At 43.5% G+C, this 144,179-nt stretch overlaps 1 pseudogene; it reads right to left on the reverse strand.

Annotated features, from left to right (window-relative positions):
- Nucleotides 1–4,422: 4,422 nt before the first annotated feature.
- LOC148138800 (putative G protein-coupled receptor 139) lies at nucleotides 4,423–98,697 on the reverse strand (annotated as a pseudogene).
- Between the last annotated feature and the right edge of the window lie 45,482 nt (nucleotides 98,698–144,179).

Below are 144,179 nucleotides of genomic sequence, written 5' to 3' on the forward strand. Positions count from 1 at the left end.
CTGTCACAAGAACTTCCCCACACACTCCCCACTGCTTTGGTCACTCCCTCACACAGTCCTCCTTCAGTAACTCTCTCGCAAATTCAAAGTTTGCATGAAGATTTGTAGCTCGGGTGCTCGTTGTTGTGGTCCTGTTCGCCGAGCTGGAAGTTTTTGCTGCAAACGTTTCGTCTCCTGGCTAGGGGCGGCAGGGACAGACCACTATAAACACCGGAGGAAACATCAAAGAAGCGTTTCGCAGGAGGCTCCCAAGCACTGATGATGTCGCCGAGCCAGGGGACGAAACGTTTGCAACAAAAACTTCCAGCTCTCTCGCAAATGTCCACCCTGTGAAGCTCACACCCCACACACTCTCCATAATCATGCTCACGCCCTGGTTCAAACTGCCCCACCATCATGCCCTCTGCACTACATATCCACCACTGTCATGCACACTCCCCCGCACTTTTCCCAACCATTACAGTCACTCACCCACACACTCCCCTGCCTTCACTCTCAATTCGCAACACTACTGCACCATGAATCTCACTCTCTCACATACTAATCCTTCGTCATTATAACTCTCCCAAGATTTGTGTGCGGCACGGTAGCACAGAGGTTAGCACTGCTGCCTCACAGCGCCTGAGACCCAGTTCAATTCCCGCCTCAGACGACTGACTGTGTGGAGTTTGCACGTTCTCCCCGTGTCTGCGTGAGCACCCTTCGGGTGCTCTGGTTTCCTCCCACAGTCCAAAGATGTGCAGATCAGGTGAATTGGCCATGCTAAATTGCCTGTAGTGTTAGTTAAGGGGTAATTGTAGGGGTATGGGTGGGTTGCGCTTTGGCAGGTCGGTGTGGACTTGTTGGGCCGAAAGGCCTGTTTCCACACTGTAATGTAATCTAAAAAAAAATCTAAAATCTAATCAAGCTCACCATAGTGCACACATCCCACTATCATGGCCAACACCACGTAGACTCGAGCACGTCACGCTCACTCCTCCAACAAGTCGCTCAATATCACTTTCTCTCACACGCACACTCCCTTATGACCACAGCAACACGCCCATAAACTCTTCCACCATCTCACTCATTCGCTAAACACCTCCAAAGTGACAGTAAATCCGCCTAGACTTATTCCACTTTAATGCTTGCTACCCACCGTCACGCTCACTCCTGGGTACATACCCCATGGACACATTAACCCACCATCACACTCACTATCAGGCATACTCCAGCACAGTCACCCACTTCCTTGCTGACACCTGCACAACCATGCACAGTCCCTCAAAGTCACCCTGACTCTCTGACAACTCCCCCTACATTACACTCACATTCCTGCACACTTCCCACTGACATGTTCATCCCCACTCTAATACTCACTCCCGTGTATAATCCGCAAACATCATGCGTACTCCCCCTTGGTCATTGCTACCGTCATGAGCACTCCTTCTCTCACTGTCTCACCATCACGCTGAATACTCCACACAGCCGTGACCATCACGCTCACAACCCCACTTAATTTGCCATAATCACAATCACTTTCAAGCACACTGACCCACTTTCATACTCAGTGACATACCCATGCGCCCATTCATACGCTGGCTGCTCAGCATACTTACCAAATGTCCCACTAAAATTCCTACGCACTCTCCTACCCTCCCGGAGACTCCACATTACCATTCCCCACAGTGAAACTCACTCTGCCAAATAATTCCAAAACGTCAAGCTGCCTCCCCAGCACATTCCCCCACCATTACGCTCAGTTCGCCACCCACTCCCACAATGTCATGCTGACTGCCCCTCACTTTCCCCCATTGTTAGACTCATTGCCCAACACAATCACCCATTATTATGCTCATTTCCACGCACACTCTAATCCTGTCATGCTGACTTCCTCACACCCTCCCATATCATCATGCTCACTCCTCCTCATACTCCGTTACTGTCACCCTAACTCCCTCACTTACTTTCCCACTGCCAGAATCACTCCCCACACACTCCCCAAAGCCAGCTCACTGTCGCACAACTCGCCAAAACGTCACACTCACTCCCTCGTGCACTCACATCCCATCACACTCCTGTACCAGCACATGCATCCAACATCGTGCTCGCTCAAACACATGCACCCCCCCTTCACACACCCCCGTCACATTCACATCACCGCACACTGTACCATCATCACGTTCATTGACACCGTACGTTCACTCCCACCATCCGGTTCACTGTCCCTCATATCACCCACCGTCATGCTTACACTTCCATTCATTTCTCCACTGTCACCCTCACTCCCTAGCAAATCTTTCGACCATTGCAGACACTATCCGATATTGTTCTGCATCATCATGCTGACTCCACTGCACTGTCCACCACAGTCATGCTCACTCACTAGCAAAATCTTCCACCAGTACGCTCCCCTCATCCCACTTTCCCTCACCATCATGTACACACACCACACACTTGTGCAGCATCACAAGCAATTCTCCACACACTCGCCCAATAGCACATTTACTACTCGTGTAATCCCCACCTTCAGGATCATAATGCTGCACTTCCCTCACCGTCAACCAACTGCCAACACACGTTCCTAAACCGTCACAATCACTACTCTGCAAAATCTTCCACCAATGTACGCAACCCCACACCTGCACAATTTCCGACCATCGCCTTCACTCTCCAACACAGTCCCGCATGGTTACCATTATTCTACAGCACTCTACTGCATGGTTAGTGCGCACTGCCTTTCACACTCCCTAACCGTCACGTTCAATAACTCCTACTCTCCCACCTTCTCCTTTACTCGACTGCACTCTCTACCACCATCACACATGGTCTACCAAACAAGGCCCCATCGTAACACTCTCCACCACACACTCTCCTCAACCATCGTGCTCACTGCTCCACAAAATCCCCATCGTGCCACTTAATGCCATTGTCACTCCTACGCTGTCAGTTTCCTAGCCTGCACACTACCCCAATATCATGCCCACATATGCACACTCCCCCTCACCTTCGCCCACCATTAAGTTCACTCTCCCATCATCACACTCTCTCTCCGCACATTCGCTCAATTTTCATTCACTTACCCCTGCACCAGCACAACGAAATGCTCAGTCATTGCACTCTCCCTCACTGTTATCCTCATTTACCCTTACCGTTATCCTCACTCTACCGCACTCACCTCTAGCATCATGCACACTCCCAAGCACACTCCCACGCCGTCATTTTCACTCCATCACACGCTCCCCCACCGTCATGCTCAAACACCTGAACACTTCCCCACAGTCATGGTAAAACTCCTACAATATTCCTCACCAACATGCTCATGTTTCTGGACACTCAACAACCATCATATTCACTCCCACGTGCACACACTCCCCCATTATGTTACTCCGACCACAGAACTACGACCATGATGCTAACCGTCACACTCACTCCCATCACATTCACTCTCCGCACACAGACATATTGACAAGTTAACTACCCCACACATTCTTTATCCATGAACTGACCTGCAAGTCCGTCCTCCGTGAATCCACTCGAACTCGCCTTTGATCCTAACCCCACTGTGCACCCTGAGTGAGTGACACTGTGTGCCACACTAACATTTGTGTGTGTAAATCGCCTGCTGTCACACCATCAATCTTTTTCCTCATCCACAACATACGTTGCCATCCCTACAATTGACATCTAGTAATGGACAGTATTCTCAAAATCACTGCATCCCCGAGCAAATGGTATTTGGCCCCAGCCCCATAATTTTACCCTAGCAACTGCGTAAAGCTCCACACTCCCGCTGTTCCCCAACCAACAGCCTGAATCTCCATGATCCACTATGTTCCTTTATCACGGGAGGTGAGAGAGAGAATTCGTTGAAGAGAGGATTGACCAGAAGGAGGAGATGGGTGGTTACACAGTGGAGACAGGAAGAGAGTGAAGGAGAATTGGGAAGGGAAGGACAGTGAAATGGGCTGTATAAAAGGGAGGAAGAGAGAGAGAGAGAGACATCAGGACAGTGTGAGAGTGCGAGGGATATATGGAGGGAGAAGGGACAAGTGCGAGATACAAGTTTTGCTGAAGCCATGTCAAAGCGCTTGACCAAGATTTGAAAGCAAGTACAGATTGAATTGCACCCAACACCGAGGCTCAGCGCTGCACCACCCTCCCGACTCTGAAGACCAAGTCTCAATCTGTCTGTCTCCAACTCAGCTCCTTCAACACAAAGATAAACAATGCAGTTCACTTTTTTGTTTTTTTCATGAATTATTTTTATTTCTTACAACGTGAAGTGGCAGATACATTTCAGTGAAATATTTAAATGTGTTCCCCTAACCCCGTTGGAATAACGTTTGACAAAACTGAACAAGTCCCAGTCTGTTCAGATAACTACAGACTGCTTCATTATTGAAACACTGAACTGAAATTTAAAAATCCCGGATGGATTGACTAATGAGGGAATTTGATTGATGGATGGATTTGGGTGAAGGGATATTTCAGCACATTCTTCAGCTGTTGCCTGAACTTAGTCTGGGTCACGGCATAAATCGCGGTGTTTGTGCAGCAACTGAGGAGCTGCAGCATGAAGCCCAATTCCTGCACAAAGCGATGTAGGAACATAGGAGTATCCACAATAAAATACATCCGGTACCATATAAAATACACCATTAACGTTGACCATAACAGGATGAAATTAGCCGAGATCACAAACAGTAAAATTATGGACTTTTTTCTGTTTCTCATTTCTGTGTCAGACTGAGTCTCCCAATTAGTCTGCACCCGGAGTCTCCTGCGGACTCTGCTGGTCACTAAAATGTGTCTCACGGTGAAAACATTGAGCAGTAGAATAAGGAGAAATGGGAGCGCTGGTGTGAGAATGTAGTGGAGGAACTCGATTGTGACCCAGACATGAGAGAGTACAACACTGTCATTTTCCTCACAAAACCAGGGAGTGTTCATCCCCCAATACCAATCTGTGAGCATAAAATACCAGAAAATGTTCTTTAAACAGCTCAGCACAGTCACTGTTCCCAGAACCACAGCCGCCGTTTTCTCACTGCAATATTTACTTTTCAGCTTCTGGCAACAAATGGCTACAAACCTATCAAAGGTGAAAGCGACGGTGAACCAGACAGAACAGTCACTGGCTGCATAAAGCAGGACGGCGTGGATATTACATACAGGGATGGATTCCAGGAAATAAAACTGTTCCCAATAAACAATGGGAATGTGTCGCAATATCAGGTCGAGTATAATGACAAGTAAATCCCCCACTGCCATGGCACCTAGGTAACGTCTGACACATGGAGACAATCCACAATCTTTCTCAAACAGGACATAGATCGTAACTAGATTACCTATGAGGAAAGAAAACAAACAAATTATACATCAGCCTGTAGGCAAAGTGACCAGTTGGATTGATGACCCAGTGAGATTTTGCAATGTGTCCCAGTATTCAGAGATTTATTAATATAACTAGAGCCGAAATAATAACTGCATAGTTCTGAATTACTAACAATAGCGTCTCATAAAACAAAATAAACCCTCCCACCCAAACACACAGACACAAATCTCGAACGTTCCCACACATTTGATCACTCGAAAGCAGGTACAGGTGACGTCTTTACAGTTCTGAATATGGAAGGTGAAAACATTTCCTTCCTGAATGCTCCTCTCCCAGTTCCTTTAAGACTAACGGAGGTTGGAATTATCTACCATTTATACTCACTGGTGGTCGATGCTCTGTTGTGAATAGATGTAAGTGCAGGGGGAAAACGACATTTACCGCACAAACTTGCAGAGGGGTCTTCTGAACAGTGTCTCCTTCTCTCTGGAATGGGAGCTTTGCCTTCTGGATATTATCTTTGCTATAATTCATTGACATTCTGCCATTCACAAATGGTTTTTGACTGTTACGGAGAAAGTTGTGTGTAGAATGTTCTGGGCAATGTCTGGAAAAGAATGTTGCAGGGAATTTTGGGCAAGGAGGTTTCCAGAGTATATCGGATACAGAGGATTCTGGGGAATAGTGTGCATACAGTATTCTGGATAATGTTAGATAGAAAATACACCAGATAATGCCTGCGACAGAAAGTTACGAGGAATGTTTGGCGAAACAATTTTCTTCAGAATGTCAGCTTATCAATGTTTCCAGGAATGTCAGGCACAAAATTTCACGCAGAATCTCGGGTATGGAATATTTCAGGAAACGTACAATACAGAAGATTCCGGGTTTGTCAGGTACAGAATGTTTCAGGCACCAACGTGTACGTACTGTTCTGCGTAATATCGGAGATAGAATGTTCCATGGAATGCCTGTTCGAGAATGTTCCAATGAAATTGGATATATAATATTCAGGTGAAATTCGAGAAAGAATGATCCAAGGAATGTCGAGCACAGAATTCCGGGTAATATCGGGAACAGAGTGTTCCAGTCAATGTTGGCCGCAGTATGTTCAGAGAATATCAACTTTAGAATGATATGGGGAATGTCGGGTAAAAGATTGTTCCAGAGAATGTCGCCTGCAGAATGTTTCAGGAAATGTCACATATGGAATGCTGCGATGAATGTCAGGTATAGAATATTGTGACGAATGCCCGTTGCAGAATATGCCCTGGAATTTCGCGAACAGTATGTTCCAAAGAATGTCAGGACTAAGATTTTCAATCGAATGTCCAGTGTACAGAGTTCCACGGAACGTCGGGCACAGAATGTTGTGGGGAATGTCGGATGTACTATGTTCTGGTGAATGTCAGTTGCAGAATGTTTTAGTCAATGTAGTGTACATTACGTTCCGGGAAATGTCGGGTAATGAATGTTCTGAAGCAGAATGGGCACAAAATGCTTCAGGAAATCTTGAGTATAGATCAATCTGGAATTGTTCGTGTATAGAGTATTGCAATAGTCTATATAACTTTTCTGGCAATGCTTGTGAAAGAATATTCCAGGGAAAATGAGGTATTGATTATCACGCAGAACCTCCGATATAGAAAGCTCTGTGAAATCTTGGATATGGAATGCTTCGGGGAGTGTCAAGTACAGAATTTTCCAGGGCATGTATTATACAGAATGTCCTTGGGAATATCGAATAATAATTGTTCCATGGAGGGTACGTTGCAGAATGTCCAAGGAATGTCGCAAATAGAATGTTCTGGTGAATGGTGGGTGTAGAATGTTCCAACGAAAGTTAGGTCCAGAAATTTCAGGTAATGTCTGGTAAAGAATGTGTGATCAATGTTGGGTCCAGAATGTTCCGGAGAATGTCAGCTCTAGAATAATCTTGGGAATGTCGGGTACCGAATGTTCCAGTAAATATCAGCTATAGAATGTTTCAGAGATCGTCGTATATGGAATATTGCGAGAAATAACAACGATGGATTGTCCTGGGTAATGTCCAGTAGAGAATGTTTCAGAGAATGCCAGGTGTGGAATGTCCTGGGGAAGCTGCGGGTAGAGACTTTTCCAGCAAATATCCGATACTGATGTTCCAGAAAATTTCAGGTCAAAATGGTTCCATGGAATTTCGGGTATGGAATGTTCCAGGCAATACTTCGTACTGAATGATCTGGGGAAAATCAGTTACATAATGTGCCAGAGAATTTCCGATATTGAACGTTCCATGGAATGTCTGATATGGAATGTTCCACAAAAGGTCAGGTATGGGCTATTCCAGTGAATTTCGAGTACAGAATATTTCTGGGAATATCAGTGAGTGAATGCTCTGGGAATTTGTTGGGGATGTTCCAGGGAATGTAATTTACAGAATGTTCCACAGAAAGTCATGAATGAAATACTCCAGAGAATGTCAGGCACAGAATTTTCCGAGCAATGCTGGGGATAAAATGCACAGGGATATGTCGGGCACAGATTGTTTCAGAGTATGTCGGTTACAGAATGTTCTGAGTGGGATGTCAGTTATATAATGGTCCACGGAATGTTTTGGGCAGAAAATGCAACGGGGAATATCAGGTACAGCATGGTCCGGACATTGTTGTGTTCAGAATATTCCAGGGAATGTTCAGGATAAAATGTTCCTGAACATTCCAGTGATTGTACAGTACAATCAGTCCCAGGGAACGTCTGCTGTGGAATGTTCCATTGAATATCAGGTTCTGAAACTTACGTTGTTTATCAGGTGCAGATCGATCCGGTGAATTCCATGTGTACAATTTGTAGGAATGTTGGGTACAGAATGTTTCACGGAAAGTTGAATCCGGAATGTTCCAGGCAATGCCTAGTAATTCAAGTAGAATATTCCAGTAATTCCGAGTGCAAAATGTTCCCGGGCATATCAGGAATGGAATGTTGGAGTAAATGTTTCTTATTGACTTTTCTTGGGAATGACGGTTGCAGAAGATTTCAGCCAATGTCTGGTATAGAATATTCTGTAGAATGTTGGATGTAGAATATTCCAGATAACGTGGGTATAGAAGGTATCGGGAAATGGTGGGTATGGAATGTTCCATAGAGTGTCGTGATAAGAATGTTTTGGGGAATATCGGGCATGGAGTGCTTGAATGAATGTCGGGTATAGAATGCTCCGGGGAATGTCAGTGACAAACTGTTGCGCAGAAATTTGGATGCAGAATTTTCCAGGGAAGTTTCGGGTAAAACAATGAGCCCTCGAATTTCGGGTATGGAATGTTCAGTAGACTGTTAGTTAGAGTATGTTCTGTGTAAAGGCAGGTATAAATTCATACGGGGAATGTCAGGCACAGAAAGTTCTGAGGATTAGAATATTCAACGTAATTCGGGTAGCTAATGACCTAGGGATTGTGGGGAAACAAATGTTCCGGGGAATGCCAGCTGCAAAAATGTTTCACGGAATGACTGATATAGAATGTTCTCGGGATATCGGTTGCAGACTGTTGTAGGGATGGATGGGTATGGAATACTGTGGGAACGTGGTGCGCAGAATTTTAATTCCAACGTTGGATAAAGAATGTTCTGGGGAATGTCGGGTCTGCAATGCTCAGTACAATGTCGTGTGCAGAATGTTCCATAAATGTCAGGTATACAATATTCTGGGGACTCTCGTGAGTAGATGTTCTGGGGCATGTCGGGCACAAACGTTTCAGGCAATGTCAGGTATAGAGGGTTCTGGGAAATGTCAGATATGCAATGGTCCATTGAACATCGGATGCAGAATGCTTCAGGGAATGCTGGGTATGGATTGTTCTGAAGAATTTCGCCATTGAAGTTTTCAAGGAATGTCGGATATAGAATGTTCCTGTCAATATTGTGTATTGAACGTTCTGGAGGAGTCCAGTTCCAGAATGTTCCAGGGAATGCCAGCTATAGGATTGTTCTTGCAATGTCGATGAAAGAACGTTTCGGGCAATGTTGAGTACAGAATGTTTCGGGGAATGTCGCTGACAGAAGTTTCTGGCTAATATTGGGTATAGAATGCTCCAGTGATTGTCGAAAATGGAACATTCCAAGTAAGGTTGGAAAAGTAATTTTCCAGATACTGTTAGGCATAGAATGCCCTGGTGAATGTCACGTACGGAATGATACGTGCGATGTCAGGTATAGAATTTTCTGAGTATATTCAGGGCAAAATGATTCGGGGAATGTCGTTTATAGAACTTTCCAGGGCATGTTGCCGAAAGAATGTTCTCGGCTGGGTCAGGTGTAGAATGGTCGATGGAATGTCAGGCCCAAAACGTTCTGGAGAATGTCAGGTAAAGAATGTTTCAGGGAATATCGATTATAGAAATTGCTGGATCGAGATTTCGTTGCTGGAAAAGCATAGCAGGACAGGCAAAATCCGACAGCCTGACCAACTGTGCTTTTCCAGCACCTGTTTAGAATCTGATATCCAGCTTCAGCAGTCCTCACTTTCTTCCCCTACAATTTTCTTTGGAATAAACGGTACAGAATGTACCGGGGAGAGAATGTTGAAATATAATCCAGAGATATCAGGACCAGAACGCTTTGGAAAATGTTGGGTAAGAATGCTCAGAGGAATGTCTGTTACGCCATGTTCTGGGAAATGTTGGGTAGAGAGTGTTCCAATGAATGTCGGATACACTGTGTTCCATGGAATGTCAGCTTCAGAATGGCCCAATGAATGTCAGGTATGGATTGCTCCGAGGAATGTCAGGTACAATATGCCTGCTGAGCAATTCTGGAAAAAGTCTTGTACAAGATTTTTCAGGGAACTCCGAATATAGAATGTTTTGGGGAATGTATGGTGTAGAACGTACTGGAAAATGCGTGTTACAGATTGATCTGGAGATTATAAATTCCAGAAAGTTCCAACAAATGTCAGCTACAGATGTTTCCAGGGAATTTTGAATATAGAATGAACTGGAAAATGTCTGGTATAGAATGTTCCGCTGAATGTTCGAGGATAGAAATATTCTGCAGAAATTCGTGTATAGAATTTCGCTTAAAGAATGTTCGGGGCTATTAATGGGTATGGAATATTCCAGGGAATGTAAGTTTCAGAATGTTCGACAAAAAGTCGTATATGGAATATTGCAGAAAATGTCAGGCACAGAATGTTCTGCAAAACGCCCGGGATAGAATTTACAGGGGCGTGTCGGGCATAGACTGTTCCTGAGACTGTCGGGTACAGAATGGTTCCAGGGAGTGGGATTCGGGTTTCAGAATTATCCAGGAAACGTTAGGAAGAGAATGTTCCGGGGAATATCAGGTACAGAATGTTCCGGGGATTGTCGTATGCAGAGTATTCCAGGGAATGTCGATGATAGAATGGTCCTGGAATTGTAGGGTCAATCACACGCAGGGAATGTCCGGTATGGAATGCTCTGTTCAATATCGGGTCGAGAATTATCCGTGGAATATCAAGCACAGATATTTGTGGTAAACGTCGGGGATGGAATACTCTGTACAAAGTCGGCTGCAGTGTTCAGTTTTCATTCTCAATATTCCTAAGAATGTAAGGAATGAAATGTTCTGGAGAATGGCCAGGATGGATTGTTCCAGGGAATGACAAAATGGAATTTTTGGCGAATGTCGTTCTGGAGAATGCCACGTAGGGAATGTTTTGGAGAATGTCAAGCATCAAATGTTCCATGGAATGTCGTGAATAGACCTTTCTTGGTAATGTCGGAAACAGAATGATGTGGGGATATAGAGTACCAAATGCTCCGGGGCATGTCATCTAAAGAATGATTCGGGACATGACAGGTATCGAATGCTCTGTGGAACATGGCTTGCAGAATTTTCCAGCGAATATTGGGCAGAGAATGGTTGGGGAACGTTCGGTCGGGAATGTTCTGTGGAATGTCACGTACAGAATATTCAACTGAATGTCAGGTATGCAATATTCTGGGGAATCTCGGTTGCAAACGTTTCAGACAATTTCGGGAATAGATCGATCAGAGAAATGTTGGCTACAGAGTGTAGCGGGAAATATTGGGTACAGAATGCCTCAGGGCATGTTGAGACTGGATTGTTGTTGAAAATTGAAAATTCGGTACAGATTTTTTTTGCAAAATATCGTGCATAGAATGTTTCAGTCAATATTGAATATTGAATGTTTTGGGGAAATTCAGTTACAGAATATTCCAGAGAATGCCAATTATAAACGTTTTCGGGGAATGTTGGGTATAGAATGTTCCGAGCAATGTTGGGTAATCAATATTCCGGGAAAGCCAGTAATGTAGTGGTCTGTGGAACACTGATTACACATTGTTCGAGGCAATATCGGTTGTAGAATATTCCGAATGAGGTCTGAAATAGAATTTCCCAGAGAATGTCAGACGCAGAATGTTCTGTGGATTGTCAGTGATTGTATTTCCCAGGAACACAATATTGCAGAGACCTCGGGTACCGAATGATCCGGGGAATGTTAGATGCACAAAGTTCTGGAGAATGTCGAGTATAGAGTGTTCTGGCGAATGTTGGATGTACAATGTTCCAGTGAATGTCCACTACAAATGTTTTGGGGAATGTTAACTACAGTGTGTTCCAAGCAATTCCGGTATAAAATGTTCTATAGAATAATGGTTACAGAATGGTCCATAGAATGGTCCATAGCAATTCTAATAGATTGCTCCTTAGAATTCCAGGGACCAGATTTTCCAGGGAATGCCAGTTACAGAATGTTGCTCAGAATATCAAACAGAGAATATTCGAGAGAATGTCGAAGATACAATGTTCTGTCGAATATCGGATACAGAATATTTCAGAGAATGTCGAGTAAAGAATGTTCTGACGAATGGAGGGTTTCGAAGATACTGGAGAATGTTTGGTAGAGAATGTTATGGGGAATGTCAGGTATGGAATGTTCCGTGGAGTGTCAGGAATTGACTGTTTAACGCATTTTCGTGTGCAGTATGTTCCGGGGAATGTCGATTATCGAATATTCTGAGGAATATCGGGCATAGAATGTTCTAGGCAATATCGGGTATGGAATTTTCCTGGTAAAATCGTTTACAAAATGCTTCATAGAATGTCGACATAGCATGTTTCAGGGAAGTTCGAATAGACAATGTTCTGGGGAATTTCGGTATGGCATGTTATGCGAAATTCCGGGTGAAGAAAAATCTGGGGAATGTGGGAGACCAAATGCTCCGGGAAATGTCAGCTGCAGAATATTTCCAGAATATTCTGGTGAATGTCCTTTGCAAAATGACCCAGGGAATGTAGGGTATCAAATATTCTGAGGAATTTGGGTGTGCAATTTTCAAGGCAGAAGTGGGTACTGCTGATGCTGGAGATTTGAGTAAAGATGAGAATGTTGCTGGAAAGCAGAACAGTTCAGGCAACATCGGACGATCCAGACAATCGACGTTTTGGGCAAAAATCCTTCATCAGGAATGACGCTCGGATCCTCGCAGGGAGAAAGATAAATGAGATGCGGTTGGGCTGGGGAGAAGTTAGCTCAACGTGCAATAGATGGATGGAGTTGGCGGTGAAAGTGATAAATCAGATAAGAGGGTGGAGTGGATAGGTGGGACAGGTCATGTGGACAGTGTTGAGCTGGAAGTTCTGGGACTGGGCTAAAGTGGGGAAATGGAATTGTGGAAACTGATAAAGTCCTCATAGATGCAATAGGATTTAATGGCCCTGAACCAGAAGATGAGGCGTTCTTCATCCCGGTTTCAGGTGGAACTGGAGTGGCGTGGATGAGGTGCAGGACCTGCATATCCTCGGCAGAGTGGAAGGGTGATTTGAAATTTTCGGCCACAAGGTGATTGGTTTGATTGGTGCAGCTGTCCCAGATATGTTCTCTGAAGCTTTCTGCAAGAAGTCCTTTGGCCTTCCCAATGTAGAATAGACAACATCGTGAGCAACAGATCAATAAATGATGTGTGGAAGTGCACGCGGAACTTTGATGGATGTGAAAAGCTCCTTTGATGCCTTGGACAAAGGTGAAGGGGGAGGTGTGGGCGCAGGTTATGCAATTCCTGCGGTGACGGGAGAAGATGCCAGGAGAGGAGAGTGAGTTGTTAGGGGCCGTCGAACTGACCAGACAGTCGCAGAGGGGAAAGTCTTTGCGAAAAGCGGATAGGGGTTTATAGGAAAATATATCCTGCTGCTGAGTCTGTTTGTATGTGACGAATTTTCAGGCGAATGTAGGGTGCAGAATATTCAAGGGAATGTCCGGTATTGTTTGCTCCATGCAATGCCATGAATAGTATGTTCCAGGGAATGTCTGGTATGCAATGTTATGGGAAATCTCGGTTGGAGATATTTTGGGTATTGTGGGTTGCAAACCTTTCATACAATGCCGGGTATTGGGGGTTCTGGCAAATGTCACATACACAATGTTATGGGAGGTATCATTTCCTGAATGCTTCAGGAAATGTTGGCCATGCATTGTTGTGGAGAATTTCGACACAGAATGTTTCGGAGAATGTCAAGTATAGAATGCTCCAGTCACTCTTCGGTATTGGATATTCTGGGGACGTTCCATTACAGAATGATCCAGGGAAGCTTGTTTTTGAACGTTTCGGGGTACGTCGTGTACAGAATGTTCTAGCGAGTGTCAGGCATAGAATATTGGACAGCCTGTCGGGTGCAGAATGTTCTGGAGAATGTCGGGTAATAATATTTCAGGGAAAGTGCGGTTTGAAAATTCTGGTGAGAGAGTGTGTTGCTGTGCTATTCCAGCCGCACTCGAAAATCTGATCTCCAGCTTCTGCAGTCCTCACTTATTCCCCATAGAAATATTTGGAAAATGTCTGATACAGAATATACCTCGGAAAGATTGTTGGGGAATATTCCAGAGATATCGGGTATAGAAAGTTTGAGGACATGTTTTGCAAAGAATGCTCCAGAGAATGTCGATTGCAAAATGTTCAGAGGAATGTTAATTGCAGAATGTTTCAAGGAATATCGGATATAAAATTTTCCATGCAATATCGGGTACAGATTGTCCATGGAATGTCCGTTATAGACTGCTTCATCGTATGTCAGGAAGAATATGTCCCGGGGAATGTCGGGTACAAAATGTTGCTGAGAAATTCGCGTCCAGAATTTTCTGGAGAATGTCGGGTCCACAATATTCTGGAGAAGAACATGGACAGAGCATTTCAGAAAATATTGAGTAGAGAATATTCGAGAGAATGAGTGGTAGAGAACATACCGGAACATGTCTAGTATAGAATAATCCTGAGAATGTTATTTGCAGAATTTTCCAGAGAATGTCGGTTAAGGAGGTTTTCAGAGAAGGTCGAGTATAGAATGATCTGGGAAAATTCGGATATGGAAAATTCTGGAGAATGTTAGTTAAAGAATTTTCTGTAGAAAGTCTGGTGGAGAGTGTTCATGAGAATGTCGTGTGCAGAGTGTTCCGGGCAATACTATTTGCAGAATGTTGTAGAGAGTGTAGGGCAGAGAATGTTCTGGAGAATGTCGAGTATAGAATATTCCACGAAATGCTGGCGCGGACTGTTTGGACCAATGTCAGGTGCGGAAAGATCGGGTGAGTGGGGGGTATAGAATGTTCTGAAGAATGCAGAGTGTGGAATGTTCCAGCCAATGTCAGGTCCGGAATGTATTGGCGAATGTCAGGTATCAAATGTTCTGTACAATTTCAGTCTTGGAATGTTACTGGAAATGTCAGGTACGGAATGAACTGGGCAATGTCGCGTAGCAGATGCTCCAGGAAATGTCATCTAATAGAATGTTTCGGCAGAAGGAGATGTACAGGATATTCTGGGAAATGTGGGATGCAGAACCTTCTGGACAATGTCGGGTAGGGAATGTTCCAGGGAATGTCAGGATACAATCTTCTGGACTATCTCGGGTGTAGATGTTCGGGGAAAAGTCCATTGCAAACGTTTCAGACAATTTTGACAAAGAAGTATCCAGAGAAATGTTGGGAATGCAATGTTCAGCGTTATATACGTCCAGAATGCTTCAGGGATCTTAGGTATGGATTGTTGTTGCGATTGTCCATATAAATTTTTTCGGGGAAAGGAATAGTCATGTCAATGTTGGATGATGAATGTTCTGGTGAAATTCAATTCAACAACTTTCCGGGGAATGCCAGTTATGAAATTTTTCATGGAATGCCAGATATAAAATATTCCATGGAATGGTTCGTACACTGCCAGGCATAGGCTTCTCCATGGAACGCCTGGTACAAAGTGCTCCGGGAACGTCGGACTCACACTGTCATTGAGGATATTGGGTATAGAATGTTCTGCAGAATGTCGTGTATACAATGTTCCATAGAATATTGGGTACACAATATTTCAGAGAATGTCGAGTATTGAATACTCTGGGTAGTGGAAGGTACAGAACATTGTAGAGATTGTCAGATCGAGAATGTTCCGGGTAATGGCATTTATGGAATATTCCGTGGAGTGCCAGGTATAAAATGTTTAAGGCATTTTCATATCCGTAATGTTCCAGGGAATTTCGATTACAAACTCTTCTGTGGGATATCGGGCATAAAATGCTCCGGGCAACGTTAGGTATTGAATTTTCTGGGGAATATCACTTGCAGGATGTTTCAGATAACGTCGGTACAGAATGTTCCAGAGAATGTCGAGTGTACAATGTCCAAGGAAATTCTGGTAAGGAATATTCCAGAATAAGGGATCAGCATGTTCCAAGGAATGGAGTGTATAGAATGTTTCAGAGAGTGTCGTGTACAGAGTGATCTGGGGAATGTTGTTTGTAGAGTGTTCTGGGCACGTCGGGTACTGGAAGTTCTTGGGAGTGTCAGCTATATGATGTTCGATGGACTGTTGGCAACAGAATGTACAGGGGAATGCTTTGTGCAAAATGTACTCGAAAATGTCGGTGAAAAGAATGTTTTAGGTTATGTCAGATACAGAAATCTCTCGGTGAGAGTGCTCTGTTGGAAAAGCACAGAAGGTCAGGCAGCATCCGAAGACATTTTCCAGCAGCACAACGTCCATTCTGATCTCCAGCTTCTCAGGTCCTCACCTTCGACACATATACTTTCTGGGGAACATCCAGTATAGAATGCAGCAGGGAAACACTATTTCAATATATCCCAAAGATTTCGGATGTAGAAAGTTTTGAAAAATGATTCTCCATGGAATATCGGGCACAGAATGTTCCATAGTATGTCAGGTTTAGAGAAATGCTGGTTGCTAAATGTTCTGGTAAAAATTGAGTATAGAATGTTCGAGGGAATATCAGTTACGTATTGCTCCTTGACAGTTCAGAAATAGAATTTTCCAGAGAATCTCAGATGCTGAATGTTTGGGGAAATGCCAGTGATGGAAATGCCCCCGGGAATGTCGGGTGTAGGATGTTCCGGAGAGTCTGGGTACAGAATGATGCACAGAATGTCGGTTATAGAATGTTCCAGGGCACGTCTGGCACAGAACGTTCCACGGACTGTCAGGTGCAGAATGTACAGGTAAAGGTAAGATACAAAATGTTCCTGAACAGGTCATGTAAATAGTTTTTCAAGGATTGTCGGATACGGAATGTTCTGGAGAGTATTAGGTATAGAATAGTACAGAGAATTTCGGGGATAGAACGTTTTGGTGAATGTCAGGTGTAGAATATTTCGGGAAATGTTTGATACAGACTATTCTAAACGATGTCAGATATAAAATGTCCCATAATAGGTCGCATACAGAATGATCTGAAGAATTTCAGGTGTAGATTGCTCTGCAGAATGCCCGGTACAAAGTGTCCGGGAGAATGGTGGATAAAAACTCTTGCTGAGATTATCAGATTTAGAATATTTCGGATAATTTCGGGGATACAATGTTCTGTAGAATATCAGGTACAGAATAGTTCAAGGGATGTCAAGTAGAGAATGTTCTGAAGAATGGAGAGTATAGAACATATGGTAGAATGTGAGGTAGACACTGTTCTGGTAATTTGGATTATGGAATTTTCTTTGTAGTGTCAGGAATAGAATATTTAAGGAATTGTCGTGCACAGAATTTTCGTGGAATGCACAGGTATATCGGGCATTGAATGTCCTGAGCAAGTTTGTGTGTGGAAATTTCTCAGGGTTATCATTCCCAAATTGTTCCAGAGAATGCAGGATGTAGAATGTTACCGGGACTGTCACGGCATTCCATAAACTGTGAAGTTAGAATATTCCAGAGAGTATGACACTTTCTGGTAATATCGGGACAGAATTTTCTTCATCTCTCTGGTAGCCCGTTCCCTGAAGTTCCCAGTGGCTGCATTGCTTCACTACGGGATATGTTGATGTGGTTGGCTGGCTATGGGAGCGACGAGAGCGTGGGTGTATTGCACCATGCACAAAAGGGGACGGTTCTTACCCGAGAGACCATCCATCTTTGTACGTGGTGAAGTAAAAACGATGAGAATGAGTCCCTGCTTCTGAATGAAGACGCTCTGGTTACCACCAGGACAAAGGATATTCACCAAAAGATGTAGCCTGTAAGTTCACACAGCAGCATGAATTGGATACGATATGGAGGGCTTAGTCATGAAATGAGAACGTAAAAACCATTACCAGATCAGTTGACATGGACAGTTATATCACTTTCTCATGACACTTCACAGAACCAGGAGGCTGGGGGAGATATCTGCTCAGGACAAAGCACTGCTCAGGAAAGTTCTGCTCGGAACAACTCGGCAATCTGCAGAGTGTGGGAAACTGTGTAGAACATAGCAGTGCATCTGCACTCCACGTGGAGCTATGCAAACGACAGCAGTGCATTGATTTTCAAACACAGACTAGATATCTTTCCAGCACTGGGAGTTGTGCAGAACACAGCAGCGCATTAATCTCTTAACCGGACTAAATATCTATCCTAACTGGGAGTAATGGAGACGACAGTAGTGCATTGATCTGCAAACCCAGAGTACATATCTTTCCAGAGTATGGTGCTGGAAAAGCACAGCAGGTCATGCAGCATCCGATGAGGAGGAGAATCTACATTGCGTACATAAGCCCGAACCTTCAATTCTCCTGCTTCTCGAATGCTGCCTGACCTGCCTTCCTTTCCGAACAGCACATTTTCGATTATGATCTACAGAATCTGCAGTCCACACGTTCTTCTGTACTTCATTCCTGAAGAAGGGCCTGTGCCCGAAACGTCGAATCTCCTGTTCCCTGGATGCTGCCTGACCTGCTGTGCTGTTCCAGCAATAAAGTTTCAACTTTGATCTCCAGCATCTGCAGACCTCACTTTCTCCCCTTCTGTACTTCTGTCGAGCACGATGAGCAATGCAGGTCACAGCAGCGCAATGATCTGTAAACCCAACCAATATATCTGTCCAGCACAGGGATTTGTGCAGACCACTACATTACTATTTTATCCAGGCTATTTTGAAAGAGGAGTAGAAGTATTTTACTGTGTCGTCTGTTTTTTTAATGATATTCTTCCAACTTATAATGAGATTGGATTGTAAATTTCTGAAGATAATCCGATTTCAGAATACAGGCCAACATGGCAAGTTCATCTTCTTCTGTTAATATTTCAGGAACAGCATTGTAAGAAATCGGACATAACGACTCTGAATCTGTAAAGATAATGCTAGAAGAGGAAAACAGCAGAATTGCCCTAATGATGGCAGCAGAATTGCAATGTTCCAGCTTGGACCTTCTCTGCTCCATCTGCTCTAACAGATTGTCTTTTTGCAATCTCTTTTCTCAACTGATATTGCCCAAAACGTTTAACTTTTTTATGTTATTCGGACAGGAATGGAAGAATGAGTCCCAGGCTGGACGTCGTTTCAGTGAGAAGAGTCCAGTGGGGAGTCAACGACTGGAGGCTGGCATGAGGAGGCGATGCCTCGAAATTTAAAACACAATGCGGTCTGGAGTCGGCTGGGTCCCGAATGGAGATTCTGTGAGGTCTGCAGACTACGCCTGGGGTGGTCTGGAGACTTGGTGCGAACTCTAGACTGGGTCCAGTGTAGTGTTGGGATCGGGCTAAATGTGGTCTGGAGACGAAGAACAGTGCAATCAATAGTCTGAACTTGAGCTCAGTGTGGTCTTGGGACTACGCCCTGGCTGGTCCAGAGCCTTGGTCCAGTGTTATCTGGAAATCTGACTCAATGTGGATTGGAGACTCGGCCAGGCGCAATCAGGCGACACAGCTCATTGTGGCCTGGATACTGGGCCCAGTGCAGTCTGAAGACTCGAAATGGTGTAGTCGCGAAGCAAGTCCCAGAAACTTGGAATCAGCTCAGAGTCTGCATCTGGTGTGGTTTGGAAAATCGACATTGTGTGCTCAGGAAACTCGTCACATTGTGATCTGTAGACTCAGCCCGTTGTAGCCCGGAGACTGCGCTGGTGCAGTCTGGACTCTTTATGTGCTGCAGTCTAAGGACTGAGCCCAGAGTGGTCAGGAGACTGGGCTGCATTTGGACTTGAGACTGGGGACAGTGTTGTCTGGAGACTGCACCTGGTGCGTTATGGAGACTAGACCTAGTGCAGTCTGTGTACCCGGTCTGTTGCAGTCCAGAGACTCATTCTAATGCATTCTGGGGATTCTGCCTGGTGCAATCTGGAGACAAGGTCCAGTGCAGTCTGAAAGCTGAGCCAGTCGCTGTCTGCAGACTCAGCCTGCTGTAATCTGGAGAATCAACATGGCCCAGCCTGGAGACTGGGCCCAGTACCGTGTGCATACTCAGTCATTGTAGACTCAGTCTGGTGTGTTGTCAACGCTGGGCCCAGTGTGGTCTTGACATATGGCCCGTTGCAATCTGGAGTCTCGGCCTTGGGCAGTCTGCAGAGTCGTCCACGTTTGGTCTGGAGATTCGGTGTGTTGTGGAGCCTGACACCAGTGCAGTCTGAAGACTGTGCCCAGTGCAATCTGCAGACAGGTTCCGGTGTGTTCTGGCGCCTGGGCCTAATGTAGTCTGGACACTCTGCGCAGTGCGGCCTGCAGACTCAGCTTGGTGCGTTTTGTAGCTTGAACTGGTGCGATCTGCAGCCTGAGTCCAGTGGAGATGTAGTAGTGTGCAATTTGGAGTGTTGGCCAGCTGTCATCTGCCGATACAGCCCCATGCAATCCAGAAACGCATGCAGTAGTCTGGAGACTTGGACTGGTGCAGTCTGTGGACTGGACCACATTTGGACTGGACACTGGGCCCAATGTCATGTCGAGACTGCGCTCGGTTTAGCCTGAAGACAGGGCCTGTTCAGGTCTGGAGGTTCGATCCTTTGCTATCTGGAGACAATGTCCAGTGCAGTCTGAAGATTGGGCCGGTTGCAGTCTGCGGATGAGGCTAGGTGCGATTGGGAAACTCAGTACAGTCTGCAGACTGAGCCCAGAGCAGTATGACGACTCTGCCCTGCGGGTTGTGGATTTTCAGTACTGTGTGGTGTGGAGACTGGTTCCAGTGTGATCTGGTGACTCTGCCCAGTGTATTCTGTAGATGTGGTGCGGTCTTGGGACCCGCGTTAGTCAATCTGCAGACAAGGTCGATTGTATTCAGCAGACTCATCGTGGTGCGTTCTACAGATTCAGTGAGGTCCCATGATGTGGAACTGTGAAGCCTCAAGATTGGACCCAGTCTGGTCTGGTGACTCAGCCCATTGCATTTGATAGACCTGGTGCGGTTTGGAGTCTTGCTCAGTACTGTCTGTGGACTGGATCCGTTGTGTTCTGGGAACAGGTCACGGTGCCATCTGGAGAATCAGTCTGGTATGTCCGGAAGATTTACTTGCTATGGTCTGGTGACTGGGCCTGGTGCGGTCTGGAGTTTATGCCTGGTGAGGTTTGGAGATGGAATCCAGTGTGTTCTGGAGACTGGGGAGTTTTGGTGTGGAGATTCGGCCTGCTATCGTCTTGAGATTGGACTAGTGCAGTTTGGAGACTTAGCCCGCTATGGTCTGGACACTGCATCCTCTACAGTCTGGAGCTTTGTCCCTCTGTGAAGACTGTGCGTGGTTTGGTCTGGAGTCAGCCTGGTTTGTTTTGGAGACTTTGCCTGGCGCTGTCCAGACAGTCAGCTATTTGCAGTCTCGAGGCTCAGCCCAGGGTTGTGTGGAAACATGGCTATTTGTGGCCTGGAGACTGGTCCAGTGCAGACTGAAGACGTGGACTGGCGCTATTTGGAGATTTTGTTAATTGCACTCTGAAGACTGGGCCCAGTGCTGTCTGGAGACTTGGGCCAGTTCCATTCTTTGTAGACTCGGCGAGGTGGTGTCTGCAGCGTCAGCATAGTCCTGTCTTTGAGCTCTAGGCCCTGTATGGAGGGAGAATCGGTCTGGTGCAGTCTGGAGATGCGGCCCTGTGAGGTCTGGAGAATCAGGCCGTTGCAGTTTCAAGACTTGGACCAGTATGTCTGGAGACGGGGCTCGGTGAGTCTGGTGATTCGGTCCAGTGCTCTCTGGAAATATTGTCCAGTACCGTCTGGCCATTTGGCCTGGTGCAACTTCCAGACATGACACTGTGCAGCCTGGAGACACAGGCTGGTGTGATCTGGAAACTGGACCCGGTGTGGTCTGGGTTTAGGACTGCTGCAGTCTGGAGGCTTTGCCTTTTTGCAATCTGCAGAGTGAGACCATTGTAATCTGGAAACTGGACTCGGTGCAGTTTCGAGACTCAGCTGGCACTATCTGAAGAGTCAGCCTGGCCCGTTCTGTGAATCAGCCTGTTCCAGTAGAATTTAATTGGCAATGCCATCAGGATTATGCAGCAAAAAATGATAGGAGATACTGCGTCTGAGTTCAAGAAAAAGAGGAGGTATCTGTAAGGTATCAGCAGCGAGGTTCATGTGAACATCGTGCCGAGCATGCAGGATGTAGTGTCGTAAATTACAAAACTGTATGGGAGTTCAACAGTTAGCTGTGTGAAAACTCTCTCTTTCTCTCGTTCTGCCCTTCTAACCTTCAACTGTCAGCATTTGTTCCAATATACTGGTTTCTAAAGGGGGTGGGCTTATTGGGTCTGTTGTGTATATTCAAAAACAGCATAATTCAGTCTAATTTGGATAGACGGAATTCTGGAGGGGATCTTTATTCTGTGGTCTGTGTATCATTGTGTAATGTTATGAATGCGTTTTGCCTGTTTTAAAATCTGACAGTCAATCTTGCAAACTTACTCTGGGTAAATTGCACTGTACAGTTACCGAAACACATTGCAATTTACTTGTCTGGACTGCCTGATGTTTTGAGTGGTCTGACCTCGTCCATAACAGATTGGAGGCTCTTTGCAGAATTCTAAACAGCGAGTGGAAAGTCCTAGTGCCTGTATTTCGGGTGTTGGTTTGATCCGGGTAGGTACAGCTTTGGAAAATTATGGTACTTTCAGTCGCTAAGGTTTCCTTGAAGTGCATTCGGTGACTTTGAAATTATTTCAAAACGTGAGTAAGAACAAGCTGGCAGGAATTGGCAGACCAACTGGGATTGGATCTGCCTGCTTCTGTGAGGAAATGAGAGATAATTACAACAGTAGCTCAGCATTTTTTTGTTGAAAAAAACCACCAGAATCTACACAGATGGTAAGAATTCAATTGCAAATGAAGCAGGTTAAGTTAGAGGCGAGCGATACAAAAAGAGCACCAGGAATGCGATACTTTGAGTTACTATTAAAAGCAGAACAGAGGGAAAAACGAGAGAACAGCAGAACAGAAAAAAAGAGAGAGCAGCAGCAAAAGAGAGAGCAGAGAAAGAAAACAAGACATAGATATGGAACCTGAAAAGAACTAACACTGAAAAAGTAAAGTCAGCTGAAGTGGCATTAGGTAAAGACTGAAGGTAGCCTTAGCGAAAAATTAATGTGAACTCGTGAAAGAAAAGAGAGGTAAACTGGCAAGATTCGCAGCTGGAGCGGCTGATGATTATGTGCTGGTCCATGAAACTCGGTTTGTCTCCCAAAATCAAGTTCAGTCTATGACGGGGCAAAGAGAAATGCTCATGTTCAAACGGACAAGTAGATGTCAATGTAGATCATAAGATTAACATACCACAGGATAAAAATAAAACCCGTGAAAGGGCCAAAGAAGTTACAATGTTCCATTTTTTCCATCTTAAAAAAGGGGGCTACTGGTAATCACCGTGTTAATGGGCTAGGAGAAAGCTAGATGTAGAACAAACAGACAAGCCTTGAACCTTTGTTGGACTAGGAACAAAAAGTTCAAGGGAAGATAGACAATTGCTTCAGAGTGTGCAAGATGAGGAAGGTTGATGAAGGTGAAAGTGTAAGAAAAACTCATGTTAGGGTAAACTTAAATCACGTAGGGCAGGAGTAGCAGATAGGGATTTACAACATTAAGGGACGCAGTATCCTCCAAGACTTTAATGCTGAAGGATGAGGAGGTATGTACTCCTGAGGACCAGAGAAGGTATTGGTAACAGGTGTTCATGGAGAGTGAAAAAAGTACTCAATTGTCAAAAGTGAGACAGAGAGTCCAGAGAAGAATAGAGAATTTGTGGTAGGTGTACTGGACCACCTCTCAGCTCCAGGAATGCAATTTGTGCTTACAAATTATATGGCTGCTTACTCAGGTTGAAAAACCAGTGGAGACGCGAATGAAGTCCTGAAGTATGTTTACCCACGAATGTCCCGTGATTGTGTGGTTACAAGATCACAGACTCACAAGCAGAAGTAGGAGACATCAAAAGTCGCAGAAAAGGAAGCTGAGGGATTTTTCTGAGAACTTTCTTGATCAGATAAGTGACTCAGAGCGGGAGAAAATAGTTAAGCATGCAAGTATCTTTAGCTCTGCTAAGATTTATGATTACAACAGAAACATGAGAACCTAAACCAATTCTATCAAAATCATTCAGAGAGGAGAGTGAATGCATCCCTCTGTGTTATCACTTAACAAACAATGTCTTAATTAGGAAATTGAGATCCTTTCACATTCAAACAGATGTGAAATGTGCAGAGATTCAGCAAATTGTTTTGCCAGTAGTGTAGAGAAACGAAGTGCTATGAGTGGCACATGAGTTACCAATTGGAGGTCATTGAGGAGTGAGAAAATTAAAGGCAAAAATACGTAGACATTTTTACTGGCCTGGTCTACACAAATATTTCGCTGAATTTTGCCAGACATGACATACCTGTCAGCTAAACGGTCGCACACAGGCAGTAACAAAACCTGCGCCTTTCATACTTATTCCAGCATTCACAAGAGTCGTGATTGATTGTGTAGATGCCCTACCTCAAACAAAAGTGGGAATAAGCATTTACTAACGACAATCGATGTGTCAACAAGGTTTCCAGAGTCAATCCCATTATGCAACATGACAGCTAAACATTTTGTTGACGAATTACTTATTTTTTTTACGGAATACCTGGAGATCCAGTCAGGTCAAAGGATCAAACTTCATATCCAAAATAGTTAAGGATGTGATGGATAACTTGGGAATAAAACAATTCAAATTTAATGCGTAACATCCAGATTCCCTTGGAGCGCGAGATTGATGGCATCAAACACTAAAGATGATGTTGAAGGCTAATGGTCAGCATTATCCAGATGATTAGGATAAAGGAGTTCCATCTTTACTTTCTTTGCAATCAGAGGTGTACCATATTCCGTTCATTGGAATTAATTTTGGGGCATGAAAAAGATGACCTTTAAAATTTATTATGGAGAAATTAATAGGTCAGAATCCGAAGATCACCCATTTGCATTAGTTGTCAAATTTTACAGAATAATTATATACATCTGGAGAGTTGGCCAGTCTGCATTTAAATGTATCACAGCATGCAATGAAACAGAAGGCGGATAAGAAATCATAAATTTGCGATTTTGCAATTGGGGATGATGTATTGGTGTTAGCTGCAGTAATAGACGAGCCATTAAATGCAAGGTTTAGTGTACTGTACAAACTGAGAGGAAATTGAGTGAAGTGAACTGCTTGGTCAGGACTCCAGACAGGAAGAAATCTTACAGAGAACGTCATGTGAATATTTACACTTTACCTTAGACTCGCTACAATGTGGAAACAGGCCCTTCAGCCCAATAAGTCCACACCGACTCACCGAAGAGCAACTTATCCAGACCCATTCACTTACATTTAAACCATAATTAATGCACCTAACACTACGGGTCATTTTGCATGGCCAATTAACCCAACATGCACATCTTTGGACTGTTGGAGGAAACCGGAGCACCCAGAAGAAACCACACACACATGGGGAGAATGTGCAAATTCCACTCAGACAATTGCTCGAGGTTTGATTGAACCCGGGTCCCTGGCGCTATGAGGCAGCAGTGTATTTTGAAAAATATTTTGATAGAGAAAGAAAGCAAGAAAGAAGGTGTAAATGATTATAAGACTGAAGCAAGAACCAAGTACAGAGGATTCTGAATTGAACATTTATCAAATCAAATTGCTCAATGAGGAACTTATCAAAAATTGATATAAATTATTGAGTTCGCCTCCAAGAGAACGTCGGAATTGCCTAAAAGATTTATTTTTGTCACCTCGAGAGATATGCAGGATTAAACTAGGAAGTATTGAACTAATTGTGCAAGGTGTACAGATAGGAGATGCTGTTCCGATTAAGCAACATCCTTATAGGCATAACCCTCTAAAGTTGGCAAATGTTCAGCAAGGTAGAGAGAGTATGCTCCAAGATGGCATAATCGAAGTGAGCTTCAGTGACTGGAGCTCACCCGGAGTTATGTTGTCAACGCCAGATGATACCCAACAGTTATGTGTGGACAATCGCAAAGTCAACGCCGTTGGAAAGACTTGTGCATTTGGAGGACAAGCAACTTACTTTTCTAAGTTGTACTTGCTCAGAGGCTACTGGTAAGTACCTTTCTTAGAGAAAGCAAAGGGAATGTCGACTCTTGTAACACAAAATGATCTATAACACTTAAAATCAATGCCATTTGGTATGAAAAACGCTGCAGCCATATTCCAGAGACTGACAATTAAGGTCATTGCGGGAAAATCAACTGTGATGATAATGGATGAAATCGTGATTTCAGTCACTCATTGAAGGAACATTTACAACACTTATCGGACTTGTTCAATCGATAACAAAAGGCAGGCGCTTTGGTAGACAAGGCTCAAAGTGAATTTGCCAAAAGCCAAAGTCACTGTCCTGGACCATGTTATTGGACATGGACAAATTGCCCAATGGGACGTCAAAATGAAAGTAATGGAGCAATGTCCCACACCGTCGTCGAAAAAAGCAATACTACAGATCCTGGTATTGAATGGCGTTTAAGAAAGGTTTGTGCCGAACTTTAGCAATGCCGCTGCTCCATTCTCCGAATTGTTAAACAAGGGCAAGAAGTTTCAGTGAACAGCAGACTGTCAGAACGCATTTGACAGCCTAAAAGCTCTATTGTACAACACCCCCAACATTAGCCACACCTGATTACACGAAGACGTTCAAGGTGATTATTGAAGCCAGTGATGTGGGTGTCAGTGCTGTGCTCCAGCAGGAGGATGACGAGGGAACAGTTTGAAACATCGGATATTTTTCCAGGAAGTTGAACGTTCAACAACAGAAACATTCAACGGTCGAGACGTTAAAGTTGTTGTTGGCTTTGCAACATATCAGTGTTTACATTACCAGCAACGCTTCTGAAACAATTGGTAACACTTATCACAATCCAATGATATTTGTGGAAAAAACTTAGGACAAAATGCCAGACTGGTTAGATAGAGCTTGCTGTTGCAGTCATTCAATTTGACAACTGTGCATGTGGCATGTCACGAAAACCTGATTGCTGAAGCGTTTTCGAGGCTTGAATGTAAAACAGCGGCGTTCTGTGGCGGGTTTGCCACTATCTGAATTTGCATGTAGTTGTTCATGTTTGCATGGTTATAATTAGTTTCGTGTTTATGTGTGTTTAAACTACTAACTTAGTTTTGGAAGAGTTTTAAGAAAGAAGCAATCTTTTGGTATTGATGGTTCATTTCTGTTTAAGAGCCACAAAGCTAGTTCCATTTTTTCGAAAACGTGTTCTTTGGCGCAAGGATAATCTGCCCTTGATTATTTTCGGAGGGATCATAAATGGGCCCAGCTCCGATCTGACTGGTTTTGTACAGAGCTGAAAAGGATTTTGAGATGCCATTTATTTCTATGTAAACAGGTGAGAGTTCAGACAAGATGGTCAGGTTTACGAGTGACCTGTGTAATGAAAGGGAAGTGGTAAGCTCTCCAGCTATGTAGTTCAGTCTAGAACTGGCTGGGAGTTCAAAAGTTAGTTGGGTGGAAACTCTCTCCATCTGTCCTTCTAACTTCAACTTGTAAGCACATGTTCCGTTTGTAAAGGGGATCTGCTTATTGACACTGTTTTGTATATCTCGAAATAGCATAATTATGTCCACTTTGTTTAGACTGCGTTCTGTAGGCGTTCTTTATTCTGTTCAATGTGTTTTATTGTGCAATTTTGTGAACATTTTTTTTGTCTGTTTGGAAAACCTCACTAACTTAATCCAGGTAATTTTCACTGTGCACATCCAAAACAAATTGCAAAGTGATGGTCAGGGCTGCCTGCTTAAGAGTGTTTTGCGTGGCCTGACGAGGCCAATCAGGAGGAGTACAGTTACCAACGAAATCAGAAGTGCAGAAAGGGGGCATGAGACAACTTTGCCAAAAGAGGTTGAGAAGAATCGATATAGATTTAACAAATACATATGATGGCGAAATTGGCAACTAGGGAGAGAATAATGCCAGTTAAAAATTCAAATTACCTTGGACCCTGAGAAGATGAATTAGGTTGATTCGGTTCATTGTGACATGAACTCACATAAGTACAGTCAGGAATTTGAAATTCGCCACATGAGATGCAATGGTAAATGCTGAGTTACCTTCGGCTCCTCTATCCGAGGAGCTGAACATTGTTAAGAAAAGCAGAAAAATAAAGAAAACGAAGTTAAATCGTAAACCACTGCAGTCCTTCCTACAATAGTGGAAAAACACAGAAAAACTGCTAAAAATTCAACAACACAATCCATAAGTGCCTAGGAAGCTAAGTATAAACGTTAAGAACACTTAGCTCAGGCGTCAGGGTCTAGATTTGCCAAGAGGAGCGAGTGAGGAGCCAAGAACGTCTGGGAAGGGAGGTCTAACCGTTTAAAACAATTACCTCAGGTGTCGGGGAGGAGCAAAGGAATTCTGGGAAGTTTTTAAGTGGATGTACAGGGAGGTGGTCACTCCCCAGACAAAGGATAATGGCAGCTGGGTTACAGGCAGGGGGAGGAATGGGAACCAATGTTCAGAGCAGGTATTCCCTGTGGTCGTTCCTCTCAGCAATAAGTATATCATTTTGGATACTGCTTGTTTGGGCAGCCTACCAGGGGAAAGCCTGGCACTGTGGCTCGGAAGGGAAGAGGGGAGAATAGAAAAGCTCTGGTGGTTAAAAAAAAATGTTCGAAGGATTGATAGGAAATTTTGTGGTCAGGAACGGGACTTTAGGAAGGTTTGTTGCCTCCACCTTGCCAGCGTCCGGAAAGTCACCAATCGGGTTAATGGGATTCTCAACAGGGAGCATGAGCAGCCAGAAATCGTAATACACATCGGCACCAATGATGTACACAGCAAAGGGATGGAAGATCTGAAAAGTGACTCCAGAGAGTTAAGTTGGAAGCTGAAGAGCAGGAGAAGTAGAGTAGTGAATTCAGATTTGCTACCGGTGCCACGAGATAGTGAGATAAGGAACGGTCAGCTAATGCAGCTTTCCACGTGGATGTGAGTCTGGTGCAGGACGAAGGGCTTCAGATAACGAGACCATTGGGATACCTGTTTGGGAAGGTGACACCTGTACATGAAGGACGAGTTGCACCTGAAATGGAGGGACACAAATGTCCTGTGTGGGAGATTTTCTCATGTAATTCGGGAGGGATAAAACTAGTTTAGCAGGGGTGTGTGAATCAGAGCCACATATCTGAGAGGGGAACAGTAGCAGATGGGGCAGTGACAGGATCTAGTGAATCTATCTGGAACGTTTCTCACTCGATGAAACAAAAGGGATCGGTTAAAATGTGTCTTCTTTAATGGAAGGAGTGTCAGAAACAAGAGTGACGAACTTATAGCGTGGTTCACTACTTGAGGCAACGATGGCCATAACGAATATGTGGGTTTCACAGGGGCAGAAACGGTTGCTTGATATTCCAGGGTTTAGAACATTTAAAACGAACAGGGAATGTGTAAAAAGAGGAGGGTGTGTAGCATTGCGAATCAGAGAGTGCATCACAGTTACAGAAATGAAGGTTGTTGAGGAAGGTTCGTCTACTGAATCAGTGTGGTTTGAATTTAGGAACAGCAAGGGAACAGCACCGCAATTGGGGTTTTTATACAGACCACCTAATAGCAGTAGAGAGATTGAAGAACTCATAGGCTGGCAGATTCTAGAAAAATGCAGAAGTAGTAGGGTTGTTGTTACGGGTTAGTAAATTTTCAGGTGACACAAAGGTTAGAGGTGCCATTGATAGTATCCAGGGCAACGGCAGGCTGCAGCCCGACATCCACAGGATGTAGAGCAGGTCTGACAAATGGCAGGTGGAGTTCAACTTGGAAAAATGCGAAGTGATGCATTTTGGAAGGTCGAACTCGAATGCTGAGTATAGGATTAAAGACAGGATTCTTGGCAGTCTGTAGGAAGAGAGGCATGTGGGTATGCAAGTACATAGATTCCTCAAAGTTTCCACCCAAGTGAATAGCGCTGCTAAGACACCATATGATTCTCTAATTTACCAAGAAAGTTTAGAAGGAATCAAATGGCCACACATTTAGAATGTGCAAATATGTTAGATTTGATTTTAAGCAAGGACAAACGCGAAGTTTAAATTCTAATGGAGTTATTCAAACACCGAGATGTTTCAGAGAAAAAGGAAACTGAAGTAGACATATAAAAATGTTATAATTGAGCAAAATGAAGTTAAAAAATGAACGTAGAGAGAGCGAGGAAACATAGAAGGAGAGATAGAGTGAAAGAGAGAGAGAGAAGAAAGTGACCGAGAGAAAGAAGAAAGAGGGAGTGAGGGAACAGACAGAGGAAGAGGGTTCTTGGCTTAACAAAGAAAGAGAGAAGAAATGGTTAAAGAGCGAGAGCAGAAAGAGAATATATATCTCCACACACACACACACAGACAGAGAGAGAGAGAGAGAGAGAGAGAGAGAGAGAGAGAGAGAGAGAGAGAGAGAGAAAGAAAGAAATAGACACAAAAATGAATTAGAGAGGAAAAACAAATTAGCTGACGAAAAAGAGAAATATTTGATCTTGAGAATTTACGACCTGATCAGCAAAGTCAAATTAACAGGTTGGAGGTTAAAAGTGAAGGTAGTGACATGTATAAACATAGCAAAACTCTGTCACATTTTAAAGAGGAAGATGTTGAAGCCTTCTTTATTTCATTTGAAAAGTTGGTGAGTTAGATGGAGTGGTCTGAGCTTTTATGGGTAATGCTAGTTCCGACTAAACAGATAGGCAGAGATAATGAGGTATTTGGTGCAATGTCAGATAAGGTGTCAAGACATTATGGAGAGTTTATACAGGCTATTTTAAGCACTTATGAATTAGTCCCAGAACCATATAGACAACAATTTAAAAGAAAACAAAAAAAGAACCAGGTCAGATATGTATTGAGTTTGAAATAATTGATCAGAGAAATTTGGATCGATGTGCACTTGATTTGAAATTAGATAAAACATTTGAAGAGAGATTATGCTGCTGAATTTAAAAACTCACTGCCAGAGATAGTAAGAATTCACGTGGACGAACAGAAAGTTCAAAAGTTAAGAAGGGCAGCAGCAATAGCAGATAAGTACATGTTGGTGCATAAGACAAGCTTCCTTCCATAATTTCGTCCTGTGAGGGATAGAAATTGGCAGAAGGGGAGATCCTACACTACTAAACTAAGGGTAAGCAGCAATGGTAAGATTTCACAACAGATAACTGAAAGCCCAAGAGGCTGGAAAGGATATTTTCACTGTAAAAGTGTTTGACACAGAAAATTACAGAAGGGCATTGGATAAATGTGTTTTCACTGCAAGAAGTTGGGACACGTAAAGACAAAATGCTAGTCCTTAAGGAACGTCAGCGTGGGAAAATATTTGGTAAAATAAGCTATGCCAGTTGCGTTAGTGAAGCTAGTAAAAGAGAACGCAAAAACAACTGAGGAGCTGCAGGTGAGTGCACAGGGGCTGGTTATCAAGTTAATATCTCATATCTGAAAAGAAAAGGCATTTGGATGGGTATATAAATAGGAAGGTTTTGGAGGGATATGGACCGGGTGCTGGCAGGTGGGACGAGATTGGGTTGGAATATCTGGTCGGCATGGACGGGTTCGACCGAAGGGCCTGTTTCCATGCTGTACATCTCCATGACTCTAATTCGCCTCTGCAAGTAAATTTTACTCGGAAAGAACAGGAAGAAAAGAACAAGCCGTTGTTTTGTGAGATACATGATCTAAACAAACTTAGATAGTAAAGGATGAGCAAGTATGCACTATTTCTGATTTGTTAACTGCGAGTGACGTAATTTGTAGCATAGATGGACAGACATTTAGCGCTCCCATCTGTAAGATCATGATAGAGTGTCAACGCGAGACTGAGGAAATTACAGTAAAAGTGATTAACAAAGTCTCAATTCCAGGAACTCGGTTTGTTCTTTGGAATGATTTGGCATGGCCCCGGGTTGGAGTGACACCCTTTGCTGTGGAGAAGGCCACAAAAGGCCAGAAAAAAATAAGTTAAAACAAACGTGTCCTGCTCGCTTCCCAGACTGCATGATAACCAAATCCAACTACAATCAGTCACAGCACGAAGAGAAAAGTAAAAAGAAAAATAAAGGATTTGAGGTTTAATTCGTGGATACACTGCTAAATTAATGGTGAGCGAAAAACCTGAACAGGCAGAGGATCAGACAGAAATGTTTACTCCTGAAAGATTAATACAGTTGCAACCGGAAGACAAGACGATAAAACAATGTGTTTGGATGCATACTCCGAAAAGGAGGCAGAAAATACTCTGAAAGGTTATTTACTGAAAAATAGAATCCTAAGGCAGAAATGGAGATCACGGCAGATTGGTGCAGAGGGAAAATGGACTGGGGTGCACCAGATGGTGTTGATGGCAGCATGCAGACAGGAGGTGTTACCGCTCACACGTGAACTACTTGTAGGAGTTCACCTATAGGTATGAAAGACTCAGGCCAAGGTACAAAAATATTGTTATTAGCCTGGAATTCACGAGGATGTGGTAAACGTTTGCTGTATACGTCATGCATGCCTAATGTCGTTAGAAAACTGGTGGTAATCAAACCAGCACTTTTTGCAAATTATTACGTTTGATGAACTTCTCACGCTGCTTATAATTGATTGGGTAGGTCTCCTGCCAAGAATTAAAAATGAGAATCAGTACTTGTTACTCATAATGGATGTATCTACCAGATTTCTGGAGGCAATTCCATTACGCAGTATTGATGAAAAAGTGGTAGCAGAGGAGTTAGAAGTTTTCTTCACAAGGTATGGGGAACTCAGAGAGATACATTCGGACCAGGGTAACGTTTTACTGCTCGGATGTTTAAGGAGGTTATGGGTAGTAGCTTCGCTATATAGCAATTTAAACCCAGTGCATATCACCCTGAATCCTAGGAACGTATCGAAAGGTGACAGTAGACTTTGAAGTCGATGTTGAGAGCATACTATCAGGATTGGCCAAATGATTGGGATAAAGGTGTCCCATTCGTGTTCTTTGCCATGAACAATTCCCCAAATGAATCTATTCAGTTCACTCTCTTTGTGATAATATTCTTTCAAGAAGTGAGAGGCCCTTTGAACTTAATTGAATAAAAATTGACAGGACCAACGTCGGAGATCACACACTCAGATTACGCATTAGAGGTGAGGAAGCGATTAAATACAGTAGGGGGTTAGCTAAACAGCACCTGACATGGGCGAAGTGTACAATGAAATAGTTGGCAGATAAAACCTCGGAGATTCGGGCGTTTTCCTGAGAGGATGAGGTGTTCGTACTGTAAACAGTGATAACAGATCCCGTCAAATCTGTTTTAGTTGTCCCTATGAAATTGAAAAGAAAAATTTGAGTCTGGTGAACTATTTAGTAAGGATGCTAGATCGAAAAAATATGATGAGTGTGTCGCAAACATGATGAAACCGTATTATACTGGAGAGAAAGAATTGGTGAAACAGGTGCTAGTTATTGACCCGCAGATCAACGAGTCAAATCCAAAATGTATGGATTTTGAGGTGGCTCAAAATTGATAGGGACAGGTTGGCAATCTGTCTGCCTCGAGAGCATAGAACGCATTCAAAAGATTTGTCACTACAGTACAAATACATATGTAAAATTAAGATTGGGAGGACTTACACTATTGTAGATGAAGCAGACAAAGGAAATACTGCTCCAGTAAAACAAACCCCTATCAATTTGATCCTTTCAAATCCCGCCATTTCCAGAGGGAGGTGGAGGCAATGCTCAACAAGGACATCATCGAACCAAGGTAGAATGAGTGGAGTTCTGCAATCGTCTTAGTTACCAAACCCGACGAGACTGAATGATTCAGCGTGGATTATCAGAAGGCCAACGCCATTACAAAATTAGACTCATATCCAAATCCTCGACTGGAGGACTATACAGAAAAACTCGGACAAACCAGTTACGTCACCAAGTTGGACTTAATGTGTGATTACTTGCAATTACCTTCATTAGCGATGGTGAAACAAATTCTGCATTTGTAATTTCCAACAGCCTATATCAGTTTAAAGTGTTGCCCTTCAGATTGAAGAATGCAACCGCCACATTCCAAAGAATCATGAACAGAATCGTGGCTGGGGTAACAAACTGTGCAGTCTGTCTGGATGATGTAGTGATATTTCAGAATCCAGAGTTATGGAGTCATGAACAGTTGCCAGAGTTATGTGAACTACTACAAGAAGCAAAACTGGTGATAAACTTAAATGAAATGGAATTTGCGAACACTGAGATGACGTTCTTAGGATAAAACATTGCTCGTGTACGTTTCACTCATGAAACATAAAGGTGAAGGCTATCAAGAAGTTTCGATGAAAAATCCAGTCAAAAGAGTTGCGTTGATTCCTATGAATCAGCGGATTTTGTCAGAAGCTTGTTCCAAACTTCAACAGCACAGTGGCATTAATAAACGCTTTGTTGAAGTGGAACACAAAGTTTCATTGAACACACTGATGCCAGGAGGCATTCGACCATTTGAAATCAATAGTAACCACCAAAGCAGTTTTAGCTAAACCAAACTTTTCACAACGTTTTAAAGTCGCCATCAATGCGAGTTACATTGGAGTTGGAGCTGTACTCCAACAATGAAGAAGAAGATGGAATTAAACTGTCATTTCGTTACTTATTGAAGAAGATGAACATCCGCCAAATGAAATACTCCACGATCGAAAAAGAACAGTTGAGTTCGGTACTGTCCTTGCAATATGTCAGGATTAATGTGTCGGAGGTGGTTGTGTACACTGACCACAACCCGCTTGCATTACTAGAACACTTGAAAGCTCTTGAACTCTTTAAAGACAAGGATATGAGTCCAATTCTTAGACTTTCGTTGGAGTCTAATGTTACAGACATTTAATTTAAAAATCATACGTGTGGGTTGGAGTAATGTAATCATAAACACATTGTCATGGATTTAACTGGTAGAGTTTACATGAGATTTATATTTATTCAACGTTATATAAATAAAGCTTAATCAGAAGGAGTTAAGGTGAACTTATATTAAAGTTATCTGCATGGTAAAATAATCTGTTTGAAAGGTAGAGAAAAAATGAAGTAATCTTTTAATTATGATGGTTCTTTCTTTTTTAATGTACGAGATTTTATGAAGGAGTGTGTGTACTTTACCTTTAACAGAGTTGGAATGAATAATTGACAGCACGAAGTGTTCTCAATGAGACACAATATTACATGTAGTCCAGCTATTGCGGTAGCTGGTTGCCTGGAAACGAGAAAACAGTTTCGAATTAGACTAAACATTTTAAATTATACCCCGAAAATGCAAAATGGAACTCAACTTTTAATTCAGTAAATTGAAAATTTTAAAATACGTTGGCACAATCCGATGGTTTGGGGTAGAAGCCCAGTTAAAATTGAGCAATTGAAAAAGAAACGCCATGACCAAGCATGTAAAAAGACTGCCCGTAAAAAATTCCCTTAAAAGGTACCTTTATCGATCATCAATCAGCGAATTAGATGTCCTTAACAGCAAGAAAAGATTACCGGAATTCAGAAAAAACGAAGGCTGCCTGGTTTTGTGATAAGAATTTTTGTATTGTAAGTTGAAACTTTATTGCTGGAACAGCACAGCAGGTCAGGCAGCATCCAGGGAACAGGAGATTCGACGTTTCGGGCACAGGCCCTTCTTCAGGAATGAGCAGAGAGTGTTCAGCAGGAGAAGATAAAAGGTAGGGAGGAGGGACTTGGAGGAGGGACGTTGGAAATTTGATAGGTGGAAAGAGGTCAAGGTGAGGGTGATAGGTCGGAGTAGGATGGAGGCGGAGAGGTCAAGAAGAAGACTGCAGGTCAGGAAGGCGGTGCCGGGCTGGAGGGATCCGGCTGAGACAAGGTGAGGGGAGGGGGGATGAAGAAACTGGTGAAGTCCAAGTTCATCCCCTGCGGTTGGAGGGTTCCCAGTCGGAAGATAAGACGCTCCTCCTCCGACCGTCGGGTTGTTGTGGTTTGGCGGTGATGAGTCCAATGACCTGCATATCCTCGGTGGAGTGGGAGGGGGAGTTGAAATGCTGTGCTACAGGTTGGTTGGGTTGGTTCGTCCGGGTGGCCCAGAGGTGCTCTCTGAATCGCTCCGCAAGTAGGCGGCCTGTCTCCCCAATATAGAGGAGGCCACACCGGCTGCAGCGGATGCAGTAGATGATGTATTGTATTGTATTGTATTTGTATTGTAAACCTTATTAGGTAGTTTTATTGAACTAGTATTACAGAAAGGAAGGTAAAATATAGTTTAGAGTAAGAAATTGTAAATAGTTGACAGTTATTTATTCCCTGTCATACTTTAAGAAATGTGGTTGTTAGATTTTAATTTAAATATTCCGTGGCCACTGGAGGATTTACGAATTACTGCACTGAATTAATCTTTTCTGTGCTGCAGGTTTTAAGCAGGAGGTTTTATCCTATGTCTTAACAGTGACCGAGAAGACAGATCAAGGTAAAGTAGCATATGTTGTCAATGTGGAACCTCAGTAAGTGCGAGGACTGCAGATTCTGGAAATCAGAGTCTAGATTAGTGTTATGCTGGAAAAGAACAGCAGGTCAGTCAGCATCCGAGGAGCAGGAAAATCGACGTTTTAGGCAAAAGCTGTTCATCAGGAATGAACCTGAAGGAAAACCCTTCATTCCTGGTTCCGGGCCTTTGCGTGAAACGTCGATTTTCCTGCTCCTCAGATGCTACGTGGAACTTAGTCAGATTCGACAGGTTTCTGCAAGCGAGACTGGGTATAAGTTTACATCACAGGGTATCAGAGAGAGCTCATCAATTAGATACAAAATTAGCTTGACAGTAGGAGACAGAGGGTGCTGTTCCGACGTGACATCTGTGACCAGTGTTTGCCACAAGGATTGATGCTTCATCCACTGATGTCCCTTAGATTTATAAATGATTTGGTCAGAACATAGGAAGCATGGATGGTAAATTTGTAGAACAGACTAACATTGGGGATATGGTGGACAGTGCAGAAAGTGATTGAAGAGAAAAGTTAAATTTTGATCAGCTGGGCCAGTGGGCCAAGGAATAATAGATTGAGTTTCATGCTGATAAATGTGAGGTTTTGCATTTTAAGGCAACCAGAATAGCCTTGTTAACGGTACGGCCCTGTGGAGTTTGTCAAACAGAGGGAACTAGGGGTGCACGTGCATAATTCCTTGGAAGTGGGGTCGCACGTATACAAAGTTGTGAAGAAGGCGTCAGGCACACTTGCCTTCTTGGAACGGTATTGAATTTCAGAGTTGGGACATCTCGGTGTGTTGTCGATATGCAAGGTAATGGTAAAGCCACGTTTGGAATATTGAGTACAGTTTTAGTCGCCCTGCTATTGGAAGGATGTCATAAACTGGAAAGTGTAGGAAAGCACCGGATATGTCAAGTGTAAGCGGATCTCATGTCAAAGTCGACCCCGATATGGGATTTTCCATATATAACATGTATATTCGACTCTAGTCCATTAGAGATAACAGTTCAACATTTTATGAATCAGTGTGCTTGCCCATTGCAGTCCTCTCTGGCTTTCCAGTCTGCTAGCTCTACCGCTCCGTTCTGGGTGTATATGTTGGAGTTCTGCTAACCATAGAGTATGAATATTGACGCACTTGATTTTCAGCTCCACAAGTTTAGTAATCCTGTAATAGTCGACACGACTAATTTGAACTTAAAAAGTAGTCAAAAAAAATCAACGAGTACTCAAGTATATACGGAAAGTGTAGACCTACATGCACTTTACAGCGCTGGTAACTGGAATGCGATACGATAATACTGTTCCACATTGGCAGGCAGAATAGCAACAGCTATTTTGTAGGTAAATATTCAATAACGCCAATACTTCTTTTTTTTTCTTTTGTAGTTTACATTTTTATGTCGCGATCTGGCTCTTGTTTGTCCATTTGTTTTGTTTCAAAACAAGCATGAATTCATTCCATCGTAAACAATTCTCATATAATTTCAACCCGCTAATCTCAGCTTTAAAAAAAGTCTTAAAATCGACTAATTGGTGACATGACTGAGAGGGGAGAAATTGAGATATGAGGAAAGTCTGTATAGTGCAGGAATTTTAACTTTTGCATAGGAGGCTAAGAAGAGCCTTCGAAGATGTTTATACATTAATGAGGGACATGGATAGGTAAATTGCCAAGTTATTTTCCCCAGAGCAGAATTGCCTAAAACTAAATGACATCGATTTAAAGTGAGGGGGAGGGATGTAAACGGGGAATAAGAGGCAGCTGTTTCTCACAGAGGGAGGCAGAGCAAGTGAAACAGACAAGTACCGTTACGACACTTAAAATACAATTTAATGGAGATATGAAGAGGAATGTTTCAGAAGTATTGTGCTCAATGCATGAAATAGGACTAGTTCAATTGACGAAAGCTCGTTGTCATGGACGATTTGGTCCAAAAAGTGTATTTGCATATTATATGAATCTGAGACTCTATGACTCTGTAACTCTTCTTTAATGGTCGATTCCTTGTAGCCCTCAATTAATTTTCAGTCCAAAACCCTCTGTAAATATTTTCACTGATCGACCTCTGTTGCTTTGATTCGAGAATTCGTGGCAATTCCGTGGTGCTGTGCAAAACAGCAGCAGCAGCAGCAGCAGAACTGTATGCAACCACAATCTGTAACGTTTTGCCTGAGATAATATCTGAGTCTACCATTACCATCCAGCTGATCTTGCGTTCAGTGCCGACTCTGGGAAAACATAGTTGTTCAATTTTACACAATCCTGAAGAAGGGCTTATGCCCGAAACGTCGATTCTCCTGTTCCCTGGATGCTGTCTGACCTGCTGCGCTTTTCCAGCAACACATTTCCAGCTCTGGGAAAACATACCAGGGTTAGAACTATGTGTACCTAAAACATATGACAAAACTTTAAAGCTGTTTACATTTCAACCAGCAGAACTAAAATCTTCTGGAGATGGTGCAATGATCACAAGACCCACAGATCTGTTCTAAGGTCTGATGCTTTCCAATAACCAGTCATCAGTAACGATAGATGAACAAACGACGTTTGGAGGCATGGGGCCCACAAGTATCTCTATCACAAATAATGTAAGAGCCCTGCACATCAGTGGGGAAAAAAAGGATATCTTGGATGCATATTCCGCAGCCAGGAGTGTACAGTGGATGATCCAACTCCCCCTCGTCATGATGCCCACAAAATCACTGATGCTTCTCTTCAAACAATTCGATTCGCTCCACGTGATATCAGTAAACAACTGATCAGTGGATACAAAAAAACGCAATGAGCCTTGACACCATTCCTGCAATAGGAGTGAAATGTTGTGCTGCACAACAAGCCGTGCCCCAAGGTAAGCGGTTTCATTCGAGCTCCACCTCTTACATCTCTGTGGCAAAGTGTAAAATTGAACAACTATGTGGACTCCCCTTAAAGGAGAAAAATCGTAATCAGAGGAATCACTCCGCCCTCAGTCATTTCGTGATAGTCAAACTGGTGGAAGATCTTTTTGGCAGAGCTGTCAAAAGATGGAATTACGACTCATTTGGATAGCAGTAACAGAATAGGTCATATTCAGCATGGATTTATGAAGGGGAAATAGTGTTTGACTGAAATTCTGGATATTTTGAGTATGTAACTATGAAGTTAGACAAGGAAGAACCAGTGGAATGAGTGCACATGGACGTTCAGAAAGCCTTTGATAAAGTCCCACAGTGGAGATGTGTGAGGGAAATTAGGGTACATGTTATTGGGGGCAAAATACTGACTTGGATTGAAAATTGGTTGGCTGATAAGAAGCAAAGGTTAGTGATAAACAGGTCTCTTTCGGAATGGCAGGCGGTGACCAGTAGGGAACCACAAAGTTCGGTGCTGGGACCGCAGCTCTCAAAATATATATTAATGGTATAGATAAAGGTATTAAAAATAATATTAGCAAATTTGCTGATGACACAAAGCTGGGTGGCAGGGTGAAATGTAAGGAGGATGTTATGAGAATACAGGGTGGTTTGGATAGGCTAGTTGAGAGAGTGGATGCATGCCAGATGCAGTTTAATGTGGTTAAATGGTTGATCATCCACTTTGGTGGCAAGAACAGCAAGACAGATTACTATCTCAATGGAGTCAAGTTAGGTAAAGGGGAAGTACAACAAGATCTATGTGTTCTTTTACATCAGTCAATAAAAGCATGCATGCAAGTGCAACAGGCAGTGAAGAAAGCTCATGGCACGCTGGTCTTCATAAAAAGTGGAATTGAGTATTACAGCAAGAACGTCCTTCTGCAGCTGTACAGGCCAATGGTGACGCTGCAACTGGAAAATTGTGTGCAGTTTTGATTTCCAAATTAGAGGAAGTACATTCCGCCTATTGAGGGAGTGCAGCGTAGGTTCACGAGGTAAATTTTCAGAATGGTGGATATATCATATGTTGAAACATTGGAGCGACTGAGCGAGTGTACACTTGAGTTTAGAAGGATTAGAGGGGATCTGACTGCGATGTTTAAGATTGTTAAACGATTGCACACTCTGGAGGCAGGAAGTATGGTTCTGCTGTTGGGTGAGTCCAGAGACAGAGCACGAATATTAAAAATACAGTGTGTGCCATTTAGAACAGAGTTGAGGAGCAAACCCTTCACACCGTGAGTGGTGGATATATGCAATGCTCTGGCCCAGAAGGCAGTGGAGGCCAGGTCTCTGCATACTTTCAAGAAAGAGATGGATAGCGCTCTGAAATATTGTGGAAGAAAGGGTTACGGGTATCAGGAAGGAACAAGATACTGATTGTGGATAATCAGCCATGATTATAATGAATGTCGGTGCTGGCTCGAAGGGCCGAATGGCTTAATCGTGTGCCTACTGTCTATTGTCTATTGTGTGTCAAAGCGGAACAGAAATAAACTGTTTAGTATGGTTTCTGATAGATCCTCATGTTGAGATTATGCTGTTGTGGAAATATCACGCCGTTTACTAATCCAAACTAGGCTAATCGTCTGGCACCTCGGGGAGGAGCTGGGTGGGTGGAATTTAAAATCATCTAATAAAATATCGACATCTACAATCTAGTATCAGTCATAGTGAATTAAAGCCCATGCCGATTGTTAACACCATTGTGCTTCACCAATGTACTGTCAGGAATGAGAACTGGCTTCTTTCCTGGTCTGGTATAAAAGTGACTCCCGACACAAAGAAATGTGATAAACTGCCAATGGTCTCTGAAACGGTTATGAACGACACTCAATTGTATCAAACTGCTCCAAAGTCTTAAAGAATGAAACCGGGCAGATCACCGAGCAGCACTCTTGTATTGTAAAAAGGAATGGGAAACGCAATCCTGTCGGCCCTGAGGAGACCTCCTTTCTAAGACCTGTTAACCTGTTTTCACGTTTACTGAGGTTACCCACTGACGGCACAGAAGCATTGGCAAAGGTCTATCCATTAAACACATTGAACACCCTCCTTTCTAGTTCTTGGCCGAACATCTCCTCAATACTTTTCTCTCCTTACAGTATCCCTCTTCCCTCACAAACCTGTCATCCCAGAGATCAGTCTGTTCATCCTTCACTGTTGTCTCACAACGTCAGGTCTGTGCTTTATTTGGTAAAGGAGACCAAGGCATGAAGGCATCCTGCACCTGTATTCAACTCGCCTTGAAATGAATGGGAACTCACCCTTTATATTTCCGAACTGTTTTTTGTTCCTGCAGTGTTGCTTTCAGAGAGATGGTCTACTGGTGTACAGAGAGATCCAGATCCTTCTCAATGTTACAGCTGCCCATTATAATAGGCCAATGCACAATGGGTCAAAATCTATGCCAATAACAGTAACGACTTTTGGTTTCAGAACTCACCACACTCCAAGGGCCTCAGCGATCTGCACAGAAGGAAACTGGAAAAAGGACAATAAATACCTTCAGACAGTAACTCTTTTCATGAAATTCTTTCTCATGTGGGAGTCTGCTGTTCTATGTTTTCCAACAAAGTGCAAAATGTCGGATCTACCCACATTGCTCTCCATCTCCCACGTATTTACCAATTCACTTCACTTGTCTCAATCGCCTTGGATACTTTTTACAGCCTTCGCACCCACTCTCTTATCAATATCGTTTAGTGCCTTAAGCAGATTTGGCAATATTCCATGTGAGCCCCTTAAACAAATGTATTGAAAATACTTGGCGCACAAGTTCCGACTCCTGTAATACTTGGAAAGCCTTTGTTTCCAATAAAATGATCATTTTATTCTAGTGCTTACTTTCCAAGGGCTTCTGTGCTAGAGCTTGTCCGCTCTAAACTCATATTTTCTCCCCCTCTTTTACATAAGTTGCTAACAGCTTCGGCAGCAGCGTGAGCACAACTTGCAGATTTAAGTGGATTTAGGGTGTTGCCCTGGAGGGTTCTCAAGCCGGAGCCAGAAAGCGGACTTCGAGCTGGGTCCATTGTAGAGGAGAATGAGAAGAAGAATAGGACCAAGAATAGGAATCGGCTTCTGTTATATCAGCAAGGCGACATGGGCGAGATGATGCCTGAGTTTCATAGACTTCATTGTTGGCTGGGTTCTGAGATGGCAGTGATAGTATGGATAGTGGAAGGGCATTATGGTTTCTGAGCAATGATTACCACCCAGGATTTTGATACTGGTGGATTCAGTGATGGTAACATCATTGAATGCCAAAGGGCAGAGTTTAGATTGTAGTTTAGTGGTGATGGTCACGGTCTGGCATTTGTGTGGCGTCAATATTACTTGCCACGTGTCAGCCTGGATACTGTCCAGAAATTGTCGCATTTGGACATGGACCGCTTCAGTATCTGAGGAGCCACAAGTGTTGCAGAACATTGTACAATCATTGGCGAATATCCCCACTTCTGACATTATAATAGAGAAATGTCAGTGGTGAAGCAGCTCTAAAGATGTTTGTGCCTAGGCCACTGCCAGGGAGACTCCTACAGACTTGTCCTGGAGCAGAATTGACTGACCTTGATCAAGCATGACCATCTGTCTACCTGTCAGGTATGATTCTAACCAGCTGGGAGTTTGCCACTGATACCCATTGATTCCAGTTTTTCTTACGCCCCTTGATGACACACTTGGTCAAAGGCAGCCTTATTTTAAAGGGCTGTCACTCTCACCCCACCTCTGGAATTCAACTCTTTTGTCCATGTTTGAAACAAGGTAATGAGGTCAGGAGCTGAGTGGCCCTGGTGGAACCCAAATTGGGTGTCATTGACCAGGTTATTGCTGAGCAGGTGCTGCTTGAAAGCACTGACCCTTCCGTCACTTTACTGATATTCGAGAGTAGATTGATGGGTTGGTAATTGGCTGGATTGGATTTGTTCTGCTTTTTATATATAGGAGATACTTGGGTAATTTGCCACATAATCGGGGAAATGTCGTCGTTGTAACGGTATTAGAACAGCTTGGCTCGGGCAGTGACAAGTTCTGGAGCACAAGTTTTCAGTACAATTGCCAGAATGTTGCCAGCAAGTGTACTCTTTGAAGTATCCAGTGTCTCCAACCGTTTCTGGATATCGCATGAAGTGAATCAAATTAGTTAATGACAGGTAACTGAATTATTGAGGACCACTGGAGGATGCCGAGATGGATCATCCACTCAGCACTTCTGACGGAAGATTGTTGCGAATGCATCAGCCTTATCGTTTACACTGAAGTGCTGGGCTTTTCCATCATTAAGGATGGGGATATTTGTGGAATCTCTTCCTCCAGTGAATTGTTTAGTTGCCCCCTGCGTTATTTGACTAGATGTGGAAGGTCTGCAGAGCTTAGATCTGATACGTTGCCAATAGGGTCACTTAGCTCTGTCTATGACTTACTGCATATGCTACTTGGCGCACACATCATCCTGGTTGGTGGCTTCACCAGGCTGACACCTCATCTTCAGGTATGCCTGGTGCTGCTCCTGCCATCCCACACACTCCATTGAACCAAAGTTGATCCTCTGGCTTCATGGTAATTCTTGCAAGGGGGTTATGCCAGACCATGAGGTTGCACTGGATTACAGTTCTGCACTATTGATGACCCACAACACCTTATGGACACCCAGACTCTAGCTGCTAAATCTGTTTGAAGTCTGTCTTATTTAGCACGGTGATACTGTCACCCAAAATGTTCAAGGTTAATCTCAATCTGAAGGTGTGACCTTGTCTCCACAATGACTATGCGGCGGTCATTTTTACCGATACTGTCATGGACAGATACTTCTGCAACTGGCAGATTAATAAGGATGAGTCAAGTATGTTTTTTTCCTCTTGTTGGTTCCTTCACCGCCTGCAGCAGACCCAGTCTAGCAGTTATATCCTTTCGAAACTGACTAGCTGGATCGGTAATGCAGCTGCTGAGCCAGTCTGGGTGGTGGAAATTGAAATCTCCCACCCAGAGTACATCGTGCGCCCTTGCCACCCTCAGTGCTTCCTCCAAGTGTTGATCAGCATGGAGGAGTACTGACTCATCAGTTGAGAGAGGCTGGTACATGGTAATCAACAGGAGGTTTCCTTTCCCATGTGTAAAATAACGCCATGACACTTCATGGGATATAGAGTCACTGTTGAGGACTCCTAGAGCAATTCCCTTCCAACTTTATCCCACTGTGCCGCCATGTCTGCTGTGTCTGTCCTGCGAGTGAGACAGGAGATATCCAGGGACGGCGATAGTGTGTCTGGGACATAGGCATACTCACAGAATCATACCTTACAGACAATGGCAGGCTGTTGCTTGCCGTGTCTGTTTATTTCTGTTCACTGTTTTCTGCCAGCTGTCCCATTCTAGAAACGTGTCCATATATTCACGCCAATCCACGAAGATTTGATTTTGCAAACTGGGCTTAGAGCTTTACAAAACTCCTTTCTGAAAATCCACATGTTTCACATCCATTGCTTCTGTTTCATTTGTCTCCCAGTCTGTTTCTCACATATAATACCCATTTCATAAATCTATGTTAGTGCTGTCTATGACCATTACTTTCAGTCCCTCTAATTTCTCCTAAACCATTTACTTACTATGCTCTTTGTTCCATGTACTATATGATTTTTTCCGCATTAGACTTGGTTTTCCTAGTATTGTTAGAAAGTTCTGTGAAGATAAAACTGAAGTAGTGGCTTCATAATTCTGCCATTCCTCTGTTCCCCATTCTCCATTCTCTGGGTTCAAACCGTAAGGAAGCTGGACTTGTTTTCTCTTATTTCTCGCATTGAAATAATTTGACAAGCTATTACGGTTCACTCTTCTATATCTTGTGAATATACTCTTCAGAAATCCATCAATTCCTGCTTTAAACTGCTCAATAATTGACCTTCCACACCATACACTCATAGGCACATAGACTCTGTGCCAACAGAAATACAGAACGATCTATATTAGTCCCACATTCCTACAGCAGGCCCATTGCCTGGAATGTTATGACACTTCCAAGTGCTCGTCCAAGTACTTCTTTAAGGCTGTGAGGATACCAGTGATAACTTGTCTCTCAGAAAGTACATTCCAGAACACAACACCCTCTTGGTGAAAAAAAAATTAAATCCTCTCTGAACATCAAAACCATCACTTTTCAAGTGTGCTCCCTTGTTTTTGACTCTCTGACTAAAAGGAACAGCTGCTGTCTATCCACCATGTCCATATCCCTCGTAATCGTTTCCTTCTGAACCACGCCCCCCTCAGCCTTGTCTGCTCCAAAGTAAACAACCCGAACTTATCCAGCCTCTCTCCATAGCTGATATGCTCCATCCCAGGGAACATCCTGGTGAATCTCCTCTGCACACCCTCCAGTACAATCACATCCTTCCTGTAATGTGGCGCCCAGAACTACATATGGTACTCCATCTTGGCCGAACCAAAGCCTTGCTTAGCTCTTATAAACTACGCCCTGATGAATAAATGCTACACCCAAGGTCCAATTCTTAACTAGTACATTACCCTGCCCAGTCACATTCAAGAATGTGTGAAGAAGCACCCGCTGAGCTTCCTAGTGTGCTGCCATTCATTGAGTCCTCCCATGTCTGGTTCCTTTTTCCAAAGTGCATCGCCTTATATTTATCAAGGTTACATTCCAAACCCCATTTACCTGACCATCTGACCATTCCATCTGTATCTTCCTGTAACATACGATCTCCTCCTCACTGCCAACCACCCGGCCAATCTTTGTGTCCAACACAAACTTGCTTACCACAACTGCCACCCCGTCCATCCACTCCCCTGCAGATTCACATCTACACCATTTAAGAATACCACAAGCAATAAGGGACAGAGCACTAAGCCTTGTGGTACACCAGGGTACACTGGTCTCCAGTCACACAGCCTTCTCCCACCACCGTCCTACTCATGCCACTAAGACAACTTTCGTTGTAACTTGTCACGTTATCCTTGATACTGTGAGTGTTTACTTTATTTTTCAGCTTCCCGAATGGAACTTTGGTAAAGTCCTTGCTGAAAAACTAAACAAGCGACCACCTCATATTAATTCAATCAAATTCATTAGATGTGACTTCCTTCTGATAAAGTCATGATGGTTATCCCTGATCAAATCTTGCCACACTGATTGGAGTTCAATTTTCTCCTTCCCTATTTTCTTCAGTATTTTCCGTAACAGTGATCTAACATTCGCTCGTCTATACTTCCTTGGTCCATCCCTACCACCCTTACTGTGAAGTGGAATCATATTAGCTGTTCTCCAGTCCTCTGACACCTTCACTATGGTCAGGTTTCAATTAAAATTTTCAGTCAGGGTCTTTACTCCTTTGTCTCGAATTGCCGATTGTTTTACAACTCATTTGGACCTGGGGATTGGTTAAATTTTATACCAGACAAAGCCTCAAATCCCTGCTCGTATTTTACATCAACCTGTTCAAGAGCTTCCCGTCCATCTTCTTGAATTCTGTACCTACATTCTCCTTCTCTCAAGTAAAACAGATGTGAATCCTCATGTCACAATCTACCAATGTTCACCAGCTTCACACATAGATTTCCCCTTTGGTTTCTAGTGGACGCTAACTGTTTGCTGATTATTCTGTTCTACTTGTACATGCAGAATATCGTGACAGTCTCCCTAATCTCGCCTGTTTGCATTTTCCACGTCCTGTGTTATTCAGTCCCCTCGGTGTTTCTAAGTTTCACTACAATCACTTCTCATCTTCTGAAACTCGAGATCACACGCTGAGTTTCCCCATCAGCCAATTTTGTCGTCTTAGAGATTAATCTGGAGAATGCCTTTTGCAGATCCTCTGTACTCAGTATATTCTATCTTAGATTGGGACTCCAAACGATCCACAATATTCCAAGTTTAATCACACCAACACTCTATGCAACTGGTGGATGACATCTTCTATATTCCAATTGCATTCACATGCATGTAAACCTAATTTTTACTTTTCCATTTGCATATGTTCTGCCCAATACCTTTTGCATAACATTTCTTATGAGCTTACTGTGTGCGTTCTTTAAAAAATTCTCCTGAATATCCAACTATACCTTAATGCATTGGTTCCTCATTGCCTAGGTCTACAAGAACCATCTTCAAACCAATCCAAAAATAAAACGATTTCACTTATGGTTTTCCTTTCATCGATGCATTATCACAGTCCCCAGTTTTACCCATACCTTCAATGTATGTAGTATTTGTATGCATTATTTATATTCGAGTCCAACTGTCCAATGGATGGCAAGTTAACTGGTCCGTAGTTCAGCACTCTTAATCTTCATCCTTTCTTAAACTGGCGGATAATACTTATAACCGTCCCTTATCCCGATTCGCTCCCTGCCTTTCGGGAATGTGTCGGAAAATAACATGAAAATCCGTAATGCAATCAATATGACAATTGCTGCTTCCACTGAAACGTTTGGATGAAATAAATCTGGTCTGTCAGATTTATCAACACTCAATCCAGCTGTCTTTTCAAATACTACATCATCACTGATATGAATGATCTTAGAAATTACTTACACAAGTTCCATGGTCACTTGGTGTTTCTGGGAGAATTTATGGATATTCTTCCATGAAGACAGGCACGAAGAAACTATTTATTTTCTCTGTAATGCGTCTGTTCTCTACACTAAATTATCCTGTCTGCATACTCACTGTTTCACATTTGACCTTGTTTTTATTTCTCTTTCATACATTGATAGAAGCTTTTTAGCAGTCTTTTTTTGTTTGCATGCTTTTTCTCTTTTTGAATTTCTTCTCAGTTTCTTGGTCCTCCTTTCCTGGGTCATACATTTCCCTGAATCCACTGGCTTGCTACAATACTCGGTATTGTTTTAAGCCACTTCCTTTGATCTAATAGATAGATGAAGGTGGGGCTGAAAGTTATAGTTTGGTGCACCAGATTGATGGGAATGAAGATGAACACATAAGAACATAGAACATAGAAAAGTACAGCACAGAACAGGCCCTTCGGGCTAAGATGTTGTACCGAGGATCAAGCCTAATGTAAAAATATAATAAACCTATCTACGCATCCCTCAATTCACTGCTTTCCATTTGAATGTTCAGCAGGTGTTTAAGTGTCCCTAATAACTCTGCTTCCAACATCACCGCTGGCAATGGATTCCATGCATTCACAACTATCTGCGTAAAGAACCTTCCTCTGAAGTCTCCTCTATACCTTCCTCCCAATATCTTAAAACTATGACCCCTCGCCCCAGTCATCCCTGCCCTGGGGAAACGTCTCTGGCTATTGACTCTATCCATGCTTCTGATTACCATGTACTCCTTGATCGGTCTCCTCTCTTCCTCCTTCGCTCCAGAGAGAAACGTCCAAGCTTAGTCAACCTCTGTTTATAAGACAAGCCCCACAGTTCAGTCAGCATTATGGTAAACCTTGTTTGCACCCACTCCAAAGCCTCTCCATCTTTCCAATAGTAGGACGACCAGAGCTGGACACAATATTCCAAGTGTGGTCCCATTAGGGATTTGTAGATCTATAGCAAAACCACGCAGCTCTTAAATTTGATCACCCTGTTAATGAAAGCCAAGCCATCATATGCACTTGGGTGTTAACTTTAAGGGATCTACGTATTTTGGATCAGATTGGTTCTGGAAAGGTACAGCGGGTTTGACAGCATCCGATGAGCAGGAAAATCGACGTTTTCATCAGGAATGAACACTAAGTGCCCTCTGTTCTTCCACACTGCTTAGAACCTTGTCTTTAATCCTATATTCAGCATTTAGGTTCGACCTCCCAAAGTGCATCACTATCCAGGTTGAACTCCATCTGCCATTTCTCAGCCCAACTCTGCATCCTGTCTATGTCGTGCTACAACCTGCAATAGCCCTCGATACTATCAACGGCACCTCCAACCTTTGCGTCGTCTGCAAATTTTGGTCACCCACCCCTCAATCTCCTCATCGAAGTTATTTTTAAAACTACAAAGAGCAGAGGCCGAAGATCAGAGGGTCCTGACTCAACCTTGACCTCCAAGCAGAATACTTCCCATCTACCACCACAATGTGCTTTCTGTCATCCAACCAATTCTGATTACAGATAGCCAAATCTCCTTGTATCCCATACCTTCTTACTGTATGAATGAGCCTACTACGGGGAACCGTACCAAAGTCCATGTACATCACATCTCCTACTTTACCTTCGTCGACCTGTCTTCTCATCTCCTCAAAGAACCCAATAAGATTAGTTAGGCATGACCTCCTCCTGACAAAGCTATCCTGACTGCCTTTAGTCACGCTATTCTTTCCGAAATAGTCAGAAATCCTCTCCCTCAGAATTCTTTCCAAAACTTTGCTAGCCACAGATATAAGACTGACTGTTGTGCAATTCCCAGGGATTTTCCTATTATCTTTCTTGAAAAGAGGAACAACATTCGCCTCCATCCAATCCTCATGTATGACTCCGATGGAGAGTGAGGAATCAAAGTTTTTCACGAGCAGCTTAGGAACCTCCTTCCTCGCTTCCCAGAGCAACCAGTGTGACCAGTGTGACAATATCAGAGTTGTTCTCCGAAACGACCCACATGTTGACGTCCTGTCTCGCCAACGTAGAGAAGACTGCATCAGGTTTAATGGATACAGTAGATGAGCCGTTCTGTCTCCCTTCATCTCCTATCACTTTCAATCACATCTTCATCGACATATCGCATTGCCAGCTGCCTGCAATATCCCGCCCCCCCCCCCCCCCCCCCCGCTTTACCCCGCCCACTTATCTCTCAGCACCCTTGGCCCATAAGCCTCATTCCTGATGAAAGGCTTATGCCTGAAACGTCGATTCTCCTGCTCCTCGGACGGTGCCTGACCTGCTGTGCCTTTCCAGCAACTTGCAGTCCCCACTTTCTCCTCACACCTTCACGGCTTGCATGACCCAGATTTATAACGGTTGCTTCAAATAATACAAAAAATATCATGTACTCAAACAGCATAAAATAAAACCAATACATTGTGGTCACTATTTTCAAAAGGTCGTTTATGGCAAAGTTTTCAATTAGCTCTTTTCATCATCCAACATGTATTCCTAAATAACCTGATTTCAAGATCGGTGCTCGATATAATGCTAATGCAAGCCATCTCACAAATGCTCACGAAATCCATTTTTCCCAGAAATAGCATTCAGTAGGCTTAACATAGTTCAGAAGCAGTACATTATTACTGCAGTACCCACAAATAGATATCTCATTTCCTGTTTTATAACATGCCCAACATTTATATTGCAGCTTTCAATTTGATATATAACTCCCATTAATGTTTCATTCTCCTTGCTGTTTCTGAGCTCCACCTTACTTGATTCTGTTGAATCTGACCGACGTGGGCTCTGGGGAGATTAATGGCAGAGATCATCTCGCCACATCATTTACGCTTTTCTCAAGCATTGTGATACTTTCTCCAGATCTCCAATTATTTTGGTGGAGTAGAAAAGGACAATGACCTTTCAATAATGCTGCGTTTTCCCCCAGACAGCTGAGACTGCTCTAAACTGGGTAAGAACCAAATAGCAGGCTGGAAAAGTGTTGCTGCTACTGTACAGGATCGTAGTGAGATCACATCTGGAATGGTGTGTACAGATTTAGTCTCCTCACTGAAGAAAATATATTGCTATATTGGAAGCAGCTCAGAGATGGTTCCTTCAACTGATTCCTGCAACGAAGGTGTTAGCTTACAAGGAAAGGATGATCAGGTTGGTCTAATATCCATTGGAGCTTACAGGAATGAAAGATGATCTTATTTGTACATCGAACATCGGAAGGAGTCAGAAACAGAAGGCGATTAAACAGCAAATAGAGAAATCTGTTCCACTTCTCCAACCTGTTACACAGGAACAGCAGAACGATATTCAGGCTTTAAATTGTATTACACCAGAACAGGACGACGCTCTTCAGACCCTGGAACCTGATATACACTGACAGGAGAGGCCAAACATCCCCTCGAATCGATAACACTGGGCCCAGATTAGGCCATTATGCAGCAGTATCCTATTATACAAGAACAGGATCAGGCCATTCAGCCCCGTTAAGTCTGTAACACAGGAACTGGAAGGGGCCACAGAGTGACTGGAGATTGTAACACTGGGATAACAGGAGGCCATTCAGCCCCACTGAGCCTGGTGCAAGTGAATTGGATAAGAATACAAACTATCTGAGACTCATTTTATGAGAAAGCAGGAGGCAGTTCAAACATGTGTCCGTTATATGGCAACAGGAATTGATCAATCATTCTCTTGATCCCATCTCAGTGATACATGAGGAGACTGTTCAGTATCTCCACCTATTATGGAGGTGAATGAGGATACTCATTAGCCCCTCAAACTGTTACACAGGAACAGGAGGAGGCCATTCTGGCCATAGAGATGATAACATGGGAACACTAGAAAGCCGTCAGCCCATCGATTTTGTACACCAGCAGGGTGATGAGTCCATTCAGCCACATATGCCCCTTACACAGCAATTGGAGAAGGCTTTCCAAAGGGAAGAACTTATAATAACCGTAAAATGTAATGATAAAACTTTTGTAATTTACAGCAAATTGTTAGAATCCATTGTTCGGGCATTTGCAAAGTTAAACCACAATCCATCGGAGTCAACATGGCTTTACAAAGGATAAATCATGTTTGAATTGTTTGCTTGAGTTACTTAAAAATGTGACAAATAAAGTGGAGAGTGGGAATCCTGGAGAAAGAATATATTTGGTCTTCCTGAAGGCATCGGATTTGTCGCTTCTCCAAAGAATAAGTGGTAAGATCAGACAACATATGTTTAGGAGTAATTTATTAGCATGGACGGAGGATAGGTTAACCAACAAAATGTAGTCACATGGAATAAATGTGTCGCTTTCTTTTGGCAAATGCAACTTGTGGGGTGCCATAGATTTCAGTTCTCAGGCCTCAACTATTTGTAATCGATTTTATTACTCTGTTGAGGGGACAGAAAACACTACAATCAAATGTTCAGATGGCACGAACATCGGTGGGGATATGCTTCAGAAGGAAGATGTGAGAGATCAAAAATGAATATGGATAGCCTGTGTGAACGGGCCAATGTTTGGCAATGAAAATTAAATTGGATAAATATTGGGTTATTCAAGTTGTCCAGAGTAAAAGAAAGGCAAATTAATATCTAAATGGAGAGAAACTTCAGTGTTCTTAGCGGCAGAGTGCTCTGGGTGTCCGTGTGCATATCACAGAAGTCCTGCGTGCAGGTACAGCAGTAATGAGAAAGTCAAGCGTAGTTTCAATGTTTCTTTGTAAAAGGATCGAGTAGAAAGGTATGGAGTATTGCTGTAGCAATGCAAGGTATTAGTGAGGCTGCAACTGGAATAGAGCTTGGGTCCCCTGACTTGCGGAAGGATGTATTTGAATTGGAGGCAATTCCAACGAGGTTCATTAGTTTGATTCCAGAGATGAGGCGTTTGTTTCATAAAGAGAGTTGAGCAGTTCGGGCCTATACTCTCGAGTTTATAAGAATGAAAAGAGATCTCATTGACGCCTGTTCAAGGGTAAAATTAATTGGTATTGTCGATGTGGAGTGGAGTTTTTTTCATATAGCGCAATCTACAACAAGAGATCAGAGCTTCAGGATGGAGAGCAGGCAGGATAGTTGAGCTGAGGTCAAGATGATATCAGCCATGATTGTATCCAATGGTGGAGCAGGCTCGATATGCTTAATTACCGACTGATGTTCCTCGTTCTTTTTCAGCCATTCAACTGTGTTGCACAGGAATAGGGGAGGACTGCTTATCAAACAGGAAGCAGGCACTCCGGATCAATCAGTCTGAATCAGCTTGACAGAATATAACCAGTGGTAGAACATAGCAAGCACCGCTGGGTCCCCAAATGTTTATAATCTATATCAATGATCAGGAGGATGGAACAAATGCACTGTAACTACGTTTGGTAATGTCTCAGTGATAACCAAGAGAGTAAATTAACAAGAGGGGGTGAAGAGTCTACAGGTAAAGTCAACGGATAATAGTTTGGCAGGTGGAAAGTAACATGATATAACCTTTCATTCTTTTACAGGAAGAATGGAAATCAGGATTTTACTCAAATGGAGAGAGCTCACAGGACTTAGTGATACTGTGTACTGGCGTGGTGGGGGGTGGGGGTTCACTCAGACCCGTTGATATGGGAGATTTTGCTCCATCTCCCTAATGGTTTGTACTCTGACACTCCAAGTGGCCCCATTGCTATCAGTACACCTGAGATATTTAGGTGTGGTTGGTTGTCTGTGGTGACGATGATTTGAAACGTGTATCAAGGGAATGGCTTTTATCCAATATGCATTCATTTCTTTCTACGTGGAGATCCGAGGACGATGGGGATAGCTGCCTGCTTCAGAATAAAGAGGCTGTGGCTGCTGTCAGGACAGTGGTATTCACCAACATGATGTGCTGTGCATGGGCACGCTGCAACATTAATAGGGAGAGAGCTCCTTCAGTTCCTCTACCTCTCCCCATTGACATAGGGACCCGCCGAGCCATGCACATCAATGGGAATCCAAGGATACTGGGAAAACAAGGATACACCCGGCAGCACCCTGCTGAGGGAGAAAATGTTGCATTCACTTCATCCAGCACATATATCCTCTGTCTCCAAATGGTGACGTTGATGTCGAGATACTGGGAGATGATGGAGCTGTCACCCCCTCCTGCCTGGAAAGTTATGGAACATAGACGCTGAATGAAAAAGTGACCCTAACAGCCACTGGCAGCACCATCCTCCCCCTGGTGTGAAGCTGCAGGTCGTGTTAAAGGAGGTGACACCGCTCTGTGACCAGCTCCTTGTTCAGTCAGGGACCCCCACAGTCTTCTCCTGGGTTAAGTGTCGTTTGGGAAGCTGTTCCTGGAATACCGGGGTGGATATAGCAGATCCCTTTCCCCACACACACTCTCTCCGTGGTTTCAGAAATTTCCCTCTCTGTAGCCTCTGCTCCATTTGTTGTTCATGTTACAGACCCAGATGTTGTAACTAGAGTTCCCATGCACCATCCAGTTTTGGGTCCCCATATCCTCAGCTTTCCCTGAATGTCTGAGGCAGCTCACTGCACAACCTCCAGCAAACCATCCCCAGCATCTCCACGAACTTTTCAATAACAGCAGTCAGTCAGGAGCACTTCAGCTACAAGTGTTGTGCACCAGAGCAGATCCCATGCAAAACATTTTGAGGCCGCTTAGACTCAAATGTTTCCTTATTTTGACCCTAAATGTGAAGTGTGTGTTTCAGATACGTTGCGACTGTTCAAACCACTTGACATGAAGCAAAATATAATCTATTCAAATGCTTTAGTTAACATATAATAAAGAAAAGAACAATTTGGCATAGCTTGTATGTTGCAACACTTGCACAAACAATAAATATCGTACCTTCTTGGTACACATTACTTGGTACAAAGGTAAATTCAAATTCAGATTCTTACATGCAGTTTTCCAGTCCAGGAAGAAACAACATCAACAGAGATCTCTGAGAGAATAGCAGCTAGGGATCATTTATTGAAGCTCCCAACCCTTCTGGGATCCCAATCAGGTTCTGAATGCTGCAGCTAAAATCAAAACAAGTAGATCTGCTCTGTGAGAGCTGGCCGCTGCCCTTCCATTGTTACCACCGTTTAGTAAAACTTGAAGGCTTCCTCAGTTATTAACTTAAACCATTTCTAAGCGTTAGTTCGGCATCTCTGCCTTTAAGACCTAACTTCAAAGAAGAAAGAACAAGAGAAAATAATATTTTCAAAATGACAGAATTGTTACACCTAGCATTTAAACATAATGAGCCATCAATATAGCTCAAGGTGGCTTCATTTTAAACGTCTTATTCTTAATCTATTTTTAGAGGAAAACGTACATATATATTGCATTGACACTAAGCATGCAAACGTTCACCACTACGTTCTATTTCTGTTCGTGGCCACAGAACGCCTCCATCTTTCTTCATCCAAATCTTGCCAACCCGTCACAAATTACCTTTTCTCCGTGAAATTGGAACTGTCTCCTTCTGTTTTTCTTCTTTCTTTTTGTCTCTTTCTTCTTCCTCTCTTCTTTTAACCAAAATTCAAACTGTTTCAATTCCTTTTCAAGCTCTTCATCTACAATTGAATTCCAGCCATTTCCAAGATTCTGATGACGTTTCCACCAAATATTAATGCTGAGCTATTGCTGTTAATATCGCTCTTTTTCTCACAGACAAACACAATCTCAACTCTAGCATGTCTGCCAATTCCAACAGATTTGCCTTGCTCACCTTTTGTAAAATCCACTGAGTCACTTCTTCCAAACCTAGAAAACTCTTAGTGACTGAAAGAGCCACTATTAAACAAAGCCAACCGAATTCAACAACTGAAGAAAACCTGCTAAAAACTGCCATATTCCGCCTGGAAACCCAACAATCTCCCTGTGCACATTCTCCCCGTTTCTGCATGGATTTACTCCAGGCGCTTTTGTTTCTGCCCACATCCCGATTATGTGCAGATTAGGTGAATTATCCATGCTATATTGCCGATGCTGTTCATTGATGTGTAGGTTTTGGCATTAGTCAGACTTAACGTAAAGTAAAGGGTATGGGATTGAGTCTGGATTGGTTATTCTTCGAAGGGTTGTTGTGGATTTGCTGCGCTAAATAGCCTGAACGTAGAACATGGAACATGCCAACGCTTTGGTCCTTGATGTCACACTGAACTGTGGAACCAAACTGAAGCCCATCGAACCTACACTATTCAATTTCCATTCATGTTCACCCAGTGACCATTTACGTGCCCTTAAATTTGGCAAGTTTATTAATGTTGTAGGCAGTGCCTTATATGCCCCTACTACTCTCTGAATAAAAAACTACCTCTGACATCTGTCCTATCTCAACCACCCCTCCATTTAAAGCTATTGCCCCTCGTGCTAGCCATCACTGACTAAAAGAAAATGTTCTCACGATCTAATCCTCTTTCTATCTTATCTGTCTCAGTGAAGTCGCCTGTCAACCTTCTACTCTCGACAGAAAACAGTCTCAAGTCCCTGAGCCTTTCCTCGTAAGACCTTTCCTTTGTACGAGGCAACACCCGAGTAAATCTCCTGTGAACCCTCTCCAAACCTTTCACATCCTTCCCATAATGCGGTGTCCTGAACTGTACGCAATACTCCAACTGCAACCACACCAGAGTTTGTACAGCTGCAGCATGACCTCGTGGCACGGAAATTCAATGCCTTCAACAATAAAAACCAACTCAGTATATGCCTTTTTTTTTGTAAACATTTTTATTTGAAAATAAATTTCACATTTTTGACAAAGTTACAAAATCACTACAAATCTGTATAACAATCTTATGCTATAACGATAATAAAAGTAAACAAACCTCTGCTCTTCTCCAGAAACCACAGAGAAGACCAAAAAAAAAATGAAGGCCACAATTCAATGAATAACTAAAAAGAAAAAGTAAATTAAACTCCGTTGAACCAAGATAAATTCAATTACATTCAATTGTTACCGCACTCAGCAAAATCCCACCAAAGCTCCCCATGACAGGGAGCATCAGTTGGTATACCCGGATCTATTTGGACGTTTTCCTCCCAGAGGTCCCTGAACCGCCAGACACAGCCCTCATAACCATTTAATAGCCCTCACCAACATAATCGACAAGCCTGTGCCTATTTAGTTTAGAATGGGCGCCACGTTCTATAAATCAGTTCCATTTTCTGGTGCACAATATTTGTAAAGAAGTCGGGGGGATGTGCTCCATAACTAATCTATGCCACCCCGAGAGTCTTGGGTGATTTTCCGACCACCAGCTCATTCAAATGTTCTTTCTCGCACAGAAAGAAAGAATACTAAACAGTTTCTTCCATTCACATTCAAATAATGTAGATTTGGTGAACCCATGAGGAGGGGCATTGGATCGACCTTGACCTCATTTCACAAGACTCCTTCTAAAAGAGTTGCTACGGCACCCCAATACCTTGGAAGCATGTAGCATGACCACAAAGAGGAGTAAAGACTGCCAACATCTGTTTTACATTTGGGGCACATTGTGCATGCCCTCGCCTTAACTTTCACAAGCCGCTCTACTGTTAAATGAGCCCTATGTATTAACTTCAATTGCAAAGCCTGTGTCCTATGAGAAATCAAAATCTTCCTTACATTCTCCAAAATATCCTCCCATGCCTCTGACAAGATCTCCACCCCCAATTCTGGAGTCCAGAATCTGCACAGAGGCTCACTGTTCTTCGAGATATTGCCTCCTAACCAGGGATAGAACGTGCTGACTGAGAGAGCGCTGGGGGAACCGAAGCACTCTCCTCTACATATCCGACTTATAGAGTTTAACCATCAATGCAATCATTTTTTCTGTATAAAGTCCTTAATCAAACAATAACGAAAGAGGTTCCTCCTACATAGCGCATATATCTAGATGAGATGTTTGAAAAACATCATAAGCTTCTCCTTAAATAAATATCACAAATAGGAGACTCCTCTAGACTTCCAGAGCTTAAAGCAAGACCATCGACCCCGACTAGAATCCTGACATTCTTACTATGGGAGTGAAAGTGTAAGTAAATTGCACACACCTCGTCGTATCAGTCTCCACGCTTTAACCTATGTTAAGGACAGTCAGATTTCTGCAATTGCCCGTAACAGTCCTCATCTTGTCCATGAACAACACTGATGAATGGGCATTTTGACTGAGGGGCCTTGATGTCGAGCCAATTTGACCGTGTGTCCTGGCAAGCCCAATCAGCTGCATAGGATAGTAGGGAACTCAATAGATATTTCTTAAAATCTGGAAAATCAACCTCCCAACTCCTGTGGAAGCTGCAATTTGTCCAGCTGAGGAGGTCACCTATGATGCTAGATGAAAGATCCAAGCCAACTGTAAAACCTCTGTCGTGCTTACCTAGCCTGCATCAAACGGAGCATTTGTATGGGATGTAATAAGGGAGAAAGAACATTCATTTTGACCAGAGCTATTCTTCCCAACCAGTATATTGGAAGATCCTCCCGGCGCTGAAGGTCCTGTCTTATTTTCTCTAACAATTGCACAAAGTTAGCTATATATGATTGTTGGAAGGCCAGGATGATAAGAATGCCTAAATAGAAGAAACCGTCCTGTGACCACCTGAATGCGATATCAGTTCCATCCTCAATATCGGATATTTTCCTAAATCCCCCGACAGGCATGGCCTCAGACTTCATAAATTAATTTTATAACCCGAAAGCAAATCAAGCACATTAATCACTTGTATTAAATGGGGCACAGGTACCATCAGATCAGTTAAAAAGACAAGAAGGGCATCCCATAAAGGGAGCTCTTATGCCTTCCTGACCCTACCTCGAAGGTAATTGAGTTGTGGTCCCTCCGGATGGCCTCTGCCAACGGCTCAATCACCAATGTAAATAGTAATAGTGAAATGGGCACACTTGGCGACTGCCTCTAATGACACTAAAATTGTCAGACCGTATACCGTCAGTGAGAACGGCTGCTTTCTGTCACTGACCGGGCAAGGAGCCCTCCAAGTCCAAACCGCTAGAGGCCATAAAAGAGGTACGGACATTCCACCCAATCAAACACTTTGACTGCATCCAGGAGACTAACAAACACGGAATCTATCCTTGTTGACATACCTGAATCATGTTAAATACTCTTCTAATATTATTAGTAAACCTATGACTCTTAATGCCACTGGCCTTATCCCCCATGTACACTGCTGCATGTTCAGAAATCGCTATGTTCCCAATTCTGCAGAACAGCACCGAGTTCCAAAAGTTCGACGGGGCAAAAAACATGTCAATCCCAGTATAGCATTAGAACATAGAACATAGAACAGTACAGCACAGAACAGGCCCTTCAGCCCACGATGTTGTGCCGACCACTGATCCTCATGTATGCACCCTTAAATTTCTGTGACCATATGCATGTCCAGCAGTCTCTTAAATGTCCCCAATGACCATGCCTCCACAACGTCTGCTGGCAACGCATTCCACGCTCTCACAACTCTTTGTGCAAAGAACCTGCCTCTGACATCCCCTCTATACTTTCCTCCAACCAGCTTAAAACTATGACTCCTCGTGTTAGTCATTTTTGCCCTGGGAAAGAGTCTCTGGCTATCGACTCTATCTATGCCTCTCATTATCTTGTAAACCTCAGTTAGGTCTCCACTTCTCCTTTTCTCAAATGAAAAAAGTCCGAGCTCAGTCAACCTCTCCTCATAAGATAAGCCCTCCAGTCCAGACAGCATCCTGGTCAACCTCCTCTGAACCCTCTCCGAAGCATCCACATCTTTCTTACAATTGGGCGACCAGAACTGGACGCAGTATTCCAAATGCGGTCTAAACAAAGTTTTATAGAGCTGCAACAAGATCTCACGACTCTTAAACTAAATACCCCTGTTAATGAAAGCCAAAACAATATATATTCTCTTAACAACCCTGTCCACTTAGGTGATCATTTAAAGGGATCTATGTACCTGCACCCCAAGATCCCTCTGGTCCTCTACACTGCCAAGAATTCTATTCTTAATCCTGTACTCAGCTTTCAAATTTGACCTTCCAAAATGCATCACCTCGCATTTATCCAGGTTGACCTCCATCTGCCAAACTCTCAGCCCATCTCTGCATCCTGTCAATGTCCCGCTGCAGCCTACAACAGCCCTCTGTACTGTCAACGACACCTCCAACCTTTGTGTCATCTGCAAACTTGCTGACCCATTCTACAATCCCCTCATTCAAGTCATTAATAAGAATTACAAACAATAGAGGCCCAAGGACAGAGCCCTGTGGAACACCACTCACCATACTTCTAGGCAGAAAATTTTCCTTCTACTACCACTCGCTGTCTTCTGTTGGCCAGCCAATTCTGTATCCAGACAATTATGTTCCCCTGAATCCCATTCCTCCTGACCTTCTGAATGAGCCTACCATGGGCAACCTTATCAAATGCCTTGCTGAAGTCCTTATACACCACATCCACTGCTCGACCCTAACCAACTTTTCTAGTCACATCCTCAAAGAACATGACCTGCCCCTCACAAAGCCGTGTTGACTGCATTTAATCAAGCCATGCTCTTCCAGATAGTCATAAATGCTATCCCTCAGAATCCTTTCTAACGCCTTGCAGACGACCGACGTGAGACTTACTGGTCTGTAATTGCCGGGGATTTCCCTATTTCCTTTCTTGGAGAGAGGAATTACATTTGCCTCTCTCCAGTCCTCAGGTACGACTCCAGTGGACAGCGAGGATGACAAGATCTTCGCAAGTGGCAATGCAGTTACATTTCTCGTTTCCCAAAGCAGCCGAGGACAAATCTGGTCCGGGACTGGCGACTTGTCAATCTTAATGTTTGACAAAATTTTCAGCACATCAGCTTCCTCTATCTCTATCCATTTCAGCATGCACACCTGCTCTTCAAAGGTTTCATTCACTACAAAGTTAGTTTCTTTCGTAAAGACAGAAGCAAAAAACTCATTTAGGGCTTCCCCTACTTCCTCAGACTCCACACACAAATTCGCTATGCTATCCCTGATCGGCCCTACTGTTTCTATGACCATTCTCTTATTCCTCACATAAGTCTAAAATGCCTTTGTGTTCTCCCTAATCCGTTTTGCCAAGCCTTTCTCGTGCCCCCTCCTGGCTCTCCTCAGACCATTTTAAGCTCCTTTCTCGACTGCCTGTAATCCTCTAGAGCTGAGCTTGACCCTAGCTTCCTCCACCTTATGTAAGCTACCTTTTTCCTTTTGACGAGAAGCTCCACCGCTCTCGTCATCCAAGGTTCCTTTATCTTACCACTTCTTGCCTGTCTCAGAGGAGCATATTTATTCATCACTTGCAACAACTGTTCCTTAAGCAGTCTCCACATGTCGATAGTTCCTTTACCATGGAACAGTTGCTCCCAATCCATGCTTCCTAACTCATGTCTAATCGTATCATAGTTTCCTCTTCCCCAATGAAATATCCTCCCATTTTGCCTAATGTTCTCCTTCTCCATAGCTATGTACAATGTGAAGCAGTTGTGGTCACTATCACCAAAATGCTCTCCCACCACAAGATCTGATACCTTCCCAGGCTCGTTTCCGAGCGCTAAGTCTAGAATTGCCTCTCCCCTCGTCGGCCTGTCAACGTACTGAGTTAGGAAACCCTCCTGAACACACCTTACAAAAACAGCTCCATTCAAATCTTCTGCTCGAAGGCGGTTCCAATCAATATTGGGAAAGTTAAAGTCATGCTTTCTTCCATCTCCCTGCTGCTATTGGGGGCCTGTAGTAAACCCCTAAAGAGGTGACTGCTCCCTTGCTGTTCCTAATTTCTATCCATACTGACTCGGTAGGCAGATCTCGGTAGGCCTCAGGCGACTGACTGTGTGGAGCTTGCACGTTCTTCCCGTATCTGCGTGGGATTCCTTCGGGTGCTCCGGCTTCCTCCCATAGTCCAAGTATGTGCAGGCTAGGTGAATTGGCCATGCGAAATTGCCCGTAGTGTTAGGTAAGGAGTAAATGTAGGGGTATGGGTGGGTTGCGCTTCGGCGGGTCAGTGTGGACTTGTTGGGCAGAAGGGCCTGTTTCCACACTGTAATGTAATGTAATCTAATCTAATCTAATCTTCCTCGACAATGGAAGCTTCTGTAGCTGTGATACCCTCTCTGATTAGTCGTACTACACACCCTCCTCTTTTTCCCCCTCCCTATTCTTGTTAAATGCTCTAAACCCTGGAACATCCAGCAACCATTCCTGCTCCTGAGAAACCCATGTCTCTGCTATGGAGACATTGATGTGGATGAGAGCAAAAGGTTAGGTTCCTCCCCTCGGAGTGACCCGGCCCAACTCCCAGCTTCAATAACTGCGGGAGCCATTGCTCCAAGAAGCTGACCAGCTGGCCTCTCTCTTTTGTTCTGGCAGCCCGACCAGGCTGATGTTCTTCTGACAGCCTTGATTTTCGAGCTCATCGACCTGCTCTTCCAAAGCCTGTATCTGCTATTCTTGGGCCTGGACCTGACACGCCAAGGAATCCACCACCGTTTAAGAGGACGCAGTCCGTTGCTCCAACTCCATGATGCGGTTCCCGGGACGCTAGATCTCCTGGCCATGCTTCTGCAGCATGACTGAGATCAGTTCAAGCCTGGCCCAGGTCTCCTCCGTCGCTGAATCCATCTTCTCTCAGAGTTTCACAAACTCCAAGTCCAGGCTGTGCCCTACAGCTGAGTCCCCGCGACTACTCGGTGAGGTCGATGATGCAGCCGCAGATGTGTCTCTTGCTGCAGGGAGTGCCATGCTTGTTGCAATCCTCGCAGTCCCTTCCCTTTAGTCATCTTTCTAACAATGTTAAACTCACACACAGCAATCCTGGGAGTCAAAATCTAATGACGTCGACCACAATGGGTAATAAAGGGAGAGTTAGTGTCCCACTTTGTCTGGATTCTGGTGCAGAGCTCAGCAGGAGAGACCTACTGAATTCCCGCCATCTTGAATCGTCCCACCGTATTCTTTCTTAACAACCCTATCAAGCTGGGTGACAGCTTTCAGGGATCTACGCAAATGGACACCGCGATCTCTCTGGTCATCCTCATGACCATGAATCTTCCCATTAGTCAGTACTCTTTATTCCTGTTGCTCCTTCTGAAGTCCATCACATCACACTGTTACACATTAAACTCCACTTGCAACCTCTCAGCCCAGCTGTCCATGTATCTATGTCACTGTGTAACCTGTAACATTTTTCGGCACAATCCACAACTCCAACAACTTTAGTGTCATCTGCCAATTTACTAAGCCATCCTCCTATGCCCTCATCTAGGAAATTTATAAAAATGATAAATAACAGTGGCCCCAAATCAGATCCTTGCGGTTCACCACTAGTAACTGAACTCCAGTATGCTCATTTCCCATCAGCTTCCATCCTATGTCGTCTTTTAACTCGTCAATCTCTGATCAAAACCGCTAAATCGCCCTCAATTCCATGCCTCTGCATTTGGTGCAATAGCCTACCGTGGGAAACCTTATCAAACGCCATACTGAAATCCATAGACACCAAGCCATCCACTTTACCCTCATCTGCCTTTTTGGTCACCTTCTCAAGTAACTAAAATTTGTGATGCACAACCAACAGTTCACAAACCCGTGTTGACAATCCCTAATCAACTTATTACTCTCGAGATTTTTATAAGTACTATCTCTTGTAACCTTGCCCAATAATCTACCCACAACCGAAGTAAGGCTCGCTTGTCTATCATTTCCAGGGTTGTATCTTACCCTCCTTCTTGAACAAGAGGACAACATTAGCTCTCATCCAGTCTTCTAGCACAACACCGTTCCTTCACATTTGTTGGGTCAAAATCCTGAAATTCTCTCCTTACTAGCATAATGGGTCAACCCAGAACAAGTGGACTGCAGTGATTGAAGAAGGCAGCTCACCACCACCTTCGTAAAGGCAATTTGGGATGTGTTATCAATGCTGGGCAGCAAGCGATGTCTAAATCCCAGAAATGTAGTTTGAAAAGCTTTTGGACAGCGATGCTATGGAATCAGATGAAGGAAACTGAGTTTGTCACCGTAACAGAAGGCAGTGATGCCCATGCTCCCAATATTCAAATAACAAGAGCAGTGAGGTAATGGTTCACCGCTGAGTAGGTTAACATGGAGACCCATGAGTAACACTGCCAGAAGCAAAGAGGGAGATAGTAATTGAACTAGTTCACTGATGTAGTTAGTCGTAGTCTGCAGAGTGAATATCTGGATTCAGAGTCTCAACAGGAACAATAATTGTCGCAAGAAGTGAAAACTATATGAAAGAACAGTAACGCAGTCATAACTGGTCTATAGATGGTGAGACTTACCAGGGACACCAACGATAGACAGCGTAGGATAATAAATATATTGAATAATGCAAAGAGCAAAATAGATCTGCCATGAAAATGACAATCCATCATAATATTTAGAAAGAAACCAAAAATCATAGGATAAACTCCTGTCCATTGTTGGAACATTTCAGTCTAATTTTCTCAGATTCTGATCTCTCCTCCCCTTCTATCTAAAGCTGCTGAACCCTGATAGTGCTGTCAGTGATGCTCCCACTCATACTATAGGATAACACATTGAAGGGAGCACATTTAACATTAAAGGATGGGAAATATCCACTGGGATAATTAGAATCCATGGAGATTGGCAGTAATCACAGTCACTGAAAAAACAGACTCAGTTATCCCCTTCCTTACAGAACTTTTCCTATCATAATAAACGTGAGCATTTGCTTAGTCTACAGGGAATGGATGAGAGTTTCTGACAGATGGACCATAAATCTTTCAACCTTTTTAATCGTTTTTCCTTGTGTGTGAGATTATTGCTGGAACAATGCTGGATTGTATATGTCCCACGCTGTTTATAAAAGGAGACAGGGATAAAATGACCAAGCAGCTGCAAAAACTGACTGCTAGGGCAATTTCTAGAGACTTTAACCCAAGGTACGATATAATTGCACAATGACGTTGTGTGAGGCTACTCTTGGGTAAAAGTGCTCAGTTACCACATCCTTTCATAACTTTGAGACAACGCATTGGAACTGCTTCTCCGGAACGGGAAAGCAATTCTCTCCCAATGTGCCTATTACTAAGGATAGGAGGAGGCCATTCAGCCCACACGAGCCTATTCCCACTTGAAGAGGTGGAAAAATGCAAAAGCAACTATTCAAAACAGAGAGAAGCGCTACTGCAGCTGTATGAGGTGTAACTGAGAGGGCACCTGGAGTATATTTTGTTGTTTGTGTCCCTGTAACTGAGAAGGGAGGGACGTTCATTTGATACCGTTTACCAGCCCCTCATAATCCATGGGTTGCTGTATCATTTAATGTCTCGGGTCTATTACACAGGGACTGGGTGAGGTCATTCAGCCTCTCGAGCCTGTTGCAGAGGGACATGTGAGGTCTGACACCTGAATACAAGCTGAGGTGACCAGTCATAGTCAGGGGCAACCATTTATCAGCTGCTCTTCATAACCTACGTTGCAACAAGAAGGCTTCGCGGTGCAAATAACATGACAAAATGGCTTCTCGGCTGCAAACTGATAATTCTGCTAAAGCTGCATAAAATGACTTTTACGTTACTAACTGCTAATTCTGTATAAGTGACTAACCACGGTCAGCTTCAGTAGTGATTAGCAGACAATGTGCCCTTTGAAGCATAGAAATAACTCAGCTAGATAAGACAGTTTTAGCCCGCCTTTGGGTGCAGGTGCAATGGCTCTGTTAGTGAGATAAGGGTAGACTGATTGTTGCAAAATAAAGTTGGTTCCCAGGAAATATCATTGGACCAAGGAATTATCATTTAAAGCAATATTGCGTATTGATTGGTAATTTTCTGAATGTACTATTTGATCATGGCCTGTGCCCTTCTTTAAAAAAAACATATAAAAAATCTTTGTTTTATGCTTTGTGCACAGTTACACCAAGGAACACGGAAGTATATAACCTGTGTATTTCTGCACGCTCTGTACTCGGCTGTATAAAAAATAAAGAGTGAAGTCTTAACAGCCAGACCAACTGCGAGTGTTTCTTGAACTATCGCGGAAACGAGAGACAGTGCTGGGGGTCCAGATCCTCATCTGGTGGCATGACTCGCATTCGGTTTGGACGGCTTGTGGGCGACGGTATCAGAGCCTTCAGTCCTGCATTATTGAGTGTAGAGAAATTGGCCAGCCAGACATGAGTATTTTCTGCATTTGGTTTTCCTCACATTCAAACGTGGTTGACTCGACCCCTCGTCTCTATCGTCCAAGTGCAGCCAGATAAGGTCCTGATAAGAATACATTGCGAAATGAAACAAAAAGGAGTTGGGGACTCCAGGGAGTTGTCCAAACATTTGACACGCCAACAGCATCGAGTGGTTCAAGATTTAAGAGCTATCAATGGTATTGCACAGCCTGATCATGCCCTGGTCCCAAATTCAGCTCAAATTCTGGCCTTGGTACTATCACACGCTAAATGTCTCGATGAAGTCAATCTGCAACATGCTCTTTATCTCTCTGCCTCTTCATGAAGGCAGAATGTATTTGCCTTTACGTTTAATGGCCAGCAGTTGATGTCGACTCGACTACCTCAGGGCTTCATACATTCACCGACCCTTTTCCCTCAGGCCTTATGAAAACACTTGCAGTCTCTCACCATCACAGGTGGGTCTGCACTGATCCAATACGTTGACGACCTCCTTGTTGGCAATCTCGATGAAGAATCTGATCACTCCAATGTTGTCTTCCTCCTCAACTATCTGAAACGCCTGATCATGTTGTCTCTCTCAAAAAAAGTCTCAATTGCACAACGCCAGGTCTAGGTTCTCGGTTTCATACTGTCAGCTGTCTCACGCTCCGTTGAGCAGAGCCGTATTAGTCCTATCGTCAACTTTCCGGTCCCAATAACTGCAAAACAGGTTCGTCCGTGGCTGAGCATGGTCAAATTCTGACGACAATGGATCCCTAACACTGCCCTCCACGTTCAGATGTTGACACCCTTTATTTCCTTTGAAGGTACCTTCAAGCTCTCCTCAGAGGCAAAGCAAGCCTTCAAAGAACTTGAACATGCCTTGTCACAAGCTACAGCTTTGGGAAGGCCCCTCTATTGCAGACCTTTCCAACTTTACTGCACTATTCTAGATGACTTTACTTCCTCAGTTCTCATTCAACCACATGGAGATCACCACCGCCGGGTTGCATATTTCGCTACTAAACGTGACTCTGTTGCCTTAGGATATCCCTGTCGTACTCAGATCCTTACCGCTATATATCTTAGATTATAGTCCACAGAAAATCTTACACTTCAGCAGGATATTGTGGTCTACAGTTCCAATGTGGTAATCGCCCAGCTGAGATAATTACAAACTCAGCATTTGACTGGGGCTCGCCAAATCGTTATGAGATTTACCTCATCAACAACCCCCGGCTGACCTTTAGGTATTATACCACCATTAATCCTGCCGATTTCCTTGCATATCCCCTATCACCCTTATCCACTCCAGATCATAACTGAGTTCTCTTCATCAATGAGGACATCCAAATTCGTCCAGATCTTTCCCATGTCCCTATCGCAGACACTGGCATCAATATGCTCATTGATGGTAGTTCTTCTACTGACCATACAGGTACTCCCTTCTCATGTGACACAATAATTGATGACCGTGGCTTCGTCCTGGAATCAGCTTCTTTTGAGATTTCCTTTTCTGCCCAAGACGCTGAACTTTTTGACCTGATCAGTGCCTGCTTCTTCGGGACAGGCGTCCATGTTATTATTTACTCTGACTCCCGATAGACTTTCAGAGTTGTGAATGTTTTTCGTCAATTCTGGAAAATACAGTGTTTTTTTGACCTCTTCACGTACTCGCATACCACTGGCCAATCCCCTGTCGCTATTGGCAACCGTGCTGTTGATGAGGCCGCAACAGCAGCCTCTCCGTCCATCTAATGATTGTGCCTAATATTATGAGCCAGACTGAAAGATCTGACAAGGGTGAGTCGACCTCTGACAAACTAATTATGAGAAAGTGAGGACTGCAGATGCTGGAAATCAGAGCTGAAAAATGTGTTGTTGGAAAAGCGCAGCAGGTGAGGCAGCATCCAAGGAGCAGGAGAATCGTCGTTTCGGGCATAAGCCCTTCCTCAGGTGTGCCAACTATTAAAGATATTTAAAGACGTCATTGAGTTGCAAAGATGTAAGGGCTATAAGTATGTTTTGGACATTGTTGATTTTGTTTCCTTTTTTTTTAACCTTGCCCCACTTCCAACGCTACTGCTAAAACTGTTGTAAATATTTTACTCAAGAGGATAATGAGCCAATTTGGTATCCGCGTTTGTCTACCTTTTGACAATGGCCCTCATTTTATTTGAGATATTAAAGAGAAATTATACTCTCATTTTGGGATTCACCACCAACTTCATTGTGCTTATTGTCCACAGGCTGCAGGAGTCGTAGAGCCTGGTGACCAGGCTGAAACTAAACTTGCCAAATGGACTTCTGAGACAGGTCTTTCCTGGGTTAGGTTGGTGTCTCTGGTATTGTTCCACCTACGATGCACTCCTCTGGGGAAAACTCGTTTGTCCCCTGCCGAAAGCATCCAAAGTCGAGCTGTCCTCTGCCTTGGAATGATGCTTCCTCCCCTATTGCTATGTTTTCATGTCTGATGATTTGTCCTCCTGTGTTTTTTCTTTGACCAATGTTCATGAGGTCTTTACTCCAAGGTCTGTGCTGCTCATGAGAAACTCTCTTCCCTCAACAAAGTTCCGACTGTTGAATCAGGCTATTACATTCTTATCAAGAATTGAACAAGCCACAGCCTCGAACGTCAATGGAAAGGGCCGTTCTCCTCAATGTCCCGACTGCTGTTAAGGTCGCGGGGAATTCCGTCTGGGTTCACCTTCATCATTCCAAGGGCATTAGATGAGCTCTTTCCGTGGAGTGTGGGGGGTGGTGGGGGTGGGGGGTGTTGTGATGATGGAAATGGAGACGATGGGGAACTGGGAGAGGAACCAGAATCAGTTGCCAACAAACCAGTCGACTAAGATATACCTGCGTGTTTCGAATCACAATTCTTCTTCTGTTTTACATATCCTAATCCTTGATCCAGAACGAGCATTATGATGAAGATCCAACTTACCCTGTTGCGTGGACTCATTGTAGCCGGGATTAGTGCTGACGAAGGGGCTGCTTACCCGTGTGATCCTGAACAACCAGAAACTATGTACCATTTATGCTAAAAATATGTCCCTATGTGCCCCTAGAGACTGATTCCTTCGATGAATGGAATGTTATCAAGAATGACTGCCGTAATGGTCAACTGCACCAAGTAGATCGGTCAGTTCATTTACAGAACACGTCTCAAAGTTCTTAACCCTGTCAAGGTTTTGTGACAGTTTAGTTTCAGTTGTGCTTTCGGTGGTCCTGGTAACTGTTGCCTCTACTCAAAGAGGTCTAAATAGGCACGTCACAAAAGGCAAATGGGGAGATGTCGTCCTTCACTAACAATTTGGTTTTGCAAAGTCATCATAAAATATTCAGCCAGCGTGAAGTGGTCTGTTACGCCGTCACATCAGCAAAGAGCTCTTTGACCCCATCCCCCTCCTGAATCTCAACAACGGAGTATGGAATACCTGTAAGGTGTTTACCGGATATAATGTTTCCTTTGATTATTACTTATCCCCACCTGCGAGCTGCTTGTGGAATTCTTCTTAATTACTCCGAGGAAGCCTATCCAATTTGTTACAACTGCATGGGATGGCTGTCCACTTACCTGAAAATGACTAAGTTTATTCCAAGTGCCTCAGTCCATTGAACCAAACGCTACTGCTTCCCTGTGGTGCCTCGCATCTCATGCATATGCCTACTGGAGGAGTGTTTCTCTGTTATTGTGGGCATTCAGGCTCTTTGTGATGCTGGTAATGGCACAGACCTTACTATGAGACCCCAAATGGCACCTTCAGCTTCTCAATTATGGGATGGAAGGAACTAGTCATAGCCAATAATCACATCTCTTACCGAAAGACCCACCACTTCTTATTGAACAGCTTTCACCGTAAAAGCCCAGGGCGACTACATTTTGGAGCGATGGACTACTCATATTTTCAGGGTAGTCACAAAGACAGGCCTGTTTTTTATTGGAATGGCCCCTCCATTATCTATACTAAATACGGATATTACTTTTTTTTTCAACCAAGTCAAAGCGACTAAACTCATTGTTCTTAATGAAATAGGTAATCCCTGCGCTGTAGTTGTAGAGGCAGGTTTCATAACTACTGTTCCCTGCCCAACTCACTGGGTTGGGGCTGGGGTTTCCTCACCGAACATTCAGTTTCACCTGTATTCTGCGCGAATTGGAAGGGTGGTAACGCTTTGAGTAACAGAAAAGCCCAGTTTCTGGCTTACACATTTCTCAGTACCCTTTACCCCGGGAGGATCTGCATGAAATGTTAGCCATCAAAATTGAAAGTATCTTATTTGTGGTCTAACCCACTTGGACAAGGAGACCGTTTGGACTTAGCAGGACGTAAGGGCATGCTGCCAGAATTATGTCAATCTTCCCAGCAAAACTAGTGTGCCCTCGACTACATACACGGCAACCGGGGTCGGGGTGGTCCATAGTAAATGTGTATGATAGGGGTTACTGACCTCATAGAGAACATTACCAAGCAGGTAGATAACATCTGCACCTTCGACAATCAAATTATAGAAGGCACTGCATGGTGAGATGATGTGGGATGCTATATCCACGAATGTCCCCTTGAGAGCAATATGGTGTGGGATGGTATAGCCCAGAGTGTTCCCTTGACAGTGACGTGGTGTGGGCTGGAGTAGCCCGGAGTGTCCCCCGAAAGTGAAATGGTGTGGGATGGTATAGCCCAGAATGTTACCTTGACAGTGACATGGTGTGGGCTGGTGTAGCCCAGAGTGTCCCCCTAACAGAGACATTGTGTGGGCTGGTGTAGCCTGGAGCATCCCTTTGATTGTGACATGGTGTGGGCTGGTGTAGAACAGAGTATCGCCCTGACAGTGACATGGTGTGGGCTTGTATAGAACAGAGTGTCCCCCTGACAGTGACATGGTGTGGGCTTGTGTAGAACAGAGTGTCCCCCTGACAGTGACATGGTGTGGGCTGGTGTAGCCCGGAGTATCACCCTGACAGTGACATGGTGTGGGCTGGTGTAGCCCGGAATATCACCCTGACAGTGACATGGTGTGGGCTGGTGTAGCCCGGAGAGAGATTGTAACAGTGGAGAATGAAAAGGTGAAAGCGTTTTCTTTTTTTGTATATTCTAAGTAAAGATGAATGGCGCCTGTGTTTGGTAACCGTACATATTTTTCACTGTACTTCATATTGACAATAAATAATAACATTTATAAAAATCACAAACAATGCGACCAGTCGACCCCACACACAAACAGAGATAGATACATTTTTAATTCATAAGCGACCAATAGTCAGTTGGGGAAAGCTGAAGAATAGTTCTGAGAAATATTTCAGCTGTTTTCAACCAACACAGCAGACATTATCCCAATTGCCTCGGTTTGTTCCATTTTACTATGCTCATTTGCTGGCTTACACATTTCCTGTGCTGTGTTGTCTGGTATTGCCTTCCCGCTTGTTCAGTGGAGGCTGAATTTGGTAGGTATTTGTTTGAAGAGAGTTAATAGAAAGGTGGTCAGGTTTGAGCGGTTGCATGTTCGATATCTTTTCCTAATTGTTGTAGCGTTACGTTCCAAACGACTAGTGATTGGTTTGAGGTGAACAGACTTTGAGAATAAGGCATTGCCACTTCAGAGTACAGAGCACAGGATGAGGTCATACAACCGTTCAAGGCTGCTTCACAGAAACAGGGAAACCTGAAAATCGGTAGAGTGCCTCTGGGGTTAGTGTGAGGTAATCAAGTATTTGCAAACTATGTCAATGATTTTGGATGAAGAGACTGATTGCATTGGAGCTCAGTGCGTACATAACCAAGATAATCATTGACAAAGATGCCAAGTGGTGGTAGAAAGCTGGATTGGGATACAGACAGGGGACGTCAGTGTGCAAGCTTTCATCAGAAACAGGTTTTCATGCGTCATGGGAAGTTTGGGGCAGAAGGATATATAACAGTAAACTATTCAATGGAGTGTCATTGAGTCATAGAGTGATCGAGCATGGAAACTGGCCCTTCGGCCCAAACTGGTCCGTGCTGACCATGCTGCCCACTCATCTAATTCCAATTACCCACATTTGAACCATATTGCGCTAAACTCTTCGAATCTATGCATCGAATCATTTTTTACATGTTGCTATTGTACCTGCCTCGACCACTTTTTTTCTGGCAGCCCATTGCATTTCAAAATCACTATGCATGAAGGAGTTGCCCCTCAGGTACTTCTTAAATCTTTCCCCTCTCACCTTAAACCTATACCCTGTAGTTTTCAATCCCTCATCGCTGGGAAAATGACTCTATGCATTCATCCCATCTATGGCCCCATGATATTAAACATCTCCATAAGGCCGCCCTCTCATTCTTCTACATTCCAAGGGATGATATCCGAAATCGGCCAACCCCTTCCCTATAGCTCTAGGCTATTAGACCTGACATCATCTTATCAAACTTCTATGCCCTCTTTTCAGGTTAACAGGGTGACCAAAACTGTACACAATACTCCAAGTGTGGCCTCACCAACGAGTTACAGAATGGTAGCATCGTGTTAAACCTCCTGCATTCAATGTTTTGAACGATGAAGGCCAGCATGCTAAATACCTTCTTTACTGCTCTGTCTGCCCGCGATGTCGCTTTCAAAGAAATATGGACTTGTGGTCCGAGATCCCTCTGTTCCACAACACTCCTCAGAACCTGACTATTTACTGTAGTATCTTTGTTTTACTTTCTGAAGTGTAACACCTCCCACTTATCCTGTATTTAATTGCAGTTGCCAATCGTCAGCTCACTTCCCCATCAGATTAAAATCCCTCTATAATTTCTGATAACGTTCATTGCTATCAAAAATACCTCCTAATTTTGTATCATCCGGAAATGTAGTAACCTTCTTGGGAGTACTTGGAGTATGTTGTGCAGTTTTGGTTCCCATATCTCAGAACAGATGTACTGGCCTTGGACCGTGTTCAGAGGAGTTTCACGAGAATGGTCCCAGGAATGAAAAGCTTAACATACGAGGAACCTTTGAGGACTTTGGATCTACACTCAATGGATTTTAGAAGGATGAGGGGAGACCTAATTGAAACATACCCAATACTGAATAGTCTGGACAGAATAGATCTTGTGAAGATGTTTCCATTGGTAGGATAGACTAGGAGCCGAAGGAACAGCCTTAGAGTAAAAGGAACAGCTTTTAGAATGGAGATAAGAGCAATTTATTCAGCCAGACAGTGGTGAATCCATGGAATTCAATGCCAAAGAAGGCTGTGGAGGCCAGGTTACTGAGTATATATAAGACTGAGATGGACAGGTCCTTGATTGTCAAGGGGATCAAGGGTTATGGCGAGAAAGCAGAAGAATCGGCTTGAGAAACATACCAGCCATGATTGAATAGTGGAGCAGACTCGATGGGCTGAATATTTCAATTTCTGCTCCTATGTCTTATGGTCCACATCACATCTTGTGCATTCACATCCAGGTCATTTATGTAAATAGCAAATAAAATAGGTCTCAGCACCGACACCTGTGGCACACCATTAGTTATAGGCCTTCAGTCTGAGAAAAAAATCTTCTTCCGTCACTCTCTGCTTACTACCATCGAGCCAGTTTCGAATCCAATTAGTTAGCTCTCTCTGGATCCCATGTCACCTAAACTCACTGACTAACCTGTCCGTACGGCACCTTGTCAATAGTCTTACGAAAGTCCGGATACAGATCATCCGTTGTCCTATCCTTATGTATTCTCGCGGTTACCTCTTTGAAACAATTTAAAAGCTTTGTTCAGACATGATTTCCCGCACACTAATCCATGCTGACTACTTCTAATCAGACCTTGAATTTCCAAATGTTTTTTCATCCTCTTTCATTATACTCTCTGACAACTTACCTAACACTGTTGTTACGCTCACTGACTAAGAACTCCCTGGCTTGTCTTTGCTATCTTTCTTAAACAATGGAACCACTCCAGTGGCAAACGATGAAGCAAAAATCTGTGCAAGGGCCTCTGAAATTTCTTCCCTAGCCTCACATAACATCCGTGGATGGACATGTTCTTGCCTAGAGGATTTATTCAAAGTATTTGCTTTAAGTTAGCAAATGCCTCCACTCTGGTAATATGTATGCAGAACAAAACATTCCCCCTTCTTTTCCTTATTTCCTTAGTATGCATCATTTTGCTCCTGAGTAAACATGGAGGAGAAATATTCATTAAATAATTCCCCCCACCCCACCTCCTGGTGATTCCACAAGGACAGCCATGCTCATCAGTATGGGGACCTATTCTCTCCTGAGTCACGCTTCTACTCTTAATATGGCGACAAAACCTCTTGGGATTATCTTTCACCTTTTCTGAGAGATCCATGTCATGCCCTTTTTTTGGGCCTCTTATTCCCCTCGTAAGGGTGCTTCTACGCTTTGTGTAGTCATCTAAGGATTTACTTATGGCCGATATCTTAAACCCAATATATGTCTTCTTTATTGTCCTTACCAGCGCCTCAATATCCCTCGCCATCCAAGGATCAGGTTCCCCCTCAACCACCGACAATTTAATGAATATAAGCCTAATTTGTTCAATCTCTCTTCATGGCTGGCATCCTCCATACCAGGCAACATCCTGGTGAACCTCGTCTGCACTCTCTCCAAAGCATCCACATCGTTTTGCTAGCGTGGAGACCGGACTGCATACAGTATTCCAAATGTGGCTGAGCTAAAGTCTTATACAACTGTTACACGACCTGCAAACTCTTATATTCAATACCCGGTCCAATGAAGAAACCATGCCGTACACCTTCTTGACAACTCGAATGATCTGCTTTGCCACATTCAGGAAACAATGGACCTGGACACCTAGATGTGTTTGGACATCGATTTTCCACAAGATCTTTCTATTTTCTGTATAGTTCGCTCTTGAATTGGATTGACCAAAATGTATCGCCTCACATTTGTCCAGATTGAACTCCACTTGTCATTTCTCTGCCCATCTCCCCAATCTATCTATATTCTGCTGTATTCTCGGACAATCCCCTTCACTGTCTGCTACTCCACCAATCTTAGTGTCACCTGCAAACTTGCAAATGAAACAAGCTACACCTTCCTCCGAATCATTTATGTGTATCACAAAAATAATTGTCCCAGCAAGGGCCCCTACCGGACACCACTGGTCACAGATCTCCAATTTGAGAAGGTCCCTTCCATTATTACACTCTGTCTCCTGTTGTCTAACCAGTTCCCTATCCAGCTAGCTAGAACACCCATGCAACTTCACCTTCTTCATCAGACTACCATTGGAACATTTATCAAACAACTTACAAAAGTCCATCTGTAAAACATTTTTATCGCTTCCCTCATCAATCAACTTTGTCACCTCTTCAAACAATTCTATTAAGTTTGTAAGCCATTACATTACCTGCACAAAACCATGTTACCTAGCACTGAGAAGTCATTTTATTCATAATGGGTATATATCATATCTGTCTGTATCTTCTCCAGCAGTTTCCCTACCACTGACGTCAGGCTCATAGGTCTGTAATTACCTGGATTATTCCTGAAACAAGGAACCACCATTAGCAATTCTCCATTCCCCAGGGACCTCTCCCGTGATCAAGGAAGCTGCAACAATATCTGTTAAAGCCTCAGCTATTTCCTCTCTCGCATCCCTCTGTAACCTGGGGTAGTTCCCATCCAGACCTGAGGACTTGTCCTTCTTAATGTCTTTTGGAAATCACAACACTTCCTCCCTCCTTACTCAGACTTGACCAAGAGTAATCAAAAATTTATCCCTAACCTCAACATCCACCATGCCCCTCTCCTTCGTGAATAACAATGCAAAGTACTCATTAAGAATCTCACCCGTTTTCTGTGCCTCCAAGCATATCTTTCCTGCTTTGTCCTTGGGTGGGTCCACCCTTTCTCGAGCTACCCCCTTGCTCGTTATATATGACCAAAAAGCTTTGAGGTTTTCCTTAATCCTGCTCGCTAAGGCTACCTCATAGCCCTTTTTAGCCCTCTTAATTCCTCATTTCAGTTTGGTTCTACATTCACAATATTCTTCCAAGGCTTCCTCTATCTTCATTCGCCTTGACATTATGTTCACTTTTTTGTAGTCTTAGTTAGTCTCACTTTATCAGTTGTCATCCATGGTTTCCTTACCTTGCCATTTCTATCCATCATTTTCACAGATACATACATCTCCTGGACTCTAATTAACCTCTTCAAAAGCCTCCCACATATCAAACGTGGATTTCACTTGAAAATGCTGTTCCCAACCTACGTTTCCCTGATCCTGCCGAATTTTGCTACTGTTAGCCTTCCCCCAGTTTTACACTTTTCCTTTAGGTCCACGCTCATCTCTGTCCATGACTATTGTAAAACTAATGGAATTGTGATCATTATTCCCAAAGTAATCCCGTACTGAAACTTCAACCGCCTGGGCAGGCTCATTTTCCAACGCCAGGTCGTCATGGCCGCTTCCCGAGTTGAACTATTTCTATGCTGCTCTAGAAAACACTCCTGGATGGTCCTTACAAATACTGCTCCATCTAGACCTCTAGCACTAAGTGAATCCCAGTCAATGTTGGGAAAATTAAAATCTCCTAACACACCATCCTGTTGCTCCTATATCTTTCTGTGATCTCGGTGTTGGGAGGCCTGAAGTACAATCCCAGCATTGTTACCGCATCCTTTCTCTTTCTGAGCTCTGCCCATATTGCCTCACTGCTTGAATCTTCCATGGTGCCCTCCCTCAGCACAGCTGTGATATCTTCTTTGATGTGTAATTCTTCTCCTCCACCCCCTTTACCTTCCTCTCTACCCCGCTTGAATCATTAATGCCCTGGGATATTTAATTACCAATCACGACCTTCCCTCAACCAAGTCTCAGTAATAGTAATAACATTATATTGACAGGTACTTTTCCAAGCCCTACGTTCATCTGCCTTACCCGTTACACTTCGAGCATTAAAACTAACAGTCCCTCTGTGGTCATTCTCCGCTTCCTGCCTCCTCTTTCCCTCAGCCATGTTGATTTCATTATCTGGTTCCTTAGGCTTTAGTTCCTACCTCCTTTCTGTTCACCAACCTCCTCATTTGATTCCCTATCCCCTCCCACATTAGTTTCAACCTTCCACAACAGCGTTAGCAAAAGCACCCCCTAGGACATTGGCTGCAGTCCTACCCAGATGTAGACCACTTAATTTGTAATAGTCCCACCTCCCCCAGAACCGATCCCAATGTCCCAAACATCTGAATCCCTCCCTCCTGCACCATCTCTCAAGCCAAGCACTCTTTCTGATTATTCAATCATTCCTACTCTGACTAGTACTTGACACTGGTAGCAATCCTGAGATTATTACCTCTGAGGTCCTGCTTTCCTTCACTTGGCTCCTAACGCCCTAAATTCTTCTTGTAGGATTTTATCCCGACGGCACATTAATGTGGGGAGAGATCATTGAGGCATATAATATATTAGGAATACTATATTAGACTGATGAGTGGGCTATTTAACTCCAATGAATGTTGATCTTGTTCATGTTGATCGTGGTTTTGAATGTCCTGTTCATTGCAACCGGTACGCCTTACTCTACCTAGGTTTATATTGCACCCTATGATCTGAGTGTCTTTGCTTACTGTCATCTGCCTGTACTGCTCGCAAATAAAGCTTTCACCGAACTTAGGCACACGTGACAATAAATCTAATAAGTTAATTATTTCTCACCCTAACAGTGTCTCTTTTACAAACATGTGATCGTCGCTAACCCTCACGTTTCACCGTAATCATCCCTCCTTGTCTCATAGCACTACAGATTAAATACTCAGTTCCATCACTGTCTCCTCGTGGTGTCATCATCTCATGGATTAGGCTGTTGTTACTTGTTTGAGCTAATGAGATCATGCCTTACAAAGGAGATCATACCTGTTCACAGTGCCCCAAATACTCTCTCATAAAGGCGCTACTAATACAGGAAGACGACTTTACTTATGCACTTGAATCATATTACAATGAAGGGCAACATACCATACAAGATGCTCAATACTTAACGCCCTTGGAGGTGCTATTTTTGGTGACTCATGATTAAGGACATTCAGGTCCTTTTGAAAAATAAGACTTCTCAAGCTTGTACCATTTAATCAATGCAAAATGATATGCATGTAGTTTATTTCTCACATCCGAATCATTTCTATGCCTTGCAAATTGTTGTGGTTCAAACATTGAAACATGTGATACCCCATGAGTAACTGCCTTCAGTCCATAAAAGTGCAAGAAGCACTGTATTGCTTCCACTGACCAATTCTCATCCATGTGGCATAGCCAGCTGCCCCCGTCCGCACCTTATCAATGTTCTTAACTTTCTTTGTTCAGTTGTTAGCAACGATGTAAAAAACAATCTGCAAATTCAAATACACCACTCCCACTGCTTCTCTTTTTTGGATGCATTAACTAACAAACTCCAAAGGTTTCTAAACGATGATTTCATGTTTCTAAATCTAAGCTGACTCTGCCAAGTCACACTGTGATTTCCCAAGTATCGAGTTATAAACTTTCTCACACTAAGTTCTAATATTTTCCTCAGACGTGACATCAACGTACCCGTTTTTATTTTGTTTCCCTTCCCACTCCAGTTTTAAATATTTAGGATTACAATAGCTACTTTCCAGTCTGCAGGAACCAGAATTTCCAGAGTCTAATTTGAAGGGTAATCAATACTTCTTTCTTGTCATTACAACATTTAAAAGACATTTGGATAATTACATGAATAGGAAAGGTTTGGAGGGATATAGGCGAAGAGCGGGCAGGTGGGACTAAGTTAGTTTGGAATTGGAATAGTCAGCCTGGCTTGGTTGGACCGAAGGGTCTTTTTCGGCCCTGTATGACTCTATAACTCTTTCACTAGCTCTAATGCCACTTCTCTGAAAACTCTGGAATGGATCTCATTTGGTGCAGTAACTTGCCAACTTTCAATTTAATTCGCTTTTTGAGTAAGTTCTCTTTATTAAATCTAATCAAGCACAGTTTCTTATTTTCACCAGTCAGTCTGTCCCATAGTATTTCTGAAAGATTTTCGGTATCTTCCATTGTGGAGACAGCATGAAGGTATTACCCTCAGCAGGAGGCAGCGATGGATTCCGTCACTTTGTGAATACATCGGAATAATGCAATTGGGAGATGATTGACGTGACACCCACTCCTGCTCAGAAAGTTCTCGAATCAAAACAGTTCAATGAAACTGTCACTTCCTGGTCGCTGACAGCATAGTCCTCTCCCTCATGCGAGGTTACAGGTTATGCTGAAACAGTTGACACAAAGCTGTGACAATCTCATTTTGGAATCCAACTGACCTCATACTTTGCACCTGGCGTAGGTCCAGGTCGAGTTAAGAAACATTTTGCGATCAAACCATGTGTAATGAGAAGAGTTGCCAGAAGAGAATTGTAACTGGAAAGGTGTGGATGATGGTTTATTCAGAAACAGCTTTAAGGCAGAAAACTGGGGATATTGTCAAGGTGGGAGTGGACAGGTTTTGTGGTAGACGGAATATTGAGATAGAAATCAACTCAGGACAAAATGGGGTAATCGTGGTTATGGACACTTTTGTATCTCCTCAGATGTTTGTAAGCGAAGGATATGAAATTCATGGAATAGAAATTGAGTATGTGATTGAAAGCGAAGACAATAGTTTGGATATTTGCCAAATAAACATGGCAGAGAAAACGATGACGTTGACAACGGGTTAGAGAATTAGTAAATGGGCAGAGATAAATTCACCAGGTACACTAACAATAGCGAGGATAGGATAGTAACTTGCCTGAATAATCATCAGTACACAGAGACAATCGAGATGTTTTTACCACACTGAAGTCTCCTTCACCACAACAGCTTCCAATATAAAAACTGGCTCTGGGCACAACTGACCTGAACATACACAAGAAGTATGGATTTCTCTGGATGTTACTCTCATACCTCTTATCAGTTAATTATCGTTTGCACAATGTAATTCAATAATTTATTTGTAAAGGTGCAAACACCTTTTTGCACAATTTGTATGCCTTTTCTTTTTTAGATTTGCTGCAGCATTAGCCCAAAAGTGAACGTTCTGTTTACTGAACAGCCTTGGGAAACTGTCTGTGTGTAGTTTGCACATTCTCCTCGTATCTGCGTGGGTTTCCTCCGGGTGCTCCAGTTTCCTCCCACAGTCCAAAGATGTGCAGGTTAGGCGAATTGGCCATGCTAAATTGCCCATAATGTCAGGGGTGAATGTAGGATAGGGGAATGTGCCTGGGTGGGTTAATCTTCGAGGGTTGGTGTGGACTTGTTGGGCCAAAGGGCCTGTTTCCATACTATAGGGCATCTAAAATAAATGACCTGTTCATTGGGATTCAAGGCTCAGATACAGTATGTATTTTTCATGGGCTAAGAAACAGAAAGGAATAGAAGACAGTGACTGTGGAGACTGATGACGAGTAAAGTGACATCCCCCAGTCCCCAAGGTCTTCTTGACAGACTGAATAAAATAAAATGCAGAGAAAGAAACGGAATATATTCGGAAGAAGGAATGGCCAGTGACAATGTAAATAAAACAGGATAATTTGAAATGGAATGGCCGAAAAATGATTGATCTGTGTGTGTGTGTCTGTGTGCGTGTGTGTGTGTGCGTGTGTGCGTGTGTGTGTGTCTGTGTGAGTGTGTGTGTGTCTGTGTGTGTGTGTGTATGTGTGTGGGTGTCTGTGTGCGTGTCCAGATTGATAAGATTGCTTATATGTGTGCACCATATTCAGAATGAACAAGAGAGACATAGTTAACAAAAATGATGCATGCGGTGTACAAACTTTATAAAATATTAATATGTTATTTAATCTTCAACTGATAAGTTATGTTCCCCTTCTCTCAACGTGCCCGCTGCCTCCTGCCTCTTTCTTGCATTCCCAGACCTCATCTCTAATTCTTATCAGGATGTATGTTATAAATTCCTGCTTCTGGTGTTCCAATTGATTTCAGTTAATCCATTTTCTACCGGGAAACATATACATTGGCCTGCTGGGTTCTGTCAACAGCTGTTGCCTGTCATATTGATGGAGATAGAAGTTCTGGCATCAGACCCACATTTCAACATATTAATCTGTTGCACATACACTGTACAAAGGACCACAGCACACATCAATTGACAAAGCAAATACAGAAGTACATCTACTTCTATCAATCATGTAGACTTCTCTATTTTTACATCTCCACGTCAATATTCTCTCTCTCTCTCTCTCTCTCTCTGTCTTTTGATCTAGTTAATAAATCCTCCAATCGTTCTTCGCGTCCCATGTCTCAAACGTCCCTCCTTCAGTTTACAGCTATTGCTCACTTTTGGATGAGATTCCATTTATTTGATTAATGTAACTAAAATACATGAGGGAGGAGCTAGCCAGAGTTAGTTGGAGGGGAGCTGAGCACGAGAAGATGGTGAAGCAGCAAGACAAGGGTTTCTGGAGATAATTCAGCAGCACATCAGAAATTCATCCCAAGTAAAAATAAAGACATTCAGCGGACGACAAGGCAGCCATGAGTGATAACGAGCTCAGGGACAGCATAAAAGTAAAAGAAAATGCTCACGATGTGGTGAAGATTATTGGGAATCTAGACGATTACGAAGCCTATAAATTCCAGCATGGATAACTAATAACAGCAAATGGGAGGAGAAGGTGAAATAAGATATTGCGATTGGTAATCATGTAAAAGGATATTGCAAGAGATCCTTGGGTAAAAAACAAGGGGAAGACGAAGTGAAGAACAAATAAAGGACTGTTGGAAAATGAGGTTTGAATAGTTATGGACAGCAAAGTGGAATTGAATATGTACTTTGCATCAGTATTCACGGTGGAAGACAACAGCAAAATGCCAGAACTTCAAGAGAGTCAAGGGAGAGAGGTGAGTATCGTGACCACCAGTAAGGAGAAGTTGCTGGGGAAGGTGAAGTTGGATCAATCACCGAGACCACTTGGACTACACCTCGTAGTTCGAAAGAGATATCGAAGGTAATTGTGGAGGCATTGTTGGTGATCTTTCAAGAAACTTTGGAGTGAGGGAGGACTGGTCACTGTAACCACCAGGTTTAAGGAGAGACACACGGAAGACGAAGTTATAAATGGTCAGGCAAGTTGAAACTTTTGTATAGAAGGACTTAATGGATCCTTGGGTTTATGAATAGACGTGTGGAGTATAAGAACAAGGAAGTTGTGATGTACATTGGACATGGTGTGATTAAGCTACAACATAACAAGAGTTAAATTTTCAATGTCATTGTGAACAGCAGACTTCAAAGTACGGTTGAAACAAAGGAAACCAGTTCGAAGCAGACAGGAACATTAGGGACAAAGATACTGTTACCTTGACACTATAGTGAGAATGTTGAGTTCAGCTTGTCAGTAAACAGAATTTAAAAATGTATAAAAAGCACAATAAAATCTGTTGCTGCGGAGCTCTCAACGTATGCCAATACATATGAAGCTGAAAATGCGCAGCAGGTCATACAGCGTCGTGGGAACAGGAACGTCAACATTTCAGGCTGAAAGACTTCATCAGGATTGAGGTGGGGAGGGGGGGGGGCGGAGCTGGGAAGTAAATAGAGGGAGGGGCATGGGGCTGGGAGAAGGGTCGGTGAGATGGCGAGAGGGAATGAAAGTAGGGGGATATTGTGATTGGGCAGTGGGAAGGGTTCAGCGGATATGCAAATGGTAAGATGGACAGCTTAGTCAGGTCAGGGAAGGTGGACATGGGATGAGGCTGTGGGTGAAGAGAGTGTGAAGCCGGTGAAATCAATATTGATATCATTGAGCTGTAATCTCTCCCGCTGAAATATCAGGTTGTGTTCTCCAGTTTCTGTTTGGCCTCACTCTGACAGTGGAGGAGGCCAAGGATGAATCTGTCGCGGGATGAGCATGGATCGGGGGTGTGGGGGTGTGGGGGTGTGGGGGAGTAATTGAAATGGATGGCAACTGGAATGTTGGGTTGGTTAAAGCGTGCAGACAGCAGATGTTCCATGAATATTTCCCTGCGTCTCCCTTTTCCTCTACCTGATACAGAGTTGGAGTTGGAGACGAGCTTGGGGGTTGGGGGGCGCAGGATCAGGCTTTGCTGAGGCAGCATCAGTGGTCTGCACACAATAAACCAGAATTTCCTGTTACCATCCATTTTAATTCCTCCCCCAAATCCCTCTCCAACTCATACGGCGACATGCCCGAACTTAGCCTGTCCACTGCCAGTGGAACACAACCTGAGAGATTACCATTGGAGCTGATATCCCAATGGCCTCAATATTGACTGCAGCAGCTAAAAGTCATTCCATCTGCAGCCTTATCCCATGTCCTTCTCCCTGACCAGATCCACCTGCCCATCTTCTGACTCACATATCTGCTCCAATCTTCCCACTGTCCAATCACAGTAACCACATACCTGCTTGTACCTACCACCATTATACCCACCCTTCGACCTTCCCTATCCCATCGCTCCATTTCTGGGCTCCCCTCCACTTCACCAGTCCTGGCGAAATGTCCAAGATCAAAATATTGCCTTTTTGCTACTCTGATTCTGTCTGGTCTGCTGTGTTTCTCCAGCTCCAAGTTTATTAACTCTGTCCTCCCGCACCTGTAGTACTTACTCTCTCCAAGTTGTGGAACTATGTCGTCTACATGTAAGAAGAAATAGATTTCGACATTTGAAAAGATCGCTGACTCATTCGTCATTTCTTAACAACCCAACACACACATTCCAGATGTAGCAGCATTTCACTTGTACTCTTTCAATCCAATCTCCTTTCATTGCTGCTCACAATGCAGTCTCCTTTGCATTGGGGAGACCAAACAGAGACTGCATTGAGGAACACTCCCACTCTGTCTGTAGGAATAACCCTGACCCTCTCATTGTTTCCCATTTCAGTAACCTACGTTGGTCTCATGCTCACATTTCGGTCCTGGGTTGCTGCAATGTTCGAATGAAGTACAACCCGAGCTCGAGTAACACCTCACTTTACATTTTAGTACATTACAGCCTGAAGGAGTTAATATTCAATTCCATACTTCAACAGCCTGATCCCATTATGAATATTCTCCAATCTTCATGCATTCCTGCTCCTGGTCTCCCAAAGGACTTGCCCTGCTTGTGAATCGTTTATCTTGAACTCAATTCAGGAACCCATTTCTTCCATTCATAATCTAATTTTTATTCGTTTTTTACATTTGATTCTCTTTTACTGCAACCAAAAGTCCATTTGTCAGTGGCATTGCGACTTCACACCGTCTGTTTCCTGTCACCCCTCTTCTACCTCTGTCAAGATATTAAAAAGCTCATTTTCCACTCCTTTTCTGTTCTGAAGAAATGTCACAATGGACTTGAAACGTTAACTCTGTTTCTCTGTCACTGCAGATGCTGCCAGATCTGCTGTGTTTCTCCAGAAATGAACAAAATATATTTTCAAGTAAACAAATAACTGTGGATACAGGAAATCTGAAACCAGAACATCAAAAAGAAATTGAGCCTTGAAGAATGATAACTGGACCCAAATGATTAACTCTACTTTCACTCCACTAATACTGCCAGACGTGCTTAACTTCTCCAGCAATTTCTGGTTTTTCAACACGTTTCAAAGACATATGTCAACGTTGATAAAATCTCCTGTCCAACCTGGAGCGCTATATACCGGGAAGTGAAAGATAACACAAGATGTACAAATTCATTAGTTCTGAAATGATGTAAGGCTAGCATCACTGACATTACAGAGCTCTTACTCTTAGTCAGGGAGAGAACAGAGGGAGGGATGCATTCACTCTAAACACTGAATGTAGCACATACTGGAAGGGAAAGGATTCAGATGAATATGTTACAGGGTGTTGGGTAATGAGACAAATTGTAAGTGTGACACCATGAAGAGACCCTCAGCCGAACGAGAATATAAAAACGGAAGTGTTAACACATAAGAAACCGAAGTAGGTTACTGAGTACAGGGCTGATGGGTGAATGCGTCTCGGTGTGAACTGGGGCACAGGTAGCAGAACTGTATTGGAGATATTACACCTAAAACTGTGTATTCCATGTGGTGCTGTAGACCACAGCAACAGCAAAAGCAGAATTACATTTAAACATAATCTGTAACTTTTTGCCCGTGATTATCCCTCAGTCTACCATTACCATCAAACTGACCTATGGTTCAGTGACGAGTGTGGGTAAAAATGCCAGTGTCAGAACCATGTCTATCCCTAAAACTGATGGCAAACCAGAAAGCTACCGCACTTGACTGGTTACAATCCAAACAGTGGAACTAACATCTGATGGCGATGTGGAATGATCACAAGACTAACTGATCAGATGGAAGCTCTGCAGTCCTGACACATCCAGTCATAAACGGTTTAAGCAACTCACTTCAGGAGAGGGTCATACATATGCCCCCATCCTAATTAATGGAACAGCCCTGCACATTAGTGCAAATTACAAGGATGTAGTGTCTACACCGTACGCAGCCAGAAGTGTTGTGTCTACGATCCTCCTCACCTCGTCAGGATGCTCACAGAACCACACATGGCAGTTTCTAAACAATCTGATTCACTCTATGTGACATGAAGAAACATATGAACACAGTAGATATGACACAGGCAATGTACAACAAGCTGTGTCCCTGGGGAAGCTGTTTCATTCCAGTTCCAATTCTGGCATCTGTCTAGAAATATGGAAAATTACTATGACAAGTCCCTTAAGAGGAGATTAATTACGGTATGACCAATATCACCTCCTCAATTCCATCACGGCAGTCAAATTGGTGGGAGTTCTATCCTGCTCAGAGCGGTTTCCGATAGGCCCTTATGTGGAGATAGTGTTGTTCTGGAAATGTCACTGGATTACTTATCCAGACCAGGGTAATGCTCTGCCAGCTGGTGGAAGTTAAAAACAATTTTTAAAATATCGGGATCTAACATCTGGTGCCAGTAATAGTGATCTTCCGTCCAATGTTGATTGTAAACTTCGATCTCCGTCCCCAACGTACTTTCAGGAAGTGAATCGCCCCTGTTTTCCTTGTCTGGCCGAAAATTGACTCCAGACACACAGACATGTGATGATCTTTTCAATGATCTCGGAAACGGCCAAGCAAGACACTCAATTATATCAAACTGCTCCGTGGTCTTAAATGATAAAACCAGGCAGAACACCCGTCACTAGCCTCGTTTTCAGAAAAGGGAATGGGAAACACAGTCCTGTCAACCCTGCACAGACCTCCTTCTTAACATCTGAGAGTTTGTGACAACATTTACAGAACTTTCCCACAGACTGCACAGAAACATCAGAAAAAAGTGGGTCATTAAACACATTGAGCCTTCCACGTTCTCATCCTGACCGAGAATCTCCTCAATGCATTTCCACCATAGCAGACTGAGATATATTGCAATTGATTCCATCAACCAAATGTTTGAGATGTTTGGGAATAGCTGGGACCCAAGGACATATTCCTGAAATACTCCATGAGCCTTCGTCGCCAATAAAAGGATCATTTTCTTCCTGTGTTCTGTTCCAAGGGCTGCTTTTCTGGAGCTTGTACAATCTGAACTGATTCCATTTTCTTATTTTCTCCCACTTTTCTCTCTGTACCCCACTGACCTCAAGCTGGACCCAAGGTTTGGACCTCAATCTGAGCTCAGTGCGGAGGAAAGTGAGTCCTTACTTTTCCGGAACAAATAAAGGACATGGAATTGGCAGCTGCTACATCAGCAGAGCCAACATGGGTGAGATAGGGCCCAGCAGCAAACGGAGATTGCTGAGGATTGGAGCCTTGTTGCTGATTGGGTCCAGCACTGGTGGTGATGAAACGGATAGTGGAAGGGTATCATGGTAACATCAATGAGGTGGGCCCCACTAGTAATAGAAATGTTTCTGACATTGGAACGGGATGGTACATGGGGCAATGAGCCGGTGATTGAGGAGCATCTGCCCAGTGGAAAACATCGTGCCTGAGGATCAGCAACTTTGCTGTTGGTGGGGTATGGTGTAGATGGGGATGAAACTGTCATGGAGGGGTTGGGTTGCAGGGGCAGTCGGTGGTGAGGAGCTGGCTCACAACCCATCAACTCTCTTCAAGCTGTATCCTCTGTTTATTACATTTTCTTCAATTATTCAAAATGGCATCACTATGTGGCAACAAGTGAAAGCTTTTCACTGTATTTTATTGTTTTTATCCTGGAAAATACACCTGGTCATAAAATCAAAATCAGAAATTTTCCTGCCAGCTGCCCCATTCTGTAATCATGTCCAAATATTTGGCACAATGGCACACGATTTGATTTTGCACACTAGGCTTGGGACTACAGCAAAAATATTTCTGAAAATCTCCCTCGTAATTGCATTCTGCTGAATCATCTCTCCATCAGCCTTTCTGCTCCAAAGTAAACAACCAGAGCTTATCACGCCTCTCTCCATCGCTGATATGCTCCATCGTAGGGAACGTCCTGGTGATTCTTCTCTGCACAGCCTCCACTACAATCGCATCCTTCCTGTAATATGGGTCTCAGAACTACACACAATATTCCATCTTAGCCTAACCATATACTTCTTTAGCTCTGACAATCTATATGTCGGTGAAAGAAGGCTATGCCTACGGTTCCCTCTGCCTTCTTAACTAACCTATTAACCTTAGTCAAAAAGTGTATTCCTGGAAAAGCACAGCAGATCAGCCAGCATCCGAGAAGCACAAAAGTCGACGTTTCGAGAATAAGCTCTTCATCAGGAATGCGGCCACCAATCTTGATGAAAAGCTTATGCTCGAAACATCGACTCTCACGCTCCTTGGATGCTGCCTGACCGATTGTGCTTTACTAGAACTACACTTCTTGATTCTGATCTCAAACATCTGCAGCCCTCACTTTTTACTTAACCTATTATCCTGTGCAGTCACATTCAGGGATCTTTGGAGGAAGACCCTATCAGCTTCCTAGTGTGCTGTCATTCATTGTATACCCAATTTTTGGTTCCGCCTTCCAAAGTACATCACCACTTGTTTATCAGGGTTACATTCCATCTGACCATCTGGCCATTCCATCTGTATCTTCCTGTAACATAACGCCTTCCTCCTCACTGCCAACCACATGGCCAATCTTTGTGTCAAATACAAACTTAATTAGCAAACTCCCTCACCCCCCCCAACACATTCACATCTAGATCATTTATGAATACCACAAATAATAAGATACACTGCACTGATCCCTGTGGTACAATAGGAGACACTGGTCTCCAGTCACACGAAGAGTCTTCCTTCACAACCCTCTGTCACATGCGAATAAGACAATGTTTGATGTAACTCACTAAGTTATCCTTGATATCATGACTTTTTTTATCAGTTTCCAATATAGGGCATTGTCAAAGGCCTTAGTGAAAAATCATTAGAACAACGTGCTCGAAAACATACAATAGCATTCACTTCGTATGACTTCCCTCTGATGATGTCATGTTGACTACCTCTGATCAAACCTTGCCTCTGTAAATAGAGATACATTTTCTACTTGCCTATTTTCTCCAGTACTTGCCCTAACACTGATCTAATACTAACTGGATTACAGTTTTCCGTTCTGTTTCCACCATCCTTCCTGTAAAGTGGGACCACATTAGTTGTTCGCCAGTCATCTGGCAACTCCAACTTCCCTGTGGCCAGATTCGACTTAAAAATTTGTGTCAGGGCCTTTTGTGCTTTTTGTCTAACAGCAGCCTGTGATGCAACTTATCCAGACCGGGCCATCAGTCCAATTTTGTACCAGCCAAAGCCTCAAATCCCTGCTCGCATCTTATATCAGTCTGGTCAATAGCTCTCCAATCCATCTTCTTGAATTCTGTCCCTGCATCCTCCTTCTCCCAAGTAAAACAGATATGGAGATCTCATGTAACAACCGGTCAATGTTCTCCAGGTTCACACACAGAGTGCTCCCTTGGTCACTAATGGGCCCCAGTTGTTTCGTGTTTATTCTGTTCCGATTGATATACGTGGAGAACATCTTGGGATTCTCCCTAACCTTGCCTGGCAGCACTTCTCCGTGCCCCTGTGTCAGTCCGTCTCCCTATGTGAACTTTCTAAACTTCACTGCGATCTCCTTTCATTTTGTCAATCACTGGAGAACACAAACTGAGTTTCACCATCAGTTAATCTTGCCTCTAATAAGATTGGCATGAAAGTAACTGTTTATTTTCTCTGTAATTTCCAAGTTCTATGCAAGAAATTATCTTGTGTGAGTTTTCCCCATTCCACACATGCCCTTGCCTTCACTTTCCCATCAAGTATCGAGAGAAACGTTTGGTCATCCTAAAGTTTCTTTTTAGTTTGCATTTTTTTATTTTATTATCAGTTTGTTGTTCCTCAAATGTCTCTGAACCCATGGCTTACAACAATATCTGGCATTTTTCTGAGCTGCTTCCTTTGATCTAATTAAATCTTTAACTTATTTTCTGAACTATTGTTAAGTCACCTTACCCCTTTGCTGTTTGAACTGTGGTGGACATGTGTGTATTGTACATTTTAAAGTGTTTATTGAACAACAACCATTGTCTGTCTTCCAATAAATCATTTTCATGTACTTCTCTAATTTACTGAAGCTAATTTTCGCCTCATACTTTCGTGAATTGCATGACTCAGGTTTATAACCACAATTTCAAAAATAACTGTTTTGTATTCAGACAATTCAATATATTGGTATTACTATTCCTGATACCTCCTTTTCAGCAGGGTTTTCAATTGGCTCTTCTGATCACGTAACATCAATTTCAAAACAGCCTCACCTCTACATCAGTGCTCAACATATTATTAAAGGAAACCATTTCACATACTCTAATGAAATCCATTTTCCCAGCATTGTTATTCACATGGGTTACCATGGTTTAGATGTAGCTTGAAACTGTTAATTATTACTGCGGTACCAACAAACCTGGATATCTAATTTCCTGTTTTATAACATACCCAACATTTGTATTGCAACTTTCACTTTGACATATAACTTCCATCAATCTTTGCTTCTCCTTGCTGTTTCTAAGCTTCACCTTACTAGATTCTGTGGAATCTGAGCGATGTGGACTCTTGAGAGATTAATGGTAGATTTAGTTGAGATATTTGGTGAAGCCTATTTGGACGTTGAGATAATCTCGTCACGTCATTCATTCTTCTCAAGTGTTATTATGACATTTTCACCAGATCTCCCGCTATGCTGCTGGAGTAGAGAAGGACAATGATCTTTCAACAATGCTATGCATTCCCCCAGACAGCTGAGTGTGCTCTAACCTGGCTGGGAACCTTACAGCAGACTGGTTAAAGTGTTGCTGATGCTGCAGAGGATCTTAATCAGATCACATCTGGAGTAGTGTGCACAGATTTAGTCTCCTCACTGAAGAAAGGATATTGCTATATCGAAAACAGATCAGAGATGCTTCCTCCATCTGATTCCTGCAATGAAGCGGTTAACTTACATGGAAAGGATTATCAGGTTGATCCAATACGCATGAGAGTTTACAAGAAAGAAAAGTGGCCTTATTTTTAAGTAGAACACCAGAAAGAGTCAGCAACAGAAGCCAATTACACAGCCAATTCCATTTCTCCAGCCTGTAACACAGGAACAGCAGAAGGGTATTCAGGACTTCGACCCTGTTACACCAGAACAGGGCGAGGTTATTCAGCCCCTGAATCTTGATATACAGTTAAAGGACGGGGCCAATCAGCCCCTCGACTCTGTAACACTGCACGCAGAGTAGGCCATGAGGCACAGTATCCTGTTATGCAGCAACACGATCAGTCGATTCAGCCTTCTCAAGTCTCTAACACAGGAACTGAAAGAGATTGGTCCACTAGAATAACAGGAGGCAATTCAGCACGAGAATTAAAGAAAGAGATCAAATTATTTGAGACTTGTTACGGAAAGGTGGAAGTAATTCACTCATGAGTTTGTTGAATGGGAACAGAAGAAGACAAATCACTCCTTCGATCCCATTTCAGGTGATTGTTCAGTATCTCGAGCCTCTTGTGAAGGAATATGAAGAGACCTTTCAGCTCCACAAAATGTTGCACAGCAACAGGAATATTCCACAATCCCTCCGGCTGCTGATGTATTATCAAGAGGAGGAGAAGCAGATTTTGAATCTGTAAATCAGGACATTCCGGCCATCAATACTTTCATGTAGAAACACCATGGGGACATTCAGTCCATTGAGCGTATAAGCCAGGAACTGAGTAAATCCATTCAGACACTCATGCCTATTACACAGCGATTGGAGCAGATCATTTAAAGCTTTGTACCTTTACAGAGGAACACGGAAAGGAAACGTAGAGTATACAGAAAAGTTAGGAATTAAGATAATCATCTTCACTTGTCAATGCAAGTTTGTGAGCAAACTGTTGGGAATTAAGGGAAATTGTGAAACTCCATAATTAATTAATTACCAACAACGGATTTGCAAAGTAAAACCAGAAGACATCAGAATCAGCATTTTTAAGCATTTGTTTGCTCGAATTCTTTAAAGATGTGACTAGCAATGTAGCCAATAGGGATCCTGGAGAAGTAACGTACCTGGACTTTGGAAAGGCATTGATTAAACGCTGCACAAAATATTAAGCTGTAAAATAAGAGGACATGTGTTTGGTAATCTAGAGGGCTGGTGAGCCAACAAAATGCAGACAGATGGAATAGTAGTTTCGTTTGTGGTTGGCAATTTTTGTAGTTGCATAGAGTTCAGACCACATGACCCAAAAATTACCATCCATTTTATTACTTGGATGTAGAAAACACTACAGCCACATTTTCAGCTGACACTAAAACAAGTGGAGAAGTAGGTTGATGTAATGAAGATGTAGAAAATTTACAAATGGACATGAACAGTTTAGATGGATGTGCCAACACCTGGCAGCTAAAGTTTAACGTGGATAATATGGGATTAACCATTTTGATCAGAGGAATCCAACATGTTATGGAAATGGAGAGCAACTTCAGAGTGCTTACGTGCAGAGGTATCTGGGTGTCCTTGTGCAGACCACAGAAAACTCACATGCAGGTACAGCAGTGAATGAGAAAAGCAAGTGCAATTTCAGCATTTACTTGTAAAAGAATAGAGTATGTAGGAAGGGAAGAATTACTGTAACTCTGCAAGGTATTAGTGAGACGGTAACTGACGTACTGTGTTCAGGTTGTTGTCCTGACTGCAGGAGGGATGTTGTTACAACGAAGGCAGTTCAGAACAAGTTCATTAGATTGATTCCAGAGATAAGTTTGTCTTTTGAAGCGAGTTTGAGCAGTTCAGGCCGATGCTCTCCAGGTTTAGAAGAATGAGCGCAGACCTCATTGAGGCCTGGAGGATGTTAAAGGTGATTGACAATGTCGGTGTGGAGTGGATATTTCCTCATCTGGCACAAACTAGAAAAAGAGATCATAGTTTTAGGATTAGGCAGAGCAGATTTAAAACGGGGTGAGGAGAACTTACTTCTCTCAAAGGCTTGTGAGTCTGTATAACTCACTGCCCCAGTGTGCAGGGGATGCTGGGACATTGAGTAAATGAAGGGATATGGAGAGCAGTCAGGGAAATGGAACTGAGCCGGCGATGACATTAGCCATGATTGTATTCAATGGCTGAACAGGCTTGAGGGGATGGATTGTTCCTCTTTCTCATTCAGCCCTTCGACCGTGCTCCACAGGAACGGGGGAGGACTGGTTATCTATCAGGAAGCAGGCAGAGACTAGTGCTGGGTGCTCAACTGTTTACAATCGATATCAGTGATCAGGACGTTAGAACAGATGTACTTCTACTAGGTTTGGTGATGGAACTAAGGTAAACAAGACATTAAATTATCAAGAGAATGTGCAGAGTCTGCGAATTGATATGGACAGGTAATGTCAATGATTAATACTTTCCAAGTGGAGTGTAACGGAATGTATAACCTGCCAGCTTTTTCAGGAAGAATGGAAGGCAGTATGTTACTGAAATGGAGAGGGATTACTCACCATAGAGATACAGTGTGTTCTGGACGGTTTACTCTAACCCATTCAGACATGGGAAGTGTTGCTTCATCTCCCTGATGGCCTGCTCCCTGACATTCCCAGTGGTCCTATTGCTCTCAGTACACAGGGGATAATTTGATGTGGTTGGTTGGCGGTGGGGACGTTGTTTTGACCAGTGTATCAAGGGCCAAGAGCCTATGCTTTCCTTCCAAATGGAGACCCAAATACAATGGCTGACTGCTTCTGAATGAAGATGCAGTGGTTGCTGCCAGGACAACGAGTATTCACCAACATGATGCATTGTGCATGGGCACACTGTAACATTAATGGATTGAGAGCTCCTTCAGTTCCTCCAGCTCTCCTCATTAACATGGGTATCCCACAGAGCCATGTACATCATCGGAAGTCCTGCTATACTGAGAAAACATGGATACACCTGGCAGCTCTTTGCTGAGAGAGAAAACATTCACCTTCATCCACAACATATATCCCCTGTCTCTAAATGGTGACATTGATGTTGAGATTAGATTACTTACAGTGTGGAAACAGGTCCTTTGACCCAACAAGTCCACGCCGACCCGCCGAAGCGTAAACCACCCAGACCCTTTCCCCTACATTTACCCCTTCACGTAACTCTACGGGCAATTTAGCATGGCCAATTCAACTGACCTGCACATTTTTGGACTGTGGGAGGAAACCGGAGCACCCGGAGGAAACCCACGCAGACACGGGGAGAATGTGCAAACTCCACACAGTCGCCTGAGGCGGGAGTTGAACGCTGGTCTCTAGCGCTGTGAGGCAGCAGTGCTAACCACTGTGCCACCATGCCGCCGGGAGATGAGGCATATCTCACCCACTCCGGTCTGGAACGTTCTGGATTATAGAAGCAGAATGAAACAGTGACCCTAACAGCCACTGGCAGCACGTCCTCCCACTGGTGTGAAGCTGCAGGTCGTGTTGAAGGAGATGACACCGCTCTGTGACCAGCACCTTGTTCAGTCAGGGTCCCCTCACAGTCTGCTCCAGGGTTAAGTGGAGCTTGGCAAGCTGTTCCTGGAAAACTCGTGGTGGATCCAGCAGGTCCCTTTCCCCAGACACAGTTACTCCGTAATTTCAGAGCTTCCCCTCTCTGCAGCCTCTGCTCGATTTGGTGTTCATGTGACAGACCCAGATGCTGTAACTACAGTCCACATGCTCCATCCAGAGGTGGGTCACCAAATCCTCAGGTCTCCATGAATGTCTGAGGCAGCTCACAGCACAACCTCCAGAAATATTCCCCAGCACCTCCACTAACTTTTCAATAGCAGGAGACAATCAGAATCCCCTCAGCTACAAGTGTTATGGACCTGACCAGACCCCATCAAAATATTTTAAGCAAGCAGCGTAGACCCCAACTTTTCCTTATATTCAATGTAGATATTAACTGTGCGTTCCAGATGTGTTGCAACTGGTCACCCCACTCAACGTTAAGCAAAATGCAATCCATTCAAAAGCTCCAGTTACGACAAAATCAAAGGGAAGAACAATTTGGGATAGCTTCTCTACTGGAACACCTATGCTACCATTAGATACAGTGCCTTCTACTAATTAACTGCAATAAGACCGGGACATCCCATAAACACATCCCTTGGCAAAAAGGTAAATTCAAAGACAGAATCTTATGTTCGGTTCTTCAATTCAGGAGGAAGCAACTTCAAGAGAGTTTTCAGAGGCATCATGGGAAAGAGATTACAGTGATGTGTAGGTTATTTTCACCAGTCAGCGGTAAGTATGGAGTAATAGGGGAGGGGAATTTATCTGGGTAGTTTACTCTTCGGAGGGTTGGTGTGAACTTGTTGGGCCAAATGGCCTGCTTCCACTCTGTAGGGATTCTAATCCTGAACCCGATTTGGAATTATCGATTTCGAACCGGGCAAGTGTCCCCAGTTTGCTATGGACCAGAGCAGAATGCCTGGACGCCAACCTTGTCTTAGGTTAGATTCTCAACAGTATGGAAACAGGCCCTATGGCGCAACAAGTCCACACCAAAGACCAAATCACCCACTCCCACTCCCCTGGTTAACCCTGACTAATGCACCTAACATTATGGTCATTTGGCATGGCCAATTCAACTGACTTGCACATCCTTGGTTTGTGGGAGGAAACCAGAGCACCCAAAGGAAACCCATGCAGACACAGGGAGAATGTTTAAACTCCACACAGTTGTAAGCAGGAATTGAACCTGACTTCCTGAGTCAGCAGTGCTAACCATTAAGCCACCGTGCCGCCCCACGACTTTATAGTAAAGGCAGATGTGAAATGGGTGTTCCAGATGTGATGCGGTTGGTTAAACCACTCAACATTAAGCAAAACACAATTTATTTAAACACTCTAATGAAAATATGTACAAAAGAAGAGGAGTTTAGAATAACTTAACTATTGGAAACCTTAACAGAATAATAGATACAGTACCATCTACTAATTAACTGTTTAAATGTACTAACATCCCATAAACTCATCATGCCAATCAGTCTTGCACGCAGTTTTCCAATAAAGGAGGAAACATAAACAAGACAGATTTCAGAGAGAATAGCAGTGAGGGATCATTTACTGAAGTATCCAACCTACCTCCGACTGCAAGCTCAGAAAAACTGGAATGCCTGGTCAGTGAGAGCTGGTCATTGTTATCAATATGTATTTTTAAAAACCCTAAAAGCCTCCTAAGTTATTTACTTCAGCCGCTGGCAGTACGCGGTTCGGCTTTTAAAATATCTCTTTAAAGGAAATGAGACAATAGCCTTTTTTATAAGTGACAGCGTTGTCAGAGATGTTAGATAGCTGGTCCTTTACAATAATACTCAAGGGGCTTCCTCGTGTTGCTGACCACACAATGAACTCAGAGGGACAAACACAGACGTCAGACGTTCAGTGGACAGGCACAGACCATCTTTCAAAGACTTGAGTGAAAGCTGATGAATCCCCTCTGCAACATGGAGCACAACTTAGGACACACCGGCAAGTGAACAACAGCCCGATACACCCCCCCCCCACCCCCGACATGGAGAACCACATGGAACACACTGGGAAGTGAACAACGCCCAAAACACACCATTGCATTGTTTCTGAGCTCCACAATGCTCACACTCGATACACTAGGGAGGCAAAATCCAAGGCCAGGGAAAGATACAGAGGGACAGAAAGATTCACATTAGAGACAGAAACAGACAATTCATTAACTGAGAAGGTGTTGTGGAAATAATGAGAAAAAGACTGGGAATTGGGATTAACTGGAGGATTGACTCATTAGAGAGCAAGGTTACAATAATGAGAACATTGAATAAAGGTATTTTCAGATGAGCTGAAATGGTTTGTTTCATCAAATTCTAAATTTGCTTCACAGAACACTTCAAACAACATAAACTGGAAGAAGATGACAGACTAACACGGAGTGCTGTGCAGGCCATGTTGGGGTACTACTCAGTAAACTGGATTATCTGCACAGCATGAGGAGTATTGCTAACCTTTATAATCATATAGGAACGATTCACACACCAAATACACAGAGCAGGGGAAGATTTCAATCTCCATTGGACCAGTATATGGTGTGTGTGTGGAGGTGGTGGGGGGAGGGGGGTAGCGGGGAGGGGTGTGCGCGGAGTTGGGGTGGTTGCATGTGAAAATTATTGCATGAGAGAAGATACACTTAAAGGAAACCAGGTTAATTATGAATCCCTGGCAAGGATTGGGATAATCGACACAGAGTGACCGAGGGACTGGGGGCATTCTAGCGAAGTTTGCCGATGATATGAAGTTAGGTGGACAGGCAGGTAGTACTGAGGAAGTGGGGAGCCTGTAGAAGGATCTGGACAGTTTGGAGGAGAGGTCCAGGAAATGGCTGATGAAATTCAATGTGAGCAAATACGAGGTCTTACAGTTTGGAAAAAAGAATAGAAGCATGGACTACTTTCTAAACGGTGAGAAAATTCATGAAACCAAAGTACAGAGGGTCCTGGGAGTGCTAGCTGAGGATTCTCTAAAGGTAAACATGCAGGTTGAGTCCGTGATTAAGAAAGCGAATGCAATGTTGTCAATTATCTTAAGAGGGTTGGAATATAAAAGCACCGTTGTGCTACTGAGACTTTATAAAGCTCTGGTTAGGCCCCATTTGGAGTACTGTGTCTAGTTTTTGTCCCCACACCTCAGGAAGGACATACAGGCACTGGAGCGTGTCCAGCGGAGATTCACACAGATGATCTCTGGAATGGTAGGTCTAACATATGAGGAACGGCTGAGGATCCTGGGATTGTATTCATTGGAGTTTAGAAGATTAAGGGGAGCTCTAATAGAAACTTACAAAATAATACATGGCTTGGAGAGGGTGGACGCTAGGAAATTGTTTCCGTTAGGCGAGGAGACTAGGACCCGTGGACACAGCCTTAGAATTAGAGGGGGTAATTTCAGAACAGAAATGTGGAGACATTTATTCAGCCAGAGAGTGGTGGGCCTGTGGAATTCATTGCCACAGAGTGCAGTGGAGGCTGGGCCGCTAAATATCTTCAAGGCAGAAATTGAAAAATTCTTGATGTCACAAGGAATTAAGGGCTACGGGGAGAATGAGAATAAGTGGAGTTGAAATGCCCATCAGCCATGATTGAATGGCGGAGTGGACTCGATGGGCCGAATGGCCTTACTTCCGCTCCTATGTCTTATGGTCTTATGGTCTTATGGAAGTTTCATGGACAGATGAGTTAAACTGCTTCAGAATGTAAAATAAATACATTGCCAGGCACCATAGTGATATAGCTCAGCGTGCAGAGGAATATCAGATGGACGGAATTTTGGTGTGAGATCGAATCAGATTTATTTCTGCAGGTTTCAACCCGAGAGTATCAGCAGGAGATTGTTGTCATCATTAAATCTGTATTTCACAGCTCAAGGTTCAAACAGCAGATGGGGAAAGCCAGTGAAGGATATTCTGGAGCAGCGAGTAGTTAAAATTTATCATGGTCAGGGCATGGTGTCAGGAATCAGCTCATGGCCAAAGTGATCACCAAACTTGTGATTCGTCTGTTTCAATCACCACCTGCAAGTTCCCCTCCAAGCCACTCAACACCATGGTTTGGAAATATACCGCTGTTCTTTCACAGTCGTTGGGTCAGAATCCTGTAATTCCCTCCCTAACGGCATTATGGGTCAACCCACAGCAAGTGGACTACAGCGGTTCAAGAGGCCAGCTCACCAATACTTATATAACAAGGACAGTGAGACAATAGTTCACATATGAAACTGAGTAGATCAACACAGAGACCCATGAGTAACACTGCCTCAATCAAGAGGGGAGAAAGTAATTGAACAAGTTCACTGGTGCCGTTAGTCGTGATCTACAGAGTGAATATGTGGATTCAGGGTCTCAACATGAATGATAATAGTGGCAAGGAGTGATGACTACATGAAATAACAGTAATGCAGTCATAACTAGTTTACAAAAAATATCTGGATGGTAATACTTACCAGGGACACCGACGGTAGACAGGAGAGGATAATAAAAATATTGAATAATGAGAAGAGCAGAATAGATCAGCAAATTCAATGACAACCAATGTAGAAAGAAACCAAACATAATCGGATAAACCCCTGTCCATTGTTCTAACATTCCAGTCCAACCTTCTCAGATTCTGATCCATTGTTGGAACATTCCAGTCTAACATTCTCAGATTCTGATCCATTGTTGGAACATTCCAGTTTAATGTTCTCAGATTCTTATCCATTGTTGTAACATTCAAGTCTAACGTTCTCAGATTATGATCTCTCCTCCCCTTCTCCATCTGGAGCTGCTGGTCCCTGTTAATGCTGTCGGTGATTTTTCCACTCATACTCATTCCACTCATTCCACTCATTCCACTCATACTCATTCTACTCATTCCACTCATTCCACTCATACTCATTCCACTCATTCCACTCATACTCATTCTACTCATTCCACTCATTCCACTCATACTCATTCCACTCATTCCACTCATACTCATTCTACTCATTCCACTCATTCCACTCATACGATGTGATAACACATTGAATGAAGCCCATATATCATTAAGAGATGGGAACTTCCCACTGGAATGATTAAAACATATGGTGACTGACATTCATCACAGTCACCGAACAAGCAGTGTCAGCTAACCCCTTCCTGACGTAACATTCATAATTAAATTTGATTATTTACTCCATCTCGATGGAACGGATGAGGGTTACTGATGGACGGACTATAAATCTTTCTCTTATTTTACTTCTTCCTTGAATGTGGGAGTTTTGCCAGAGCACTGCAGAGCTGCATATGTCCTACTCTGTTTGTAAAGGAACAGGGATAAAATAATAGACCAGCTGCAAGAAATGTCCGGTGGGGAAATTTCTGAATACATTGACTCAAGATCAGAGTAGAGAATGTGGTGATGGAAAAGCATAGCAGGTCAGGCAGCATCAGAGGAGCATTGACATTTCTTGCGTAAGCCCTTCATCGGGAATGAGGCTTGTGGCCCAAGGGTGCTGAGAGATAAATGGAAAGTGGATGGGGTTGGGGTAAGATAGCTGAGGATGTGATACGTATATGAAGTTGTGGTTGGAGGTGATATGTCAGAGAGAAGGGTGGAGAGGATAGATGGAAAGGAAGATGGACAGGCCGGGCAGGTCATACGGCGGTACCGAGTTGGAAGGTTGGAACTGGGATAAGTTAGAGGGAAGGTAAATGACAAAACTGGTGAAATCCACATTGATCCCATATGGTTCCAAGGTCCCAAGCAGAAGATGAGTCTTTCTTCCTCCAAGAGTCGGGTGGTTAAGGTTTGGCGGTGGAGGAGGCCCAGGACCTGTATGTCCATGGTGGAGTGGGAGGGGGAGTTAAAGTTTTCAGCCACGGGGTGGTGGGGTTGGTTGGTGCGGGTGTCCCGGAGATATTCTCTGAAATGTTCCGCACATTGGCTTCCTGTCTCCCCAATGCAAATGATACATCAGGAGCAGCGGATACGGTAGGTGATGTGTGTGGAAGTGCAGATAAAACTCCGAAGGATGTGGAAGGATCCTTCGGGATCTCAGGCAGAGGTGAGGGGGAGTGAGGGTGAGGGAGAGGTGAGGGCGAGGTGAGGGCGAGGTGAGGGACAAGGTGACGGTGAGGTGCGAGGGAGGTGAGGGTGCAGGTTTTCCAATCCTTGCGGTTGCAGGGGAAGGGGCCAGGAGTGGAGGGGGGATTGGTGGGTGGTATGGACCTGACAAGGGAGTCACGCCGGCAATGTTCTTTATGGAACGCAGATCGGGGTGGGGTGGGAAATATATCCCTGGTGGTGGGATCTGTTTGAGGTGGATCAAATGGGAGAGGATAATGCATTGTATCTGGAGGTTTGGTGGGATGGAAGGTGAGGAATAGAGTGTTATTTCTGTATTGAGTTTGGAGTGCCAAAATTTGAAGGCAGAGGTACGGGAAGAGGATGAGATGCTCTGAATGGCATATTCGACCACGTGGGAGGGGGAATTACTGTCTTTGAAGAAGGAGGCATGTGGGATATACACTGTATTCAGAATGTGGTGCTCGAAAAGCACAGCGGGTCAGGCAGCATCGAGGAGCAGGAAATTTCGACCTTTTGGGCAAAAGTCGTTAATCAGGAATCGGGTTTTTGCCCGAAACATCGGTTTTCCTGCTCGTCGGTTGCTGCCTGACCTGCTGTGCTTTTCTAGCACCACACTCCCGACTCTAATCTCCCGCATCTGCAATACTCACTTTCGCCTACACACTAGGTTCAGCCACTTCTGCAAACTCTTTGAATTCTCTTCTCACTGCTGTAGGCAAGATGTTGTTAAACTTGAAACCGTGCAGAAAAGATTTCCAAGTATATTGACAGTGTAAGGTAGGGTGGTGGCGGTGAGTGATGTTGAGCTACACGGAGAGTATGAATGGGCAGGGGCTATGTTCACTGTGGCGTTGTTTCTGAGGAGTGAACTTACTGAGGTTTATCACAGTGAATCCCGATGCTCCAGAGTGAGCAAGGCCAAATGCCAGAGAAATAGAGAGAACAGTTGTTCACATTAAAACTAGACAATTACTCATCGACAACATGTTGGCGAACGATGGAGGTAGACTGAAGAATGGGACTGGCCTGAGGAGTCAGAATTTGGATGGTCCAATCACATGATTGCGAACAAAAATAAAGGTATATTCTCAATCCACCTCACCGAACCAGACCAGACACCATAAACCCAGAAGAGATATCTGTTTGGCAAGGAGCACTGCTCAGACAAGGCTAGTGTACTGCTGAACACCACCTTGCAATCAGTCCAGAGTGGAACATTGTGAACACTATAGTAGTGCATTGATCTATAAACCCAGATGAGATATGTGTTCAGCAGGGGGCACTGTGCAAACCGGACTGGTGTACTGTGCAATACAATGACAATCTACCCAGAGTGGAAAGGTATGCAGACCACAATAGTGCATTGATCCATAAACCCAGATGAGATATGCGACCAGGGTGTGGAACTGTGTCCATCATCCCAGTGCATTGTTCAGTAACATTGTGTTACAGCATGGGGAAACTTGCAGCCCATGCTGGAAGTGACTGGATGTGCAGCTCCTTTCCATTTACAGCTCCATATCTCCACTGTGCCATGACACAGACGTTCTGTCGGTGTGAAAATCACTGCCAGGGAGAGATGGCGGGGGAATCAATTTAAGTATCAACAAATTGGAGGGGCTTGGGGAATAGACAGAGAGAGCGAGTTTGAGACAAAATGTCATGGAAGGATGTGTTCACAGAATTCAGAATGCTGAAATGAAGACTTTTCAACAGTATCCTGCAACATGAGCTATTGTTTCCAGAAATGATGGGTGAATGGGATATTGGTGTGAGTTCAGATGATGAAGAGTATTGGATGAGAATTTGTTCTGCAGCTTTGTAACTGTGAATAGGGTCAGCAGAGTCTTCGACACATTGGGCTGAATCTAACAACAATTTGTCACAGTGACAGTTTCACTGAGTATGACAGAAGGATTGCCTGTGTGAGACTGAGCTACTTTCCTGGTGCTATCTCATCGAACTCAGCTCATTAACTATCTACCCCACCCCATGGCGTCCCTCTCATTCAATGCCAGCTCAATTTCCTTCATGGTTGGAGGTACTCACCAATGCTCGCATGACCCTAAATATTCCGTGATCCCTGACACTTCTGCCATCTTCAAAACACCAATGGGCACACGGTTAAGCTTTCTCTGTTTACCCAAAACATGGCAGTTTACCCCAAGCATGGCAGATAACGGGCAAATACACCACGGTTTGTCAACAGGGACACAGAAGTCTTGGTGATTGGGCTGGTACAGAGGAGGACCATTCTCTTCCCAGAGTGGGCCACACTACCAGAACCACCGAGCATGGTTTGAGCTCACCACTCAGCTCAGTGCAGTATCTGCGGTCTGACGAAATGTCCAGCAATACAGTACAAGCATCAAAAACCTTCCTCGTTCTGTCGGGATAAGGGTCACTGTGTTCTCTCTGCTCCCTCACACTCACTGTATATCTGTTATAGCAACGACCCCCGAACAAGGCTCATGCTCCACCACTCTCACTACTGCATGCAGTCTCCCTTTCTCTCACTCTCTCCCTCCACTTCACTCCCCACACCAATAACACGGCAAAGATACAACATTGTGCACTGACTCCCTCCGGATACCTCACTTTGTGCCCCTTCTACACCAGCACTAATAAAAGGTCCACCCACCCCCACCCTCCCTCCTCCCCCCCCCCTTTCTCCCACTCCAGGAGAAACAGCCTGCAATAGGACAGAAAGGGCAAAGCCGGGTGGTGGAGTGTCTGATATCCGTTCAGTCACCCCCACACGCCATGTGGGGAGGACTCTGGTAGGAGCCGGAGAGGACCAGGATGCCTCGTGTGGAGATTCTGAAACATCTACCTCCCACCAACCGAGTAAGGAGCAATGTTCAGTGAAGGGCAATTCTCACTTTAAACCCACTGGCAGCTCCGTTTCCCCCCGGCACAACTTAGAAGTCGTGGTCCTGATGCCATCTCCCTTTTGTGTCGAGCTGGTACAAATGGAATCGCCACGGTCTAAATGGTCAGGACAGTGGGCTCACAACACATCGTCTCCACCACCTCCCAGGAAGGGAGCACGGAGGATCCCTCCTACACCTCCTCCTGTAAACGGCTCAGATACTGAAACTAATCAGTGATATTTTCTGCTCTCCCCACTTGTCCTGACTTCTTCAATAATCTGTGCTCATATACACCCAGTGCCCTCTGCTCCTACACCCGCTTTATAATGGTAAATAATGCTTTAAATGGACTTTCAAAGTTATTCCTACCAAGGTGCATCACCGCACACTGCTCTGAATTGATCCTGATCTGCCATAAACCTGTAAACTACACCAATGTGTCACTGTCCTGCTGGAGTTCCACACTGTCCTCCACACATTTTATAATTCGTCCAGGTTTGGTATCTGCAGACATTGAAATTGCCCTACAGTCACACTCCACACAGAAATACTGACTCACTCACTATTGTGAGTAAATGCAACACTAACATACTCCCTGAGGACAGACTTAAATACTGACGCACACCAGACAGAGTAAGTGAAATATTGACAAGGTCACTGTGGAAGAGAGAGAAATACTGACAGACACTCCATGTCTTTACTTGTTTCTGTGTATTAGTGAGTGCCTCCATGTCTCTGAATTAGTGTGTTTATATCTGTGTGTATCAGTATTAGGTGAGTCTGCAATGTCTATGGTGCCTAAAGGGATGTAATATCCCCCTGACAGGAGATCTGAGGAAGGGTCCGTTCATTTCTGTCCATATATGCTGCCAGACCTGCTGAGCTTTCTGTTGCTGTCAGTCTCGGCTGGCCTCCCCACACCACTGTACAGGTGGAAGTGGAGAGTGAAAATCATCAGGGATTCCGTTTGGGAGGGACAGAGGGAGGGTAGCATCTCACAGCACCATCCAAACACAGACAGACACACAGGCACACAGACACACACAAAGACACATACACTTCCATAGACACAGACACACACACACACACACACTCACAGACACACACTGACACACACACGCACACACACACACACACAGAAATAGGCACACACAGACGCAGACACGCACACATAGAGTCAGACACAGACAAACACACACACACAGTCCAACACAGATAGACACACACAAACACACATACACTTCCATAGACACAGACACACACACACACGCACACAGACACAGACACACACTCACAGACACGCACACACACACACACAGAAATAGTCACACACAGACGCAGACACACGCACACATAGATTCAGACACAGACACAGACAAACACACACACGCAGTCCAACACAGATACATACACAGATGCACACACACTAACCGAAAAAGACACACGCAGACACACATACAGCTGCACAAAGAAACACACATATACTCACAGAAACCTCACACCCACACAGACACAATTGCACAAACACACCCAGATGCAGAGAGACTCACAGACTCACAAACAGATATACAGAGACATACCCACGCTCGTGTCCCTCAGCCCTATGTTCTGATGTTCCATTCAGCCCTTCGGACCTGCGACACAGGAGTAGGTCGAGGCCACTCCGATGGTTATGTGTAGTTTCTGAAATGTACTTGGAAAGTCCTGGCTGGGTCAGGAAGTGACTCCACGCCCTCACCCCTAATCCCTTTTTCCAGGTTTCCCCTCTCTGTAACTTCTGCTTCAGATATGTGTCATGTTATAGATTAGATTAGATTACGTACAGTGTGGAAACAGGCCCTTCTGCCCAACAAGTCCACACCGACCCGCCGAAGCGTATACCACCCAGACCCATACTCCTACGTTTACCCTTTCACCTAACACTGCGGGCAATTTAGCATGGCCAATTCACCTAACCTGCACATTTTTGGATTGTGGGAGAAAAGCGGAGCACCCGGAGGAAACCCACGCAGACACGGGGAGAATGTGCAAACTCCACACAGAGAGTCGCCTGAGGCCGGAGTTGAACCCGGGCCTCTGGGGCTGTGAGGCAGCAGTGCTAACCACTGTGCCAGATTCGCTGGGAATTCAGCTCCCATACCCCACCCAGGGTTAACTCAAACAAATCCTCTGCTCTCCTTGAATGTAACATTGTACAACGCGACTTCCAGGAAATTAACCAGTCACTATCCAAAAGCATAACATGAGAACGTACGAAATGGGCACAGTAGTAGGCCATTCGGCCCCTCAAGCCTGCCCTGTCATTCAATAAGAGCATAGCTGATCGACTCCAGAGCTCAACCCAACTTTCCTACTAATCCCTTGCATCCCTCAACTCGCTGATATGTCAAGAGCCAATCCACCTCGTCTGCAAATACGTTCAGTGTCCCTTGGATGCTACCTGAACGGTTGTTCTTTTTCAACACTGCACTCTTTCAACACAGACACGCATACACACACACACATACCTGAGAGAGACACACAGACGCACAAACAGACACACAGAGACGTACACACGCCAATCGATACACACACACATACACACAGGCACACACATACACAAAAACACACACCCAACATACACAGCCACAGCTTTCACCAGTTTCGTCATTTCCCCTCCCACCCCCACCTTATTCCAGATCCAAACCTTCAACTCGGCACCTCCACCTTAAACTGTACAACCTGTACATCTTCCTTCCCACCTATCCATTCCACCTTCCGCTCTAACCAATCGCCTTCCTCCCCGTCACTTTCATTTCACAATCGCCTTCCCAGCTACCTTGTCCCCAGCACCATCCAATCCCATTTATCGCTCAGCCCCCTTGGCCCACAAGCCTCATTCCTAATGAAGGGATAATGCTCGATACTTCGATTCTCCTGCTCCTTGGATGCTGATTGAACGGTTGTGATTTTTCAGCATCACACTTTTTCAACACAGCACACGCACGCACACAGACACAGAAACAAACACACAGACACAGACGCAGACAGACAGACCGACGCACACACATACCTATACACGCACAAAGGTACAGACAGCCACACTTATCACCCACGAAGACATCGACACTCCCCCCCCCCCCAACACGCATACATCGGCTCACATACAGGCACACGCCGACACACACACGTATACACAAACAAACACACTCAAACAGTCACATACACATCCACACTCCCCACACATGCACACATACGCTAACACTGACACACACAGATATATACACTCAAACAGACACACACTAACACAGACGCAGACACACACAAAAACACACACACACGCATACATACACACAGACAGAGACATACATACACACACACACATGCAGGCATATAGATACCCACACAGACAGATGTACACACACAGGCACACAGACAGAAGCACACACGCATTGACATACACCACACAGAAAACACACCGACACAAACCAACACACAGGCACACACACGCACACAGACTCGCGCACACGCAAACAGACAGATACCCACAACCATCGATACACAGACCTACACACGCAGATGTACACAAACACACAGGCACACACGCAAACAGAACAACGACACATACTAACACACACAGGCACACACAGACACTCAGAGACACACAAAGACATGCAAGCACGCACAGGCATACAAACACATAGACACACATGCATGCACACATCCTGTAAAATGCAATGTTTAGTGACTTACCCTTACAAATAATCTTACATATAAGAAAAGATTGAAAAGTCCTAAAGCACAACAGCAGAGCATGACATTGTATCTCTTTCAGCAAAAGAGGGAGAGACAGAGGTGGAAGGGGGAGGGAGGAAGGGAGACTTTGAATCCCATTCAATAATCCACCCCAAAACAAAACATTTCCCATTGCGCAAAGTTGCAGAGATGGAGATGCAAACATACATACACACACGAATGCAGAACACGTAGAGTGATAGGTATACATAGATACAAATATAGACACACGCAAATCGACAAGCGCAGGGAGAAATATGCAGAAACATACTTGGACATACAAACATATAGGGTTTATACTAGGATTTGAAAACAGACATACAGCCCATACAGTCAATTCTAACGATGATCTCAAACTAAACTAACCCCACGTTCCTGTGCTTGGACCATATTTTTCCAAACTTTCTCTTATTCTTGTACTTCATAAAACGTCTTTTAAACATTGCAACTTTACCCACATCTATCACTTCCGAGGACGTTAATGCCACACACGAACCAAATGATGTGTTATCACAATGCACTTCATAGATCCTGATCAGGTCCACACAGGAACTCTGTAAGAAGCTCGCGACGTGATTGCTGAAATCTTGATGAGATGTTCTTATCATCAATAGCCACAGGTGACGTGCTGGAAGACATGAGTCTGACTAACGTGGTGCCATTATTAAACAAACTGACAAGGAAAAGCCAGGGAACAAAAGACCAGTGAGCCTGACATCGGTGGTGGGCAAGTTGCTGGAAAGAATCCGAACGACAGGATTTACATGTATTTGGAAAGGCAAGGACTGATAAAGGAAAGTCAACATGGCTTTGTGCATGGGAGATCACGTCTCACGAACTGGATTACTTTTTCTTGAAGAAGTGACAAAAAGCATTGATGAGGGCAGAGCAATAGATGTAAGCTATATTGACTTCAGTAAGGCATTAGACAAGGTTACACATGAAAGATTGGTTAGCAAGGTTAGATCTCATGGAATACAAGAAGGACTAACCATTTGGATACAGAAATGGCTCAAAGGTAGATGACAGAGGGTCGTGGTGGAGGGTCTTTTCAGACTGGAGGCTCGTGACCAGTGATGTGCCAAAAACATTGGTGCTGGTGCCACTGCTGTTGATCATTTACATAAATGATTTGGATGTTAGCACAGGAAGTATGGTTAGCAAGTTCACATTTGACACCAAAATTGAAGGTGCAGTGGACAAAGAAAATGATTGTCTCAGAGTAAAACGGGATCTTGGTCAGATGGATCAATAGGCTGAGGAGTTGCAGATGGAGTTTAATTTACATAAATGTGAAGTGCTGCATTTTGGAAAGGAAAATTAAGGCTTGGCTTATACATTAAATGTTAAGTCCCTGGGAAGTGTTGCTAAACAAAGAGACCTTGGAGTGCAGGTTCATAGTACTTTGAAAGTCGAGTCGCAGGTGTATAGGATAGTGAGGTTGGTGTTTGATATGCTTCTCTTTGTTGAACAGTGCATTGAATGTAGGTGTTGGAATGTCATTAGATAGGCCATTATTGAATACTTCGTGCAATCACGGTCTCGCTTTTCGAAGAAGGATTTGTGAAAGCAGAAAGGATTCGGAAAAGATTTGCAAATATATTGCCAGGTTTGGATGTTTTGAGATTTATGGAGGGGCTGAATATGCCGGGGCAATTTTCCCTGGAGCATCAGCGGTTGAGAGTTAACCATAGAGGCTTATATACTCACAAATGAAAGGGATAGTGTCAATAGCCAAGGTCTTCTCCCTAGGGTAGCACTTTCCAAAGTTAGTGGACTTAGGTTGAATGTCAGAGGGGAAAGACTTAAAAGGGATCTAAGGGGCAACGTTTCCAAAGAGAGGGTGCTTTAAATTCCCGAGGAAATTGCGGAGGCCGAAACAATTACAACATTTAAAAGGCACCAGGATGGACATATGAATAGGACGTGTTTAGGGGAATGCTGGCAAATGGAAATATTTTAATATAGGACGTCTATTTGGCAGGGTCGAGTTGAATAGAAGGGTTTGTTTCCATGCTGGACAACTCTATGAAACTACATCTTCTGGAAAACTTTCTCCTGTCATCTTATAATTATCCCCTTATCTTTAAATCCACCAGCCTAATAAAATGACACGTGCCATTCAACATTATCTATACCCGTCATTGTTTTTTCAAGCTCTATGAGGTTGATAAGATCTCAAACTTCTACTCTGCAATGGAACAGGTCCCAGTCCATCGAGCCTGTCCTTATAACTTAAACACTCCATTCCCAGCAACAGCCTGGTAAATCTTTTCTGAACCCTCTCTAGTTTAATAATATCCTCATTGTAACTAGGTGACCAGTACTACACAGTACTCCAGGAGAGACCTCACGAATGCCCAGCACAGCCTGAAGATAATGTTTCAGCTCCTGTTCTCAAAGGTCTGAGCAATAAAGGCCAGTAAGCCAACCGCCTTCATACCCACCCTCCCTACACATGATGCAAACTTCAAAGAAATGTATCAGAACCCCTAGATCTCTCTGTTCTACAACGCTACCAATGGCTCGACATTGAATTGTGTATGTCCTCTCCTTGTTTGTTTCACCAAATTACGATACATTGTATTTATTGAAATTAACTCCATCTGCCACTCCTCAGCCCAGTGAGTGATAGTACTGGGGAAGAAAGGCTGGACAGTAATCAGCTGCCTTGGATCATTTCGTGGTTTTCAGAAGAGGGCAGATACACGTTAGAGGCGGGAAAGAGTGATTGGTGTTTTTGATCGAGATAGTATGCTCTTTCTTCATCTCTGGTGTTCAGTAATAACTCCAGCTCCTTTCTCGTGCAGAGTGTGTCTGCAGGATGTCTTTCCCTCATATTGCAGATATCAGATAATAGCCACTTAAGGTGGAAATCATAGCCAATCAATTAAAGATCTTCATCGTTTAACTCGAAGGCAAAACACATAAACTGAACATTCTATAGTTGAGTTGAGTACCTTTCATCAGTTTAACAATGTGCCTCTTTCAACTGTGTAATTCAGTAAAGTTAACCAAATTTTAATGAATCCACACAAAGCTGAAAGCTGACATTTAAAATGTGACCCAAATTCTGGGTATGGTTTAAGTCTTTAGTCGTGGGTAAGGCACATGCCTCTGAGCCAGAGCTCTGGGTTAGATTCCAACACCTGAAATGCGTGGTAGTGTCTCTCACTCTGGACCAGAAGGTCTGGATTCAAGTCCTGCCTGTCACGAAGGTAGATCACAGTATTTCAAAACAGTCTGATGAACAAACACACAGGAGAATAATGTTGCAGCTTTTGGGATTGTTGCCACGTGGTGGTAGTGCCCATACCTCTGAGCCCAAAAGTCTAGCTTAAATTTCCGCGGGGTGTTTCATAATGTGGCTGAACAAGTTGTTAAAATGATTTTAGAATTGTGATGTGATGAAGAAGGAAGAGGAATCAGTATTGAATTTCAGAATTGAGGCCCAGGTTTACCGAAAACACAGATCTTCGTATTGATTGGAGTCACATTTGTACCTTCTCGACATTTATAAAATGAAGAAGACCATGGATAGTGTGATTAGTCAGGGTCTTTACCCCAGAGTATGGAAGCCCAAAACTAGTGGACATAGAATTATGGTGAGATGGACAAGATATAAAGAGGTAAAAACAATGACTGCAGATGCTGGAAACCAGATTCTGGATCAGTGGAGCTGGAAGAGCACAGCAATTCAGGCAGCATCCGCGGACAGGCAAAATCGACGTTTCGGGCAAAAGCCCTTCATCAGGAATGATGAAGGGCTTTTGCCCGAAACGTCGATTTTGCCTGTCCTCGGATGCTGCCTGAATTGCTGTGCTCTTCCAGCACCACTGATCCAGAAGATATAAAGAGGACCGAAGGGGACCATTTTCATACAGAGAAAGTGTGTGTATGCAACGAGCTGCCAGACGAATTGGTGAAGGGTGGTACAAATTACAACATTTAAAACGCATCTGGATGGGTTCATGAATTGGAATGGTTTAGAGGGATATGGTACAAATGCTGGAAAATAAAACTAAGTTAATTTATGACATCTGGTTGGCAAGAATGAGTTTGACCAAAGTATCCGTTTCTATGTTGTACATTGCTATGATTCATTGATCCAATTCAAAATTATCTCTTTGTCATCTTATGTAACCTTCTTCACCTTCCACTATATAACTAAACTTGGTGTCATCTGTAAACTTGCTCACTATACATTGCATAATTCTCATCTAAGTCACTGATATAATGATCCAGCACCAATCCCTGCGGAACGCCACTGGTCACAAGCCTCCAGTCCAAAAGACAACCTTCCTCCACCACCCTCTGCCTCCTGACAATAAGCTGAAACACACATACGCATACAGACATAGAGACACAGACATAGAGACACAGACAGAGTCTGTCTTTAAGACAGCGATTGATACATTTTGATTCATAAGGGGATTAAGGTTACAGTGAGAAGGCAGGAGAATTTTGTTGAGAAACATGTCAGCCATGATTGAACAGCAGATCAGACTTCATGGATCAAACAGTCCAGTTCTGCACCAATTCCATACGCTCTATGGTTTACACTGTCTGAAATGGCTAACCAAGAGAACCGTGGCGGCTGAGATTGATAAATACTTTACTGAACAGAAGCAATGGAAATGTGGGATAGGTTTGAGGGGCTGAATGGTCTATGTCTTTCCTATTGGTTGTGCTCTCATTTTTAAAATGGGAAGCTGACTTGCTGTGAGGTTCGTAAACTTTTAAATTTAGAGGTTTACACATTTATGATTGAGATAAGGATGCCCTATCTTCTTAGGGTTGTGCTGTCTATGGTATTCTCATCCCCAGGGATCAGTAAAGACTGGGCATAGAGTCATAGAGTCCTAGAAATGTGCAGCACGGAAACAGACCTTTTGGTCCAACTCACTCATGCTGACCGCATATCTCAACTCAATCTAGTCCCACCTGCCATATCTCTCCAAACCCTCTCCTATTCATATACACATACAGATGCATTTTAAATGTTGCAATTATACCAGCCTCCACCACTTCCTCTGGCAGCTCATTCCATACACGTACACCCTCTGCATGAAAAAGCTGCCTGTTAGGTCACTTTTATATCTTTCTCCACTCACCCTAAACTTATGCCCTCTAGTTCGGGACTCACTTATCCCAGGGAAAATATCATGCCTATTTATCCTATCCATGCCCCTCATGATTTTATAAAGGTCACCTCTCAAAGACAATCGCTCATTTTAATGTGTAGTGTCTGCATCAATTTTTCAACACAACAGCCAAAAATGAAATTAATGATGGATATTATTGGTTGTGTTGTTAAGGGGACACATGTTTATCAGGCAAAGAGAACACTCACCCCTCCTCAGGGTCTGGAGGTCGAAATTGAGCACATGACTGATATTGTATCGTTTCATCAGAAAGATAGCGATCCCCCCAAACGTTAGTCTATATTCTGTGCTCATCTTTTAAACTCTCAGGGATCAGGATAATTGACAGTACGAACTCCACTTGATCATCTGACAACAAATGGCCCGAATGGAGGATCGCTGAGATTAGATGCAAATCAACAATCAGCTCCACAGTATAGCAGGAGGCCACGCAACATTTCTAGGATGTTAAACAGGAACAGGGAAGTCCTGGTCCGCTACCAGGAAAGACAGAGTCGAGATAATTACTTATTTTCAGGTTGGAAAGCTATAATTAGTGGAATTCTTCAGGAATCAGTATGAGGTCATCAACAGTTTATAATCTAGTTTAATGATTTGGAAGAAGGGGCTGAAAAATTGGAGCTCAGTTTGCTCATACACCAGGATAGTCATTCAACAAGATTTCAAGTAGAGGCAGAACGTCTGCAATGGGATACAGACAGAGGAGGGCAGTGAGTAAATCTTCGCCAAACAAAATGCAGTACAATGTGGGTGCTGGGAAGTTTATGCTTGGGAGGAAGCATAAAACAACCGTAGATTATATAACTGGAGGCAGAATGCAGAACTCCGTGATACAAAGGGATTCGTGTGTCCTGGTACATAAATCACATGAAGTTAGTCTGTACAGGCAGCACATGATTTGAAAATTAAATGAAATGATACTTCTTCTTGCAAAGAGTATTGGGGGCTGATCTTAAGGATGTTTTACTGTATCTGTACAGGCCGTTGCTGAGACCACATCTGACGTACTGTTCATGGTTGAAATTCCACTGAAGTGAAAAACAAATTGCTCTTGAAATGTTTCAAAGGTGTTTCTCTTTACGCGTTCTTGCGATGAAGGCATTATGTTATGAACGATTAAAAGTTTAGTCTTGAGAATGAGAAATTTTCTTATTAATCATATAAGGTTTTGAGGTGGTGAATACCTGATGAATAAGTTATCTTCAATGGGAGAATAAGTCTGAGAAGTTAATTTAAGAATAAGATGCATTCATTGAAATGCAGATATTGTGAAGATATTACTAGTTGTATTATAAAAGTATACGTGAACATATTAACACATCTTCGAAACTGGTGGCGCAATTTGTTCCAAAAGAAATGGCTGGGTGTCCAACAGCAACAGTGATATGGAGCAGGGAATGTGCTGGAGTCGTACAGTTCAGACACTTTTCAAACAGACATCATTTGGTCCAGTTTGGGGCCGGATACCGTTATTGTGTGATTCAACTCAGAGAGGGAGAAAATGCATCTTTCCTGAGAAGGAACAGCCTGTTGCTCACTCTGTCTCTGTGTTCCTCTTCCAAGTAATGTGTGTGAGCTGAAAACTCCTCAGTCGTCTTTACCACTCATGGAGGATTCCTGTCGAGGATTGACAGAATCGCCCCACTGCCTGAAGTAAAGGCAATCCAACTAAATCCACCTGTTCCAGGAAGTGATCCCATTACCAGTAGTTTGTAAGAGCAGAATAGCTTCATAAGCTGAATGATATTTGGAACTATCACTCATGTTTCCTTTCGTCATGAGTTCAAGTAATATTTGGGCACAGTTCTTTCAAGTTAACGTTCTGCAGATATTATATCTTTCATTTTGTCATCAAACACGTGCATGTGTCAGTATTGTTAGAGAGGGAAACATCGGCGCACAGATTTGCAATAGTCAAACTCTTTGTCATTCATCTTTCCATCCTAGTTTGAGTAACTTTGTTTCGGTCATAAACTTGTTAATTTTAGCAGATTAAAGAATCCTGCCTGACGTGTTTCTAATTCTCACCCCGTCTGAGACCTATATTATTGATCATATCACCAACCTGGTTACATTAACATCTGCAATGAGCAGCAGAAGCGTGGGACGAGCAAAGGGAATAATGCCCTGAACTATAGATCAGTTATCCTGAAGTAATTGGTGGACATGTTGTTGGAGAGCATTGAGAGAGGCAGGATTTACATGTATTTGAAAATGCAACAACTGATGAAGGATAGTCAACATGGCTTTGTGCATTGGAAATCATTTCTAACAAAGTTGACTGCATTTTCTGAAGAGGTGACAAAGAAGATTGGTGATGGCAGTGTGCTGGATGCTGTCCATATAGATTCAGCAAGGCATTCGACAGGATTCCACATGGCAGACAAGTTAGTAAGGTTAAGTCATAAATAGATCCAAGATAGGGTAGCCAATTGACGACATAATTAGAGTGAAGGTAGGAGACAGAAGATGGTAAACGACTGCTTTTCAGACTTCAGGCCTATGACCAGTGATGTGCCACAAGGAGCCGTGCTGAATCCACTGCTTGTCATTATTTATATAAATGATTTGAATGTGAATATTTGCTTGTTTATTATGTTTACACATGGCATTAAAATTGGAAGTGCAGAGGCCAGCAAGTTTTACCTCAGAGTACAATGAGACCTTGATCAGATGGGTCAATGGGTCAAGGAGTGACAGATGGAATTAAATTTAGATTAATGTGAAGTATTGCATTTTGGAAAGGTGAAATGGGGCAGGACATATGCAATTAATGGTGAGGTCCTGGGGAGCGTTGTTTAACAAAAGGGTGCAGGATCATAGTTCCTTGAAAGTGCAGTCACAGGTAGACAGGGTGGTGAAGGAGGAGTTTGTTATGCTTGCCTTTATTGATCAGTGCATTGACTATGCGAGTAGGAAGATCGTGTTGCGGCTGGGCAGAATGTTGGTGAGGCCAGATTTAGAATACTGTCTTTAATTAATTTCGCTCTGTTACAGGTAGGATATTGTTAAACTTCAGAGGGTGCAGAACAGATTTACAAGGATATTTCCGGGCATGGAGGGATTAGGCTACAGGGAGAGGCTAGACAGACGTGGGCTTATTTACTCTGGAGCATTGGAGGCTGAGGCGTGACATTATTGAGGTTTATAAAATCATGAGGAACATGGATAATCTGAATAGCCAAGGTCTTTTTTCCCACATTAGGGGAGTCCAAAGCTATAGGACAAAGGCTTAAGATGAGAGGAGAAGGATAGTAAAGGGTCAATGTTTTCATGCAGGTTGTGTAGTGTGTATGGAATGAGTTCTCAGAGAAAGTGATGGAGGCTGGTACAGTTGCAACATTTAAAAGGCATCTGGATATACATATTAATAGGAAGGATTTAGAGGAATATGGGCCTAATGCTGGCAAATAGGCCTCGATCAGATTGGGATGTCTGAGTTATGTGAACAGGTCTCCGTGCTGCATGACACTGTAAGGGAGATGAGGAGAAATTCTAAAATGACCATTTTAGTGGGAATTCTCTTCTCCAAAGGTGAAGAGGTGGTGCCTCTTTGTTCACATTTATCCAAAACTGAGTGAGTTAAATATTTGACAGAGAAGTGAGTCACAGATGATGGGATACAGACAGGAAAGTGGGGCTGAGACCACAGTCTGATCAGCCACAATCGTAGTGCCTGGTGGAGAAGGTTAATAATGTCTAACGATATAACCCTGCTCCTTTTTTGATAGTCCATTCAAACCCTCCAACTTGCTGGACAAGTGCAGTTTGATGCCACTTACTGTTATAGCTCCCCTGACTCTCTGGAAGAGACTATTCCTGACATTCACTACCCTCGTTTGAAGAAATCACTACCTGCTCCTACACGATGACCTATTGATATGATCAATAGAGGTGAATACAAGGACTTAGCAAAGAGTGACTGGCCCTGACATCAAGGCAATATTTAACATCAAGGAGCCTGAGCAAAATTGCAATTCATCAGAATTCCTTGCAAACTCTCCAGTGTTTGAAGTCATCCACAGCACAATGGAAAATGTTTATCATCGGTGGGCATCAATCATCTCAGCCGTGGGACATCTCTGCAGGAAATCCTCAAGGTAGCTACCTCAGCCCAGGCATCCCGTTTGTCAGTAAGGAATCTCTGCTGTGAGGAAGCAGGTCATTCATCCCATTGAGACCACATCGATCAGAAGTGGGGATATTTACAGTCTGTTACACGATATTCAGAAAGCTTCGTCATCCTTGACCTCCTGATGAGTCTATATCCATGCGCAACAGGACTGTGACAACGTTCAAGCCTGTGCTGTTAAACTGTCGATAACATTCATGAAACAGCGCTGCACATTTCCACAGTAAACGGAGAAGTTCACTCAGTACCTCAACCTGGCTTCACAGGAATATGGGAAAGTCATTCGGCCCATCAAAACTACAGGACAAGAAGAGGGACAGCACATTCAGTCCCTCCTGCCATTACACAGGAAGACAACGAGTCTGCTCACTCCCACACATCAGTTACACGGGATCAGAAAGTGACCATTTCACACCTGATGTCGATTACAAAGGAACAGGAAGAGGCCATTCAGCTTCTCAAGTCACTAACACAGGAACAGGAAAGTGTCAGAGATGATTCAGCATAACTAACAAATGGAGCAGGAACTGCACAGATAGACTGTTCCATGGTATTCCTTGTGGCTTCATTATTCGTAGTGCATCCGTGTTATGCTAGCATGCTTTTCTGGCAGTGGGAATGAAGCCTTTTTTTAACGAGTCTCAAATGCATCTTCCGTCACTGAGAGAGCAACCTATGTTCTCTCTGGAATTCAGAAGCTGGTGGGGAATGACTAACTGTTTCAGAATGCAGGTATTGTGGTTGCTGACAGGATTATGGACAATGTAACGTTGAGTGGAAGGTCACACGGTAACTGTGCATTACAGTGTTCATAGTTCATTCAGTGCCTGTACCTCTCTGTTAATCGAAATGAGGTCTATGCACTGGCACATAAACTATTGGGAATCGAGCATTCTGTGGAAAGTACGAAATTTTTCACCTTATCAATGGCTACTTGTGACAAAATGAGTGTCCGTCTATAGCCGTCAAGTTTCACCTTCGTATTCTCTCACAGTGCTACATGTTAACCACATAGTTACCGCTCTCTCTCCTGATGATACCATCATGCCAGGGTTCAGTCTGGTGAAACTCCTTTGCATTGTCGCGGTGACGTGGCGATCATTATTTATGAAGTAGACTCAGTCTGTACATAATACCCCAAATGCTCTTTCAACATTGTGTAAGGTATATTTAATGTGGTACTTCAAGTATTTTGCATGAAAACCAGATATCTTTTCCAGTTATAATTACTTACTGTCCCATCTGAATTCTGTTAGTGACTTATAACCAAGGACATCCATGTCCATTTCAAGAACAGAACTTCCCAACCTCTCACCATTTAATAAACTTAAATGAGAATCATTACATTTGTTGTTCCCACCTGAGTCATGTTATACCTTGCGAATAGCTATTGCCCAAGCACTGATCCTTCTGTTACCCACAAGCCTTCCACCCACAGAAAAACACTATTCTCTTCATTTTGCCCATTATCCTATTTTTGATCCATTCTGTGCGTTCCACCCCTACCTACCCATGGACTCTAAAATTCCCCACTCACCAGTATTCAACCGTGTCAAATGTTTACTGAAAATTCAAATCCTCTACTCCCACTGTTGTCAATTGTCAATGTCACAATGGACAATATCCACAAACTATAGCAGGTTTATCAAAGATCATTTCCCTTTCCTGAATCTAGGCTGACTCTTCCAAATCATATCACTATTTTCCAAGTGTCTAGTTGTCACATTCCTTATAAAATGTTACAATGTTTTTCTCACAGCTGACACCAAGCTATTTAGTTTTCTGTTTGCCCTCTCCGTCCTGTTTTAAATATTTAGGTTTACAATATCTGTTTTACAGTCTGCTGGATCCTTTCCAGAATCTAACCAGCTTTGACGAATGGTCAGTAATTCTTTCATTAGCTCTGTTGCCACCTCCTCAGTACTCGGATATGTAGCTCATCAGCTCCATCAACATACCAATATTAAATTCGATTAGGTTTTCAAAGACATAGTCTTCATTAATTCTAATTTCGTGCAGCCCCTCATTTTCACCAGGGACCCTGTTCTCTAGTATTTCCGGAAGTTAGTTTCTGCACCTTCTTCAGTGAAGACAGAACCAATGTATTCCTCTCAGCAGGCAGGTGGCTTCTATCAGCTAGTGATATATCGGAGGACTGCACTCCGGATTTGCTACTCACGCCTGCCTGGAAAGTTCCAGACTCAATCCAATTCACTTCATGGTAATTGACATGTCACCCACTCTTGCCTGGAAAGTTCCAGAATCAATCCAGTTCACTTCATGGTGAGTGCCAGCACAATCCTGTCTCTGGTGTGAGTTTGAAGGAGGGGACACAGCTCAGTGACCACCTCAATTTTGAAAGACGCTGGTTGCACATTTTACACTTGGAATGGGTCCAGCTTAGACAAATGTTCCTGGAAATTTCTGATAGGACCACGCAGTGCCCTGCCCCTCCCTGTGTACGGAGCTTACCTTCTGTGTAACCTCGACTCCATTTGTTCAACATGGACCCAGAACACTCTGTAAATGCAGTGCTTATATCTCGTCCAGAGTGGGGTCACCATACTCCTGGGTCTTTCTGAATTGACGCAGCAGCTCATAACACAAACCCGTGAAAAGCTCCACAGAACATTCCTTTATCTGTAATGACAGCAGCAATTCAAATTTTCTCACACATGGTGCACCTATTCAGTGTTGGAAATTTTTCTGTTCTTAGCAGAAAAAACAGTTACATCTCTGCACAGCCCTACAGTTACAGTTCCCTTTTCCAAAAAAATCAGTTGACAATGTGGCATTCTGTTTCTTTGTATCTCAGCAACTATAAGGGCGGCAGCAGTATTGCCGATGGAGTTGATCATCATACTCAGAAAAGAAAGACAGAGGGAATATAACTCAATTTAATCAGGGAACATCTAAATTGACATGATATTCAGGAATATGGGAAAAGGGGAAATTTTAGAATAAGCTCCCATGTTATTTTCCTTCTGGTTCATCATCAACAGTTCCTATGTTTGCTTTTCATTTTTCTCTCTCTCTCTTTCTCGCTGGGCATTTTTACATCCATTAAACTAACCTTCCCCTCACACATCCGACTGGGAAAGCAACATTACTTGCCAGTTGCTTTCAGTTGTGATATAGGATCACTAGCTTCGAAACTTTATCTGTTTTTCTCCTGACAGAGGCTGCCATACTTGCTGAGATTCTCCAATATTTTCAGACGCTGGGGAATTTTATTTCAGATGCCCAGCATCCACAGTTTCTTGGTTTATTTCATCTTTAATTCTGTTGTTTTGCGAGATGTCAGCATCACTGGCAAGGGCAGCATTTGTCATCCGTCACTAATTGCTGTTGACTGCGAGACCATTTGTTAAGACAATATGGAGCCAACCTTTGTTTGTCACACTTGGTTTCTTTACCAAAGGCTATAAGTGAAATAATAAAAGAAATCCTGATAGTTTATGGTTGCCGTTTGTAAAATAAGGTTGCTTTCCGATTGTTGCCATTTGAATTTAAGTTCTATCATTGGTTCTAGTAGAATTCAAAACAATGCCTTTAGAGTCATAACACGACCAGTGACATTATTTTTCTGAAATGAGGTCCCTATTATGAAATAACTGGCGTGACAAATACAAGTTCGCAGTGAAAATATTTGTAATTTGAAAAGTGGTCAGAAAAGAACTGGAGCTGTAAAATCTGAAGTTAACAAGGCGGCAGATGATGGCTTTTTTCTGCAATGGCACTGAGGCAGAGCTGGAGACTGGGGATATTATAGTGGTGGGTGTAGGCAGGGATGATAACAGAGATAATATAGAGACATAAAACAGTTCAGGGCAAAAGGAAAACTCAAGGGTCTGAACAGACTTGTTCCTTCTTAGATGTTTATGAGTGAGGTATCGGAAATTGATAAAAATGATGTGGAATTTGTGACTGAAACTGAAAATAACAGGTCATGTATTTGTCAAATATAATTATCAGAAATACCAATAACCTTCACCATCGCTAATAGAATTGACAGAGATAGGCTTACCAGGAACACCAATAATAGTGAGGATAGGATAGTCATGAATAATCATCAGTACGGCTCGTATCCTCAACTCTAACCATGCCCAATCCTGAGAAAGCAAGGTTAGACACAAGGAAAAACTACTGTCCATTGTTGGAACATTCCAGTCTAATGCTCTCAGATCCTGATCCATTGTTGGAACATTCCAGTCTGCTGTTTTAAGATTGTCTTCCTCTCCCTCTCCCTGTAGCTGTTGAGCCCAATCATCTTGAGGATGACGCTGCCGCTGATATTATGGAATAATAGGTTGAAGGAAGCCTCTTAATAATAGAAGGGGGAAACCCTCCAATGACAGTTACTATCCATGGAGACTGACATCAATCACAGTCAATATATAAACAGCTCATTTCACGTACAATGCTTGTAAGTCACAATAACATTTGGTCTGGTTGGGATGTTGTCATTGCTGACTATTGGGCTAATACTATCATCTCCAAATGTAAAGTTAGAGGTGAGGCAGGGAGATGATGGTTTCTATTCACTAGCTCGATGATCCTACTATGTTTTTGCACGTTCGGAATTGCTGGGCTCCCAAGACCGGCTGTGTCTGATAACCAGGCATGCTGCATCCTTTCATTTTATTTATTTATGTTTAACTTTGACATTTATCTTACTATCATTTAATGGCTTCGGTGCTGTTAGGCATTTTTGAGAGGCTCCTATAGTGCCATAAACAGTATAGATACAGTCCATGCCTCGTGATCCTTGCAGCTGCGGCCTGGTCCTGTGGAGTGACGGTCAAGCTGTCGCAGAACCAGGATTCTTCGTTTTACTTTTCCTCAGTTATTGCTGGGGTACCAGCAGGATTAGAAGGCGGGAAATCTCTCCCAGCTGCTACACTCTCTCTGAGATTTCTCTCAAAATTGTCTTTTGATGTTCTTTCCTCCTGGATTGGAGAACTGCATGTGAGACAGTCTGTTTTCTGAATTTGTTGTTTGATGAGTGTGTGTTTATAGGATGTTACCATATTCGAACAGTTATTGTTTAGTAGGTAAACAATCTATTATTCTGCTTTTTTTGTGTGTGTTTTGTCGACAATGGTTGAATGAATTGCATTTTGCTTAATGTCGAATATTTTGACCAAGCGAATTGTATCTGAAACACAGCACATCACATTTATCTTTAAAATAAGAAAATGTTCCGATCAAGACTATCTTCATCATATATTTTGAGATGTGTCTGCTCAGTTCCATAACAAAAGGGACAGCTATTCACGTTTTAATTGGCTAATTACTTAATGAACAACATGTTGCAGAAACACAGGATTTAATAGCGGAATGCGCCATGCTGGAGGAGTGATAGCTCTATCAGGAATTATATCGCACATTTAATCCACCTCACAGATCCAGCCCAGACCGTATAAGCCCAGATGAGATATCTGCTCAACATGGAGCCCTGTACAGACCAGGTTCAGTACAACCCAGCAATCAGTCCGGGATAGAATATAGCACAGGTCTCTCCAGTCCACTAGCTATCTATCCAACACGTGGAGCAGTGCAGTACACACCGATGCATTGATTCAGAAACACTGACAAAACGGTCTGTCCAGCATGGGGTGATATGCAGCCGCACCAGTGTCTTGCTCTATAGACGTGAACAAGGCATCTGTGCAGTATGGGGAGCTGTGCAGTGAATGGATCTGTAAACCTGGAGCAGTTACCATCAAAGCAGCTGTTTTCACCAACCCAGTACATTGCTCAGTAACACTGTGTTAGATCACTGCAGGACATTCTATCCATTGAGTCCACACTGGCCCACTGAACGGCATCCCACCCCGACCTATCCCCCATCCCTAACCATGTAATCCTACATTTTCCATGACTAAACCACCTAACCTACATATCCCTGAGCGCTATGGGCAACTGAGCATGGCCAATTAACTCTATCCTGCACATCTTTCGACAGTTGGAGGAAACTGGATCACCGGGAGGAAACACACACAGACACGGGGAGAATTGAAGGCTGCAATTGAACTCAGCTCCTTGGTGATATGGGGCAGCAGTGCTAACCACAGATCCACCATGCTGCTCCATTATTTATATTAGTTATTAGATTAGATTAGATTAGATTAGATTACAGTGTGGAAACAGGCCCTTCGGCCCAACAAGTCCACACCGACCCGCCGAAGCGAAACCCACCCAAACCCCTACATTTACCCTTTACCTAACACTACGGGCAATTTAGTATGGCCAATTCACCTAACGCTGCACATCTTTTGGATGATGGGAGGAAACCGGAGCACCCGGAGGAAACCCACGCAGACACGGGGAGAACGTGCAAACTCCACACAGTCAGTCGCCTGAGGCGGGAATTGAACCCGGGTCTCTGGCGCTGTGAGGCAGCAGTGCTAACCACTGTGCCACCGTGCCGCCCACAAATGAGGCTGACGAAAGAAATCTGCCTGACTTGTTCCTATCACTGAACCTGACCCAGTCTGAGACCTTTATCATCGGCCATATCTCCAACCTGGTTACATTTAAATTTGTTACGAACAGTGGAGGCGTGGTTCTAGAAAAGGTAACAGTGGCACCCTGCGACCACAGTCAGAACCGGAGTGAGGAGAATTCACAAAGTGGGCATTTATTCAAGTGGGAATTCTCTTTCCCATAAGTTTGTGATGGCTGAAACTTTATATTATATCGAGGCTGGCTTCGTCTGATTTTCCATAGACAGGTGAATCAGGGATAATGGTACATGGAGAGAACAGTGCAGCTGAGAGTACAATGAGATGAACCATGACCTACTTTACTGGTGGAGTAGTGTCTAAGGGCCGAATGGCCCACTCGTGTCCCTCAGCAATATGCTCTGACGTTCCATGCAGCCCTTTGGACCTGCTATACAGGAGCAGATCGAGGTCCCTCCGATGGTTAGGCCTTGTTTCGAAAATGTACTTGTCGAATCCAAGCTGGCTCAACTCCACTTTCCTCCTACCCCCTGTATATCTCAACTCGCTTATACGTCCGAAATCAATCCACCCCGTCTTTAAATAATTCAGTAATCCACCTTGCACAACTCTCTGGGTTCTGGAATTCCAGAAATTCACTATCTTCTGAAAGATTACATTTCCTTACATCTCAGTTTGAAATCGATATCCATTATTCTGTATCAGTGTCCCGGAGTGAGACACTCTTCCCAGATGTGGAACCACATTCTCAACAAATACCTTGTACCCTTCTATACCTTGGCCATTTCAGTAATGTCACGCTCATTCATTTCAAGCACAATGAATGATTGCCTCACCATTTTAGATGTACTCAATAATTCAACCCTTTCATCCCAGAAACCCGCTTAATGTATCAATCTAGTTACTTTCTGCATCAGCATGATGACTTTATGTTTCATGCGCAGGAACACTCCAATGTCTGTTTACTCCTCCTTTGTTGGGACTCCTTTTCATTAGAAAATAGCCTGCCTTTTGGTTGTCAGTGTCATCCTCAAACTCGGATGCGTATTGCACTCAGCTCTCTCCTTCAGGCTCTCAGTATACATGTAAATAACTGAAGCCATTGGACGGATATTCGTGCTACTCCAGTAGATATGTCTTTATCATAAAGATCGATGAATCCTGACTCTTCAATTTCTTTGTGATAACCATCCGTCATCCCAAATTATCCATCATACTATGAGTTTCTGTCTGGTGGAAGAACCTTTACTTTGTGATACCTTGTGGAAAATCTCTGGAAAGCCTCATGTCTACCAGTTCCCCTTTATCAACTCCGCTTGTTACATTCTCAGGGATCTCCACAAAAACTTTGCATGATTTTACAAGGCAAAATATAGTTTCCCTTTCGCAAAACCATGCGGACTCTGCCTGAAGGTTTTCGAAATGCCTTGCCATTCCTTCCTTAATAACAGACTGTCGCAGATTCCCAGCAATAATGGTGAGGCTAAATGTTTCCTGCTTTCTGTCTCGCTCCATCCTTAAAAACAGGCACCATATTGGAGCTTCACGAGTTTCGCTGGAACACTTCTGTAATCCAAAGAGTTATGGAATATTTCACACAGTGACACCAGTCATTATGTAACCACTTCTTTTAAAACCAATTATGAATTACTGCTGACCTGCCTATCCTTAGTCTTATCTGTTGTTAAAACCTTGTACCTTTTGTGAGAGACAGTTCGAGCACCCTCCTATTACCATTTTCTTGATGATTTTAAAATACTTACAGTGCCTTCCTTGTGAGGATTGATGTAAAATACTGGTGTAAATTATCTGCCTGTTCCCTGTAGCCACTTCCCCAGTCACACCCTCTGAATGTCACCAATATACTTTCCTGACTTTCTTTCCACCAAAGGTCACACACTCATCTTTAACTTTTTACATACACACAGAAAACCTTGTGTTGCTTGTGTTTATATTTCTTGCCAATTTATTTACATCATATATTTTCATCCTTTTTCCATCTATTTCTTGCTTTTTCCCTCGCTTTCAAGATTCATACAGTCATACTGCACGCAAACATTTCATCCAACCTGTCCATGCTGACCAGGTTTTCCAAACTAAACTAGTCTCATCTGATTGCATTTGGTCCACATGCCTCTAAACGCTTCCCATTCATATGTTTGTCCAAATGTCTCTTAAATGTTGTCGCTGTACTTGCATCTACCAGCTCATTTGGCAGCTCATTCCATGCACAGCCTCCTCTGCGTGAAAAAGTTGATTTCGCTGCTCCTTGGATGCTGCCTGAACTGCTGTGCTCTTCCGGCACCACTAATCACTAATCAGCAGAGAGCGACGCGAGCTGGGCGGAAGTGAGGTTGGAGCGCAGAGCTGGTTGGGAAGGTAAGTGACTGATATATAAAGAACTTACCTCGACGCCTACGGTCTTCTCACAGCAGAGAGCGGCGCGAGCTGGGCGGAAGTGAGGTTGGAGCGCAGAGCTGGTCGGGAAGGTAAGTGATTGATATTTGAGTGGGTGCGTTCTAGACCCCAGGCCCTACATAGTAGGGCCTCCCTCCCATCCTCCTCCTCTAACCTAATTTTAAAGTCAACAGGTAAGCTACTCAGTGTTCTTGTTTTCAGAGACGAGGTGTAGAGTAATGGCAGCGCAGGCAGTGGAATGTTCCTCCTGCAGGATGTTCGAGGTAGGGGTGACCACCGATACTCCTGCCGACTTCATCTGCAGGAAATGCAGTCAGATCCTGCTCCTCACAGAACGAGTTAGGGAACTGGAACTGGAGTTGGATGAACTGAGGATTATTCGAGAGGCTGAGAGGGTGATAGATAGAAGCTACAGGGACATAGCTACGCCAGAGAACTGAGGTAGCTGGGTAACAATTAGAGGTGGGAAGGGGAGGAAGCAGGCAGTGCAGGGATCCCCTGTAGTCGTTCCCCTAAACAATAAGTATACCGCTTTGGATACTGTTGGAGTAGCAGGGGTAAGCTGCAGTGACCGGGTCTGTGGCGCGAGGTCTGGCTCTGAACTCAGAAGGGAAAGGGGGAGAGGAGGAGAGCGCTAGTTATAGGAGGCTCTCTAGTTAGAGGGACGGACAGGCGGTTCTGTGGACATGGGCGAGACTCTTGGATGGTTTGTTGCCTCCCGGGTGCCAAGGTCAGAGATGTCTCGGACCGTGTCTTCAGAATCCTTAAGGGGGAGGGTGTGCAGCCAGAAGGCGTGGTGCACATTGGCACCAACGACATACGTAGGAAGAGGGGTGGGGAGTTCATTCAAGCGCTCAGGGAGTTAGGCTGGAAGATAAAAGCTAGGACAGACAGAGTCGTCATCTCTGGGTTGTTGCCGGTGCCACGTGACAGTGAGGCAAGGAATAGGGAGAGAGTGCAGTTCAACACGTGGCTGCAAGGATGGTGTAGGAGGGAGGACTTCAGGTATTTGGAAAATTGGACTGCATTCTGGGGAAGGTGGGACCTGTACAAGCAGGACGGGTTGCACCTGAACCAGAAGGGCACAAATATCCTGGGGGGTAGGTTTGCTAGCACTCTTCGGGGGTTTTAAACTAATTTGGCAAGGGGATGGGATCCGGACTTTTAGTCCAGCAAGTAGGCTAGCTGTTTGTCAGGATGTCCAAGAATGTATGGAGGCTGTGAAGAAGGTAGCACAGACAGGGAATACTTACGGACACAGAGATGTGTTCAAGTGCGTATACTTCAATGCAAGGAGTATCAGAAATACGGTGGGTGAACTTAAGGGGTGGATCACTACCTGAGACTACGATGTTGTGGATAGAAGAGGGACAGGAATGGTTGTTGGAGGTTCCTCGTTACAGATGTTTCAGCAAGATTAGGGAGGGTGGAATAAAGGAGGGGTGTGGCGTTGCTAATTAGAAATGGTATAACGGCTGCAGAAAGGCAGTTCGAGGGGGATCTGCCTTTCGAGGTAGTATGGGCTGAAGTCAGAAATAGGAAAGGTGAAGTCACCTTGTTGGGTGTTTACTATAGGCCCCCCAATAGTAGCAGAGATGCGGAGAAACAGATTGGGAAACAGATTTTGGAAAGGTGCAGAAGCCACAGGGTAGTAGTCATGGGCGATTACAACATCCCAAATATTGATTGGAAGCTCTTTAGATGAAGTAGATTGGATGGGGCGGTGTTTGCGCAGTGTGTCCAGGAAGCTTTTCTAACTCAGTATGTAGCTTGTCCGACCAGAGGGGAGGCCATATTGGATTTGGTTCTCGGTAATGAACCGGGACAAGTGATGGGCTTGTTAGTGGGTGAACATTTTGGTGATGGTGACCACAATTCTGTGACTTTCACCTTGGTTATGGAGAGAGATAGGTGCGTGCAACAGGGTAGGTTTTACAATTGGGGGAAGGGTAATTACGATGCTCTAAGACAGGATCTGAGGAGCATAAGTTGGGAGCATAGGCTGTCAGGGAAGGATGTCGTGGAAATGTGGAACTTTTCAAGGAACAGATACGACGTGTCCTTGATATGTATGTACCTGTCAGGCAGGAAAGAAATGGTCGTGTGAGGGAACCTTGGTTGACGAGGGAGGTTGAATGTCTTGTAAAGAGGAAGAAGGAGGCTTACATACGGTTGAGGAAACAGGGTTCAGACATAGCAGTGGAGGGATACAGGATAGCCAGAAGGGACCTGAAGAAAGGGATTAGGAGAGCTAAGAGAGGGCATGAAAAATCTTTGGCGGATAGGATCAAGGATAACCCCAAAGCATTTTATGCGTATGTGAGAAACATGAGAATGACGAGAACAAGGGTAGGTCCGATCAAGGACAGTAGTGGGAGACTGTGTATTGAGTCGGAAGAGATAGGAGAGGTCTTGAATGAGTACTTTTCTTCAGTATTTACGAACGAGAGGGACCGTATTGTTGAAGAGGAGAGTGTGAAACGGACTGGTAAGCTAGAGGAGATACTTGTTAGGAAGGAAGATGTGTTGGACATTTTGAACAATTTGAGGATAGACAAGTCCCCCAGGCCTGACGGGATATATCCTAGGATGATGTGGGAAGCAAGAGAGGAAATTGCAGTACCGTTGGCAATGATCTTTTCGTCTTCACTGTCAACGGGGTGGTACCAGGGGACTGGAGAGTGGCGAATGTTGTGCCCCGTTCAAAAAAGGGAATAGGGATATCCCCGGGAATTACAAGCCAGTTTGTCTTACTTCGGTGGTAGGCAAAGTAATGGAAAGGGTACTGAGGGATAGGATTTATGAGTATCTGGAAAGACACTGCTTGATTAGGGACAGCCAGGACGGATTTGTGAAGGGTAGGTCTTGCCTTCCAAGTCTTATTGAATTCTTTGAGGAGGTGACCAAGCATGTGGATGAGGGAAGAGCAGTGGATGTAGTGTACATGGATTTTAGTACGGCATTTGATAAGGTTCCCCATGGTAGGCTTATGCGGCAAGTCAGGAGGCATGGGATAGAGGGAAATTTGGCCAATTGGATCGAAAACTGGCTAACCGGTCGAAGTCAGAGAGTGGTGGTAGATGGCAAATATTCAGCTTGGAGCCCAGTTACAAGTGGAGTACCGCAGGGATCAGTTCTGGGTCATCTGCTGTTTGTAATGTTTATTAATGACTTGGATGAGAGAGTCGAAGGGTGGGTCAGTAAATTTGCAGATGATACGAAGATTGGTGGAGTTGTGGATAGTGAGGAGGGCTGTTGTCGGCTGCAAAGAGACTTAGATATGATGCAGAGCTGGGCTGAGGTGTGGCAGATGGAGTTCAACCCTGCCAAGTGTGAGGTTGTCCATTTTGGAAAGACAAGTAAGAATGCGGAATACAGGGTTAATGGTAGGGTTCTTAGTGAGGTGGAGGAACAGAGGGATCTTGGGGTCTATGTTTATAGATCTTTGCAAGTTGCCACTCAGATGGATAGAGCTTGTAAGAAGGCCTATGGTGTATTAGCGTTAATTAGCAGAGGGATTGAATTCAAAAGTCGTGAAGTGATGCTACAACTGTACAGGACTTTGGTTAGGGCACAATTGGAGTACTGTGTGCAGTACTGGTCGCCTCACTTTAGGAAAGATGTGGAAGCTTTGGAGAGGGTGCAGAGAAGATTTACCAGGATGTTGCTTGGAATGGAGAATAGGTCGTACGAGGAAAGGTTGAGAGTGCTAGGCCTTTTCTAGTTGGAACGGCGAAGGATGAGGGGTGTCTTGATAGAGGTTTATAAGATGATCAGAGGAATAGATAGAGTAGACAGTCAGAAACTTTTTCCCCGGGTTCAACAGAGTGTTACAAGGGGACATAAATTTAAGGTGAAGTGTGGAAGGTATAGGGGAGATGTCAGGGGTGGTTTCTTTACTCAGAGAGTGGTGGTGGCATGGAATACGCTGCCTGTGGGAGTGGTAGAGTCAGATTCTTTGGTGACCTTTAAGCGGCAATTGGATAGGTACATGGATGGGTCCTTAAGCTAGGACAAATGTTCGGCACAACATCGTGGGCCGAAGGGCCTGTTCTGTGCTGTATTGTTCTATGTTCTATGTTCTATGATCTCTCCCCCGTCTCTCTGGAACTGCTGATCCCTGTTAACACTGTTGGTGATGCTCGCACTATACTGTGGATGACACATTGATCGGAGCCCACTTATCATTCAAAGATGGAAACCGTCCACTGTGGTAATTGCAAACCATGGAGACTAACATTAATCAAAGTCACTGAACAAACTGGTCCAGTTAACCCCTTCCTGGTATCACTTTTCATATCCCAATAAAAGGGAACATTTACTCGGTGTGGGTGGAATGGATGTGCGTTGCTAAGGGATGGACCATAAATCTTTCAATATTCTTATTGTTTCTTCCGTGTATATGGGGCGTATTGCCAGAACACTGCAGAATTGTGTAAATTACATACTGTTTATAAAGGCCGACCGTGAAAAACTAACAGACCGGCTGCATAAGGTGACTGGTGGGGTAATTTCCAGAGCCAATAAACCAGTGTATATATTTATTTTCCATTTACTTTGTGTAATGTTGCTCCTGGATTAATGTGCACTGTTGTCAAATTCTTCCATAACCTTAGGACATCATTCAGAGCATCGAGATTTCTGCGCAGGAACAGGAGGAAGTAATTCTGTCCCGATGCCCCTGTTAAAAAGGGAAAGGGGGAGGCCAATCAGCCTCTCAAGTCTGTTACGGAGGGACAGGAGGCGTCTATTCTGCTTCTTGACCCTGTTATGCAGTAACTATCAGTTGTAAAATACTGATGGAGAAGAATACTCCTAATATCAATTATAAAGTTTTAAGTTGAGTCAGGCCAACTTTTAACGTTTTATGTTGGCTCTTTGAAAAGCTGCTTTGGAGAAGGTATAAGTGGGAAAGTGGGAGGCCTTCACAAATGAGTTACAGAGTCTAGCGATAGCATGTTCCTGTCTATGAGCAGGGTAAGGCAGTTAGGTGTAGGGAATGCTGAATGGCGAGCAGAATTGAGGCTCTGTTCAAGAAAAGCCGGAAGCATATGATAGGTACAGACAGTAGGGATCGTGTGAATCCATCGTGGAGTACCAGGAATGTAAGCTAAAACCCAAGAGGGAAATCAGGAGGGCAAAATGGGGACAAAACATATCTTTCGAAGATATTTTAAGGGACATTCCAAAGAGATTCTACAAATAAATTAAGGTCAAAAGAGTAACTAGGGAGAGAACAGGACCCCTTAAAGATCAGCAAAATGACCTATGTGTGGAACTACAGGAGATCGGTGAGATACTAAATAAATATTTTGCATCAGTATTTACTGTGGAGTAGGATATGGAAGCTAGAGAACTTGAGGAAATGAATAGCGATATCTTGAACCTCGTCCATATTACAGAAGATGAGGAGCTGGATATTTTAAAATGCATTAAAGTGGATAAGCCCCTCTGACCTTTTAAGGTCTGACCTTGGTTAGGCACATGGATTTTAGTACAATGAAGAGCATGAAGGTTAGTCTGACCTTAGAGTAGGATAACCTGCCGGCACAACATCAACAGCTCAAGGGCCTGTACTGTGCTGCACTGCTCTATGATCCATGAACTAATCAGATGTACCCCAGATCCTTTGGGAAGCTAGGGAAGTAATTGTTCAGTCTCTGGCTGAGATATTTATATCATGGACAGTCACAGGTAAGGTTGTGTCATTGTTTAGAGAACAGTTGGTGAGGAAAAGCCAGGAAACTGTAGACAAGTGGGATTGATGCCATTGGTGGGTAAGTTGTTGGAGGGGATTCTGAGGGACAGCATTTACTTGTGTTTGGAAATGTAAATTCCGATTAGCGATAGTCAACATGACTTTGTGTGTGGGAAATCGTGTCCCACTGATTTGATTTACAGTTTTTTGAAGAAGTGATGCATAAAATTGACGAAGGCACAGAAATAGAACTGTGGAATAGAATACAGACTTTAGTAAGGCATTCAAAAAGGTTCCGGATGGTAAACTGGTTAGCATGGTGAGATCACATGGAATACATGGAGAGTTGGAGGTAATAGGCTCGAAGGTAATAGACGAAGGAAATGTTTATTTTTATTTGACTGGACTCCTGTGACCAGCAGAGTACCACAAGGATCGAATGGATTTTGTCATTTTATATAAATGATTTGGATATGAATACAATAGGAATGGTCTGTGAGTTTGCAGATAACACCAAAATTGGTGAGGTAGTGGACAGTGAAGATGGTTAACTCAGAGTAAAACGGGACGCTAACCTGATAGGCTAAAGGGCCGAGGAGTGGCTGATGGAGTTCATGTTAGACAAAGGGAAGGTGTAACATTTTGTTGAGGCAAATTGTGTTAGCACTTATAGGTAGGATCCTGGGAAGTGTTTTCAAACACAGACAGCTACATAGAAATAATAGAGGCCCTGCAGTGTGGAACCAGGCCATTTGGCACACCGAGTCCACACTGACCCTCCAGATAACATCCCGACCAACAAACCCAAACGTTACCCCGATAACTCTATATTTCCCATAGACAAGCCAACGGACCTGCACATCCTTTGATACTGCGGAACAATTAATGAGGTCACTGAACACTATCCTGCACATTTTCTGGCTGTGAGAGGAAAACCATACACCCAGAGGAAACTCACGCACACACAGGGAGAAGGTAGAAACACCACACAGCGAGTCACCAAAGAGTGGAATCGAACCCAGGTCATTAGTACTGTAAGGCAGCATTGCTAGCCACTGTGCCACTCAATGACCAGCTGCGAGAGAGACTGCATCCTCCCACTTTCTCTGGATCTGTCACATCTATTCAAATGTTGCCGAATTCCAGTGCGGTGGTTCCGACAAGCCCTCCTTTACCTCCACCCCAGGACTCACATTCTGAATAACAGGGCCTTAAGCTGTGACTGACACATTGCCTGTTCTTCTGCCCTCACCTCTTCCCCTCTTCCCAGATCAAGTTGTCCCTTAATACTGCAGCATGCAAGATAATTGATGATCCAAAATAAAACAAAGAGCTGCATATATTGGAGATTGAAAACAAAAGCTGTTCTGATGAAGAATCCCCAAATTAAAAACGTTGACTCACTCTCTTCCTACAGAGGATTAGGAAAAACTGAATTCTGAAATGAATTCCTGATGAAGGGCTTATGACTGAAACATAGACTTTCCTGCTCCTTGGATGTGCCCTAACCTGCTGTGCTATTCGAGGGCCAAACGTTCGACTTTCTTCCTTCAAATGGTACCAGACCCGCTGGGTTTTGCCTGCAAACGCTTGCATGTCTAATTTCCTGTTTAGAACGTACACACGTTTTCCGTGCAGTATTGACTTCCATACACATCTCTCACCAGTGTTTGCTTGTAATTCTTGTTTATAACCTCCAGTCAAATTGTGTAGTCTGTGTAGTCTGATTTTTGGGGTGAGATGAATGATAGATTCAGCGAGATCTTTCCTGAGGTCTTTCTTGATGTCACAAAACCTCGCTGCACTTTGTTCGAACAATATATGAATTGGAAAGGCAGAGAAGGATATGGGCCAACTGCAGGGAATTGAGGTTAATGTGGACGGACATTTTGGTTTGTATGGACCAGTTTTGGCTGAAGTGCATGACTGTAAATGAAAGTGGTTTTGGGTATAGACAGAGAGGGTGAGATTGAGCAACAATATCATGGAAGGATGTGCTCACAGGTTTCAGAATGCTGAGATACAGACATTTCGATAGCATCAGGCAAAATAAGCCAGTATTACCAGGAATGATGGTGAACAGAATATAGGTGTGAGTTCAGATGATGGAGAGTTGGGGATGAGGACTTGTTCTGCAGCTCTGTAACTGTGATTGGGGTCAGTAGAGTCTTCAACTCATCCGTCTGAATCTAACAATAATTTATCTTTGAGTTATTTTCATTGAGTTTGACAGGGGAATTCTCTGCGCGAGGTCGAGCTAGTTTCCTGGTGCTATCTTATCGAACTCACCTCATTAACTACCCACCCTAACCCATGGTGTCACCCTCGTTCAATGTTAACCCGATTCTCCCACCCACTTTGGCTGGAGGAATGCACCATCGCCCAAATGCCGCTGGATATTCCATTTTCCCTGTCACTGGTGCCATCTTTAAAAGGTCAATCGGCACTCGATTGATCTTTCCTCACTTTGGAGCTGCCATGTACAGTTTACCCAGAGCATAGCAGGTAATGGTCAATTACACCACGGTTTATCATCAGGGTCACAGATGTCTTGGCGGATCGATTAGTACATGTCATCTCAGACTGGGCCACACCACCAGACTCACCGAGCATGATCTGAGCTCACCACCCAGCTCATTGCAGTATCTGTAGCAATGTCCAGCAATACAGGACAAACATCAATAACATTCCCAACTCTGTGAGGATAAGGGTCATCTTATGCTGTCTGGTCCCTCACACTCAATGTATGTCTGTTCCACCACCGACACCCGAACAATGCTCATGCTCCACCACTCTCACTCTTACATGCAGCACGCCCCCGCCCCGTGTCTCTTTCCTTTGTAATATCTCCACAGATTATAGAATGCTCCGGAGAATGTTGATTATGGAATTTTCCAGATAATATTCCAAATAATTCCCAGTTTCAGGAAAATGGCAGTGCCCCAGTGTGTAAAACATTAGGTGAAGGAACAGAGTTTTTTTTAATCATATGCAATTAAAATCCATAATGAATCAATTTAGCACTTCAAATGTGCTGTATCATTTAGTAGGATCGGGGCGATCTGAGCTTCACTTTACATGAACTTTCAATCATTCAGCCCCCTGGTTTCCTGTCACAAACCAGACGACACTCACGCACTTCCTACCCTGGGTTTCTTCAAGCATGTGTTTGGGAGGCATTTCCCATGGGGACCAACCCTCCAAAAAATATGTCCCATCAGCTTTTTACTTTCATACAATGGTTAGCATGCTTCACACAGACCAATCAAAAAGTACTCATATTTTATAGTTATCACATCTAATCACAATTAGTAATTCTGGTTATTTCGCTTGGGTCAACTTATTCAACCAAAGGTAGCATCCAATCAACTCTCTCGTTATAAAGTACAATTTCCAGCGGAGATTTTTTTTTCCTCAGTCATTAACTTGACCGTTATATGAATTGTATCTTCTTTTTCCTTCTTATCAAAGTTTATATTTCACTTTGACTGTGGCTATTTCTATCTATATCAGTTATACAGTTTCGCAATCTGTTGGTTGGATGGCTGGCTTGTGATGCAGAATAACGCCAACAGCGCATGTTCAATTCGCCACACAGGCAGAGGTTACCACGAAGGGCACACCCTTTCAACATCATCCTGTCACCAGAGGTGTGATCACCCTTAAGATAAACCATAATTTGTGGTCTCACTAATGAGAAAGTGGTCCTTTGGGACTCTATTCTATCCATGTTAACATTTTAATTTTTTCAAAAATATTTTTATTCAGAGAAAATCTTTTTAATGCTTCAATGAACCAATAAGTACCCAAGTGAAAAAACAATGCAAATTGAACACAATTACACACATGTGTATGTACATAAGAAAAGGTAAATCAACGGACTGAAGAAAAATAGACAAAATTAAAAAACGAATAGTAGAGCTCAGTGTAACAAAACTATAGCTCTCAATCTTCAAGAGCATCAACTAATACACGTTCATTTGTTCATAATTCTTCCTCTCTCGACATTAGATTCATTAGTCAAGTTCGTCATAGCTATATAAATGTTCTTTTTAGAGTGGCAGATCAGCTTGTACCTTGGTAATTCAAAAAGGGCTGCCCTGTCTTATAAAAATCCTCTATGGTGCAACATACCTTTAAAAAAGTCCAAAGAGCTATGCTCCATGACGAGGCTACGACACACCAATAGACTCAGGGGGTTTTCAGACACCCAATACAACAGAACTTTTTTTTTTCTGAACTCAGAGAGTGAGGGTATTTAAGTATTTTTTTTCCTATGCACATCTGAGTAAGGTAGACTGGGCAGCCCCAGGAAAAGGGAAACCTGATCCATCTCCAATTCGGTCCGCAAGATCCTCTCCATCCCAGTGAACAAACCGCTCCTATAGCGCCGGTGGAAGGTCAACAAGCAATGAGTGAGAGTGTCCATAGTCATTTTGTATTTAAGACATACTTGCATCTTGAATTTTGAGAGCATCTGGGGCCAGATAGACTATATGAAGAATCTTCAACTACATGGCAAGAGTCTTCTTACAGATTGAAATCCTTCTTGCATTTTCACAAATATCCTCCCCTGTGTCCAAAGAGATCTGAACCCCCAACTCTCTTTACACACCTCAGAAAGGCACAAAGTCTCGTCTGAGGGGCCACTCTCCAACAAATGATAAAGGGTATTGACAGAGAGTGTGTTCTTAGCAATAAGCACCCTCTTCTCTGTATCGGATCTGTACGGGTCTGTTAAAAGCGTGGTTCTTTTCTGAATATAATCTCCGATCTGATAAAAAGAAAACAGAAGAGATCTCTACTCGGTAGTCTTTAGTTACGACTTATTTGATCAAAGGACATCCTTGTTTCTCCCTCAGATAAATTATCAAAGCAAGATACACCCACGAGTTGCCCATAGTTTAAACATGGAATCCAGTATCCCCCGTCGGAAACATGGCACAGCACGTTTTGGGGTAAGAAATGATGTTTAGCTATATTGCCCTCCATCGGACACGTTGCCCTCACTACTTTAAACTTGTTGATATTTATTGGGAAATGGCAATACTTCGTAAGTGTCCTCATTTTGACTATGAGTAGCAGACTAATAAGGGAGCACTTTGCCTGAGAAGCTTCAATATCTAACCATATTGATGCCGAGGCCTCACTAACATCGGGTAAAGAAGAGCTTAATTGATAGCTTTTCATATCCGGGAGATATACTCCCCACAAACTGTGGGGTCGTTGTAATTTGGTTAACTTGATAAGGAGTCGCTTATGGTGACAAATCAGAGCTGCATCATCCATTTAGTCTCCTAAATGTCTGTCTGGGAAACATCAAATAAAGCATTCACACGGGATATAGTAAACAAGGGAGGGAATTCATGTTAATAAGAGCGACCTGACATAGCCAGGATATTGGAAGTGTCTCCCATCTTGGAAGGTCTTGTTTAATTTTGTCAAACAAATGGACGAATCCCACGTTAAATATAAGTTCAAAGATAGGATTAATCAATATACCTAAATAGGGAACATCCCCATTACCCCCGGGGCCAAAGAAAAAGGAATCAGGATTCTCCCACGGCATCAGGTATTTCCCTGAGTTCGCCTCCGACTTCGCAAAATCAATAGTATAGCCGGAAATGGCACCAAACGAACTGATGCATTGCATGAGGTGAAGTACCAAAACTATGGGATTCAACAAAAATTTAAGACCATCATCTGCAGACAATGTAAACTTACGTGACTTCTATCCCACTTCTGGGGCAGATATGTTGGGATCCCTGCAGATGGCCTTCGCCAGTAGCTCAATCACCATCGTAAACAACACTGGTGTAAACAACCTTGTCTATTGCCTCTAGAAATATTAATTTCACAGGATCGTACACAGAGGGTCACATTCAAGGACCTTCACCCACTTGATAAAAACTTTGCTGAGATCAAACCATTCTAACGTATAGAAGAGATACAGCTACTCAACCCAAGCAAATGCCTTCTCTGCATCTAAAGAGATCATTAATACCTGTATAATTTGCTGTTGACATGCTTGGATCAAATTGAGTAATCTTCTAACATTGTTGGAATATCTGCAGACTTTTATAGGCCGGTTTGGTATACTTTGACAATGGAAGGATAAATAGTTTCCATCCTTAATGGAAGGGACTCAGACAGAATTTTGAAATCAACATTTAGAAGTGAGATCGGCCTATAGGAAGCACAATCTTTCGGTGTCTTCCTTTTCTTAAGAATAAGAGAGATATGAGCCTCTCTTAAGGATGGTGGGACGCAGTCGTGACTGTGTGAGTGACGAACATGGTAAACATCAGCTCTGACAACAGGTTTATAAATTCCTCATAAAACTCACGTGGACATCCAACAGGACCGGGCGCCATTCCGCCTGGAAGCTGCTTTGCACCCTTCAGCACTGACAATGGTGCATTATGGAAAGACACTTATTTGGGGGTTATCCCTGGAAGATCCAAGTTCTTGAAGAAAGATTCCATCTTCATCCATCTATCCTCATACTGCTCAGTCTGATATAATTCGGAGTAAAATCTCCGAAATGCTGCTTTAATCTTTATGGGATCGCAGGAAAGGGTCCCAGTACCTATCTTAATTGAGGTAAAGGCTTTGGGGCTCTCTGTTTTCCTCGCAAGATAGGCTAACTACTTGCCCGGTTTATCACCATGTTTAAACAGCCTTTGTTTTGCAAAAGTAAGTTCCTTTTTGGCTGTCTGTGTGAGCATGGAATTCACTACAGACCGAAGTATTGTGATCCTCTGCAGCCTAGCCACCGAGGGTCTATCACAGTATGCCCTCTCGGCTGCCTTCAACCGTGTCTGGAGCAAGCGTTCCTGCTCCAGCTTGTGCCGCATCCTCAGAAATAATTATTCCTTTGGCATAAGCCTTAGCAATTTTCCATAGAATGGATGGGTTACTGGTTGAATCTGAATTAATGGCTAAGAAAGATCTGAATTCATTACAGAAATACTCAATGTACTTACTATCCTTAAGAATAAAGGGATTCGCCAGTGTCTTGAACCTGCTATATTACCCTTAATCTTAACCAATAAGTATACTGCTGCATGGTCAGAAGTGGTAATATTCCCAATTGTACAGAAAACCACTGAATCGAACATTGCTGCAAGGTGAGGAAGAAATCAACACTAGTGTTGCATTTCTGCGGGTTAAAGAAGAAAGTAAAATCCCTATTTACGAGTTGGATCTGCCTCCATGCATCCACCAGCCCCAGTTCCACACAAAAGTCCACTAATTGCTTTGATTGCAAAGATGGTGCTGGGCATGCTATCCACCGTGGGTGCAAAAGACAATTGAAATCTCCTCCTACGATAATGCGATACGAAGAAAGATTACTTAATTTGGAAAATGCATCTATCAGGAATTTACGGCAGTGAGCCAGGGGGCAATAAGCATTTAAACTACTGCTTTCTTCCCCATATATCTTTGAGGGTTATGATCCTTCCGTGGGTGTCTAATACAATCTACTAATTTAAATGAAAGATTCTTCCTCACCAGTATGACTCCTCTCCTATTCCGAGTGTTAAAAGATGAGAAATAAACCCGATCAAACCCACCTTGCGGTAATGTCAAATGTTCCTTGTTATCAAAGTGCATCTCTGCAATACGACAATATCCACCCTCTCCTTTTTCCTAACTGGCGAATGGCGCCCTTCATATTCCAGATGCACCATTTAAGCACGACATTAGCCATTACACATTGAAACAATATTTGAATTCCAGAAAGGAAGAACTCGAATTACAAATCGCTGAGCATCAATGAAAAAAGAATCATAGAGCCTAAAAAAACATACAAACTAAAGCTTCTACAACTAACAAGCACTCAAAATGTTCCAAAACTAAATACAGACAAAAACAAAAAAAAATACAAAGTGCCAATGGCAGGCCCAGGCCCACTGGGGGGCATTTGCAGTCACAAATCTCTATCTTCTGCCCCATTATCAATACTGCATCCAGGGCAATTAATCACAAACATCGGGATTGAACTGCCCTCAGGTAGGCATTCAGTCATCATGATCACCTTCATAACTCCCTCCAGCTTGAGCCAAACCTGACACCCAAACTAAGCAAGAGAAAAACGAGTCGTAATACTAATGAAGAAGTTAAAAGTATGTACTCTACCCATCCCCGACTATAATTTAACACTACTTAATACCACAAACGGTCAACAAACTTTCTTTTAAAAAAGAGAAACAAGGTTATCGCTTTCCATTAACGCATCCAGCCTACTTTAAAGTGTCCACAAAGTTTTCGCATCCTCTAGAGAGTCAGTAGATCTATTGAAAGCTCCATTAGTGCATACGGAGCACCGCTGAGTTCATTGAGGAATATTGAATCCCAAGTTCCCTTAATCTTCTCTTGATATCATCAAAAGATTTTCTTTTCTGAATCACTGCCGCTGAAAAGACCTGGAAGAACATAATCATGGAGCCCTCTTCGGGTCTCTTCTCTGTGGTCTGGAAACTTCCCTAAGTCTTTGTTTGACCCTGCAACAATGTAATCGCACAAGAACAGGGTGAGGGCATTGGTCTGAGCTTGACCTGCGCACCGTAACCCGATGATCTGTCTCATACTTCACTCTTCAGCTTCGAAGTGAAGGAATCGATGCAGCCAGTTCTCGCAAAAATACTCACTGACTGATCACCTTATGTCCGGTCCAGCAGACCAATGATAGGAACATTCTTCATCCTGCCCCTGTTCTCGAGGTCGTCACCTTGTTCAGTTAAGGTACGGACCTATTTTTCAAGGGTGAGGATCCGCTCCTTACAGGAATCGATCACAGACTCTACCCCTGCAGTTTGGTGCTGGACATCATCCGTTCTGTTTCCAAGGCTTTCAAGTTGCTGTTCATGTTTTTGGAGCACTGCTGAGAGTGGTTCTATCCTCCTGATGAATTTTTCTTCAATCATGGTTTCAATCACTTCCCGTAACTTGGTGAACCCGATGACCAAGTCCTGGTGAGTAACTCGGTCCATTGAACGAGCAGAGGGTGTTACAGGTGCGGCCCCAGGCATGCTGAAAGCTTCTGACGGCTGCGTTCCGTATTGGGACTTACTCGATCCTTTCCCATGTTTTGTCATTTCCACTTGACAAAATGGCATTAGTAAGGATTCTATAGCTCTTTTAGTGTTCAATTGTAAGTAAATGACTGTAGCGGGGTGGGGTAGAGCATTACTGTGATGCAGAGATCAGCTAAGCTGGCCTTTCAGATCGCTGCCATCTTGTTTCCCCGTTAAAACTTTATCGATGTTATCATTTCATTTAATACCTGGATATTCTGGAGCCGTGTCATTCAGTACCACTGTCTACATTTTCCCCAACACTGCACATTGCTGCCCACTCTTCGATAATCCTTGACTCCTTTGTGATTCGTAAACTTTGCCTCAAAAATATTCAATATCTCTGCCTCGAATGGTCTGCAGGGAAGAGTGTTCCAAAGACTCACTACACCCTGAGAAAACAAAACTAAACAGACTCATCGGTGTGTGAGATTAGTTTTATTTTTGCACTCTTATCTGAGAAAGAATATAGTAACACTGGAAGCAGTTCAGAGGTGTTTCACTTTATTTATTCCATGCATGAAGGGCTGGTATTATGGGGACTTTAACAGGTTACCCTTGGAGTGAGAGCTGATCGTATTGAAATATGCAAAGCCTTGAGGCGAGTGAACCAGGTATATACTGGCTGGGAGTTTGTACAGCCCAAACTTGATGCTGTTGTCATTGAACCCCTACAGTGTGGAAGTAGGACATTCGACCCATCGAGTCCATACCAACCCACCAAAACGTATCCCACCAGACCTGTCCCCCTACCCTATCCATGTAACCCTGCATTTTCCATGACTAACCCACTTAACCTTCACATCCCTGGTACTCTGGGTAATTTAGCATGGCCAATAAAACTAAGCTGCACATCTTTGAACTATGGGAGGAAACTGGAGAACTGAGAAGAAACCCACACAGACACTGGAAGAATGTTCAAACTCCACATAGCGTGTCGGGCGAGGCTGGAATTGAGCTCAGATCCTTGCTGATATGAGGCAACCACAAATCTAACATGCTGCACCGTTAGCCCTATTAGTTACCTGCGGCTGACAAAAGAAATCTGCCTGACATGTTCCTATCACTGAAACTGACCCCGTCTGAGACCTTTATCATCGGTCATATCACCAACCCGGTTACATTTAAAATTTGTTGTGAGCAGTGGAGGTTTGGGACTAGAAAAGGAAACAGTGACACCCTCCAAGCTCAGTCAGAACTGGAGTGAGGAAAAATTCACAAAGTCGGATTTCACTCAAGTGGGAATTCCCTTCGCCAGAAGTTTGGGATGGCTGAATCTTTAGATTATAACGAGGCTGGCTTTGTCTGATTTTCCATAGACAGGTGAATCAGGGATAATGGTGCATGGAGAGAAAAGTGCAGCTGGGACTACAATGAGATGAGCCATGAATGTATTTACTGGTGGGGTAGTGTCAAAGGGCTGTTTAGCCCACTCGTGTCCCTCAGCCCTATATTCTGATGTTCCATTCAGCCCTTCGGACCTGCTATAAACAGGCAGGTCGAAGCCACGCCGATGGTTAGGTGTAGTTTCGGAAATTCACTTGGAATTCCAGGCTCGGTCAGGAGGTGACCCCCAGCCGCTATCCCTTTTCCCATGCTTCCCCACTCTGTAACTTCTGCTCTAGAATTGCTTTGAATTCAGCTCCCATATCCCATCCAGGGTTAACTCAGGCAAATTTTCTCCTCTCCCGAATGCAACATTGTACAACACGACTTCCAGGAAAATAACCAATTACTTTCCAAAAGCATGACATAAAAAACTAAGAAGTAGGAACATGAGACGGCTATTCGGCCCCTCAAGACTGAACTCTCATTCAATAAGAACATGGCTGATCCACCTCCGGGCTCAAATCCACTTTCCTACCCAATTTCTTGCATCCCTCCACAACTCTCTGGTTAGGGAATTCCAGAATGCATAATTTTTCACCTCAGATTGAAATCGATGTTCCTTATTCGGTATCTACCACCTCAAGTTCGAGACTCAGAGGAAACATCTACCTTGTCAACATTTACCTTGTCAAGCCCCCTCTGTATCTTGTACATTTCAGTAATATCACCCTCATTCATTTCAACCACAATGAATAATCTCCTCACCATTTTAAATGTATTCAATAATTCAACCCTTCCATCCCAGGAAGCCGTCTCATGAACCAACGTAGTTACTTGCTGCATCAGCATGCTGACGTTACGTTTCATACTCAGGAACACTCCAATCCCTTTGTACTGCTCCTTTTTTGGAAGTCCTCTTCATTAAATAGCAGCCTGCATTTTGGTTCTCAAAATCATCCACAAACTCCGAAGTATATTGCACTCAGCTCCCGCCGTCAGGCTACCAGTATAGATTGTACATAACTGATGCAATCGGCCTGATATTTGTTGTAATCCAGTAGATACGTCTTTATCATAATGATCCATTAATCCGGACTCTCCGATTTCTATGTGTTAAGCAAGCATTATCCCATGCAAATATATTATTCATCATACTACAAGCCTCTGTCTTGTGTCAGAACGTTTATTTTGTGATACCTTGTGAAAACTTTCTGGAAAGCCTCATGTTGACCAGTTCCTTTATCAAATCTGCTTGTCACTTTTTCAGGGATTCCGGATGAACGGCTCCTGCTCGAAACATTGATTTTCCTGCTCCTTGGATGCTGCCTGACTTGCTGTGCTTTTCCAGTATAACTCTAATCTTGATATTCTCAGGGATCTCCAAAAAAAGAATTTGTATGATTTTACAGAGCAAAAATAGCTTCCCCTTCACAAAACCGTGCCAACTCTGCATTAAGCTTTTCTAAATGCCCTGCAATTCCTTCCTTAATAAGAGGCTCTCGCAGATTCCCAGCAATAATGTTTAGGCTAAATTGTTCCTGCGTTTTGTCTCATTCCTTTCTTGAAGACAGGCGCCACATTGCAGGTTCTCCAATTTCACTGGAACACTCCTGTAATCCAGAGAGTTATGGAATATTTCACACAATGCCACTAGTCACTCTGTGACCACTTCCTTTAAAATTAACTATGAATTACAGCTGACCTGCCTACCATTATTCTTATCTGTTAGGTAAATACTTTGTTCCTTTTGTAAGAGACAGTTCAATAACTTCCCTCCTGTTACCATTTTGTTTATACCATTGACATGCTTACACTACTTTCCCCATGAGGAGTGATTTAAAATACTAATGTAAATTATCTGCCTGTTCCCTGTGTCCAGTTCTCCAGTCACACCCTTCTAATGGCCTCAATGTACTTTCCTCACTTCACGTCTGCCTCAGCTCACAAACACATCTTCAAGCTTTTTTTATGTTGACAGAAAAGCTAATGATGCTTGTTTTTATATGTCTTTCCAATTTATTACATCATATCTTTTCGTACATTTTCCTCAATTTCTACACTCATACAGTCATATCGTGTACAAACAGACCCTTTGGTCCAACTTGTCCATGCTGACCAGGTTTTCTAAATTCAACTAATCCCATCTGCTTGTACTTAACCCATATGCCTCTAAACGTTTCCCATTCATATGTTGGTCCAAATATCTTTGAAATATTGTAGCTGTACTTGCATCTCCCACTGTTCGTCTGGCAGCTCATTCCATACATACATCGCACTCTGTGTAAAAAATGTTGTCCCTTCGTCCGTTTGAAGTTTCCCCTCTTTCACCTTAAAGCTATGCATCTGTGTTTGAACTCCCTGATCCTGCAGAAAAGACCTTCGCTATTCACTCTATCCATGTCTCCTATGATATTATAAACTTTTAGAATGCCACCCCTCAACCTCGTACACTCCATCTGATACTAACTTCAAGATCAAACATTTGACGATCAGCACTGGAAATTTGAAAGAATATTAAGAATGGCAGGTGTAGAAAACAGCCCAAACTTCATACTGTTAGTTTTGCTTTATGTTACAAAACTAAGGCAGCATGAAACGTTTACTCGTTCCAATAAGAGGTCAAGCACCTGAATTCCATAGTGTGAAGGCAGTGATGATGTATACTGTGAAAACGTATAGATCTAGATCTATATAATACCACATTGTTAACATTCTCTCTCCTGTTCTCCCTATGGCCCTATGTAGTTGTGTCTTATTTATCTTACACTCAACTAGAGAGAACCCCTTTCCCCTATTTACACCTTAATTTAAACCCATTTGGCATCATCTTCTCGTTCACCACTGCTAATAGCCCGTTTATCTTTTGCCCCGCCCCCTTTTCCAAGTCACCCATCCCCCATCTCCGGCATTGGATTAAAAAAGCCCTTTTCAGTTCATAACAAGTCACATTGGACTTGTAACGCTAACTCTGTTTCTCTGTCTCTGCAGATTCTGCCAGACCTGCTGAGGCTCTTCAGAAACGAATAGGCACAGCACAAATTTTCAATGAAACAAATAACTAATGATACTGGAAATAAATACAAAATAAATACAAAAATTGCTGAAGAACCTGCGGGTTTTAGATTAGATTAGATTACTTACAGTGTGGAAACAGGCC

This window comes from Chiloscyllium plagiosum, unplaced genomic scaffold, assembly GCF_037043375.1.
Source record: "Chiloscyllium plagiosum isolate Xiang-an unplaced genomic scaffold, Cpla_swu_hap1 HiC_scaffold_39, whole genome shotgun sequence".
In the NCBI taxonomy this organism is placed as follows: domain Eukaryota; kingdom Metazoa; phylum Chordata; class Chondrichthyes; order Orectolobiformes; family Hemiscylliidae; genus Chiloscyllium; species Chiloscyllium plagiosum.